Here is a 144,179-nt window from a genome sequence, read left to right on the forward strand (position 1 = left end):
AACCCCCTTAAATTTTCCATACTTTAAAGCTGTAGTTCATACTATTAAATATCAAAAAGTTGTCAAGTCTCAGTAGTTTTTCTCAGTATCGAAGTGTTCAAATGTGTAATCCATTGCTGCACACAGGAAGTGGTTTGTTGCATATCAAGAGAGGCGGAGGCAACTTCATGAGTAAAGGAAGAAAACGGTGTTTGACGAGATAAACGCTTCTCTGTCTCTGCTGCTGTATACACACAAACGCTTCTTCAGTCAGGTCTGATAGTTTCGCCTGACGGAGCCTGTTTTCAGACAATGGATGCATCAAAGACATTTTTTTTTGCTCACAAAGTCCAAACAAAAGGAAGAATAATAGCATCAACAACAGGAAAACAACGTACTGCAGCTTTAAGGGGGGGGGGGGGGGCACAATTTGATATTTTCACGGTGACATCCTCTCATCTTCAGTGTTTTTTATTGTTTTAGCTGCAAATTATTTGGGTTAAATGTCCTGTGACAATGTGACCTCGCCACTGAAAAGATCCACACAAAGACAGATGTTTCCTCACTGAGGGGGAAACGTGCGGGACAAAAATGTGTAGACAAGGAGAGAAAGAAGCATGAAGACGCACAGGTGACAGGACACACGGGAGACACTGACAGACAGAGGCCTAAATGAGTCTCCTCATTCTGTCATGAAATCATCAGAGCACAGTTGTTGCCACCACAGAGATGCAACAGTGCCCCCCGGTGTTTAAAAACAGGAAGTGAAGCATACTGTCAAATGAAGGCGTTTCATCACAGCCTTGGTTTTTAAGGTGTTTACATTGATGCAGTTATGTTGTAGGTATTGAGTTTAGCACCACCCTGTTTGATCCTGTGCTGAATAAACCGATATTTAAAGGTTAGAACGACATCCTGTATTTTACGAAGACGTGGCTCCATTGAATTACTGAATAAGAATGAATATAATTTTAAAGTTGTCGCAGGAAAATGTCATAAATGCATGCGTGGAGTATTATTAATATGTATTTACCTTTGGATTTTGAACAAAGTCGGTACACAGTTCTTGGAAAAGTGGTTCTGAACAAAGCTCGGGGGGATTAGCACTTAAAAAGTCCTGTAAAAACTATTAAAAATACATTTTTGAATTTGAAAAATAAAGATGGTTGTCAGTGTAAGTTGAAGTTTTAACTCTTAAATGTAAAAAAAAAATCATGAGGGAAGTGTTATATTAGTTGTATTACATATTGCACATATTGCTGGGAGGCAAAAATAAGCCTTTTCCCTCTTATTTGGCCAGTGATTATGTTCCAGTTTATTATCCAGTAATAAATCTGTTTCGGAGCCAGAATGACTTATTATTGACTTATTTACATGTCCAAAGACATCCATATCAATAGGAAGCTTTGGTCAAAGGCAGTAAAAATGGAAAGCATAAAAACGATTATATAGAGCATTGTAAAAACACATATGAAGCAGTAAAAGTAGGTTTTTAAAGACGATTTAAAGTGCTCAACAGCCTGGGTTATGGTGTTAAATGTAGTAACAATTTCTTGCTGACAGCAACAAAATCCAATCCAATCCAACTTTAAAGCACTTTAAAACAACCACAGTGTACAGACCACAGTGCTGCACAGAATAATATATAAAAGACTCAGTAAATAAACAGCATGTGAGGAGATAAGATACATCTCAAAAAGTGTGAAGTGAACTTCTAGACTGGTCAGAAGGAAAAAGGTCCATTAGAAATAAAAATTATATATATTTATATATTGTTTTGATATAATATAGTTTGTAACAAAAAAAAGTTATATGTATATTTATGATGCAGAATTAATCCGTAAATAACAAAAACAGACTAGAATCAAAACATTAAATCAAAAATAACACGTAGACAGTAGTTAATTAAATGTTGAATTTAACAATGTGATAAATATGCTAACAATTTGCTAATTTTGTATTAGTGTTGTTGCAGCTGCAGTTAATTCAGAATGCTGCTGCTAGAGTCCTCACTAAGACCAAAAAAGTAGATCATATCACTCCAGTTCTGAAGTCTTTACACTGGCTTCCTGTGTATCAAAGAATTGACTTCAAAATACTATTGTTGGTCTACAAAGCGCTGAATGGTTTAGGCCAAAATACATCTCTGATCTTCTGCTTAGCTACGAACCATCCAGATCTCTCTGATCATCTGGGACAGGTCTGCTCTGTGTCCACAGAGTCAGAACTAAACATGGAGAAGCAGCGTTCAGTTTCTATGCACCATATATCTGGAACAAACTCCCAGAAAACTGTAGATCTGCTGAAACTCTCACCTCTTTTAAATCAAGAGTGAAGACTTTTCTGTTTGCCGCTGCATTTCAGTCATTTCCAATACTGCACTGTAACCTCTATTCCTTATATATACTCTTGATTTTTATCTTTTTATTTTATTGTTATCTATTTTATTTTGTAATCTTCTACTTAATGTTTTCCATATACATTTTACCTGCTTGTTTTTAATTTTTTTTTTTTTTATTTTATATCTGATTTTATAAATGTCTCTTTTCTATGCTTTTTAATGTTTTATGTAAAGCACTTTGAATAACCTTGTTGTTGAAAAGTGCTATACAAATAAACGCCTTGCCTTGTTATTGTAAGACAATATTCCAATCCAATCCAACTTTACTTAATATGAAACAAATCGGACAAAAGTTATATTAACAGTAAAAAAAAAAAATAGCAGCATTTCAGTGGGAATCCTATGTCGTCGTTTGTGAGCGACTTTCCGAGTGGGAAATCTGACTCGTGAGGGTGTTCCAGTTAAAAACTTCCTACTAGGAACTTGAAAGTAACTGAGAAACATCCGTGGACGTGTCAGACACGACACTCCCAATGCTTCATTCTGTGCGGACGGCATTGAAGAAATATAATCTGAAGACTTTTCCTCCGCTGACTGAACGTGAACAAACGATTCTTTTCACACCGCGACGTCTCGTCATTTTCACGCCGCATCAGGTCGTCAGGTTTTTTCCCTTTTTCCCCTGCAGCTGCACTCAGAGCTGCCATTACTTTAAATAAATGGTGTGCTATTCTCACACCTCATGGGAAGGGTGTTGTTGATGGGAGAGGATCTTAAGATGAACGTATACGTAAACGCCATGAGTACATAAAGGGCTACGCCCACGATATCCATCATTGCCACGACATCGGACGTTTACGAGCAGCAATGGAGGACAACAAAGCATCTGTGACTTTTTAACAGTATAAAATGACACTGTCCCACTCTCCCATTGTGGATAAAACTTAATATTTTAATTTGCGTGAGGCTTTAAATCCTCCATCAATTACTCAAGTAGAGACTAAAATGTCACGGACGGATTGTCATGAAGATTTGTGCAGGAATTTATGGTGGAGCCCTGAAGCACTGCAATCATTTTTCATTAAGACATTAGATCGTCTTTCTTCTTCTTCTTTCTTGTCTTCTCTTCAAACGACTGCAGAAACTCACGGTGCCCAGAGGGCGAAGTCCCAGAGATCTCAGAGATCCTTTTTAAAAAATGAAAGCATTGATTTTTACAGTACTTTCAATGAAATCTATGACGTTTCAGAGTAAAATTAAACGTGGCTGTTCAGGACTTAACTTGACTTAAATTTAACCAGAAATTAATAGATTAATAAATAGATTTTGGAATTAGAATCAGAATTTGGAATTATAAGCAGATTTGGGAACTTTGAGTAGATTTGGGAATTATAAGTATACTTTGGAACTATAAGTAGATTTGGGAACTATAAGTAGATTTGGGAACTATAAGTAGATTTTGGAACTATAAATTAAAAGTTCCACTACATGTCCCTGTATTGTTGTCCAACACTGTATTTTCTCGCTCTCTAAATGAGATTTATTACCAGTCAGACAACAGCTTTCCTCTTGATACCTTGTGTACATGCGGCAAACACCACTCGGAGCAAAGAAGTCATCCATCTGAGGCCTTGTTTGTGACAACGTGATGATTGCGCGCTAGTTCCCGTGTTTGCTGTCTGATGCACAAGTGGTTTACAGTGGGTTTATCAGAGGATTACAGCTGGACACGACCCAAATGAGAACAGAGTGCAAAAAAACAAACACACAAAAAACAGCCGAGAGATGGAAACAGAGATTGGTGATGGACGAGAGCTGCAATTATTATGATTACAGTTTTAAGGACCTCATTGGCATTTAAAATATTCGTAGCTATCAGTAATTTTGGATACACTGTATGTGTAACTGCTTCAAAATTAATATAATTTGTTTTTTGTAGCCTCAGAATAAGCCTTTAAATACATTCACAGAGCTTTACAGAGGAGGCCATCTTCTGCCCAAAACTCAGTGGCCTTGATCTTTTCAAGGCTGGTTTTCCACTAACAGACAGTAGGGGGCAGTGGAGACGGCCCCCAATTTCCCCGCAACGAGACATTTAACCATTACAATGATTCCGAAGCTGTTAAATTATGTTAGAAATTCTGCATAGTTCTGCTTTAACCAAGGTTAAAGTAGTTTGGACTTTTGTTTTTAAAATGAGTTCATTTTTAGTATTATAGTATAATATTTATTAGCTAATTTTGGCGTCATGTGTGTCATGAAAACCCAACAAAAGATGCCATTTCATAATATAAATATAACTAGAAATTAGACTGTAGTATTAAATGTGCATAATGTGCATCACTGTGCTGAGTATAAGTGTACAAAGACGAAAACTAACCCATTTTAGTTAGTTTTGTAAACACACAATTCACTTTCAGTGAGTTATTAACTGGGGATTTTGTTTTTCCAATTTTAACTTTCGTTGTTTTTGGCCAATCAAAAGATTTAAATTTTCAATCAGATTTATCACAGGGTAGCTGTGGATTAATCACGATTAATCACGATTAATTACCATTCGTAAATATGCCAAATTGAATTTTCTCTTTATATTGTTGTAGGAACGGAGAGATAAATAAAGTATGTGAAAATATAAATGTAAAGAACAATAAAATACTGTAAATAACTTGTAAAAACCTATACAAACTTAGTAAAAAATAAAAATTACATTGTACAAAAAAAACACATTATAAGACAATATAAATAAATAGAAAAAATAAAATGCTGTAAATAACTTTAAAAAAAAACAACTATACATTGCACTGTAAATAACTCATATTATAAACAAAATATAAAGTATAGAAGTTAAATAGTTTTCTTACTAAACCCACAGCAGGAAATTCCTCATCAGCACTTTGAAGCACTGCTTCTACTAGTTAGCTTTAGCATCAGCTAGCATTCTGACGCTAATGTTAGCTGCTGTCTGTGTCCCTGTTAGTTAGACAGTGACTGTTAATGTTATGATTATATCATTATCTGCGCCAGTAGCGCCACTTACAACTGTGTGTCTTTCTTTCTTTTTTCTTCCTCTTCAAACTACCTGATTGATAACTCCTCTTCATTTTCCTTCAGCTTCACACAGGTTAACGTGAGGAGACATGGGGCCCCTTTAGGGAGGTTTCCTACTGAGATGTCATTGCAAATCAACCCTTGTTGTTTAAGGGAGACGGGGATGCAGCTGCTCACTGATGCATTTAGGCTCCGAGTGTCGGGAGCCCCCATGGATGTATAATATGAACTGGATAGAGCACCGCCCCCTCTGCCTTGAAGACAATTTTTGCATGGTGGCCACTGTGGGTACAATAGTAAAAGAGACGCGTGTAAAAGTGTCCACAGGACACCTGGAGACATGGACACGGGCTTTTATAAATCTTTATACTATGTTTGTTTAGTTCATGGAGTTTCATGTTTGAAAAACATTCCTAAAGGCCATAAAAAACCCAGACAAATCTTATTTCTCAGAGTGACGTCACAGCTGTGTACGAGCACAGCCAAGCGCGGTCATGTGGCGTCTCGAGAACGGCGCTGCTGTCAGTGAACCGTACGATATGAAAACTTCATGAGAAATGTGAATAAATGAAGACAATGAGGGGTTTTCGTTTACATTTTTAAAATATTATGACAAAGCAGGTTTTAGTAGTTTATTCGGCGCTCATTAACATTTATTTTCAAACGTATTATCGATGTATTAACGAGCTGTTGTGTGGATTCATTGAGGAGAGGAGACTGACATGCTGCACTTTATCACTGTGTTCAGTCCTGGACATCGTGACACTGATGATGGTGTGGACTGTGGAGCTGTGACCGTGTGATGCACTGAGAGCTGCGGTCACTTCACCACTGATTCACGGGGAGGATGTTTGTCTTATCGTCACTATAGGTTCATAAAGTTACTGTTAAATGCGATGAACACGCGAATTATAGTTGAATATAAACGTGTTGAGTGAAATAATCGGGAGTTATAAACCTACTTTAACACGTTGTTATTGTTCCTAATAATAATTATACAATTATATAAGGGAAATAAAACAAAAACAACATGATTCCTGTAACACATATAAAGTAATAGTCACGGTCCTAACCCAATTTTTTATTGATCGTTTTAATCTTTAACTCCGTCATTGTACTCAGCTTACTATATTCACTTCGATATCGTTGGTTTTGCATTTATTTACAAATCCATGGTTTAAAGCGGAAGTTAACGTGACGGCGGTATTCATGATATCCGCTATTCCACTTCATTAGCATACTCCCATCATGCCTTTCGCTGTTAATGTACGCGCCGAGCAAGTCGATAACGCGGACGGCTCGTTCACACAGCAGTAGTGTCACACAGTAGGGACACTACTGCCCATGCTCTATGGGCCCCATAACCCGGAAATAAACACAGAAGTCAAAAACTTTTTTGGCATATGCGCTGGGTGAGCAGCTTCATAGGAATGAACGGAAGCGAAGGGGCGGAGCTGTATCCAGTTCATATTATACATCCATGAGCGCATACATCATTCCTCTCGGCTATGTGAACGAGCCGTCCGCGTTATCGACTTGCTCGGCGCGTACATGAACAGCGAAAGGCATGATGGGAGTATGCTAATGACGTGAGCTAGCGGATTTCATGAATACCGGCGTCACGTTAACTTCGGCTTTAAACCATGGATTTGTAAATAAATGCAAAACCAACGATAGCGAAGTGAATATAGTGAAGCTGAAAAGTACAATGACGGAGTTAAAGATTAAAACGATCAATAAAAATGGTTTATTTTGGTTAGGACCGTGACTATTACTTTATATGTGTTACAGGAATCGTGTTGTTTTTGTTTTATTTCCCTTATATAATTATATAATTATTATTAGGAACAATAACAACGTTTTTAAGTAGGTTTATAACTCCCGATTACTTCACTCAACACGTTTGTATTCAACTAGAATTTGCGTATTCATCACATTTAACAGTAACTTTATGAACCGATAGTGAGACAAACATCCTCCCCGGGAATCAGTGGTGAAGTGACCGCAGGTCTCAGTGAAAATAAATGTTAATGAGCGCCAAATAAACTACTAAAACCTGCTTTGTCATAATATTTTAAAAATGTAAACGAAACCCCCTCATTGTCTTAATTTATTCACATTTCTCATAAAGTTTTCATATCGTACGGTTCACTGACAGCAGCGCTGTTCGTGTTCCCGAGACGCCACATGACCGCGCTTTGCTGTGCTCGTACACAGCTGTGACGTCACTCTGAGAAATACGATTTGTCTGGGCTTTTTATAAAAGCCCGTGTCCATGTCTCCAGGTGTCCTGTGGACACTTTTACAGGCGTCTCTTTTACTATTGCGGTCAATGGGAAAATTGCTTTTTGGGCTCCATGGGATTTTTTGTTGCAGTACCCACAGTGGCCACCATGCAAAAATTGTCTTCAAGGCAGAGGGGGCGGTGCTCTATCCAGTTCATATTATACATCCATGTATGCGCTGGGTGAGCAGCTTCATAGGAATGAACGGAAGCGAAGGGGCGGTGCTCTATCCAGTTCATATTATACATCCATGGGTGCCCCCCTATCGGCTCGGGGCCCCAAGCAGTTGCCCGCCGCCTTGCCTGTTCATAAACTGCACGTCTACCCTTAGCGCAATGAAAGTGAGAAAGTGCGTTAATGCGTTAAAAAAAATTAACGCGTTAATTCCACAAATTAATCATCCTGCGTTAACGCGTTAATTTTGACAGCCCTAGTTATTTTGTTAGTTTTTGTTTAACCTTGGCTTTAACTAAACAAAATAATAAGATGTCTTACATTAAACTTCTCACACTGATACTGAGCTGGATTTCTTTCTTAGATGTGACCACAACGGTTGTTTCGCAGTCACTTTTTAAAAAAGTATTTTTCAAAATCTAAAATGAGTAACTAAAATAATAATAATTTAAACACACTGTATATACTGTATATGTATACACGATAACACATGTATGTACACAATGATAATTAGGAGACTTCAGATTGATTTTGTTGAAAATATGCTGATGATATTTGCTTTTCTGCCTATATTTATTTATATTGTATTATATCCAGATATGTAAATTAAACACGACCATACACCTGCACACCCCGCCCCACACATCAGGACCAAACGTTCCAATGTGTCGCCTCTTTGTGCCAAAGTCAAACCAGACGGGTGCGTCTTGAGTCCACATCGGCTGTTTTATCTTTTAATCCATGGACATACACGAGCAAAGAATTCCACCATGTAATCTACCGTGTGCTTTCTTTCCCCCCTCTTATTTACTCTGGATTAATGCACCTTTCAGTTTTACAGTATGTAAACCTGAGATCACATTACACCAGGGTTCCACACTGCCCTCACACCCAGACTTAAGGCTTGGCAATTCCCTTATTGACTCGCGTTGATCCTGATGCTGCATCGTTAATCACACCCAGAGGGCGCTGTGCCGTCACCATGACGACAGCGAGAGGCTGTGTGCAATATAAAAGCAGGGTTGCAGCGGTGAAAAGTGCCACCTCATCTCCACCGGCCCGAGGAACCAAGTGCAGGTATGATCTCGCAAAATTAATTCTGGATTATGCAAATGAGAATGATTGAATCTGGAAATTCATTATACATTTTTTTAACATAATTATATCACTCTGTGCACATTTTCTCTTCAGTTTGGAAGATGTTAACACTCCTGATTTTCTCCTTGATGCTGCACATGGCACATGGCACCACATGTGATATAGTGAGTTATTATTCAGAATATTTGTTTTTACATTGGGTACTTTTTAGGTAGTAAAAAGTACTTTATAGGTAGTAAAATATAACTTTCTCTTGGTGTTTCCAATGGAAAATACTGTTGCTTTGCTCTGAATGTAGTTTTAGGTTGAAGTTGGTACTTTTTAGGGAGTAAAAGTACTTTTTCTTGGTGTTTCCACTGGAACATACTGGTGGTTTACTCTGACTGTAGTTTTAGGTTGCAGTTGGTACTTTTTTAGGTTGTAAAAATAACTTTTTAGGGAGTAAAAAGTACTGGAAAATACTGTTGGTTTGCTCTGACAGTAATCTTTTGCAGTAGGTGCTTTTAAGGTAGTAAAAATTGCTTTTTAGGGAGTAAAAAGTATTTTTTGTGGTGTTTCCACTGGAAAATACTGTTGGTTTGCTCTGAATGTAGTTTTAGGTTACATTGTGTACTTTTTAGGTAGTAAAAAGTACTTTATAGGTAGTAAAAAATAACTTTCTCTTGGTGTTTCCGATGGAAAATAATGTTGGTTTGCTCTGAATGTAGTTTTAGGTTGAAGTTGGTAATTTTTAGGGAGTAAAAGTACTTTTTCTTGGTGTTTCCACTGGAACATACTGGTGGTTTACTCTGACTGTAGTTTTAGGTTGCAGTTGGTACTTTTTTAGGTTGTAAAAATAACTTTTTAGGGAGTAAAAAGTACTGGAAAATACTGTTGGTTTGCTCTGACAGAAATCTTTTGCAGTAGGTGCTTTTAAGGTAGTAAAAATTGCTTTTTAGGGAGTAAAAAGTAATTTTTGTGGTGTTTCCACTGGAAAATACTGTTGGTTTGCTCTGAATGTAGCACCTAAGTGAATAATATTAATATATTAAATAACACAATTTGCTCCTGTGTTTGATGAGACCATGACTTGTTGACCTTTCTCCTCTCCTTCTCGTTTTTGCTGCAAACCCACGGCGTCGGCGTCCACAGTGTGGTAAGTGCAAAGTTAAAGGCTGCGGTTGGGGTTGATCTTTGTAGTGAGCAGCTTTATTTCCTAAGCCGTCTTGTGTCCGTGTCCCACAAATAATGTGTCCCAATCAAAATAAGATTATGGGATGGATGTGGTCAGGCATGGTTTGCTTTGCATGTGCTTCTTGTGTTGTGTTGTTTTAGAAACAGTAAACCGGGCACAGTCATGTCTTTGGATATTAAAAAGTCAGTGTAAATGTCACATATTATAATCTGCTGTGTGTGTGTCTGGGTGTGTCGTGTGTGTGTGTGTGTGTGTGTGTGTGCGTGCGTGTGTGCAGACATCTCCCCAAACAAAACATCGATTCAGAAAGAGATCGTCGATGTCCACAATATGTACAGACGTTCAGTTCAGCCGCCAGCGTCGGACATGCTGCACATGGTCAGTACTTGTTTCTACATCTTCTTCTTCTTCTTTTGGCTTCTCCCTCTAGGGGGCGCCACAACGGATCATCTTTGCTCTATCCCTTCTTTCTACATGTTTAAGAAAACAAACCGCTAATCATCTACAGTGTCTCCATTGTATGATTGTAAGGAGGAAAATTAAGTAAATATAAAGGCCATGTGCAAAGTGACAACATATTTTAATTATACTATCAGTCAGAGATGGACAGGATATGTATGTGTAACCTTGTGTATGTAATGTATGATCCAGATCCAGGAGGATATTTTTTTCTGCCTATTTTATGGGAGATTGTTGTGACATAAAACACTATTTATCTCTCTCTCTTTTGTAGAACTACAGCACTAAGCTAGCTGCTGTCGCTCAGGCCTGGGTTGACAACTGCATCCTGGCTCATGGTCCTCCCAGCACCCGCATGCTCGAAGGTACATTTCTGCTCTTTCTTTTGAGCAATAGAATTCACTTTGCGGCCATTTTTGTTTTACTTGCAGAAATGTAAATCTTTGATTGATGCAGAACTACTTCCTCTAGAGGGCTAGAAATAGAAATAGACAGAAATGCAAGGGGCGTGTACCATTAATGGGGAATATTACTTTTCAATATTTCCGTAAATCTTGGATTAACATAACAGTGAGTGAAGCTCACACAAATACCCATATAGACTCTTCTTGCCATTTTCCCCGACTGATTTCCGGACTATTGACTCTATACTGCCTCCCAAGGATTTGTGGTGGTAAAGAACAAATCAGGGAGCGCAAAGAACAAGTGAGAGAGTGCAAAGAACAAATTAGGGAGTTCAAAGAACAAGTGAGAGAGTGCAAAGAACAAGTGAGAGATTGCAAAGAACAAGTGAGCGAGTGCAAAGAACAAGGGCCAATTCCAATTCCTATCTTAACCCTCAAGCTCAACCCTTAATCCTCACTGGCCCTTAAAACCAAGTGTTGAGGGTTATTTTGTCACTTAGAAATGGGACACCCCTTAAATGCAGATACGTCTTCAGACTGTAGGGGGCAGAATAACGCGATAGCTGCGTCCAGTCTGTCAACTCCAAAAAAGAAGAAGAAGAACACATTTACGTCACGATTATTTATTACGATCCGTTTGTCAGTCAAGTTATTAGGTTGTCAGTTAGTTATAAGATGATACTCATACAAATACCACAACCACGGACATATTCAGCTGACAGTTACCACACACCACGGCTTATTGAAAAGTAAACGATCGCAAACGATGGCTTGTCCGCACCGGCCGGCTATTGACAAAAGATCGTATAATAAAAATAAATGTTATGCAACAATGACGTCAGTAATCCATAATATGGGCTTAAACTAAGATAATACAATGGATTTCATCATTTTTATATCTCTATTAACAAAGAAAATACTTAATTTGTATCGCACTCGCTTCGCTGCTTTCGACGCCATCTTTCTTATGTGAAAACAATGCATTCTGGGTAGCCCTTGCTCCCAAGGGTGGTCTCGGATAATCTTAATATTGAGGGCGATACAGCCCTTAAACTTGCCCCTCAAACTTGAGGGTTAAGCAAGGAATTGGAATTCACCCCAAGTGAGGTAGTGCAAAGAACAAGTGAAAGAGCGCAAAGAACAAGAGAGTGAGTGCGAAAATGAAAGTGAGTGAAATCAAGGTGAAATCAAGGTGTGCAAAGTACAAATCAGGAAGTGCAAAGAACAAGTGAGGGAGCCCAAAGTACAAGTGAGGTAGTGCAAAGAACAAGTGAAGGAGAGCAAAGAACAAATCAAGGTGTGCAAAGAACAAATCGGGGAGCGCAATGAACAAGTGACGGAGCGCAAAGAACAAATGACAAAGTAGGAAGTGTTGTCTCTTTTCAAAAAATTATATATTTGCTGTCCTTGTGTTTCTCTCTCCATTGAGCAGGATATGGATTAGGGGAGAATCTATTCTATTCGGCCTCGGCTTATAACTGGACACAGGTCATTGGAGCCTGGCACAGTGAGCTGCAGAACTACCAGTATCCCAACATATCCACCAACGGAAAAAGCACTGGCCACTACACACAGGTAACGCTGAGCACATTGATGCTAACGTGCTAATAAAGACCATTGTGGAGGAATGACAGAAAACAAGAGGCGACTGAGTTTTGACACTGTGTAAAATAAAGATTGAGTGTTTTAGCACTGACTTTGAGTTTGTATGCCCTCAGGTGGTGTGGAACACCTCATACAAGGTCGGCTGTGCAGTGAAATATTGCAACGGCATCTTTCTCTATGGCTGCAACTATTACCGAGCGTATGTGACACTCATTCACTCATTCCCACCAAAACTTTCTTTTCAAAGCAGGAATTTCTGTTCGCACTTTGGGTTTGGTGGGTAAAATAAACAGCTGCGAACCATCAGGGTCCAGCAGAGGGCGTTCATGACCAATGCGGTCACCGTCAAAAAAAGCACAAAGATTTTTCTTGTGATGTCATCAGAAGGCGTGTCAAAGCATAGATGCTAAAACACTGCGAGCCAATATAGGAGTGTATTTTGCTGAAATCCTGCGATCGTGAGTCGTGTCACGTCCTGCTCAGTATAACAAATCTTTTTAATGAACTGATTCTAATGATTCACTTACACCGAAAATAACTGTCACTAGTTTGTTGTGTTTGTGTCCCGTATAAAACCGATGTCACGGCGGTTTCATGCAACCGTGCTATGATGACTCCGCCCACGTTGAGGAGGTACTCTGAAGTAATGGAAAATGATGAAGAGTCGAGCAGTGCCGAGCAGATCCGTGCTGGAACTGTACAATGGAAGGGCACCAGTAGACACGCCCACAGTCAAGTGCGGCCCTGGCGCGTAGGCGTGAATTTTGCGGATTGCGATTTATCGTGCTGCCACTCACGACGACGTAAAGCAGTGGAACAATTTGGTTCCGTTGAAGTGGTTTAGCTAAAAAACACCAAGGATTTTTGTTTTCCTGAATTTAATTAGTTTATATTAATTTAGTTTATTGGATATTTCTGTTTGTTAAAGAGGTATATTTTATTAGATTTAGAAATAGAAATTATTTATTAACAAAAAACTATTTATTTAACAGGGGAAACTTCCAGGGCTCTCCTCCGTACACAGTTGGATCTCCTTGTGATTCCTGTAACACCACCTGTGTAAATAATCTCTGCAGTAAGTACAAGCCGCCAGTTAGCAGTGAGCAGTTCAAAAAGGTGCATTCTTTATATCGTGAATCACGATTTGATCGTATCACGTCACAATACTGTTTTTTTATTGCGATGTCTGTTGATGTAGAAAGTAAACAGTGTTTTTAACCTCTACGCTGCTGTATCTGTGTGTGTTTGTTTTTGATTTCAGACAACCCGTGCCCCTACGTGAACCCGTTCAGCAACTGTCCGGCTGTGGTGGAGAGACTCGGATGCAATAACACTGTAGCAAGGAACGTGTGTTTCGCTTCGTGTAACTGCACCGGTAAAATCATCCCGATAGGCTGATGACGTCTGACCTAACCAACACTTTGACTTTTCCACACTATCGTCTTTTGGTTCAGAGGCTAAAGTAAAATATATATATATATATATACTCAGGTCACATTAGCAGAGGAGGCCGTCTTTCAAATCTTTCGAAGTTAAGGGGTAATATATTTCGGACATTGACTGTGTTTGTATGTGTTTGCTGTTTGGGGGAATTTATGTTCTAAAATCACACAGCGTCAGGTGAACAGCAGATGTGAGCGGTTAGAACGACCTGTGTGGCGGTAAATTAGGGCTACGAAAAATGTATCAATAAATGGATTAATAACAATGTGTGTTTTGTGTCAGAAAACTGAATGTAAGTAGTGCCAGTTTTGAGGTTTTGTAAGCGGGAAATTTTCGCAGACATCGCCTGCTATTGGACGATTGGCCTGTCAATCACCCTGGTGTCCGCTCATATGTGCCGTAATAATGTGCAAAAGTGACATCATGTTCAATTGATGACCTCCATTTTTTTGAGGATATGGTCTGCTTAAGATCCAAGATTCAAGATTTTTATTTGTCACATGTGGATGTACAAGTACACACCAGTGAAATGACTTTGCAAAACAAGCCCCTCTGTGCAACTGTGAAGCAATAAAATAACATTTACATTTAAAATAAATTCCAGATAAAATATAAAATATTTACAAAATATACAAGAAATAAACTAAAAAGCAATAACATACAGATCAAATACAGAATGTACAATATAGCAGCAATATGGATTTAAAATGTGTGTGTTGTGTGTGTGCTGTATTCACGTGGGGGGTTGAGAGTTCAGCATCCTGATGGCCTGAGGTAAGAAGCTCGACCTCAGCCTCTCTGTTTTGGCCATGCAGGAGCAGAGACGTTTGCCAGACGGCAGCCACTGGAACAGTCTGTTGAGTGGGTGATGAGTGTCTTTTATAATCCTCCTGGCTCTGCTGGTGCAGCGCCTGGTGTAAATGTCCTGTAGAGTGGGCAGTGCTGCCCTGGTGGAGCGTTCAGCGCAGCAGATCACTCTGTGGAGAGCTGACCTGTCTCTGGCAGTGCAGCTGCCGTACCACGCAGTGATGCTGCCGGTGAGCACAGACTCCACTGCTGCAGTATAAAAGGTTCTCTGCAGCACTGAGGAGATCTTGAATTTCCTCAGCCGTCTGAGGTGGTACAGACGCTGCCTTGCTCTCTTTACCAGGGAGATGTGTGTGGTCCAGGTTAGGTCCTCGGAGATGTGGACACCGAGGCACCTGTAGCTGCTGACTCTCTCCACCGGGGTCCCGTAGATCCTGAGGGGGGGTGTAATGGCTCCTCTGCTTCTCTCTCCTGAAATCCACAACTATCTCCTTGGTCTTAGAGACGTTCAGGTCCAGGTTGCATCCACCTCCTCTAGATTGGTCGTCTCCCTGTTGTTCGAGATCAGGCCAACCACCACTGTGACATCTGCAACTTTCACGATGATGTTGGAGGGGTGAGTGGCTCTGCAGTCATGGGTGTAGAGAGAGTACACCGTGGTCCAAAGTATTATGCAAATTGGAATTAAGTAATTAAACTCATGGATTATTGTGTCTCAGGGCTCATTGGATCATTGAAATCAATATCAGACACCTGTGATAATTAGTTTGCCAGGTAAGCCAAATCAAAGGAAAACTACTTAAGAAGGACGTTCCACATTATTAAGCATGCCACAGGTTTCAAGTAATATGGGAAAGAAAAATGATCTCTCTGCTACTGAAAAGCATGAGATTGTGCACTACCTCGGACAAGGTACGAAAACATATTTTCTGAAAACGTATGTTTAATCATCATACTACAGGGTTTCCCCCAGTGAATTATAAGCCTGGTGGGCCGCCATGCTTTACTTGCCTCCCCGCCAGGCTTAGCGTTGCTTGTTTATTTATTTAAAATAGATTTTTCTATACCGGGGTACAAGAGCGCATGCTCCCCCATGTAATCAGCGCAGCGCACACTTGTCCAGGTGCCGATTGAAACCCAAGTCACACTATCAAGTCCGTCATTATTACGGTTACATCGTTCTTGTAAATGTAGATGTTATATTTAGGGATGCACCGATAATTCGGAGGTCGAAACACAGCTACAACACGGTGGAACAGCACCTGGAAAGTCTCTGCGCAAATGCGAAACTTGGCTGCGTGCGGCACAGATTATGAACTCCCCGCGACATTCACTTCACAGCAGAGAACATTCTCTCTCTTTGTTAACTAAAGACATCAGCTCATCTGATGCATCTGTTATTCCCTTAATTGCAGCGTTAAAGCGTCTTCTTTCACAAAGATTAAGACCACGGAGTGAAAACTATGAAAAGTGCGCTCTGCTCTTAAGAGTCTGTCACCGGCGTTTTACTCAGATCTACTCGGATCACCTGTACTTCATCGTGACTGTACTCCATCCTCGTCATAAAGATCATTATTTATATGTGGGGATAGAACACGTAGAGAAATTATCCAGGCTGCTTTGGAAGAGACCGCTTGGAGACGCAGAAGCGCAGAGCGACGAATGGCTCAGGAGAGGGAGAAGGGAACAGCGCAGGGGCGGTGCGCAGAAATAAAAGGGCCGTTTGTCTGCACCAGATGAGGCAGATGAGGGGGCACTACCACTTTTATATTTATGTTGCTTTATTTTACTTTTAAATGTAACCATTGCATGGCTCGTTTTAAGATTCACTGGCCAATTACTTAATTAATATTTAACTTAAGTGAAAAAAATGTATATTATTTATTTAATTTCAAGAGTGTCTTTTTGTAAGACTCTATAGTTGGTGTTTAAGTATTGTTAATAAATGTCTTACAATAACACATGATAGTCATAAAAATTTCCAGTGAACTTTTAATTTTAATTTTAATTTTTTATAAAAAAGCCGTGGGCCGCCGGTGGGCCCCAAGAGGTACCACCGGGGTTTGCGGATTTTCTGGGGGAAACCCTGCATACTGTGAAGAACTTTGTTGCTGATTCAGAGTACAGGTGGGTTCATGCAGACAAAGGCATAATAAGGAGGGTTTCTGACAGACAAATTCCTAGGATTAAGAGAGCAGCTGCTAAAATGCCATTACGAAGCAGCAAACGCGTATTTGAAGCCGCTGGTGCCTCTAGAGTCCCGCGAACCTCAAGGTGTAGGATCCTCAAGAAGTATTCGGCCACCCCTAAACAATGCTCACAAGCAGAAACAGTTGCAGTGGGCTCAGGAATACATGAAGACTCATTTTCAACAGTTTTGTTTATGGATGAGTGCCTTGCAACCCAAGATTGTCCAGATGGATGGAGTACTGGATAGTTGGCGAACAGGCCACCATGTCCGAACAAGGCTGAGACGTCAGCAAGGAGGTGGCGGAGTCATGTATTGGGCTGGAATCATGGAAAGAGAGCTGGTTGGTCCCCTCAGGTTTCCTGTCAGTGTGAAAATTACCTCTGCAAAGTACGTGGAGTTTCTGACTGACCACTTTCTTCCATGGTACAAAAAGAAGAACCGTGCCTTCAAAAAAAAATCATCTTTATGCAGGACAATGCACCATCTCATGCTGCAAAGAATACCTCTGGGTTGTTGGCTGCTATGGGCATAAAAGGAGAGAAACTCATGGTCTGGCCCCCCCATCTTCCCCTGACCTCAAACCTATTGAGAACCATTGGAGCATCATCAAGCAAAAGATCTATGATAGTAGGAAGGCAGTTTGGGTCCAAGCAGGGTTTTTGAAAAAGATACTGTTATCATCGGGAGGTGTATTCAATAAAAAAAAAAACGGTTGATGACTTGAAAATTATACTGACTGTCATTTGTTGCACTATTTAGGAAAATCTGAGAAAAATGTCATTTGCATAATAATTTGGAACACGGTGTAGAGCAGAGGACTCAGGACGCAGCCTTGGGGGGCTCCGATGCTGCGAGTGAGTGGGCTGGAGGTGTGGTTCCCTATCCTCACCACCTGTGGTCTGTCCGTCAGGAAGCTCTGGGCCCAGGAGCAGAGTGAGGAGTTCAGCCCCAGGTTCTTGAGCTTTGACACCAGTCTGTGGGGAACTACGGTGTTGAATGGGGAGCTGTAGTCTATAAACAGCAGCCGCACATAGTTCCCCTTTCCGCTGTCCAGGTGGGTGAGGGTGGAGTGGAGGACGTGGGTGATGGTATCATCAGTGCTCCTATTTGGGCGATAGGCGAACTGAAGAGGGTCAAGTGAGCTGGGCAGTGAAGCGCAGATGAAGTCCTTTATCAGTCTTTCAGAGCACTTCATCACCACGGAGGTGAGTGCTACTGGGCGGTAATCGTTGTTGCAGGCAGGGCTGGGCTTCTATGGAACAGACATGATGGTGGACCTCTTGAAGCAGGCAGGGACCACGGAGGGAGCCAAGGACAGGTTGAAAATAGAGGCGAAGACAGGGGCTAGCTGCCCAGCACGATTTCAGCAGTGGATACCCGGCCGGGGATGCCGTCAGGTATCCACAGCCGCCGATGATTCTTTACGTCCTCTATAGTCCATGATATTCCGAAGTCCCTGCCACATACGCCTGCTGTCCCGATCGCTCAGCGACGCCTCCACTTTATCTTTGTAACGCCGTTTAGCAGCCCTCACCTTCCTCCGAAGCTCGTAGGACGCCGCTCTGTAAGGGACCTTGTCACCGGAGATTAGTCCATCATTGTAGGACGTTGTTCGGGTCCTCGCGAATAGTTCATTGATAAGATTAGAAATAATGATTTTATTCAAAATAGAGAACCAGCAAAACTGTTTTCAGCTGCGCTAACATCATTGCACAAGGGTTTTCAAGGGTTTTCTAATCACCCAATAGCCTTCTAACGCCATTAGCAAACACAATCTACCATTGGAACACGAAATGGGCCTCTATACACCTATGTACATATTCCATTAAAAACCTTTCTGATTAATTAAATGTTATATTCATTGAAGAAAAAGTGCTTTTTTTGTTGTGGTGTTTGTTTATTTAAGGTGTTTCCTGGACTAAATGAATGTGTGCTAACAGGGCTTTACTGATCGATTAACACAGAAAACTATCAATAATTGAATATTATAATATTTTGAAAAAAAAAAAAAAACAGTTGCAGCCCTTATGGTAATAACTATTGATTAATATACTGGTGACCAAACAGTAACTTTTAAATAATGTTAAAGTTGCAGTCAATGTGACACAAACACACACACTTTACATTACAATTTAGTAACAACACGGCCAATTTCCCAGTAGTAAAGTCATTACTCACTAATGCAATTTTCAACTGGGTTATAAAAATTATTCTTATATTATATTATATTATTATTATCATATAAAAATGAAATAAATTGAAAATATAATCATTTAATATATACTACAGGCTCCATCAGTGTAATAACTTTACAAAATTCACAAAACCATGTAAAACTTGTTAACTACCACTGATTTAAAATGTACTACTATATCATTACTATATTGTCACTGTACTCATAGACACCAGCCAACAAAATGATACTTAAAACTTTATTTTTCATTCCTTATCTTCAGGGATCATTTGATTTTACATAACACCACTAGGGCTTATTAATACATTATTAATCAACTATTAACTATAAACTACTTTGATAAGTGATGGTCATTTGATTTTTCAACTTCTTAAATGTGAATATTATCTGATTTCTTAGCTCTGTATGACAAAAGAAACCATTACACCTGAACCATTTTCTTAAGTTCGTGGACAAAACAAGACATTTTAGAACATCATCAAATCAAGGTATAATCGTGAATTGCAGGAGCTAAAAATCCAAGCAAAGCAAGAAAAATGACTCAACTGCTTGGTCAAAAAGTGGTTTTGCAATGTTTGGTCAGAAGACGAAATCAAATCCATTACAGCTGTGCACCAGCAGGTGGCTCTGCTGCACAATTCTTTCCATTATTCAGCAAACTTCCTCTGCTTCAACATGAACCACTTTCCTGTGAACAACACATATCCAAATCATGTAGAATCATGCGTCTCGTCTCAGTCAACAATCTCTGTTTGTGTTTGTTTTAAGTTTGTTCGATTCAGTTAAAAAACGATCACGTCAAAGAGGATGTGACCTGATTATGAAAGTGTTTGACACTGCCCAGGGTTTATTATTATCACAGGAAACCTGCTGCAACAACAGCAGAAGACACTGTCCGAAGAATTACTCCAACCTCTATAATATGAGTCCATCCATCCATGCAGAGTCCACATAAAGAGGAAGATGTGAGACACACACACACACACACACACACACACACACACACACACACACACACACACACACACACACACACACACACACACACACACACACACACACACACACACACACAGTGTGACGGTCATGTGAGCTGCGTCATGTGTAGCTTCTGGATAATATCCTGGTTGACCTCAAGCACAGCCAATATTAATGATCACCAGAAGTGGAACATGAAAGGACAAATGTTATATATTTGGAGTCAGGTCAGTTCTACAGAAGTGGCCATTTTTGACCACCATGTTTTCACTGGGGGGGGGGGTCTATCTATCTATCTATCTATCTATCTATCTATCTATCTATCTATCTATCTATCTATCTATCTATCTATCTATCTATCTATCTATCTATCTATCTATCTATCTATCTATCTATCTATCTATCTATCCATCCATCCATCCATCCATCCATCTATCCATCCATCCATCCATCTATCCATCCATCCATCCATCCATCCATCCATCCATATCGGTGTTGTTTGAGTGTGTAATATTGTGGACAGTACAGTTAAAACTCACCCAGGCGTGTCCAAAGTCCGGTCAGATTTTATATGTGTCTTGCAGCTTTGGTTTATCATGCATCATTTACGGCCAGGGACGTACTGAGGGACGGGGAATTTAAACGAGTCAACTGATACGTGTTCACCAACTGCACACTAGTTTCTACTGTGGTTGACAGCAAAAGTTTTTGGTTACACATTCGGTTCCCAGAAACGTACTTTTTCACAACCTTCATGCAACCTTTAGAGAACGTTCTCCTTTGGTTACCAGATAGTTCCCCTAATGTTACTTTCTCACAACCTTCATACAACCCTTATAGAAGGTTCCCTTTTGGTTCCTAGAACGTTCCCCTAATGTGACTTTTCTACAACCTTCACACAACCTTTATGGAACGTTCCCTTCTCTATAGTATTTTCATATAATAATGTAGGTCCCTGAGTGAGTGAGAAAGTTAAAGCATTTGTGACCTTTGGACCATTTTCACAGATACATTATATGTCTTTACATTAGGGGTGGGGGAAAAAATGGATTCACATAAGAATCACGTTTCTAATCATCCACAATTCTGAATCAATTCATAAACTTCAAAAATGCATTTATTATTTCTTTTTTGAAGTTTATATATATATTATATTATAATTATTTGTGTACAGTTTATTTTTTGTAATTTCTGGAAGAAAAAGGCAGCTAGCCTAAGCTTTTATTTATACAAGTTATTTTTTTGTACAGTAAGTAAGTTTTTATTTGTTTTGAATGAATAAATGTTAACTCTTGTCTTAAGTTTGCTTTTGTGTGATTACATCATTGGAATCAGTTTATTTAAAAATCACATTATCTGATACAAACTGTATTGTTTTGATGCCATAATGTGCCTCAACACACTATGCATTGTATCAATTTTTGAATCAAGAATCGTATGAATCAAATCGTTTGAATCGAGAATCGATTTTGAATCGAATCGTGACCCTAAGAATCGGAATCGAATCGTGAGACACCGAAAAGATTCACATTCCTACTTTACATTTTTTATTTTGTCAACACTTTCATTTTATAGGTTTAATTAACAGTTAATGTGAAAGAACCTTGTTTGAAAAGTAACTTTTAAATTAAGTACTTGGTTTTACTTTTGTACATGTTGAGTACTTTTACTTGTACTTAAGTATAACAGTAGTGGTACTTTTACATGAATAGAATATTTCAGTACTTTTTCCATCCCTGCTTTTACTTTGAAAACAAACTTTGGACACTCGTGGACTCACCAAGAAGAGGAACGTGAAAAGGGGGCGTGGTCGGAGCTGTTCGGGAGGAGGGCAGAAAAATATAATAATTAGGTTTGATTGACAGCTCAGTCTGGGCACGACGCCAACGCAAGTTTAGTGAAGTGGGGACGAATCCCGAGCTGAACGCCGGCTCGCAGGAGGGAAACCACGGCTCTTTATTGTTTTATTATTTCTTCCTTCAACGCTTCACTCGTGGATTATTCGTCACGGTCCGTGGAGGCGAACGCCGATCTTTGTTTGCTAACACACACACACACACACGGCTGCCGCTGCGCTGCCCGTGGACTACAACAAGTTAGCTAGCTTGTAGTTAGCTAGCTCCGGGCAGCTAGCTGAGACAGACAGACAGACAGACAGCAGAGAGGGAGGGAGGTAGAGAGAGACAGAGAGGGGGAGAGACCGGGCTGTGTGTGTGTGTCCTCAGCTGCAGCGACAACTCAAAGGAGGACGGTCCTCACCGTGGACAGGTACATTAACCCAGTCATGCGCTCAACTTTGCACCCATTTATTTTTATTTTTAATTAGCTGTAACTTCAACGTCAGTGGTGAATGCTGAGCAGAGCACTACCACAGAGTGTGCGTGTGTGTGTGTGTGTGTGTGTGTGTGTGTGTGTGTGTGTGAGAGAGAGAGATAAAAAAAAAATCAGCGGTTTTCTTCCTTAAAAAACGCTTTAAAACGGTGACACCTCACTGGTTTCTAAGTTCACGTCCGCTTCGCTCCGTCTTGTCGTGGCTGCAGGACGCTGCATCACACACGTCACTGCTGCGATGTACTGCTTCAATGCAAGAGCTTCCCCATGATGCTAGTCATCACCATCATTGTTCATGTGTGTTTTCTCTTCGCAGACCGGCGTGCACACTGAGGAAGAACCATGTGACCTGACAGATATTGTGTGCACCCGGAGATGATGATGATGAGGAGGAGGATGAGGAGGATGCTACAAAGCTACACGGACAGGCCAGTCGGGAAATCAGTGTGAAGCTGCAAAAACACAAGCCATTGCCACTGACTGAGCAGCTTGTGTGTGTGTGTGTGAGAGAGAGAGAGAGTGTGTGTAAGTGTGTGTGCCTATATGGCGGAGTTTGGCGAGGACGACAGCCTCCCGCCTCCATTCAATGACGGGGGAAACACGGCCGTGCCCGGCGACGAGGCGGCGGGGAAGACGCATTGCGAAGTGGTGTCGCTGGTGAATGGAGACTGTGGGATCCCGGAGAACATGGTCGGCTCTCGCGCCCAGATCGTCGCTCCTGGCAACCAAGCAGGGGTGGAAACCGCCAACACCTCCGTCGGAGTGGACGGCAAAAACGAGATTCCACGCAGGAGCAGCATTATCAAGGTAAGCCATGAATGAAGTTCAGAGCCGTTCATTGAAAGTGGAAGTTACACTGTAAAAAAAAAAAAGAAGCCTTCATTCTACTCGTCTTAATCTTAAACATGTGTGCACACAACCATTGTCAGTAAACACAGGATGTCCAAAAGCACATCCTGTACTTTGTAGGGATGGGCATAAGTAAAAAGAGACACAAATATTTTTATCAAACATTTATCAGGGTTCACACCGAAATCCTTGAACATTTGTGAATTTGGTCCATAAATCTTCTACGAGCTTTATCCTCCATGAGGCGCGACAAACGTTTTTGAAAATTGTCGTAAAGAAACGTATTTAAGGCTTGAATTTTGTGCAAGAAAGAAGTTGCGTTGTGTTGTAATTCTTAGCGGTGTTGTGGACGCTCTCTCTGACGTTGACGTGAGATTCCGTGCACAACTATGAGCGTGTAACGTTGAGCGAGGGAGATGATGTGATGCCTGTGAAATGAAAATTCCAAGATCTCCGTCTCACCAAAGACTGACTTTGACCAAGATCTCAAGGACAATCACTTGTCCAGATGCAGAGTCAATAAAAGTGGACACCGTGGACTAAGCGGCTCATACTCGTCACCCTCCCAATCTTAAGCTGTGTCAGCACAATTGGTCCTTGAATTTGAGGGAACCGGTTCCTGGAAAGTCTTTGAATTTGATGTCAACCAAGGTGTGGGAACCCTGATTTTATATAAACAAATATTTCTACTCAACAACTACCGCATTTGTTGTGCATCTGATGTCACAAGCATTTAGTTAGTGGACTGCATGTGTGTTTGCAGAAGCTGCTCAACACACAGTGGACCCTGCATTACTTCCATTAAGTATCCAAGTCATCCAAGTTCTTAGGATGAATAACGTGCATATAATCTTTCTTTGAAAGCTTCACCTTATTGTATGATGATTATTCTGACTTTAATTTGTTTTTGCATTGCAAATGTTAAAATATTTTTTGTTGGCAAAAGAAGATTCTTACAACGTGCAACATTATCGCTAGGTGTTTTTGTGCTTTGTGTCCACTCAACTTTATGGAAGGAGCTTGGATGTAGTAGAAAATATGGATAATTGAGTGGTTTAAACTTGTGCCAACTCTTAAGCAGCTGATGCAAAACAATTGAAACAGTGTGTATGCTTTTATTTTTTCAAATTCGGGTGGGGGTCAGTGTTAGTGGTTCAAGAGCCTGATGGCTCGTGGTTAGAGGCTTTTGAAGTGCTGACCCCCGTCCTCCCATTTGTTTTCGTCTAATGCTATAAAAGTGATGGATGACAACTTGTGTGTGTTGCGATGTAAAATCTCTGATTTGCAAGAATATTGTTGAGATATCGTTGACTTACAGGCGTAGATTTCACTTGGAGAGCAGTTTAAGTCAGTGTTTATCAATATGCGCGAGTGTCCACGGAAACTGGTAAATCAAAAAGCAGCAGGTAGTGCAGTAATGTAAAGTCAGGTTCACCGGAAGTAGAATGATAAGAAGGTGTAACTTGATTAAATGTGGAGGAGCACATCGAGAGGAGCCAGCTGAGGTGGCTCGGGCATCTGTATCGGATGCCCCCTGGACGCCTCCCTCGGGAGGTGTTCTGGGCATGTCCCACCGGGAGGAGACCCAGAGGAAGACCCAGGACACGCTGGAGTGACTACGTCACCCGGCTGGCCTGGGAACGCCTTGGGGTCCCCCGGAAGAGCTGGAGGAAGTGTCCTGCGAGAGGGAGGTCTGGGCGTCCCTTCTCAGACTGCTGCCCCCGCGACCCGGCCCCGGATAAGCGGTGGAAAATGGATGGATGGATGGAACTTGATTAAATGACGAGCACCAATAGCTGTTGATACAGGATTGGGTTTTGTTGCCGTTTTCATCTATTAATAAAGTAATGTTTACTGTTTGAACCCGAACGAGAATATTCTGACTAATTCCGGGATCAGACTACACAATATTTTAGTCGATGGTCTCAGTGGAACGGATTCTTGCCATGTCTTGTTCAGGGGGGACTAGCAACACGACAAGTGTGACCCCTGACTTATTATGGGGAGGCGAGGCAAGGAGTTTGTCAATCGTTACTCACTGGGTTGCGCCAACATGTTTGGGTTTTTTAACTTTAAACTTGGTCGCCAGCTTAAGGAGATAAAGTCAAAGAGGCTGAGGTGCTTTTTGTTAAAACTAAACGATAACGTTTCTCTGGGTGTCACAATTCCACCAAACAGTAGCAGTAGAAGCATCACTCTTATCCTTGTTAACATCAAAGACGTCCACAACGTTCTTCAGTGATGTTGCACGACACATTCACTCATCATTACCGATGTTCACAAACCAAATCGCTTGAAAATCGGCCTGAATTCGCGTCGTCTGATCCCATTAGTGTCGTGACTAAAATAGATGGATTTCACAACACAGGCCAGTAATTGGCTCTGTTGTATACCCTTATTGTCTTATGTTGTATAACATTATATACCCTGGCTGAATATTTGCATGTAACATGTATGGGAGATGCGACTGTAATGTTTATAAGGCAGAAAATTATGATTTTTATTTAGGGCTGTCAAAATTAACGCGTTAACGCAGGATGATTAATTTGTGGAATTAACGCGTTAATTTTTTAACGCACTTTCTCACTTTCATCGTGCTACGGGTAGACGTGCAGTTTATGAACAGGCAAGGCGGCGGGCAACTGCATGGGGCCCCGAGCCGATAGAGGGGTTCCCGACACTCGGAGCCTAAATGCATCTGTGAGCAGCAGCCGCATCCCCGTCCCCCTTAAACAACAATGACATCGCAGTCGGAAACCCCCAACGGGGCCCCACGTCACCTCACGTTAACCTGTGTGAAGTTATCCTTCTGCAAGTTGTAAATGAAGCTGAAGGAAAATGAAGAGGAAGAAAAAAAGAAAGAAAGACACAGTTGTGGCGCTACTGGCGCAGATAATGATATAATCATAACATTAACAGTCACTGTCTAACTAACGGGGACACAGACAGCAGCTAACATTAGCGTCAGAATGCTAGCTGATGCTAATGCTAACTAGTAGAAGCAGGTGCTGATGAGGAATTTCCTGCTGTGGGTTTAGTAAGAAAACTATTTAACTTCTATACTTTATATTTTGTTTATAATGTGAGTTATTAACAGTGCAATGTGTAGTTTTTTTAAAAAGGTTTTTCAAAGTTATTTACAGTATTTTATTTTTTCTATGTATTTATATTGTCTTATAATGTGGATTCTTGACAATGTAATGTTTATTTTTTACTAAGTTTGTATAGGTTTTTACAAGTTATTTACAGTATTTTATTGTTCTTTACATTTATATTTTCAAATACTTTATTTATCTCTCTGTTCCTACAACAATATAAGGAGAAAATTAGAATTTTTCTGGCATATTTATGAATGGTAATTAATCGTGATTAATCGTGATTAATCCACAGCTACCCTGTGATTAATCTGATCTTTGACAGCCCTATTTTTATTGTTTCCAGAAGTGCAAACACAAGTGTTACAGAGAGCAGAAACACTAAGGAATGAACCAGTGGAACAAGTTTCTCAAAAACAATGGCCATTTTCCAATTACTGAAACTAAAAACTGCAAATACAGCCTACCTTTTCATTGAGAAGATAGTCTGTTCACTCAAATTAAATTAAATAAAGGCAGCAAATGTGCTCTAAATGAAGAATTGCAGTTGAATGGGGATGAGACGTTGGCTGTGATGTGAAGGGTAGCATGCACAGTTCAGTCAATTCAGCACAGCAGCAAGCGTAGACTGATTGTGGCTGCCGGTAATTAAATGGCACGCAGAGCTGCTGAATATTTCTCTGGTTGACCCACACACACACACACACACATGCACAGATTAATGACGCGACTGCCTTAACATGGTTAAGGTTCAGTGTCGTGGAAGCTGAATATGAATGTAGTCGTGAGTAACACAATTAACCGTCTCGTTTTGCTGAGGAAGAACCTGGCAGAGAGAAAAAAAAAACCAGAAGTCTCATCCTGCTGCAGATGCTGAGTCTGACTTTTACTTATTAAACTGCTGAAGTGCATGTTCGTGTTTGACAGGGATACGGAGATAACGGGCTGATTCATATCTCTGTGCAATGTTTGGTCTCAGAAACTGTTGAAATCTGGATCTGTAATCTAGGTTAACTGACCAATTAGGGGTTCTTTAGAGAGAGGTGGCTTTGTTATTGGTTGATGTTCAAAGCTTTATTTAAGGGTTACTAACTAACAATTATTTGCAAGTTGATAAATGTTGCTCAGTCACAAAAAAGAGAATATTAAATGACAAAATTTTAACATCTATGTGTTTTAAAAAAAATTTCATTGAAAATAGTGTATTTAATTGACATAAAATGTAGATTAGAGACAAAACATTAGTGATGTTCAATAGTTAAGCTTTTTCTTGTACTGCTAAGGAGGAAAAAAGAAAAGCCGATATCAGTCGACCTCTAGTGTTAATTATTATGTAATACGAGGAAAAATAGTTGCTAAATAATTTAGTTATTGGTTAATCGCTGCTGCTCAAATTGGCATTAGGTAGCTCTACTGCAAAGAGGAGGGAAAAAGTCTAAAAGATGAGGAGATTAAATGCAATAAAATGTGTCCATATAGGCGGAGTGTTTATGGAAATTAAGGGATTATTTTTGGATCGGGGTTGGACACCCTTGGAAATGATGGGGGCTGGTATTTTGTTTGATCAGAATTCAGATTAGTGGGTTGTGGCATTTGACATGCCCACTGTGTGCATGCACATGCGTTCCCACCGAGAGTAAACAGATACTACGACTGCGGTCTGTGTTTCAGTTTAATTCCGTACATTCTCATAAATCTTTAGTTGAATGAGTTAATAAACAATGGTATATCATTCTTTGTTTAATCAAAGAATTAAAGCACCGGTAAAAGAGCCACAATCGTAGGTTTTAGTCCAAGTTTCGTCGTCACCTCATCGTCACTGCTGCTGTTGTTGTTGTTGTTGGGCCAACAGATCATGACAATTCATCACACTGTAGTCAAAACCCTCTGGGGCATTTTCACAAGCTAACATCAGCACATTTTTTTTTTTTTTCTAAGTAAGTCTTGGCTGCCGTAGCAGTCGTTGTCATAACGTCAGTCATAAGACTCTGGAGGAACGAGTTTGATGATGATGACTTGGCCAAAGTGAACAAAGAAAACATTATTATTATTTATGGAATAATTGTTCATGCTAACTTTACATAACACTCTTTGCAGGACACGATCATAGCCGAGATCAGTGGTTCTCATAGACGGGGTCGGTGTGGGAGATTATCTCTTTGTGGTCAACCAAAGACATTTTTAGATAATTTCCCCAACCTTTTTAGTAAAGATTTATGTGTATATGTTTATTATTAATAAATCCACCAAACACCTCTTGGAATTGAATTTGTTTACCAATTCAGAAATGAGTACTGGCTGTCAGATATGAGTACACAAGTCCATATTATAGAATAGGTATGGAACTTTTTTGTCGACAAATCGATCGACATTCCACACATGCGCACCTCAACAAAAAAATACAATTAAAAAAAGTTGAAGTGTCACAAACGCGTAAAGTTCACGACCAACGAGGTTAAGGAAGCTGTGCTCTCAGATGATGGTGGGCGCATTGCGGAGGGCGAGTTTTTGTGAATGGGATAGGTGAGGGCGGGTCGGTAAGGTAACTATGGAGCTTCGGCCGCTGTCCGTGGTGCTCAAAGGCTGGTTTGTAGGATGAGTGTGACCAGTCACCTGTAACGTTAGCTTACACCGTGACAACAGCAGTTCTCTCCAGCGTGTCCAAGCGTGTGTGTGTGCAGTGCGAACAAGCTTGCGCTAATGTTTAGGACGGGGGTGGGGGACACGACAATAAGCCGTCTACACAAATGAAGAAAGCATCTCACCCTGTCAAGATCCTGCACTCCTGGTGGACACAACAAGTGCAGGTTCAAAAACCTGAGCCCTCTGGCTACACACCTGTGCCAGTGGAGAGAAAAAAAACTCTGCTCCGCTTTTATTTTATTTTATTTTGTCCCTCATTTTTATTATTGCTGCTTTGATGGTCAATAATGGACATTACAGCCATGTTTTTGAGCTTAAAACGAAGTAGTACACTGTAGAATAGTTTCCACCCCCGCACTGTTGCTGCTTTAAAAAAAAAAAAAAAAAAAGACAAAAAATCTACATGTGGATCTCGACAATCAACTCTCAAAATGTCGTGAAATTCCCATCCCTAATATAGAAAGACTCTTTACAGACACCTTTTGTTTTGTTTTGTTTTGTTAATGTTTATATTTCGCTAGCCTAATGGCATAGTTGCCGAAGTCATATTTGAACGTTTTCGGAAAAGAAGAAAAAAAGTTAGGCAGATATCACAATTACAAAAAAATGCTATTAGGCTCACGATTTGGATTTTAGAGTCAAGTTGGCTCGGATAACGACCTCACAACCTCAAGTATCTTTTGAATCAGCTAGGGATGCAACTAATGTTTATTTTTCAACCATAAAAGTTTAAATTGGTGTTTGAAAGGATGATGATTTCTACTGTCTGAACTGAAATTATTCACTTTAAATTATTTTATTTGTTAAATGAAGCAAATAAATAAATGTTCACACTTATACTAATAGTTACTAGTAATATCACAACACAACAATTCTGTGATCATCAATATATTGCCACCATTATCCCGTTTGAAGTAATGATGCCCAGCAAATGAAACTGACAGGGACCTTAAATTGTTAATTAAATATCGATATTTGCCCTGGTGTATCGATTATCGTATCTTACCCCTAATTTTCAATATGTATGAGCTCTTAATGACTTTGTCGAGAAGCAGTCTCATGTAAAGCAGATCCATGATTGGATGCCTTGTGAGGTTATCCTCTGCTTTTGGGAGCTCGTACAGCAGCTCACCTCATTTTCACACACTCTTGGCACACACTGTAGGTGTTGGACTTTGATGTGCCGCCTGCCTGCAGATTGATGGGGGGTAATATTGACTTTTCTGCCTTGTAAATTTCCAAGTAATCTCTCACTACACAAAGACCTGCCTCGCTCCACACTTGGAGCCATTTGAGTCTGATTTATCCTAGCACCGCATGAGCTACAGGCTCTGCCGAAACATGCGGACGCTTATTTGATCACCAGGAGATGTTTTTTTACACTCGGAAGACAGTTTTGGACTCGACTCAAATCCTATTGTTAAGTTACATAATCCGTGCCAGAGAAATGTCTTTCACGCAAAACACTTATAGTTAATAACTCCTGCTCTTCCTGTAAACTGGTTTTCAGGTTTCCACACTGTGGCCCGGTGCCAGTACATGAACGCAGAGAGAGGGGGAAATTATCCCAACAAGCTCAGTGACCCGAGATCAATAAGCACCATATCACAACGGCGTAATGAGAACCTTCATGACGAGGCACATGGAATACACAAGGGCATCGTCGCTCTGTAATGATTTTGTGGCGCTCGCGCTTAGCAACACAACACACAGATGGATGAATGTCCAGTGAGTCACAGCCGAGATGGTAACCGCTGATAAGTTGGAGCCAAAAAATGAGAATGTCATGCTAAGTTAGCATTACAATGGGCGGTTTCTGTGTCAGAAATAATATCATCTGAAAAACATAAAAAAGTAGGACTTGGAAAAAGATTAGGATATTTCAGGGTAAATACTGTATATAACTGCACTGCAGTGGAGACACAAAATGTAAATGATGTTCAGTCACTGGCTACAAAGTAAAAGCACATTTCTTTATCATTTCTTATTTATTATATTGTTGTTTTGCCAAATATGTTTGCCAGGTTTCCATTTTCCCTCCATCTGTTAAAATATAACAGTTTAATTATGACAAATGATCTGCATTGTGTGTCTGCGCTGCTGTGAACTTAGGTGTTTTAAATAATTAGTAATCATTAGAGCTGAAAGAATTAATCGATTATTTATCGATTACCAAATTAATCAGACTTTTTCATGATTAAAACTAGATTTCTGGTTGATTCAGCTTCTTAAATGTGAAAATGTTCTTGGTTTCTTTGCTCAATTTGGGTTTGTGGACAAAACAAGACATTCGAGAACATTGTCATTTCCAGGTTTGACAAACACTAATCAACGTTTTTTTTTTAACATTTTCAGACATTTTATGGACCAAACGATTAACCACTTCTTCCCCGACCCTCTTTTTGGAGTCCCTGCTCGAAAATGACATGCCCATACTAAATAGAGTACATCTCTGCAGTTACAAGCTCTATGTGGACTATCTTGGTATCAGTAGTATCCAGTAGTATCCAGTATTTTGATTAAACTGCTGCCAGGGTCCCTGACACAGGGGTGGGCAGCAGCCGGCTAGTCGTCACACCCCACTTCCATGCAGCTCTGTCCAGGGGGTTCACGCTGGTCAGGCCGCACACCTTCATGTCCTTCCTGACACACTCCATCCACGATTTCCTAGGTCTACCACGACCTCTGCTGCCTGGCAACTGCATTTTGGTGATGGTGTTGATGCAGCCACTGGCACGTTCAACATGTCCATACCACCGGAGTCGGCGAGACCGCAGCACAGAGGCAATGTCCCCAAGACCAAGTTTAGCGTGTAGAGTTTCTGACGGTGTTTCATCCTGAGGTTTGGCACCGCAGATCCAACTTATCATAGCTCGGTCGTTGCGACGCAAGCGCTGCAGATCCGCGGCAGTAGGGGCCCAAGATTCACTCCCATGGAGCATGGCTGCTCGTACGCAGGAGTCAAACACCTTGCCACGGCTTTTGAAGGGTAGGTGCCTGGAAGTAAGGATGGGCAGGAGCTTCTTAAATCTTCCCCAGCCAACGCTGCATCTGGTAGTGATAGCAAGATCACATCCACCACCCGCACAGAGCATGTCCCCAAGGTAACAGAAGCTGGCTTCCACATCCAGCACCACCTCGCCCACTGTGACTTGTGATGTTGGGCGACCATCCAGTGGCCTTGCTTCACCTCGGCACCTCGGGCAGATGTAGTTCTGCACAGCTTGCAGGCTACCTCTGATGCCGCAGCATTTCTTATGCACCCAGAAGTCACATTCAGTGCACTGGATGGAATTAACTCCAACCCCGGAGCGGCACACAGCACATGGGAAAGAAAATGAAGATAACACTTGTGAGATTCTTGATAAGTTTCACTGTAGATGCCACTGTGTTAGATGAAATGCACTTGGAACACAGCATAACTTAAGGATTTCTTTCTCTCGCCTAAAAAAATATTGCATTTTAAAGCAAATATCACCTTTAAAATATGCAGTAGGAGCAACATGTGGACATGAGCTGTGCAAAGTCTAATGCTGTTGAAATGAAGCAGAGTGAAATTACAGAGGTTTTAGTAAAGAGATGTCTAGGCGTTCTCTAGGCGTTTGGCCCCATCTGTGCCATTTGAGATTTCTTAGGTACCAAATTATTAAAAACCCATTTAAAGGCGCCATCTGTAACAATGCGGCCAAAGCGGTCACTACACTCAAAATCAAAACACTGCGGCGAGTCATATCCGTCTCCTACTCCACCCCTCCCTTCCAGAGTCAAGGTTGCCAGAGCGGTTGACATGTAACTCCGTCAGCAACGAGCGAGGAGCGAGCGTTTTATCATAAATGAGTGGCTCTAAGACACACAATTCTGTTCTCTCTGTTCTTCTCTGCTGTTGACTAGGGATGGATATATCAGATGGAATAACTTCATGCATGATATTTGACAGAACTGTCCTTCATTTTTGCCTCCCCTTTTACAATATTGTATAGCAGGGCTGCCAACTTCTGACAAAACCTTAGAGTGAGACATCGTGGCATGCAGGGCAAATTACACCCAATATATTAAATTAAGGTAATATTAAATGCATCGCAAGCTTATTAATGCTTTATACAATAATAAGGTAAATGATGTTGACACTGTCTGTAATCAATCCTACAACCTTCCCGACACAAGTCCACTTATTTAACCACTCGGCTACCGCTATTATTCTCTCTGTGCATGTCAGAAAAAGACCATTAGGTCAGATTAGAAAGTGACTAAAAGACGCTTCTCTGTGTCATCTGAACTGCCACTGCAGCCCGCACCGAGCAGAACCAGCCGCAGCCGCTGACAGAACAGAACTGCCGGTGGTCGGTGCGGCGGGGGTTGGGGCTAAGGGGTTCGCATGGTGGCTTTGTACTGACGAACTGAAGCTGGTATGGCAGCAGGGAGCGGGCGGCTGATGTCCCCAGTACCGGGTGCAGCATCGGACGCAGCGACAACAAGATCATATAACCATGTCTAACTTTAATAAACACAGACATGCTGCATACCCACAAAAAGGTCAGAAACTCAGCTAAAAGCTCATATAAACCATTCTTATGGTCACGAAACACAGTTAAAACACCGATGGATCAAACCAGCAGGAGCGGAAGAAAACCGCTACAGCGCACATGTTTAAAAACGGCATGATTATGTAAACAGCGGAGAATCCAAAGATTCTAACGGTACCGTTTTCATCACTCTACGACCAAGATTCACGGATCCAGCCCCAAAATAAGAGCAAAACAACAACTGACTTTAAAGAAATACAAGCGGAAATGTTGTCTTACCTTTGCTGTTTATCAAAACAGGTTATTTCCACTGGAACAAAACTGCTTCTCATGAAGAACTACACTTCCCAGTCTGCTTGATCATTTACTTTGTATTTTTCAACAGTATTATTTTGTTACAGAAAAGAGAGAAATCTTTGGTTATTTATTTATATATGTTCAAATCTGTTCACAGTGTTCCAAAATATTTGTTAATAAATGTTACACAAAGTTGTTATATAAGTAAATGTTTAAATAAAATGTTTTTTCAATTTAAAAAAATTGTGGAATGTATCGAACCGTGGGTCAAAAATCGTGATACAAATAGAATGGTGAGTTTGTGTATCGTTACAGCCCTACAGATTAATTGATTGCTAAAATAATTGTTAGTTGCAGCTCTAGTAATCGTAGATAAACTTAAAGTATCTTTGACCAAAAATTTAGAATTAGCTGATGCTACCTGTAACTGCTAGTATGACTACGACTACTACTACTACTCAATGTGAAAGTCTTATGTGGTTAGCAGTGTTTTTTTTGTTTTTTTTTTCCTTTTCTGTTTTCATAAAAGACAAAACCTTGGGAATTCCTCTTTGAAACCTCTTGAGTTAAATCAAATAACCAGAACACGGCGTCCTTGACTTCACTCTCATATTTTTTGCCCGTTTCACACTGTTTGTTTCTCGTTAACAGCCTCTCATTTGTTAGAAGGATGTGGTTGGGAACAACACCAACCACATTCTCATAGTAACAACCCCTAAAACAACAGGTTTCTGTTGAACACCTTTAATAAGCTCATATGAGAGCACAGATGAAGTGATTCTAGTGTCTGGAAAAATTCTACTTGCTCTGTCAAAACAAAAATAACAACCTGGTTTTAGTTTTTAATGCGGAACTCCAACTGGTGCTGGTGCTCCACCCAGGATCTATTCTTACGCTCTCATTCAAATAATGGCAAAGCACCAATAAAAGCACAGAATATGAAAATGTCAATTCAACCACTCGGTGCAATGTAAACGGTTTATGTGGAGATGACGCCAAGTGGTCACGCCCTCCTGAGGAATCGGTGAGCGGCGGCGGCACGATTGAGAAATGTGCATGCATCATGATGCTGCTGCTGCAGTCTTATTTATGGACGTTGTGATTCTTTGGAAACCATTTTAGCTTACGTTATTTCAAGCTCACCACAACATACTGTATGACCACATCCTCTCCAGAAAGAAAGAAAAAAATAAATAATAAATGAAACAGCCAGTGTTGACAGCCACCTACACAGCGTTTGTCAGTCTGTGGGGTGGAGTCGCACGAAAACCAGAAATTTAAATGACTCACTGGCGAGGATTGTTTGTTGTTTGTTGGTTGTCATTTTCTTATTTATTTATTTTTTAAAAACCCATTCAAAAGGAAAGGATCAGTGCCAGCATTTCTATCATACCATATTGTGTTTGTTTGTTTTTTAGTGCTGCTGTTGCACCTGTATGAAAAGAAAAAAGTGACATACTTCACAAGTGTGCAACGCCTTTCCTCTCTTTTTTTTTTTAATCACCGCACCAAATAAAGAAGTGAGTGCAGCAAGGCATGCACACACTGACAGCCCAGTTTGTGTGAGTTATAACTATAACGTCTTAGTACAGTATCTCCACTTCAAATTGAGATCACATGTAGGCTGTATATACTTTCTATTGGGGCTGCAACTCAGGGTTATTTTTATAATCTGTCAATTTTATTTTATTTGATTTATTGAGTAATCGGTTGGTCCATAAAATATGGATCACCAAAATTATTGAGTTACAATGATTTCTATGTTATATAGAGCCAAGAAACAAGAAAATGTTCACATTTAAGAAGCTGGAAAATAAGAAAGCCTGTTTTAGTTCTTTAAGAAAACACTTAAAATAGTTGATTAATTTCGTAATTGATAAATCGAGTAATTGTTCCAGCCCTACTGTCTCGTGTTTTGGCTTGGTACCTGCTCGCTAAAGCTTGTGTTGAGGGCCTGGACAAACAAGAAACCGCAAACTTTTGTATCGTATCAGCCTCTGCCTACGTGGAACCAGTGTTTTGTCAGGGTTGGTAATCTCCAGAGACACCACAATTTGACATTATCACAATATTTAATATCACAATACTGAGAATGTGCTAAATGATATATTGCGATTTTACTCACGCAACAGCTCTACTGAGAGTGAGCACTCGGCACCATCTAGTGGACTGAAGTGAAGTTCAAGAATTGTATGCAAATACAAGTCCCATAGTGTTTTGGGAACCCTAACACACTATCTTTGTTAACATGTCCCAGAGTGAAAAAAAATTCAATGTATGCAACTTTTGTGAAATTTTGGGTTTTGTGTGTGTGTGAAGACATTTCTCGTAATGATATTGTGTTAATGGAAAACCTTTTAAGAACAAAAAATGAAAAAGATTGTAGAGGGAAAGGCCCGTGAGACACATTTACTGTGTTTTCACAGTCATTTAGATGTTTACCTGATACGAGGCTGCTTTCTGAGTCACAGAAACCTTTTTCGTCTCAGCTTCTGAAACAGCGTCAGAAACATGAAATAAACTGCATTATCTGAGATAATGACGTAGAATAGACCCGTTGGTGTTGCTGATACTGATAAAAATGAACGGTGGACAGCGACAGTGAGTCAACATGCACTCGTCTGAAACTGAGGAAGCAAAATGGAGCTCGGCCATCGCTAACTTGATTATTTGCACATACTGTACGAATTTCCGAGTGAACTGTCAAAATGGCTGCCAAGAACAAGGCCTATAAAAGCTTCAATATGTCAAATATAGATATTGTTTTCCCCCCTCATGCTAAGAATTGTTATTCCAAAATAAAACGGATGCAAATATAGACTTCAGTGTTCGCTAATTTGTCCATTTCAAACCAGGTCTTCACACTTAAATATTTAATTGTTGTACGTGGTGCTCTAATGGCAGGAGGTATATTTAACCTGCTGAAACATTTTCTTCTTCGCACCTCAGTTCTCACCTACTGATTTGTAAGTAACATGTAATTCACAGCTCTGGTAGGTGTAAAGAAAACAGCCGTAGCTTTTGCTGCTATGACCCTGTTCAAGTGGGAAAACAGTATGGCTTTAATTATGGTGGACCAGCAGTGCTTGTTAGTCCAAACATGGTCATCATCACATTGTATCACAATACATGACATCATCTCATAATCTGCATGTTCAGACTCTTGTACCACATGACAAAGGTGGTGTTTTGGGCCAAACGCACGACCTAAACAGACCTCAGGAGGCACCGTCACATATTGATAAATGGAAGTGCCCTAAAAAATGCATTGCTCGATGTATGTAGACTAAGCTAACGTCAATTTCTAGCAGTGTTGTGGACACTGTCCACTTTCTCTCTCTCTCTCTGCTGTAGATATAGTGAGATTCCATACAGAACAATGAGCGAGTAAAGTTACCCATGAAGACAGCAAATGATGACGTGATGCCTGGGAAATGACAATTCCAAGATCTCTGGCCCATTCAAGGATCATCACTTGAGCCGATGCAGAGCTTGCAACAAATCAATAAAAGTGGACGCCATCATTGGCGAGGCGGCTCTTACAAGTTGCCCTCCTTTCCTGTTGTCAGCAGATTTGAATTTGAGGGAATCGGTCCTGGAAAGTCCCTGAATTTGATGTCAACCAAGGTGTGGGGAAACCCTGTGTAAGACACCTTTTCAGGATGGAGACATCTCAGCTAGTTAGCAAACCAAAAGTCAAGTGAGGGTTCTTGTATAGATAAATCTTGAATAGTGTTTGAGGAAGAGTTTCTTTACTAGGAAGCTTTTTTTTTTACTAGTTAAAATGTCCACATCTTCTCAGCCTGTATTTTCTAACTATAATAAATACATTGTGTAAAGAGGAGAAACTCCATTTCCATTTAACAAATGATATTTTGCAATTGAATTCTCGCTAGCAGTCGATGGCGCTCATTAAATAATGATCCTTTTGACATCCATCCTTGACACAAGGATCTCCTGGCTGTCTTCAGGGTGGCGTGTGTTGCCGCAGCATCCTTGTAACATCCTTGAATCATTGCTTATTCATTCATCAGCTCAGGTGTCACCGATTCAAACGAGTGCCATTTCGCCGCAAACCGTTTATTCCAAGGGTGGCTCAAATGGACTTGGCAGTGATTACAGTCCTGCCACATTAGTGCTGGAAGTATTTCTACGCCTCTGTGATGGCTTGACTTAATATTTCTCTGTAACAGCCACTGAAGCAGACAGAAAAGAGGAGACACATTTAAGTGTTTAACACGAGGCTCAATTATAAATAACCGTTTCAATGCTGTTATCATAAATTCTCAGAGTTTAGAGTCAGATTTTTATATTGAATACGTGTCTCTGCTGTGAGTAAACACCCGTGTGGCCATCACTCCTGTAATGTAATGCATGTTTAGGGTTTTAACAGGGTTTAGCTGTTCTAATGTGCTCATGCATTATTAAAATTATCAAGTATGTTGACACGGTCTCCTTCACTGGTAATTGCTGGAGACTGCTGCTGCGACGGGGAATTAAATAAACGAATGGCAGCAGCTTCTCAGATGTGATGAAAATCCTGCGTTTCTACGTCTTAATGTGATAATAAACTGTATTTCCTTCTGTCATTTTTAGTCTGCTGGTGTTTGCGTGTTGTCACAGGACAGTGATGGGTGTTTTTCATGTGTTTGTCACGAATGAAATAGTAGAAATAAGAACTGTGGGATGATTGGATTGGGACTGTAAATGCTCTTCACTCTGTGGCCCACGGACTGTTTAACGACTATCCATGAGAAAATATGATATGTTAATATTTATTTTAAGACAGTTGATGGGAGAGTTCTCCCTCACTGTAATTCGATCAGACTGACAAACTTGTTCTTGTTCGCCGTTGGAAATGGGAAATTCTCTAAAGAGGAAATGTCAAACTGACGTCCTGCCAGTCTACTTCTATATTCAAGAAACGTAAAACGTCCAGCAGCCGTTCCATAGGTACTTCTTCCTTTCAAATGTCCATTATTCCCCTTGACACAGCCTTGCATTTCCTTCCATATTGATAATAGTATTACTAGAGGTTGACCAAAATGGGTTTTTCTATGCTCAATGCCAATTTTGAGAAATGGAGCAGCCAATGGCCGATAACTTATGCAGATTTTTTGGCCTCAATTCTTTTTTTTTTCCCAGTTTAATGACAACAAACACAATAAAATCCCATATCTCCAGTAACCAGCTATTGAACAACACTAATGGTCTGCATTTTCAATAAAACACTTTTGGATGGAAAAAACAAAGTTTTATTGACATTTACCGAGCGTCTGAGAACAAAATTGAGCAAAGGCTTTCCTTGAAAATACACTAACAGCAAATATTGTTCATTTTCTCGGCACGTACGCTTTGTCAGACGCCGAGTTTCGGCTCCTTTTATTGTCATTTAAATGTTTGCACATGAAATGGAATATGTCCTGAGGATCAGCAGGGCACAATAGATGGTAGTGCTATTCTGCTAAAGAACAAGCCGCAGGATAAATAAATGATAGAGGCTTAAACAAACGTGCACGTTCATTGTCTCCTTTGTTAGTCTGAACTGTGACACACGACAGTTCTTATTTTGGTTGATGGTTTTTCCAGCTAAAGGCTGATCAGAATTTGAATGAGATCATTTTTTAGCATTGACCCAACTGCGGGTGTTGACCTGAAAGATTAAGTGACGTGCACGCTTCGTGACACGACTCGTCCATAAATGGATAAGCGGACTTTGTAAGCTATGTTAATTATCGATTAATAATAGATTAATAGTAAAAAAGCAGCCTTTGTCTCACATTTACAGTGCATTTAATATGACGGCAGATGAATGAGTTATACCTCAGAAATTAATTGTGAGTAAAAGAAAATAAAAAAAAAACTCTTGAATCACTTTCTACTTCTATTACAGTCATTTTAAACGATGGCCTGACACTTTAGCTTTCTTTATGTGGCCCAAAAAACCCATCATTTAATTTAAAAACACAATCTCCAGTGGCTTCATAACCCCAGATTGGTTCAGGGTAAGATTATGATTTCACATTTTATTTTGATGGGGTGAATTGATATGCTTCCTGTGAAGTGAGAAATGCCACAGAGAATGATTTTAAATGTCTTCTTGTCGTGCTGCAGCCATACAAATTGAGATGGTCACAGTTAAAGGTGGTGTGTGCAGTACAAAGGAAGGAAATCCAATAATTTCTGTGATATCGCCTATATGTGCAGCAGGTGAGAGACGGGTGATGACCTTGATAGGGTTATGTTTAATCATCAATCAATTAAAAAAATACATTTTCTTTTTCGAAAAACAACATGAAAATAATGATATACAGAAAAAGAAGGGTTTGGTGTCGGAGGTTTTTCTGTATTAACAAATTATTGTAAGTGTCTGTATCAGCTTATTTAAAAACAAAAACAAAAAATTCTGTTCTATTATAATTTTGCCATAGAAAGCACATTTCGGTAAACATTTGAATAAGCATTTCCTGGTGTCAGACAATAAGCCTTTGGTTTCCAGCTTTAGTGAAGCATTATGTGCATCTTCAGCCATCAGTAATATGCAAAAGTAGTCGGATTTAGACACCCATGGTTTGATTGGTGGCAGGACGTGAGCTTTGTTTTTTTAACACCGTGAACTCCAGAAAATGTCAAAAGACTTGCGTCTGGACGTTGTCCTGACTTCTACGTATGAAGAATGCCAGCGGAAGATGGTTAGGGTGAGACTGAGGTGATGGGCGGAGCCTGTGTCAAGGATGCAAGAGACAGAACACTCGCTCGCTGATAGGTATTTCACCGTGTTTTCACGTGAAGCCATTCACACTTTACTGTTTACAGACATTTCAGCAGAAAATGTCCGGCTGGGAACAGAAACATGACATGATATTCCTTCAACTCATGTTTGGATACTATCTGCCGTGACGATGTCATTTATTACGACACTTGCAATAAGTCATGCAAGGTTGAGCACACAAGGTTAGTTCCCAGATTTGTTTCTTACTTGCTTGTCTATGGCGTAGCACTTTCAATTCTAGCACATGCAGCTTTTCGTGTGCTTTGTCGTTGATGGATTCAAAGTGTGTGCCCTCTGCTGGACAAAGGCAAATGGGTTTTTAAGGTTCAAGTTTGAACTTTTCCCCTCAAGTTGAATTTCGGATTAAAAGCGACAGCCCCTAATATCCTGACATCATTGTATGTCCAAGCAGCAACTAAAAATGTTTGAAAAAAATGGCATGGAAGGAGCCATATGTGTTTTTTACTGAGGTGTCTGGAGGTTGCAATTTGTCTGTCCCTATCTGGCCCTTCCGACAATCGTGGGTGCCTTCTGATTTGCAGTGCGAACGAGGTTGCGCTTAAGTTTAGGACGGGGGTGGGGGACATAACACAAGCGCTACACAAATGAAGACGTCATCTGGCGAGTGGCGACGCGCGTTCCAGGGGAGAGTCCGCTTTTCCTTCTTTTTTTTGCCCCACATTTTTATTATCGCTGTTCTGATGGTCAATAATGGACATTACAGCCATGTTTTTGAGCCTAAAATGAAGTAGTACACTGTAGAATAATCCCCCCCCCCCATTACTGCTGCTGCTGTAAAAAAAAAGAAAAAAAAGTAGACAAAAAATTTGACAAGTGGACCTCGACAATTGACTCTAAAAATTTGTGAAATTCCCATCCCTAGTGGACATAGAGGAAAACAAGTCATTATTTATAGATGCGTTCCGACCCAAAAACCAGAAGAAAACGCAGAGAATTTCATGAACTGATTTAAAAGCAGCTTTGAATCTTGTCATGATCCAGACAAAGCTCCTCAGAGACCACTTTGATCTACTTCTTTGGCCCAGGTTTCAAAGGACTTGAGCTAAGATTTGCTCATCTCTGTGAGGACCGTGTCCTGAAACTGTCTCGGTAACTCCTTTTTCGTCTCATTTGAAATGAAGTCTGTTATCACACTGAGGCGTTTTGGCAAATATACGTGATGCAAATGGTGGAAGGTCAAACTAAAATGACAGAAACACAGTGAACAAACCTGAAATAACAAAGTCATGAAGGGTGGGGAATGCGTCTTAAGTGATTGTTCCTTTTTTTTGGTGTTTGTAAGGCTTGACTCACAACCACAATGTTCCAGAAATACTCTCATTTGCTTGATAAGGAAATGGTGACGCTTTAAAAGTGGACTCTCTGGGTAATCACCTTTTTTACACTTCATACGACCAACAACTGATGTCATATGTATGAGAGAGAGAACGGCAGCATCTGGGCCTTCATCGCACGTACACTACAACTCCTGAGGGGTTTGACCACGGTGCAGCTGGAGAACATCTCTCTTTTTATGCTAATTTAGCCAAAACTAGAAGACTCTAGTGCAGGGGTCTGCAACCTGCGGCTCTAGAGCCTCATGTGGCTCTTCAGCCTCTCTGTAGCGGCTCCTTCTAGCGTTGAAGAAAAAACGATTCATGTTTTTCACATTTTTTTGTCAAGATGAAGGCGTAAATAAAAATGTTTTGATGTTTTATCCGTCACATCCGGTTGAAAAACCTCCTCCAAAAGCTAATAAAATACTATAAAAAATAGTTTTATTTGTCGTTTTTCTACACTTTAAAGGTTGGGTATCAACTTGTGACAAACTGTTGTTCTTGAAATAGAGTATATATTTATTTGGGTGAAGAGGGGACAAAAATGGCTCTTTTCATTCTAAAGGTTGCAGACCCCTGCTCTAGTGTAACTAATAGTGCATTTAATGCGTGCGTGCGTGTGTGTGTGTGTGAGAGACTCTCTGCCCACAGTAAATAAAGTTAGCTGGATCTCTCTGTGCAACAGAATTGTAAAAAAAAAAATTGCCAGGTGTCTGTAAAGTCGCTGTAAACATTGTAAAAGTCGTACATATCATACTTGCCTGTATAAAGGAGTTTATTAAAGCCTCATCGAAATGATGATAATAATATTAAAGCAAACGGAGCATCCGTATCGGAAAAGTATCGGTATCGGCAGATATCCAAATTCAGAATATCAGATCGGATCGGAGGTGAAAAAAAGTGGATCAGTGCATCCCTATCAAATATCCACAAACTAGCGTTTTGGGAGCCAGAAAAAGCTATTTTTGGATACCGGGTGATGATAATCTCAAAAAGAGTTGAGTTTAGAGTCGTTTTGAGGTATTACGCATGCATGTATGAAGACATTTCTTGAAAATACGCCCCGTTTACCAAAAAGGTAAAAGAAAACGGTTAGATAAGAAAGTTGTTTTCGTTCCATTCACGTTGTCGTGACCTCCGAGGAGTTCAAGTTTGAAAAGACAAACTTATCTCATGCAGCCATTGTTGGCAATACCAGTCGATTATAAACAACTCTCCATGGATATAAATTGAACGATACAATGTGTACAACTGATTTACTGTGAATAAATACAATATCAGGGAAAGTAGCAGTGTTTTGAGTTGGAAATCTGAGTGAAGGGTTGTTCAACTTGAAGGAACATACCCTCATTCTGGAAATTCCAACTTCCAACTACAACTGAGGCCTGATGGCTTGTATTTATACTTTGTTATAGTCAGTGCAGAATGCCTGTCACAACTATTAATACACGTACTTCCTCTATTATATCGCTAGCAGTTAGTTTTTCCTTGCAAGTCATTTTGTTTTAGTTTCTGTTGCCACTCCAGTGCCGAGTTACCGCCGCTGCTCTGCCATCTCTTTCACACCTCAGATTTGTTTTCATCTCGGCCGCCTCCGCTCGTTGAACTCATCTGTTGGTGTTACCACTGTAGCGTCATTTAATGATGCAGCTTGGAAAGGAACTTGCAGTGGTCGGTGTTAATGTGCAAGATATTCCTGCTAATTGATAGAACTTTTTGTCGGAATGAATTTTGTGGGATTACACATTGGTTTGCGAATTGGGGTCCAGAAGTCTGGGACTTTCCAAAATGTGTTCCAAAAGTTTTAATAGCTGAGTTTTAATACAATTATTCATGTTTGTATGTTCTTATACATACCATCTTGAGGATGCACCTTTTCAGCTTCAATACTGATCAACACCGTCTTAAAACTTTGTTTTAAAGATGTTTGTGATGTTTGTAGTCCCGTTGCATATTGTATAGTGACAATTAAATAGTTCTTGTCATTCTATGGTTTGAATCCAAAATTCAGCATTTTATTCGTAATCAATTCAATAGTCGATTACTTTATGTTTAATCAAAGCAGTTGGGTTCATAAAATGTTGACTGAACCTTGAAATGATCTCAAATGTCTTGTTTTGTTTACAGCATCAAAAATATGCAGTTTTAATGATTTCTTTGTTATGTGGAGTAAAGCAATATATTCACACACATTCACATTTTTATAAGAAAGAAGAAAATCAGTGACCTTGTTTAATTAATAATTAATAAAAAATAACACAAACCGATTAATCATTTACCAAAATAGTTAAATAATATTCATTTAGTAATCGATCCATAAAGGGTTAAATTGTTGCATCCCTAACATGAAAGTGCTTCAGATACTGTTTCCACCTACCAAATCAATCATGTCACATATAATGGTGACGCTGTATTGCATGACCATGACCATTCAATGGAAATAACCAGGTGAACCAGTTTGTACCAGTCCGTTGCGTCATCTGTTGTCACATGAAATCCTCGTTGAATTGATTAATTTGACTGATAACTGAAAACCCTTCCTCTGGAGTAATGTGATGGACTTGTTGTTGGGATGTAGGTAGAACACTGGAGCAGAGAGTAATGGCTCCCCTGTGATTTCCCCTCAGTCATGTCGATGGTTCATAACCATTCACTGAGGCAGATGAAAATGTGGGACGCCGACCATTAGGGGATTCGGACTCCTCTGGGATCTACGCTTCTCTTAGTCCTCTCTCTCTCCATCTTGCTTTCTCATCGCCTCTTTAAGTGTTTGCCTCTCTGACTCCATCTTCTTCACTCAGCACACACACACACACACACACTCTAAAACACTCCTAACATTATTGAAGCCATATGTAAAAGCAAAAAGTCATTATCTCGCCTTATCTATCCTTGTTATTGTCTCCTTATTAAGAAGCACCATGGAGACATCCAGTAAACCTTTTTTTATATGGTGTCTATACTATCGGACAGTCATGTCTTCTTTTTGGGAATGCATGATATTATCGACATGGCATTGATATCGCAGATATTTGCTTTTATTGGGAAACCCGCAACTACCTTCTCGACTCCTATGCTTGCTTAAGTTATTTTGCACAATGGAGAACATTAATATCTAAATGGGGCTGGGCAATATGCCGATATTATATTTGTCACCACATGTATATCACCACATGAGACTGAGAATTTGGACATGATCAGGTATCTTTGATGAGGAAAAAGAAAATCAGTTATTAATAAGCAACACTCAGTTGTTAAGTATATTAAATTATTAAAGATCTAAATGTCAAATAAGTGGAATGTTTTCCGTCTTCACTTCCTGAAAACACACCTGAAGTGATCTTTCCAGTTCGTACAGTTTTACCAAACACTGCACCCACTGTGGACTTAAACACCCTCCCCCGTCAAATTATGCTACCTGTGCGTCTTTGAGCACTTCACCCAGGATTACTAGTGAAATCAATGAAATCCTTTAATCCGTCCTATTTTTGGTGAAGTACAGGAGACCTTGATGATTGTTGGGCAGAATCAGGACGGCGTGTGCTGACTTAACATTGAATTCCCCCTTGTTTCTATTTCATACATTGACTCGAGTCACGCATTGTGTCCTATTTATAACGGAACCTCGAGAAACAAAGATTAATCAAAGAGAGATTAAGATGCAACTTTAAACAGTCAGTCGACTGTAGTCGGAGGCTATATGGACTCTCCCCCCCCCACCCCGCATGTGGACTCCGTGTCCTCTGGACAACAATGACATACAGAGTTGCGTGTGTGTGCAGTGTTCTATCCCAGCGTTGTGAGAGGAAGCACAGGAAGATCATGAGGTGAAAAAAATGTCCATTACAGCTCTAAAAATACAACAGGAACCAGACACATACCATCAGTAAGCAGCGACTGTAACGACGGGTCAACATGGAAAAAAAAAAGACCACATTCCAGCCCCGATCATAAGGATTATCTGCAATCATGCATTTAGGGTTTAAGCTCTCCTTTCCATGCGTTTACATTTGTACCTGACAACGTCCACTTCCAGACAAGTGTGAAATTCCTTCCAGTCAAAGTAAATATATCACACTAATGTGTTTTACGATATTATTTTTGGCTGGACCCAACGCCACACTTTAAGGCTTCTGTTTGATAAGTACTTGATAGTATTTGAGGCGTCTGTGCTGTTGGGTCAGGACTCTCGTTTGAGTCTCGTTGGCTCCCCAAACATATCACATTTTATTGTTGCATTTGAGGGAGTGTGACATCTTATGCAGATAGACAGACAGAATTTATGTGGGACTACGCTGTGAGCAGCAGGCTCTGCACTGCGGTCGGTCGCTATCGATTCTGCCGCATCTCGTTCAATTGCAAGGAAAAATACTGTGTATACAAATCAATTTGTGTGGACGGCTTTTATGAAACTGACACAAAGCTACAAAGCTGTAGTAGGCAGGGATGGCCCGACACCTCTTTTGTTGCGTCTAATACCAGACCCGATAATTAGGATTGCAAAGGGATGGAACATTTCTGTTAAATTTCCAAAAAACGTGCTATGGAAACTTAAGTTTGTGAATTTTGGAGGTGGATACATTAGGGGTGGAAATCTTTTACTATCTCACAGTTCGATTTGATTCATAACGATTTTTGCTTCAATCTATAGGGGTACAAAGGATGATCTACTCCAGTCTGCTTTGCAAGACGGAATGACAAAATATAGACATTAAAGTGTCTTTTTCAGATTTATTAAGTTATTAATTGCATAAGTAACGGCACGTTAACAACGCTAACGGCGTCAACGTTAACACATTAAATGCTTCCGTGACAGATATGTGCGTGACGTCATGTTCACGTGACTCCCGATTGTTAAAATGAGTCTTTAAAGTAACGCTAAAGTTTAAAAACAGAGTCACACATATGCAGTACACAGGTACGCTGGTTATTTGTAGCGATGCTCTTTTCGTTTAATAAACAGACAGTTCCAGTTCAACTGTCGGCACGCTAACCAGCGCTAAAGGAGCTAATCATTTTGTGTCTTTGCCCATCTTTCCTGCACTCGGTGATCCAGTGTGTGAGATATGCACATCTGATTTTGATTATATGAGCGGTTGCAAACGGTTGAAGCATTTCATTTTATCCCAAAGGAAAGTCAAGGTTGTTGTTTCTTTTGTTTTTTTTTTCCTGGAGTGAAGCTCAAGGGATTCTTAAGTTGGCAACAACATACTGTGGAATAAAAAAAAAAACTATGCATTCATTTCATGGTTCCAGGATGTACCATGGTACCATGATGAACAACAGCCTGGTTGGCCCGGGTTGGGCAGGTTTTAAATATGATCTGTACAACTGTAAAGATCCACTTGGCTTGTGTAAGTAATCATTTGCTTGAAGGTTTGTTTATTCATGTGCATTTTTTTTTCTGTTTCTCTGCAGGATGGTTCAAGACAACGTAAAGAAAGAAAGAAGACGGTTTCGTTCAGTAGCATGCCCACTGAGAAGAAAATCAGCAGTGCCAGTGACTGCATCAATGCAATGGTGGACGGCTCCGAGCTTAAGAAAGTGCGATCTAATTCGCGCATTTACCACCGCTACTTCCTCCTGGACGCCGACATGCAGTCTTTGAGATGGGAGCCATCAAAGAAGGAGTCAGAAAAGGCCAAAATTGATGTAAAATCCATCAAGGAGGTACGGACAGGGAAAAACACGGACACTTTTAGAACTAATGGAACCTATGATCAGATATCAGAGGACTGTGCTTTCTCAGTCATCTTCGGGGAGAACTATGAGTCCTTGGACTTGGTGGCAAACACTGCAGATGTAGCAAACATATGGGTAACAGGACTGAGATACCTGATCTCCTATGGGAAACATACGTTAAATATGATCGAGAGCAGTCAGAACAACATGCGGTCGTCGTGGCTAGGTGAGCTTTTTGATGAGGCAGACGGCAACAAAGGCAAACAAATAACGATATGTGCCGCTGTGCAGCTCGTCAAAAAGCTGAACCCAGGACTTAAAAATGTGAAAATAGAACTTAAATTCAAGGAGCTTCACAAATCTAAAGACAAAGCAGGTTCTGATGTGACAAAAGAGGAATTCATTGAGGTCTTTCACGATCTTTGTACCAGGCCAGAAATCTATTTCCTCTTTGTGCAGTTCTCCAGCAACAAAGAGTTTCTGAATACTAAGGACTTGATGATATTTCTGGAAGCAGAGCAGGGAATGGCACAAGTGAGTGAAGACACCAGCTTAGACGTAATTCAGAAGCATGAGCCATCTAAGGAGGGCCAGCTGAAGGGCTGGCTCTCTCTCGATGGTTTCACCAACTATCTCATGTCAGCAGAGTGCCATATATTTGACCCTGAACAAAAAACTGTTTGTCAAGACATGAACCAGCCGCTCTCCCACTATTACATTAATGCATCCCACAACACGTATCTGATAGAAGATCAGTTCAGAGGTCCTTCAGATGTGACCGGGTACATCCGCGCCCTTAAGATGGGCTGCCGCTGTGTAGAGCTGGATGTGTGGGACGGGCCCGATAACGAACCCGTTATTTACACTGGCCACACAATGACATCGCAGATAGCCTTTCGCAGTGTCATCGACGTCGTCAACAAATATTCCTTTGTCGCATCCGAGTTTCCACTGATTCTGTGTTTAGAAAACCATTGTTCACTCAAGCAGCAGAGGGTCATGTTTCAACACCTCAAGAAGATCCTTGGGGACAAGATGTACATGGTTTCTCCTAAACCAGAGGACTGCTATCTCCCCTCTCCTTTTGAACTTAAGGGAAAGATCTTGCTGAAGGGTAAGAAACTGAGCACAAACTGTACTGCTTCAGAAGGCGAGGTGACCGATGAGGACGAGGGCGCAGAAATGTCTCAGAGGATGAGCATCGAGTCTGCGGAACAACAGACCATCGCGTCCAAGAAGTTCCAACTGTCAAAGGACCTCTCTGACCTGGTGACCTTGTGTAAGTCGGTGGAGTTCAGAGACTTCCCAACTTCATTCCAGAATCAGAAACACTGGGAGCTCTGCTCTTTCAACGAGGTCTTTGCCAGTCGCTGTGCCACTGACTTCCCCGGTGACTTTGTGAACTATAACAAGAAGTACCTGGCACGGGTTTACCCCAGCCCCATGAGGATCGACTCCAGCAACATGAATCCCCAAGATTTCTGGAAGTGTGGCTGCCAGATAGTGGCAATGAACTATCAGACTCCAGGCTTGATGATGGATTTAAACATCGGTTGGTTCCGTCAGAATGGGAACTGCGGCTTTGTGCTACGTCCGGCGATCATGAGGGAGCAAGTTTCGTATTTTAGCGCCAACACTAAAGATTCAGTGCCTGGCGTTTCTCCGCAGCTCCTGCACATCAAGATCATCAGTGGACAGAACTTCCCCAAACCAAAAGGCTCAGGTGCCAAAGGAGATGTCGTTGACCCCTACGTGTATGTGGAAATCCACGGCATTCCTGCCGACTGTGCTGAGCAAAGGACTAAAACAGTCAACCAGAATGGGGACAACCCTCTCTTTGACGAGAGCTTTGAGTTTCAGATAAACCTCCCAGAGCTCGCAATGGTGCGCTTTGTAGTGCTGGACGACGACTACATTGGAGATGAATTCATCGGCCAGTACACGATCCCTTTTGAGTGTCTCCAACCAGGCTTCCGCCACGTACCGCTTCAGTCATTGACCGGGGAAGTTCTGCCACACACCTTGTTGTTTGTTCACGTGGCCATAACCAATCGAAGGGGAGGCGGTAAACCGCACAAAAGGGGCCTGTCTGTACGAAAGAGCAAGAGGAGTCGAGAGTACGCCAGCATGAGAGTGCTATTGATCAAGGCTGTGGATGATGTCTTCAAAACAGCCATTCTGCCACTCAGGGAGGCAACAGACCTCAGAGAAAACATGCAGGTAAGACATTTATTTTCAACTCTGCTGAAGACATTGGATTTGCTTTGCTCGGGCTCTCAGTGAGTGCTCTAAAAGAGCAGTAAATGCTGCATATCCTCAGGTGGAGCTTTATACAACATATAATTACAACCAGACCGACTACAAAGAATCTCCGGTATCTCCTAAAGGCTCCGTCTCTGGGCAGAGAAAACCACCAGGCTTCACTGAAGCTGATTTGATTTAACTGTTATGTGTTGCATAACAAGGGGTCAAAACAGATGCAGAGACGAGCTGTGATGGGATGCATCAAAATCTACATTATGTTGAAAGCTCCATGCCATTACATATGAACTGGAAACATTTGGAAAGGATAAATTTGCTACAACAGATTGGCTTCAGCAGACTCTCAATACATTTCGATTCTAATCCACAGAAATCCACGGTCACCTTCTTTTCTCTTTTTCTCATGTCAAGTTTGTTCACTTTCATGAAAACAGCGTACTGTTACTTTTGCGTGTGTGTGTGTGTGTGCACCTTAACTTCTATCCCCCGTCTCGGTTAAGATACACCACCGTTCAAAAGTTTGGGGTCACCTATACAATTTTTCCATTCAATGTCACACTTTTATTCATCAAAAGAGTTGCAAAATGAATAGAAAATATAGTCAAGACATTGACAAGATTAGAAATAATGATTTTTATTCAAAATAATAATTTTGCCCTTCAAAACTAACAGTTTTCAGCTGTGCCAACATCATTGCACAAGGGTTTTCAAGGGTTTTGTAATCATCTAATAGCCTTTCTAACGCGATTAGCAAACACAATGTACCATTAGAACACTGGAAAAGGGCCTCTGTACACCGATGTACATATTTCATTAAAAACCAGAAATTTGCATCGAGAATAGTCATTTACCACATTAACAATGTATAGAGTGTATTTCTGATTCATTTAATGTTGTAATCTTGTGCGGTCTCTCTCCAGGCATTGTATTGGGGGATTTATTTTGGTAGCTGTGTTTATATTGAAGTCATTGTTTGATGATAAGCCAATGGCCTTGAGAATATAACACACATCTTGGCCGTCTTGTCGCAGTTCGCCCCTCTGGGTTGTTTGTGTTAGGTTTAAATTTGGCCTGTCACAGGAAGATTAGGATTTGCGTGTGTGTCACACTGGTGTCAGTCCAAAAAGAATTGAGTGATCACGAGTAGCTCACAAATACCATGGCGAACATTCTCACAGGTAATTAGTGACCTTGCAGCCACTTCCTCTGACTGGCTCCTGACTCTTCTGGGCTTGTGATTATATGTTTTATTTAGATCAATGCCAGAGACTAAAAGTAAGTTAAGAACATGAAGTCACCCTCTCTTTCAGACGCTAACTGATGTTTATGCCATCAGACATTTTGTTTTTCTTGGCATGTCACCATAGAGCAGCAGCACTGCTTGAAAAGCCCAGCTCTAATTGCTCTACCCTCTCTGCAGAATGCCATAGTGTCCTTTAAAGAGCTGTGTGGGCTTTCAGCGGTGGCCAACCTGAAGCAGTGCATCTTGGCCCTTTCCCCTCGACTGACTGGACCTGACCTTAACCCCCCGCTCCTCGTGTTCAACCTCAAAGACCAGTACCCAAACTTGGAGCCCCAGGGTCTGCTGCCAGAGTTCCTCAAGAAAGTCGTCACCACCTATGACATGGTGAGTTCTACGTGAATACACACACAGTAACAACACTTAGAAGGTCCAGGGTGTAAGGTTTAGTGACATCTAGTGGTGAGACTGCTTAACGCAAAAATCTGAGCAAAGAAACAAGAATTGATCACATTTATAGAAATGATTGAAACACTTTAATTTATAATCAAGATAGTAGAGCTGCAACTAATGATTATTTTCATAATCTTTTAATCTGTTGATTACATGTTTGGTGATTTACTTGTTTGGTTCGTAAAAATGTTGAAAAATATTGATCATTGGTTACCAAACCTGGTAATAATGATGTTCTCGAATCAAAATGAATCAGTTTTAACGATTTCTTTGACATATGGAGCAAAGAAACTAACCATCTGTACTACATTTTAATGATTTAAAAAGTTGAAGCCAATTGCTTCAAAATAAGGTTTCAAATCATATAAAATTATCTAGCTTTGATATGGTGAAAATGCTCTGGTATTAAAGCACACCAGAAATGACGTTGTTCACCATTTTGATCACAGTTTAACGACATAATGTATATTAACACAGAGCTGGTGTAGCTACAGTCCTGCTCTCTATCTCCATCTTTCTCTTTCGGAGTCTTCTTCTTCACTACTACATTTCCTCATCGAGCAAGACATCTCTCTAATTATGGCTCTGGTGTGTGATTGAGCCACAAAAGAAATCGTGAACAGAAGAGACTGTTTCACTACTATTTTCTAACGTATATAATGTGTGTAGAGGAGAAACTCTGTATTCACTAAACTGGGACTTTTAAAAAATCACATGTAGGGGTGTAATAGGGAGGTAATGAGGACACAGGGAGGTTGTTAGATAATGAGCCCAGGGCTTTGTTCAGTAAAATCAATGTTTGCAAGTTATGCAACATTCCATTGAGGCTATTTCCAGACAACGCCATTATCCTCAACACATCCTCTTTCTCTGGATCCACATGATTAACAACACATCATTGGCACAGTCGGCTTTGCACCCATTGTTTTTCAAACAGCAGGCAGCGATGACTGCAAAACATCTGGCGGTAAAGTAAAACTACTGAATGTATATTTCATCATTTCTAGATCTAGATGTAGAAAACTGGCTCCAGCTGGGTTTGTGCTTTATAAAACACTTCCCCATCCCTCTCAAAGACGAACATTTGAAACGGGGGGGAACTACGCTGTAAAGGCTTTGAGATGTGAACAAATTAAGGTGACCCTTCTGGCTCTGTACAGACTGGAGGGCCAGGTAATTGGCCCTGATGGAAAGAGTGCCGGGAAAATTGAGCTTGGAGGAGTAGAAAGGAGAAATGACTGGTGTTTGGGGAGCAAAGTCGAATAAATTAAGCGCAGGGGGATTAAGTGGTATGAGGCTGCAGGGCCTTGATCATCTGCAGAGTGCCCGTGGAGACGACGACGAGCAAGGGGGGCTGGCATTAAAATTAAATAAGGAGAGGTGTGAATAATGTATGGAACAATACAATCAGAGATCTCGGTGCAGTGTCAAAATCCACAACTGGGAGTAACCAGGCTTTCAACTCCCTAATTGGCAAAAAAAATAGAATCTAGGTCTTGATCCCTGGTGGAGACGAGTCTTACATAGGGATGATAGTATACGGTTTAAGATCATTCGCTCTGTTTTCAGTGGATGGGAGATTAATGGAAAGAAAACATCATTATTACTCATGTTTTTGTCATTGCTTTGCTTGGCAGTAACTGAATATTACACCAATCTGGCTTTTTAATGAATTATTATCAGTGCTGTTATTCATCTGCCAATTTTCAATGGATTATATAAAAGTCCTGATACTGTTATGGTATCAAAGACATCGAAGATGGGTGCTGATAGTGTACTATTGTTTAATTAAAGTTTGTGGTGTGATTATATCTGTGCTTTTAATTATTTTTACAATGTAATATTGCCTTTGCTAGTCTGAGTAGTTTTATATTAAGATATCAAACCCTTATACACCGCGATACATACCGAACCGTGGGGAAACTGTACCGTTGCATCCCTAGTAATAATAGTAGATGGAGATAATTGTTATTGTACGATCATGGCACGATCTTTCCGTTACACCTTATAGTGTGTGTGCCTTTTTAAATACATGGGACGACACAACGTCTGCCACCTAGACTGTAATTTCTTCACCCGTCGGGGGAAGTACTCACAGTGTGTGACGGCTCTAAGTGCTGCTGCTGCTGCCGCTGCAGCTGCAGAGTGACACGCACAAACAGCCACAATCACTTAGTCATGAGCGGCTGTCGCATAACACTGGTATTCACCAACACCACATACAGTACAGTCTGTGAGGCTGTATGTGTCCCCTGTGAAGAGGACGTCACCAGTGGGTGGAACGGTCCTCGTCCTCCAAGAATCGTTAGAAAAGCTCGTCAAACTTTAAGGATTTTCCTCAAAAGAATAATCATTGTGTTAGGGCTGCAAACATTACGCGAGTGATTCGAGTAACTATTTGTTTAATTCCTATCTCGGGCAGCCTGTTCAGTGCAGGGACAGGGTTTCTACGCAGCATGGAAAAGTATGAAATTTAATTTGAGTAATTTCCAGATTTGGATAAGTATGGAAAAAGGGAAAAGTGTGGAAAAATGTGTTGTTTCCAGAATTATCTCACTTTCTAAAATTAAATATATTAATATATACAAATCAAAGCAAGTTACTAACGCAACATAGCCTAACTGTAGATGATATGAAACTAATCAAGCTGGCTGTAGAATGGTGTCGAGTTACCATGGTTACCGTTACTGACTGCGATTCCAATTTATTTATTACTTTCCATAACTGTCGTCGACCGCGACAGTGTCATGGGTTGATGCAAGTTTCCGAGGGCTAGCTTCATGAAAAATGAGCGAAGGATTTTAAAACCATTTATTTACATAATAAGCATCTAACAATTGGTATTTAGATGTTTAATATTGACTGAAAAATCCTCTGAGAAGTCTGGAAAAGTATGGAATTTCAAAATGGAAAATGTGTGGGAACTCTGCAGGGATTATTGTTCCACACGGGCCGTTTTAGCAGATGCACACAACACATTTGGATTTAAGCTGGCGGAGACGGAGAGTGAAAGAGTCCGTTAAAGTTCTAAGAGAAAATGTCCAAAATGTGGGACCATTTCACGGCGAAAGAAGAAGCCAACATGGTGCAGTGTAACCACTGCAAACGACGACAGGCGTAACGACAACAGGCGTAACCACAATGGCACATCCTCAATGATTCATCATCTGAGCCCAAAGCATCCAGTTGCTAGCGCTTCCGGCACACGCTAACGTAAATATAGACGTTAGCTAATTTAATGTAGCTTACTCGAGCTGTTGCTATCAAATATTTGTGTAATCGAGTATTCTACCAATTATTCCTTATTTAATTTTTAAAAAGTAAAAAAAACAAAAAACTTTTTTTTGAAATGTATAATAATAATTGTGTGTTTTGTGTCCTCGATTTAAAAAAAGAATTGGTTGAATTAAAAAAATATTCAATAGCTGTTTCCCTACATTGTGACGATTTGAGGCGGTCGACACTGCTTTTTACGTCTTATCCTACGTTTTTTCCTTTATAGTCAACAAACGTAATGAAAGCGGAAAATCAGCAGCAGAACCTGCGTCAGCCACTGATGAGATAAACCCGTGTCACTCAAATTTAGTTTTCACTCTTACTAAAAGGTTTAGCACGGAGGTAAAAAAAAAAAACATGTGCTCTGCAGCTTTTAGCTCAAGTACATGTGTCGGGGGGATTAATCCACATTTATTTGGTTGATGCAATAAGACGATTAACGTGTAATTAACACAAAGGCTGTTATTGTTATATAGTGATGGAGTAAACGTCGGATCAAATATGTCAAATGTGTATTTAACTTAACTTCATTTCTTAAAAAGACCGTTCTATTTCCACAGTTTCTTTGGCGGCTGACCACAGAGTTGGACACAGAGAGGGCCACGACGACTCTGTGACTGCGAGCTCGAATAAAAATGTTGTTTTTCTTTCGTCTTGTAGGCACTTAAGGGGAGTGAATGTACGAGTCAGTTTTAAACAAGGCAGCACCGAGCACACGCTGACTTATTACCATGTCCTTTAAATGAGAACAATTAAGCGATGACTTAAGACAATCACAGGCGCAGAATCCACAGGGTCTGTGAGTTACTGTGTTCGTGAGGGCACTTCTTCACCTCGCTCTGACAGGGGCCTACATATGCATCATTAACCTTCCCTGCAACAGCACCAAGCTGAAATCCAAAGCTTATTTTGGAGCAGCGTGGGGAAGGAGGATGCGGTGTCTGGATTTAATAAATGATCCACAAAACCCTTTGAGTCTGCCTTTAAAGGCCACCATGAGAGTTTTAACAGTCTGTAGGTCAGGAGAGACTGTGCACTCAATTAAGGGCCGAGTGTAACATCACAGGAGCCAAACTTAGCATCTCCAGCTGCAGTTTCACAGATAACACGGGGAGAGGAGGAGGTGGTGGTGGTGGCGTTTGAAAATGACTCGCATCTGAACGTTTAAAAAGCATCCAGATCTTTATTTTTCACACACAAAAAAAAGAGAAGTAACTTTTAATAAACACCCTAATTGCCCGTGTCTCCATCCTTGCAATTAAAGTGACCTCGCCCTCTAACGTGCCTGTAATAACAGTGTGTTTTTTCAGAGCCCTGCCTGGTTCAAAACACCACACGCCACCACACCAGCGGACTCTGCCGCCCGCCTGCCTTTATTGTGGATAAAGCAGTTGTGCTGATGTGGAAATGAGATGCAAATGTGAACAACATGTTTGTCTGACATGTTTTTTAGGTGATCCAGACCAGCAAGACTCTGCTGGAGACCTACGAGGGCATCTACGAGAGGATACTACAGACACAAAAAGCAGGTAAATGATGTTGTTATCCAGACGTTAAATGACTTTATATCCTGGTTTTTACTTTTTACTTTAGTAAAATCTAAATAAAAGAGGTTAAAACGATGCAAGCAGCTTTAGTAGATGAGGTTTTGGTCAAACTTTATGGGAAAATATAACAATATGAGGGACCAGAACATAGCAGAAGCCAAGAAAACTATAATGTGGACAAGAGACCACGAGGGAAAACTGAACACAGGTGAATCACATTAGCGATGGGCAGATGATCAGAAAATGTAAACTAAACAAGGCGCACGCACGCACACACACACACACACACACACACCGGGAAGAACGGCAAAACAAAACATGAAACTGACATGGCAAAAGAGAAAAAGTAAGGAAACCTTAAGGATAACAAAAAAGGAAAAGTCCAAACAGAATTCATGTCCAACAAAAATGGCCTGGAGGAGCCAGGACACTGATGTCTCACTGAGCTTTCTTTGTTTTGTATAAAGACATTTGAGGAAGTTTGAAGTACTTTGAATTATTTTTAATTATTATTATTATTATTTTAATTCATTATTTTTAAACTTTGACATCAATTTTGATAAAACTGCTGCTATAACTGCTAAATGATGAATAATTATGGCTGACAGTGACTCCATTACTAATCTATTGCTAAATTAAAGGTGCATTATGTAATAAATCTAAAGCAACTGGCCATAAAATCCTCCTAATATGTCACAGAGACTCAGGAATAATATGTGTCCAGCCATGGCAAAAGCGTTCACAAGTCTACTTCGGGACATTTGGAGTTATTTACAGATTCTGAAAGTGTGATTTCTAAGCTTTCCAACAATGTCAACACATGTAAATCTGATCATTTTTGAAGAAGATGTGGCCATTTGAATGTAGGCACTCCTCAAACTGCTTTAGGGAGAAATTCAGCCTGAAAGATTTCGACCCTCTTGAGGAGCCAGGCCTATAGCTGCTCATTGCATCACATTAACAAGGTCACAACCCCCCACCCAGTCTAGCTGTCAGTGACATCTGATGTCTGTTAGCCCACAGGACAGTAACAGTGTAGCAGTTTGAAAACAAAGGAATGAATGTAGTTCATGTCAATGTAGTGTTATTTGCTGTAAGTACTTCAGTGGACTGATAAGAATCAGAATTTACTTTATTGATCCCCAGAGGGAAATTCTTCTGTTACAAAAAGCACTTGAATAAAAATGAGAAACAAGAAAGGTGAAAGATAGATACATACTTCAAATATCAAATAAAATATATCTAAGTGTGTGAAGGAGAGTTCAATATTTTCAAGACCATGGACTATATTATCATCTTCAATACCAGTTCCTCCCCCACAATGTGGCTCCATCACAGTTGATATGCGGGCTAAATGTACGGGACAGGAAGACTGTCAACAGGGGGCAGAACTCCTGGGTTGCGCAGTAGCTGAAACTCGATAGGCTCTGCATCACTGTGAGTTTGAGCAAGCACCACACCTGGGGCCTCATGTATAAAAGATTGCGCAGCTTTCACACTGAAAGAGGGCGTACTCACAAAATTTGAAAAGTACTTACGCAAAGAAATTCTCAGATTTATAAAACCATGCGTACGCCGAGTCCTGCGCACCTTCTCTTTATACATCCCATCAAACGTGAAACTGAGCGGAGGTGAATGAGTAACACACCACGCCCTCGTTCCACCCACACATTAATATACAAATGACTCTAAAACGCACTCTCTGACGCCTCCTTCATGAAGAACAATGACAAATGAGGCAGCGAAGGAGGAAAATAAAATACAAAGATGGAAAGTGTGCGATCGACGCATCGATTTATGATGTATACATTTAAAAAAAAAAAGATATATTAATATTTTTTGTATGTTTGTTTATTTGGAATTAGATATAAACACGAAGGGACTAAATGTGAGGGTCACCACGGCTGCTCTCATATTAATGTTTAAAAAAACTGGCAGTGCATTGATAGTTGATCCTGTGTGTGTTGTTTTTCTGATGTAACGTGTTAGTTGAGACATGACTTATCCATGTGAGCTGAATTTATATATTTCAACAATCTATAAATGTGTCAATGTCACGCGTCATCATCCAGTTACGCACACGCGCATTACGCACAGAATAAGCAGATAGAGCTCATTGAGTTACTGCATATAATGATTCATTACTGTCACTGATTGTGTTGTGGACGCTGGGGAGGGAGGAAGAGGGGGGAAGAAGATGCTAGTGTGTCGATGTCTCAGGTGTGCCGGAGTCTCCAGCGGCTGACGAGCGTGCACCTGCATCAGCTGTCTCTTCTGATGAAAGGCGCAGCGGTGGTGGAATAACTTTTTTGCAGTTATTTTGTTATCGTATGGATTAAAATGGGATAAGGAAATGTTCTACTCAACGTCAAGTCCCATTTTCTTACAACAAATGAGTTTGTAACTTTATTTTGGAGCGTTTAAAACATGTTAGACTGGTTACACTGGCGTGTGTTCATGCGTTCACGTCAGCAGCTGTGTGTCTATTTACATAAAGAAAATATTAATTTGTGTTAAATCACTTTCAGTTATTTGTTTAAAGTAAGACTTAAAGAAAAGTGTGACTCACTCACTCACACACACACGAGCGCGCACGTTTGAAGTGTGTGTTTGCGCGCGGGATCAGTTTTGTCTTCACTGTCCTCTGATCTTATCCACACATGTTCAAACGTACGATGGTGTATCATTGTTGTTTGTCACAGAATAATGCATGCTTGTCACTGTAGACAAATTAATAATATTATTTTGAAACACTGTGATAAGTTTCAGAGCTTAATATTGCAGCGTCTCCATCTGACAAGAGTTTGCGCGGAGCTCTGCAAATTCTCACGGCAGCTCGAGAGTTTGCGCTGCGGTCCGCTAGGTTCCACGCCAAGTACATTTTTATAAATGCCATCGTGTGCGTGAAAGCAAGCGTACATCGTCTTTTTGTGCGTACACAGTTTATACATGAGGCCCCTGGTCTGTTGGCATCAAAGCTGTGACAGAATAGCAGCACACAACAGGATATTTAAAACATGGCTCACTGTTCACATGGAACACTATTATGTCCATTCATGATTTTTTTATTTCTAAAATGCAGAAGTTTGAATATAAATACCTAAAGTGCTGATAACTCTTGATCTGTGGGAGCTTTCGAAAGTAGGGACTCAGATGTGTCTGCCAGTCGATGGTCTTTACTATCACTCTGCCATCTGCCGTTCCAACAAGCTGCAGAATATTGAGGCGACTTTCAGGAGAGCTGTGTTCCACTACCTGTTGACAGCAAGAACCACAATGAAAATAATTATTTAACTTTTCCAAAAAAATCACATTTTACACATTACATATTGCAGTCTAATAAAATGAACTAACCTGAGCGATGTCTGCCAAAGTATAGACTCTGGTCCTCATGAATGCTTGCTTGATTAGTCCAAAGCCACACTCGGGGGCAAATGACTTCATTGCTCCCTTTACTTGACGATAGTGCTTTGAAGCTTGATTTACAAACTGCACGTTCACCTGAAAAGACAAATATTATGTTTATGTTCATTCTAATGGCTCATAGTGTTACTGGTCAATATAAGCATTTGGCTGTTGTATAGAAATACATTTTTACACATACCAAGAGCCTTAGCCGACCTCATGTATTGACGCCACACTGAGGCCTTAGACACATGGGTTGGCAGCAACTTCACATGCCAATCCTTATGCCCAGGATTCTGAAGAAAAAAAAAAAAAAAAATACTTGTTTCAGATCATGGTTCATGTTAACATGCACTTAATCACTGAATCAGTATAGATTGATCAGTAGTATTGCTTGAATTATGTGTGAATGCCACACCTTTATGTGCATGAATCGCACGTGTAATTAACACGTTCATCACACATTGTGTTAAAGGGCCCATATTGTGCAAAATCAACTTTTTAATCATTTTAGTACTGATATTTGGGACTCAGGGGGCCATACCAGTCCTCAAAATGTGAAAAAACAAGACTCAGTCATGTTTTAGTGGTTCCACTTAGTGTAAAGCCCAATTTATACTTCTGCGTAAAGTGCTCTGCGTAGGTTACGCAGAGTCCTCTGCGTCGACGCAGAGCCTGTCAGAGAGCCTCTGCGTCGTCTCCGACTGCACGAAATATTTTTTAAGTGTCCGTCACTCCGTCAAGGGACAACGGAGACGGCAAGAGCTGCGATTGGTCCTCAGTCCCCAATTTCTCGCCTCAAATTATCTTAAAACTGCGTTCCGTCACACAGAAAAGTGAGAAACGGCCACTGTTTCAACAACAACAGTCTTTCTCTCTCAGACACCATTGCTCACTGTAGCCAGAAGCACAACCTTGCGCAGCGACCCCTACTGATCGGGTGTGAAATAGCATCGCGTGTCCGTCACCACGACGCAGAAGTATAAAGGCTCGAGGCGTCTCCGTGGTGACGCAGTCTGATAACGCATTACGCAGTCTGAGAAGTATAATGTGGCCTTAAGTATAGGCGATAAAACACGCGATGTTTAAACCTCCCTCGGAATGACGACATAGCAAGCATTTCACCGTGAATGTTGGCACCCCGCCAGGCAGAGTACTTCACAGCTCCACCGTAGCTCCCCCTTGTCCCTGTGAAATACTAGAGTGCAGGTGAGGGAGGAAGAGTGGCTGCACAGTGGAGCACAGTGTTTTACACAAACTTCTAGCCTCAGAGGATTTGTGTGTCCAGTGGATATATTTTATTTATGAAAAAAATGTTCACAAGCTTCACAACCCCTTTGTTGTTGATTGTGTATGTAAATTCCTATACTAGAAAAACACCTTGAACGCACCAGTTACGTGCCTGCAGTTAGCGAGTGACATGTGTGGATCAATAATATGAAGAACACGCGTTTGAAAGCACTGCAGAAAGATGTAGATGTTGTCCTACATTTCTTCTCAACCAAAGACTGTCTTTCTGTCGTGTTTCCACGTTCTCTCCTCATTATTGATCCGCACACATCACTTGCAGCTGGTGCATTCAAGGTGTTTTTCTAGCATAGGAATTTACATACACGGCACGCCGCGCGGCGCATCAATCGTTTTTCTTCGATTCTAATGTTTTTCTGATTGCGAATAGGCAAAATCGTGGTCACTCTATGCATTACGGTGAAACGCAGTAACAACGGGTAAACGGACATTACTATGGGGTATATGGAGCGGGGGTTGTGACGACGATGCATGACAATAGGTGATAAGTGGTGACAGTATGGCTGTGGATAGTAAGTTAGATCGACACTCCCCTGGAAGCAGTGGGTGTGTGTTTACCTGGGTCTCATTCACATGTAAATGACCAGGCACAAAACCGAGCATTCTGAAAAGGGCTGTTTTGGCAGAGTTATTGAACTGCTATTGTGCTTCATCCTTATGATATTTTGACTAAAGCATGACAGACATGTTCATTAGGGCATCAGGAACTAGTTTCACTTGGGGTAATAGGGTATAATATGGCCTCTTTAATCACATGTGTGATTCATGCATGCAAAGGTGTGGCATTCACACATCATTCAATGCAATGTTAGGTTTCGAACACGGGAGTTTCGTCTCAAAGCATATTAATTATCAAACTGAACCAGCGGGTGTACAAAATCTCAAAGATGGCCGTGACATGCTCCCCTTACGGCTTATAATACGCTCATCTGACCGAACACAAGTTTCGAAGTGTGTCAATAACACTTCAAAACACGCCAATAGTGAGCTAGCCAATCGCTAGTATAGCTAATAACCGTTATGGCAACATAACGTTCTGAAACGCACCAGAAGTGTGTTATCCACACGTTATTCTTGCACAGCAGAGGTCATATGCTCCCGTACATATCGATCAGATGATCGTAGCTTATATTACGATCATCTGACTGAACACAAGTTTCGATGTGCGCATCATTCTCATTGTAATAATACAGTGCTGAGCTAGCGAGCTAAGCAAGCTAGCAAGCATAGCTAATAACAATGTAGCCAAACGGCGTTATGTAACGCACAGTGGATTATTAAAAGACAGCGTCCCTATGTGCGTCTGTATGTGACTTTGAATGAACACCAACATAACATAGATTAACAATGTTAATGAAAACTCACCCCATAAGAAACTGAAAGGTATTCCGGCAGACTTCAGTGCCTCCGATCAGATAAGAGGTCCGGGCGTGCTTCCTTTTCGTCGCAGTTTTACGTCTGTTCGCTTTCAAATGTCCAATTAGGTAGGAGATAGAGCGGTGCTGGCGTCATGTCATCAGCTCAGACAACTACTGTGTCTGTCCTGCTTTCTTTCAGCCGCTGAATAATCATCTGTTTGTTGTTTTTGTGACGATGAAGTCTGCTAACACGTTAGCATAAAGATAGCTAGCTTAAAATGCTAACAGTCCACACACCAGCAGTCTCTGTGCAGTCTCTGTGCTTTCTCTGTCCAGCCACAGCTGACTTATTCTCTGGTTTTCTTTGCCTTCTTTTGTCAAACAAAGCTTTGATGATGACTGCTTTGATGATAATCACGCTTTAATTTCGCACTGCACACACACACTCACACTCACACATAACTGCTGTTCCAGACACTCTCTCTCCCCCTCTCTCGCTCCCTCTGTACGTGCATATTAATGAGCCGTGTGTATTCTCCGTGATCGTCAGCTGATTGGCTGAAAAAACAACAAAAGCTCTGGAATGTGAGATCACCACACCCAAACTAGGAGTGATTCACTTCTTCAAAACTTCAACTTGTGTAATTTTGAAAAAAATGGAAATCCCTAATTTTGGAAAAAATTACTTTTTCCTGTTTTTTCTCGTTTTGCGCTTTGCCGACTTGTTCCCGCTTGGTCCGTGGCGGGTCACATATTCATATAACAAACTGAACTCACCAACAACAACAGTACAGCCAAAATATTTGCATTAAAAAATAAATTTTGCAGACTGCAAATCATGTTTGTTTTGGAATCATGTTTTGGCATGTGGTGCCACCTACCACCGTCTACCAATCATTGCAGTCAGAAGAGTCTCAGCTGCCGAGCAACCACGGGTTGCCAGTAACGTTAGAAAACGAAACCTAAAAGACCTCGGTATTTTGAATTTGAAGGTAGTAACCGTTTTTGGCCACATTCTTACACATGGCACCTTTAACCATCAACTATTTTGATCACCGATTACTCGGTTTGAGTGTTTGTTTGTTTTTTGCTGGTTTCTTTGCTCCATGTGAGAAAGAAATCATCAAAACTGATTGACTTTGGTTTATGGACAAAAACGAGACATTTGAGAACATTATCTTTGAGAAGCTTCACCAACATTTGGCATCAATATTGACCTGGATGTTTAGAACCGTTGCAGATCAAAATCTAAAGAGTCAGACTTCGGGCTTCATCTAATTATTCTTTTCTAGATGGAGCAATTAATCAATGAATTAATTGGTTAGTTGGTCCATAAAATGTCAGAAAATCATGATCAGTGTTTCCATAAACCTCTAAGCGATGATGTTCTCAAATGTCTTATTTTGGCCACACACCAAAACGAATGAAGTTTGAATGGTTTCTTTGTATTCTGGAGCAATGAATCTGCAAAATATTCACATTTTAGAAGCTGAAAAATAGTACTTTATCGGAATAGTTCTTCTTTGTGACAGCTTCGGTTCACACAGCTCTGAGAAGACAGTGGACATCAAAGTCCATCAATACTTCTTCTGCCTGCAGTCACATCACATTGGTCAGACCTTCATTTATGTCTTTAATCTGTTTATCCACCTCTGCCTCTCTCACATTCACCTACGTGTCCATTTAATGTGATCAAAGACGATGCAGTCATGGTTTCGTAGAAGCACAGATTAAAAATACAGGCATACACATAGGTGGGAAAATCAGTGTTTGAAGAGGTCGGCCTTCTTGTTCCCTTTTTATGAAACGTGTCACAGTGTGTTTGCGCTAACAAGACGGAATTCAATTAGGGGATTAATGTGCTTCATAATGCAGCACTTTTGAGGCACAGGAATTTCATCCCGAGTGTCACCGAGAGCTAAGTCATTACCGAGGGAGGAGGACGGACAGATGCGGAGCACAAACATGGACCATCGATACAGCAGCAGCAGCAGCTCAGCTTTATTGCTTTTCCAGATGGAAGACTTATAAAATATTCATCTTCCTTTGTCTTCTCTCTCACACACACACACACACGAGAAGAGCAGGAGCGGCTTGTTTAATCAAGGGCCTTGGTGCCTCCAGTTGACCACTTTCCTGTCCTCAACGGTTAAACAGACTGTGGGATGAAGAAGTAATTTGTGTTTTTGGCCTAGCACGAGAACGAGTTAAGGGGAAATGAAAAAGTTCAGTTTAGAACCAGTGTTTTGGGAGCCCTTAAATAGCCTCTGAATACAACCATTTCAGATTATTTGTATGGCTGCTACTCACGATTACTCTGTCCATTATTACTCGATTAATCAATTAAAAAATATGAAAAATGTTCATCAAACACGGAAATGATCATGTTCTCGTCCTCTCATGTCTTTTGTCCTCAAACCAATAAATTCAGATTTAATAATTTCTTTGTCAAAAAGCTGAAAAATCACAAACCTTATGATCAAAATATTAATAATTTAATAACTGTTTCAGCCCTAATTATCTAAATTAGATCTACATCAATTGACATCCCTGATCATTTTTATTATATTCAAGATAACTTCTATGTAGAAGAGATGGATTAATATTTAAACTTCATTATCTTATCTTTTAAACATCATTGAAACCACTTCATCAAGACAAAACCAAATAAAACACAGGATAAAATGACACAGTGTCGCCTCTATCATTAGATCTGCCCTGGACATGATTTGATTCAAACCTCTCTCACACCCCTGCACCAAAGTCCATAGAGGAAATCAGTGATTTCACAACACTGCAGTGCACACAAGAGTTTGTTAATCCACTGCTGCCTCCGTCACTAAATTATATAAGGAAAGTGTTATTCTGTGACTTGAGGGTTTGAAATGCTTTGTTTGGATTAACCTAAGTGACAGAAGGGCAGAAACTCCTTTGTTCCCTGTGAGCTAAAAATGCAGATTTTCTCTATGGGCTTTGGTATGATGAAACAAAGTTATTCCTTTACATGAAATGATCATCAAAAGACTTATAATTGTCTTTTTCTCTTGGTCTCAGAGCATTGTTGTTGTTGTTGGTGTTTGATCGTGTTTAAAATCAGATCGGGCAAATTCAACTTCAGCCAACAGCTGCAAAGTAGGACACAACAGATGGCAACAGATGAACTTGAGCATTGATTTATTTTCCATTCGGAACTGACATATTTTGGTCCCAGTGGTGTGTGCGTGTGTACTTCAGTGTGTGTACTTCAGTGTGTGGTTTTCATGCACTCCTCTGTTGTGTAGAAACTGGGTCAGTACAAACCCAGTTCCCCCTTCAGAGCAGCAGCAGCAGCAGCAGCAGCAGCAGCAGCAGCTATTATTGCTGTGAATAATCCATCACATCAACTCAGACAGCACTCACCATCCTGGACCACCACGTGTTTATGTGAGGAGTCAAAGCAAGCAAGCTCATTTTCATTTTTAAAAATCCATGCAAATTAGCATTAGGCTTAGAATCTTGTGAGATTTACTTCATTTACGCAAGTGGAACTTATTCGAATTTGTGCGGGAAATGTGCCGCAGAAGCTGATCGTTCATCCAACGCCTCGGCTACGCATGTCGCGTTTCAATCTTTAAGAGTTCCCTGTGCATTTAAATTTAAAGACGATTGAGCAGTATATCACAGAACCTGACAGATTGAACATAAATGATCCTTACACTGCACCCCCCTGCTTCTCACAAGTATGGAAACAGCCCACAGTGGACATTATTCCAGAACGTACATATAGGGCTGGGCGGTATACCGGTCAACACCGAATACCGTTTTTTTTCCGTCATGATATGAATTTTAATATACCGCCGTACCGTTATATTTGATTACACAACATCCGCTGCTGTCTGTTTGCGAGTCGCTCTGCATGTAAACGTTTCATTAATGTTTATATATTTTTAATCGAGAATATATTAGAATATCTGTGTTTTTTTAGAGGGAATATTCGAATATCATTTTTGAGCAATTTTACAGCCCTAGTAAGCATGTCAATGTCTTGGAATATCAAGAATGCATGAAGTTAAGGTCAGCACCCTCCACATCAGCAGGTAACACAGGGATTTTTTTATAAAAGATGTTGATTTACACAGTTCTGTAAATTGTCTTTGCATTCTGATTCCTCACTTCATTAGAATCATGAGTAGCTCTTCTTTGTAAACAGCATCATTTTCTGGGGCCATGTGAACCTGTACTAGTGTGGAGTTATTCTACAGTATTCATGACAGTAAAATAGACCACCCTAAGTTAATCTACTGCAGTAATTCTGTTCTCTACCAGTAGAAAATGCTGTGAACACCTGATTATGCATGAAAAAAAAAAAATACCGTCAGATACCATGAAACCGTTCGAAATACCGTGATATATATTTTTGGTCATACCGCCCAGCCCTACGTACATACATCTTCAACTGTCTGGAGAACACGTACACATCGCAATAAAAGCTAACCTTTAAATTATTAAAGGAAAAGATCATCGCTACAAATAACCACCCTACCCGTGTACTGCTCATGTGTGCCTATGCGTATGCTTTTAAAGTTTAGCGTTACTTTAGACACTCATTTTAACAATCACGTAAACATGACGCCACGCACCTTTTTTTTCCCGGTCAGTCGTCATGGAAATGCGCTGTGCTTTGATGTCGTTATCTGCGGTTACAACCGAAACAAAACTGTTTCCCCTTAACGACGACTCGTCAGCGTTGCGATTCAGTACCAGAGACAAAGTGGCGACTCTACAAGCAGAATCTTAAAAACAGCTGATGAAGAAACAAGTCGTGTGCGATAATTATATTCTGCCAGTGTCGCCTGCCAAAATGGTGTTGGTTTGGTTGCGTGATGTCTGTTACCGGAGCTGAATAAAACTCGTTTTTCCATTTCATTGTGTAAATATTTATTCGAGGATCAAACCCAACGGGGAGTAAATAATTCCAGCCCATGTTGTCATTCTTTCCCAGTCATGAAATTTCGTAATTTCCTCTGATAATTCTCACATTCGGTTCAATAATTAATAATCAATGAGGAGTTTTTCTCTGCTGTTGCCTTTTCCCACTGCGAGCATCAGACGTTACTGTACAGTCGCCATCTTCAGATCACGGTCTGTAACGCCTCACTAAGAATGAAGCTTTCTTGCCTGCCAGACTCCATAAAGATGTTGCTAGGCAACCTGCAGTGCCAGTAAGCTCAGTGTGTGTGTGTGTGTGTGAGAGAGAGAGAGAGAGGAAGCTGTGCAGCTTTTTTAGCACAGTCATGGTTCACATGCACAGCAGCAGCAGCAGCAGAAACAGCAGCTCTATACTTAAAGATGGTGAAATTGAAGGAGATGGAGATCATTTCACATGTTGGTTAAAAACACAGGAAACAAACAAATAATCAAATAAATACAATCACATGTGCGATGACTGTGTCTGGTCCTTCAGCTGTTTGAGGTTATTTTCTCGCCCCAGGTCTCTTGACATACGTGTTTCCTCTTTAAACACCCGTCCAACCCCCACACCCATTATGGTGTATTTCACATGGAGGGGGTCTCACCCCCATGTTTCCACGGCAACAAGGGCCCACTAAACGACTCCGGTTGATAACAGAGCTGGAAGCGGGAGAGTGTAGTTCCCGCTGTATTACAGCAGCAACTCGGTCTGTCTTTGGTTTATTTAACTCACAGTGATCTGGCTGCCTGTTGCTGTGATGTCAGCGAACTATAATACTCATTAAACATGTCCTTACTCCGTTGACTCAGTCATGCGAAAGTATGGGGAGGTGGGTTAGAATATGGAAGAAGGAGAGGAAGATGGTGGGAAACCTCCTCCAGAGACAAATCCCTTCTGTGTTCGATGCCCTGATGCTAATCCACAGTGAAAGAACGTCATGTCTGTCTGCCTACGCCGCCTCTCTCCTCCACTGTTCCCAGGCTCCTTTCCTCTCTCACTCACACTCATGCCGCCTCGGGGCTAAAATGTTGTTTTACGTCTCTTCCTCTGAACTTATCTCGCCTTTTCCCACTCAGTTATTTGAGTATTTGCTCACTCCTGTCCGTTGATATTCAATTAACACCTTCAGGCTACAGATTTCACATTATGAAGTCAATTAGCTCGACAAAGAGCACGATTATGTCTTAAAATGACTTGTTTTTATTCTGCAGACTATTTTATTTTTCCCCTCGATTATCTGAACAGATTTTGGGTTAAATTCTCCGTGACATTTATTTGCTCATTGTTTAAACACATTTGAATTTTTCTAAACATCATTAAACATTTGGAGAGCAGGTGTTTGCACAGTTTCAGGTCTTACAGGATTAACGAAACCACAAATTGAAACTGAAAAACTTCCTTAACATTACTGCACGACCGCATCTTACTACCAGTCTTACTTTGTCATTTCGTTAATTAAATGTCTAAATCCAGGATTTTTCCACCACTGAATAAGGTCACACTCCTAATGCTACTAACACGTCTAAAGCACTAGTTATCGCTTTGGCGCAAGTAAAATTTTGAGGGCGTTTTTGCCCCAAATGAGCACGAACAAGTTGTTTGACACCAGAACAAATTCCTTCTATGTGTTAAAATTGTACTTGGCAATAAAAGCTATTCTGATTTATTGTTTCTGCAGTTTTCTTGTCGCACCAAATCAGCAGTTACCGTGGTTACGGTTAGTTGGCAGTAGCTTCACATTAGCGGGAAAAGGTAACGTGTATTCGTGCTACAATGGCTACAACTACAACACTGGAGGTGTGGTCAAGTCATCGATTCCACCTTTGCTTTCAAAGGTCGAGATTGTGATGTTTCGATCTATATTTGACCCTTTGGGCCACGTGAGGTTCAAGTCTGGTCAGTAGGGGGCAGTCAAGTGGGGAAAAGCCCAACTGTACAATATTTTTTTATACATAATAAGTAAAAGATGTTTGCTTTGATACGCAAAAGACATATTATTCACAATAATAAACATACTGATGATACACAATATGTAAATAATTAACATTAAATCGATGGAAGGACAGCATGTGGCCTCCTGGCCGTGAGTTTGAGACCGCTGCGCTAGTACATACCAGTCGCTAACAACGCTCTACACACAAATAACATCGCAACATGTCTACAGATAAGGACTGACAAGAGTGGCAGACATTTAGGAATCTTACGTCTGGAAAAAAGACCAACTATTTACTGTACTTATACTATATACTATTTTTCCCCCATTTTCGCATCGAAAATCTAATTCTCAGCTTCCGTTTGTTGACGTGAAGTTGAAGCTGTCAGACCCCAACGCGCGGCGACAGGAAGAGTCGCTGTGCTTGCCTTGCACTCACTGCTACTCCCCCCTCTGCTGCTGCAGCAGGAGACTGTGAAATGTTGACAGTACATGTCAGACTCTGTGCTCTAATGTTTCCTCACAGTAACAACAGAACAGACCTCGTCTCCCAGTCTCCTGTCAACTCACAGCTGCCTCTCTGTCTCACAGCTCTATAAAACAAAAACCAAACCGGACACTTGTGTCCCTGTGTTTGTTTTTCTCTCTCAGCAATGGAATTTCACGAGAACCTCCACGACTTGGCCGCGAAGGAGGGGCTGAAGGGCAGGAAGCTGCACAAGGCGGTGGAGAGCTTTACGTGGAACATCACCATCCTGAAGGTGAGAAGAGCGGAGGCGGCGGCTGCTGCCTCTGATGTTTTTAACACTTGTTTATCTTCCTGTTTGAGTCGCGTCCAGTCGCCACATTGCACGACATGTCGAAGATCAGAGGTCACGGTGTGTGTGTGTAGCTTTTGGGCAGATTTGCTGTAGCATGTGATGGTTGCCGTCAAAGCTGTGTACGCTTTCTAAATCTAACTACTTTAAAATGTTTCCCAAACCTGGAAATGATGATGTTCTCAAACCAAAATAATTGAGTTTTAATGATTTGTTTGTTTTATGGAGCAAAGAAACCAGAAAATATTCAATATAAAAAGCTGAAAAACCTTTAAAATGCCCATATTGTAATTAGTTCAGACGCTCTGGTGGCTTCCTAGGCTGTATATTTTGAACGCGAACTGGTTTTTAAGTTTTGTGTTTGACAGTTTAAAGAGGACGACATTGGGGCAGTGTTTAGCTCAGTTGGTAGAGCACCTGACCTGACAGGGTCACCTGCAGCAAGGTGTTCGAATCCCGCACTAAGCGGTCTTTCTTTCATGTCATTCCCCACCTCTCTGCCTCCTGTTTCCTGTCTCTCTCCACTGTCCTATCGATTAAAGGCAAAAAGGCCCAAAAAATATATATAGAAAAAGAAAAGAAAAGAGGACGACATTGACTAGTTTGAATTCTACAGAGGCTTAAAGACGTAAAGAGGCTGTGACACAGTCGTATATGAAACCAGGAACATGTATGAAAGGTAAACAGACAGTAGACAGACAGCTCTGTAGGCTAAAAGTCTGCATCTACACCCCGTCTGCTTTCTTTCTCCCTTCAAATACACACAGATCTTTTTCTTTTACATGAAATAAGACTGATGTTCCTCTATGAGTGGTTGTCAAGCCCTGTTTACAGTTTCCTGAAAATCAGATATTACATGTTATAACGTTGTGAGCTCACGGGTCAAAGAGCAACGAGATAGACGCGAGATGTCAACACGACACTATGCTAATGTTTGTTCGGAGGGATGTCACAATATGGCATTGTCAGACTAACCTCTATAATCTGAGCCCTAAACCTAAACAGTTCCTCAGAAATTAGATTTTGCCTCATTAAGACCAAGTTTTGGTCTGGAAAAAAGTGCCATTTAAGGTAAAAAAAACAAAAAAAACACTAAAGGCAACACCTTTTGTTTACATAGTCTAGACCAGAGCACACATTGGCATCACACAGTCTTATCTGGCCCACGATGTCCTCATGGGTGAACTCTAGTTCACTCGAGCTCAACTCAACGTTGTGATATCAGCAGTTGTGATGACAGAATCAGGAGCGAAGATGAGAAACATCCTCACAAACAGAAAGGTTTCCTCTGAATGTCGGAAAGTATTATAAAGTCTGACACAGTGAGACGTGAGAAGAGATGATGCTCAGGATCTGTGGAGAGCTGCACTAACTTACTGCAGTACCTTAGCAGTCAGTGAGTGAGGTTACAAGTAACATCTTTTATTTATGTCAGTTTCCCTCTGGAAAGAAAAATGTCACACTCCCGTGGTCTAGACATGACTTTCTGACCTCCTTCACATCTTCACACCCTCCAGTCTCTTCCACAAAGAGAAAGAGTCAGACTTTCCATTGAACCAATCACATTGGCCAATCGGAAGGAAAACGAGAAGAAGTCATGATGGTGCTATATCCAGTTTGGGTGAATCTAAGTCAACCTTTTCAAATAGTGACCTAAATCAAAACAGTAAACCAATTTGACCACACCCTTCTCACTTCTCGTTGGCTTGGTCCATAAAATGTCGATCAGAATTCAGAAACCAGAGAATATTTAAGAAACTGGAAAAAAAATACCCATAGTTATTCATCAAATGAAATAGTTCAAGGATCAATCAAGGATGGGATGATGCTACTTTTCTGTGTCCGATACTGATACCAATATCACAAACATCAGTCATTTTTGACCAGGAATGAACATATGAAGCCAAGTCATTTTAAAGACACAATTCTCCAACTGTGTAACAAATTCTCCCCAAAAGGAAGAAATACAAAGGGCAAACACGAGTTATGTTATGATATCTGATCCAGTGATTTTGACCAGTATCAATTCTCATCCCTATAATTAAGCCATGAATCGAGTACTTGTTTTAGCCCTAATTTATATTGTGAGATTGTGTTGTTGGCCTCCTGTGTCAGTGAACATCCTGTGAGTGAAAGCACACATCCTGTCTCCCTGCATTACATCATGGCTGCCCTCCGTCTCTCTCTCTCTCTCTCTCTCTCTCTCTCTCTCTCTCTGACATCACTGTTCTGTGTTTCCTCTCAGGGTCAGGCAGACCTACTGAAGCACGCCAAGAGCGAGGTCCAGGAGAACCTGAAGCAGATCCACTACGCCGTGCTCACCTGTAACCTGAGCAAAGGCGGCGCAGCGGCAGGTGGCTCCTCAGGCTCAGAGTCCAAGAGCAGACGCAGCCTCGAGGCCATCCCAGAAAAGGCCACGGGGGAGGAGGACTTCAACATTGAGGATGACTGAAGACCTTCAGTTTCCTCCCTGGAGACCACAAACTAGACCTGTACCTGAGCTCAAAACACACAAACGCTCTCTCCTCGCCCTCTCTTGTCTTTACCCTGACATCACCACTCCACACACACATTCCATCCAAGTACATTCCTGTATCCCAGAGCACAGCTGTAACCTCTCACAGACGTCTGCCTTGTAATCATCAGTTAAATGCCACCACAACTCCACCATTTAAATCTGCACATCACAGGAAAGGTCTGATGAGAAGTTCTTGGAAAAATACTGTCATTACTTTTTTTTGGTAAAAGTCTTAAAACGTTGCAGCATCGCGCTGAAGCAGGTTTCCAGGTGTTGGTCAAACATGTCCTGTGAAGCTTGCAGCAAAATATTGAGCTCTTGAAGTAACTCCATTATCGGAGGCAGATTTATTCGCTCTCTCATCATCATCCTCTTCCTCACATACACTTCACACTCTGGTAAAAAGATGGAAATCATTCCTCAGCTCCACTCTGATCACAAACCCCGGTTATATATACAGTAGAAGTACTGTGCACATGTACCACAGTTTGTGAACCACAAGCTCCACCAACTTATCCAGTACCGTATTTACCTGGGGGGGAAAAGAATTCCTGGTAATCCTGTGAGGTTTAGCGTTTCCACCCTGCCTCAAAGTTCTCAAACTGTCAGAACATTTAACACTGTTACACTGATCACTCCATTGTTTCTCCAAAAAACTTTTTTCCCCATTTTAATAAACAAGAAAAACTATAAAACGATTACAAGACATGTAGTGGGAGCTCTGGTTCCCTTCCTCATATCGTGCTGTGCCACAATTTGTATCGGGGTTATTCGCACTTTAGTCCCGTCCTGGTGTGCAAGACCTTTAGAACGACATGTGCTTTCACGTCTCCAGAAGTCTCTAATAACACCAGAAAAGTTGTGACTTTTTTTTAGGGGAAAACCAGTTGCGAGATTTGTCGCTAGCCTTTTCTTTTTTTTTGAAAAACAGTAGCGAGACTTGTCGCTAGTCATTTTTTTTGAAAAACAGTCATGAGATTTGTCATTTTTTTATACGTTATAAATATATATTAGAAATGATATGCTAAGTTGGCGACACTGAAACAGCTGCAAACCCCGTCCCTCTTGAGTTCCTGGTAACCTGAGTCCCTAGTCGTTAGGGGGTCGAGGGAAAGTTTTTTCCTCGGGTGATTTTGGTGGAAACGCACCAAGGTTTTTAAAAAACCCGGGTAAATAAGAAAAGGTTCCCGCGGGGGAAAAAGGGGGCTATTGCTAGCATTAGGAGCTAGGGTCAATATTCAGCGTCTTTAGAGCAACAGAAAAGTCTCTGTGTCGTGTTTTACGTTCATTATTTGTTTTGTTTTAGGTGCTCAACTTTACATGATAACCCTGTGAAGAGGATAAAAGTCTGCATTAAGTCCTTTTTAAAATACTCGCTTTAAGCTTCTAGCAAAAAAACAACAACAAACCTTTGGGGAAAAGTAGTGAAAAGGGGGAATATTTACAAAAACATATCATAATAAACAACAATAATAATAATAATAATCTATCTACACTCCCACTGCAGAGGTTAGTTTTCCCTCCACTCTGACTCCACGTGTCTCATTTCCTGTTTGAGCTGCAAGGGGGCGGAGTCAACTACCAGCCACGTGACTGATAAAAGACAGAACACTGTTCAGAGACTAATGCACTTGTTCTACTCAGCGAACACAGATTTAGCCGTGAGAGACGGAGACAACAAAACAGACGAAGTTAAGGAAAGGAACGTGGATTTGTCCTGAGAGATTTTCTTAAAGCACAATTTTTCTGTGAATGTACCGGGACTGAGTGGACGGACGGATGAACTCGGAGGGAAACGGAAGATGTTAAAAAGAAAAGCTGGAGAAGGAAAAGAAGAAGGAGGAATCGTATGAATGAGAGTAAAGAGTTGTTTACAACACTGAACTTTGTCCATGTTCTTGTCTGCCAAAATAGTATAATATACTATCGTGTATATATCTGAAGTTTCCTGTTTTTCCTTTTTCTGCAGAGTGCATCATTTTATTATTGTATACTTGGAAATATAAGATTTATTTTATAAAAGATACACACATATATATATATATATATAAACATGTCTGTGGGGGGAAGGAAAAAAAAGAAAATGGAAGTTTTATTCGAAACTCATCTCAAACATTGCAAAAAAAACCAGCAACTGCACGAGAAGGAACCACGACTGGGCGTCGGCGACAAAAAACTGTTTGGACGCAGACTTGTTTTCATATTTTTTAGCATTTATGTTGACGTTTATCACACGCTCCTCCCATTTCAGTGTCAACTGTACGCTCTTAGAGTATTTGAACCAAAAAGAAAAACAACTCCTTAATTCCACTCTTACTTTCCGACGTTTGTGACTTGTTGTCAGATGCAGTATTTTATGTCTTTATTGTTCTTTTTTGTTGTTGTTTTAAATGTATAATTCAGGTAAGGAGTATGTTCCCCAGACTGTTGCACTGTAATTTTAAAAATACTGCAGTGATAAATTTGAAAACTCATCCCTTTGTTTATTTGTAAGCGTTTGTTTGAATCTACAATATTTACGCCACTTTATTAGGTACATATGGTGCTTTATTTTAGAGATGGTCGTCTAAAAATCTAGGGGAATTAGCAATAAGTATCTATTATTAATATTATTAATATTTGTATTGTTATTACAAAATGACTGCCATGAAACGTGGCCTGCAGCTGCGAGTGAAGGAAATGTGTCAAAAATGGTGGTTGGCAGGAAAAAAAACGTTACATGGGGAAAAATTCAATGGAAAGGTTAAGAAAATCCTTGCGTCTACACACGTCATACTTGATATAACTCTGCGTTTTGATAGCTATAACGTTGTTTTTTGGGGGCAGTTTACGTTTTTTGGCACTGTTTTTACTTTGTGTCTCGAGAGTGTTGAAAGTGTTGTATTTTATTGTCAAGGGAAAGTTTCTGTACCTACCCACCCATCTTATCTACCTAGCGATCTGAAAATCACGGGGGAAAAACATTAGGAATGAATAGGGAAAGATTCATGATGATAAGGAACGATAACGTTGTTTTTTGGGGGAAGAGTTTAAGTCGCAGTTTACGTTTTTGGTTGTTATTTTCTGGAACTATTCAAATTTCTTTGGTTTCATGTGCCAGTAAAATACTCCGTATCGGGTTAGTCCCCAAGTACAGACCCAGCAACAGCTGTTTTTAGCCGAGTCATGTTGTATTTCTTGTTAAAAGGGAGAAGCAAATGTGTTACACATTTGGAAAATTATGGAAATGTGATATTGAGTCATCCCTTTTTGACTGGAGCTGCTCTCCCTGAGGATTTCCAACAAAAAATGTTTTCCTTAGACAATTTCTGACCAAATTTTGACATCAAATCATAGCAAGATTCTGGTTCTCACTGACACATGACGCAAGATTGGCCTTAAAAATCACCCAGTAGAGCAGAGTTCCTCCTTGTTTTCTCTCGTTTCTCACCAGTCTGCTGGTTAAAGTTAGAAAATCCTCCCTTTCACCCAGAAAACTGCTGCTTATTTTCTTGGATCATTTTCAATAAAACAGTAGAGGAGAGTCCCAAGAGATCAGCAGTTTCTCATGTTTAAAGTCACTTGTTTTTTGTCCACATGTCTCGAGTTGCTGACATGTGATTGGCTGATCAGATCAGATAGGAACAGGTGTACCTAATAAAGTGGCCGCCGGTGAGTGCGTCGAATGACGCTGAATGGGAGGACGGAGGTCGTGTACAGAAGCAAAAACAACACAAAATAATCATTGAATTGTCATCACTGGATGTGCTGTCACTGTTTTCATGTTGCATCGAGTTCACAGTTCAAACACTGCGTTTTTCTGGGATTACGTTTGAGGAGCAGGTCAGGATTATACCTGCTGAGTCCAAATGAACCACGGGCCGCTTTTGGAAGAATTCAGACTCAGGTGTTTGGAGACGGCAGAGAGAGAGAGAAAGAGATGTCATCGAGTAATACCAGCTTCACAATCATTCCTGCTGATCGTAGAATTATATCCACAGTTACCCCTGTTACTGCCAAACTCAGTCCTACTGTTTGATATTTCATTTCTCAGTCCAGAACTGTGTCCTCCATTAAAGATTCATGTCAGAAAAACAACGATCGGCTTTGCTTTTGCTTTAAACTGGAAATTCCATCAAAAATGTGTGATAGGTTTGTTGCCAGGGCTGCGACTAATCACTGTTTCCGTTCTCAGATAATCTCTCAGGTAATGTCTTCATCGGTTAAACAATGACATGAGGGTGTCAGTCGTCATGCCAGACTTCTGACATGGAAAAGTTGGAGCAACCTCTCAAACCTTCAAAGATGGCTGTCACATGCGTTAACAGTAAAAACACTTCCATAGATCTACCTTCCAATCTACTGAGCTAGCTAGCCATCAACCTATCTACACCTATCTATCATCTAACTACCTAGCTATATATATAGCCATCTACCTACCTGCCTACCTAGCTGTATATCTAGCTATCTACCTACCTACCTATCCATCAATCTATCCATCTAGCTTGATTAACTGTTGCTGTTTTTCTTAAATTCTTTGCCGTCTGTACACAGTGAAGCATGTATATATTTCAGCTATTAAATTCAGTGATTTTGAACAGCATTGGACCAAGTAATAATTATTGACTGTTCTTCACCCCCCTTCAATTCTCTAAATGAGAGGACAGATTTAGCTCAGGTCACAGCAGCATCATCATCAGCTGCTGCATCAGTGAGTCTCTCTGGTTCTCCTCACCTCCACAGTTACAGTTAGATGTGGGAATCCATCACTCCCTCCCTCCCTCTTCCTCTCTTCCTGCCCCCACTGATAAACTCCCGTCCCCCTCCTGCAGGAAGTGACCTCCACACTTCATCTCTCCACCAGACTGCACTGACCTTCCTGCTCTGGTCGCTGCTTCCGTCCCTCTCCATTTACGTCTGTGCAGGACTCCCCGAGGTAAGAGTTTCACATCCCATCGTCTCACTGGATCACCGTCTTTCCACCGAGTCTGACTGAAACAGTCAAACAAGAAAAAGTCACTTAAAAGTCATAAAAAAAAATGATATTTACTTGTTTGTTTTCCTTGGTTTTGAATCAAGACATTGAAAGTCGATCAGCAGAGTGTGAAGGAAGCAGAGCAGTGGATTGATAAATGAAGATAAATAAGGTCATCACTTCCACAAAAACCATCCACCAGGAGAAGAACAGAGACAATAGAGGACACAAACAAACTCCTGAGCAACAGTCACGACTCCAAAGCATCGGAAACATCTACTCCATTAACTGATTATTAATCAATTACTGAATTAGTCCTCAACTATTTTTATAATAATTAATCAGTTCCCAGTTTGAGGGTCTTTCTCTTATTAAAACAAGTTTCTCAGATTTGTCAGCTTCTTAAATACAACATTTTTCCCGTGACTTTGCTCCACATAACAAAGAAACCATTAAAACGTAATCGTTTCCATGTTTTGTAAACTTTTTCCGTCTTTTTTGTGGCTACAATCTGGAGTTGCAGTCTGAAATTCAGACAGTAAAATGAGTAAAAAAGAATGAACCTTTTGAATTTACCTTAAAACTACTATAAATTACATGTATATTGTATATATCTTTACTCTACTGAATGCCTGCATTATTTTCAGAATAAAAGCCCCACGTTTTGTTTCGATTCTTATTATTTTTTTAAGTTTCTTTTAATAATTTGGGGCCATTACTGTAATTCACACACATAAGTTTTGATTGATTATTTGCACGGGAACAAGTGAATGTGATGATTTATTTTCCAGGTCAACGAGAGACAACGAGGATTTGTCCACAAAAACGTTGAATAAAAGCTCCAATATAAGCTGCAGCTGACCCAGTATTTATTCATTCACGTCCAAATAATTTTTCCCATCAAATATAAATGTCGTTTTTAAATCAACATTCATGTTCTCTCTCTCTCTCTTTTATCTCGTGTAAAAAGCTCATACCGGCAACTGATAAGCCGAGCAAATATGACCGCGGTGAGGAAGGTGTAAACGCGACCAGAGTGAGCTGCTAATGCACTCGTAAAAAAGCTGCGCTAATGTGTAACAGAATGATGAGAAAGTCAAATGGATTTTATTAGACAGAGAAGAGTTTAAATTAAGGGCTTTTCTGTTTACTCTTTAAAAAAAAAAAAAACTGTACCTCGCTCATTGTTCTGCTCTTGGTCTTTCATGAAAACAAACCATAACCTGTGATTCATCCAAACACTGCCTCTCTTTAATGGTTTAGCTTATTAAACTTTAAAATGGGAAGTGAGGCTTTGTTCAACATTTGAAAAATGTGTGACAGTGTAATAATGGAGGCCGGTGTCAAAACACACGCCTCCATGTGTCAAACCCCCAGTTTATTTAAAGGAACACAACTGACAACGTTTGTGCTAAAAGACGTGAAACAGCTACTTTCTGCTGAGTCATATAATGAGCACATGGTGGATAACGGCTGGGAGTGAGCACTGTTGTCTTCATTGTTTTGGACACACAATTACAAAATAACGCAGTTCCTCCATGGCACAGATTGAGTCATCACTTCCGCAAAAAACACCATCCTGATGGTCTGTAAGTCAGCGAGTAAGTCTGTAAGAAAGTCAGTGAGTAAGTCTGTAGGCAGGCTTTTAGCTAGGATTTCTTTAGAGGGTGTCCCCCCCTTGCCCTCCGGAACCACCACCCCAAAAAAAGAAACTGCCGGGCATGCAGAGCTTTTGAAAATTTGTGGTAAAAATGGGGCATTTTGAGGCTTTTTGAAGGACCATTATGGTGACTCATGAAGTAAGGGCAAGTAACTCAAAATGGAAAAAAACTGAAAAACCAAAATTAATTATTTGTGCTAATTTTGTAACATTTATTTTATTTTATATATCAGGGTTTCCCTCAGTGTATTATAAGCCTGGTGGGCGTTGCTTGTTAATAAATTTACAAAATATTTTTTTTATACACCACTTTTTCTATACCGGGGAACAATGGCGCATTCGCCCCATGTAATCAGCGCATGTCCAGGTGCCGATTGAAACCCAAGTCACACTATAAAGTGCGTCATTATTACGGTTACATCGTTCTTGTCAATAAAGATGTTCTATTTAGGGATGCACCGATAATTCATTTTACTTTTAAATGTAACCGTTGCATGGCTTGTTTTAAGATTCACTTGTCGATTACTTAATTAATATTTAACTTAAACTTAAAACTTATTTATGGGTTTATATAACCCAAAATCCACTTTTTTATACATATTATGTGCTCTTGCATTGTCTAGTCGCTGTCTAATAGTTTTTGTTTCATTTTCGTAGTGTTTCAAAAAGTCATGTAAAATAACATGGTCGTTAGCAGCAAGACGCCATGTTTCTACTGGAGCCTGTAAGGACAAACGCGAGAGAACAAATCAAGCATCGCTTTACTTGTAGCGGAAGTCCCGCCTCCTCTCTCTCCGCTTCGTCTGCTACGGCCGCGGTAGCTCGCCCTCTCCCTCGCTTCACGAACCTCATCTTCTGACACGGAGAAAGACGACGAGGACGACATTTGACCGGCTGAGGACACCGTAGCGCTCAGGGAAGGGAGGGGGTGAGCAGAGGAGCAGTTTTTTGTTGTAAATTTCAGCCTCTCCTCTAGATGGCACTATAAACTACTTACTTCACCTTTAAGTGAAAAAATTTTATATTATTTATTGAATTTCAAGAGTGTCCTTTTGTAAGACTCTTTAGGTGGTGTTTAAGTATTGTTAATAAATGTCTTACAATAACACATAAAAGTCATAATTAAAACATTATTTTTACAAAAACGCCGTGGGCTGCCGGTGGGCCCAAAAGGTACTACCGGGCTTAGCAGGTTTTCTGGGGGAAACCCTGATATATATGTATATATATATATATATATGTATATGTATATATATATATGTATATGTATATATATATATATATATATATATATACATATATAATTTTGTTGTTATGGCTGGGACTGTGTGTACTGACAACACTAAAGTCAAGGCATTGCAATTATAGAGGGTGCCCCTCATCTGGTGCGGGCCTTTTTTTTCTGCGCACTGCCCCTGCTGACTGCTCTACTCTCTCCTGCATTGTGCGCCACTGTAAGCGGACCCTTTGTATGGATGGAATAAATAATTTCTCTGTGTGCAGTTTCATCCCCACATTCATATATGAGACGTACATAATGATCTCTATGACGAGGATTGAGTGCAGTCGCGATGAAATACAGGGGATCCGGGTAGATCTTAGTAAACTGTTGACAGATTCTCAAGAGTGCACTTTTCATTGTTTTTACTCCGTGGTCTCATTCTTTCTTTAGAAGACGCTTTAGTGCTGTAATTAAGGGAATAATAGAGCATCAGATGAGCTGATCTTTTTAGTTAACTGCTCAAAGAGAGAGAAGAGAGTGTCGCGGGGAGTCCATAATCAGCACTGCGCTGCAGCCAAGTTTCGCTTTTGTGCAAAGAGACTTTCCAGTAGGGATGGGACTTTTTTGTCGACAAAATGATCGACAATCGACACGTGTGCACCTCGACAAAAAATTACCTCGAGTAAAAAAAGTCGAAGTGTCACAAACACGTAAAGTTCACGACCACGGAGGTTGAGGAAGCTGAGCACGAAAAGGTAATCCTGCTGTCCAGGTTCCCTGCGCTCTCAGATGATGGTGCATGCGTCACCGGCTCATTCTCTCGAGTGGCTGTGTGCGTCCAAGTGTGTGTGTGTGCGTGCAGTGCAAACGAGGTTGCGCTTAAGTTTACGACGGTGGTGGGGGACATAACGCAAGCGCTACATAAATGAAGACGCGTGTCATCACAACATCATTTCGGTGGTTACCGGGGGAAAAATATGGTGTCTTTAGGGCGTCCTGCCTAAAAGTAGGGCGTCTAGTTTCTTATTATATTCAGAACAGGGCGTCCCCAGGGCGCCCGGATGCCCTGCTGGCTAAAAGCCTGTCTGTAGGTGAGTGAGTCTGTAAGTCAGTCAGTGAGTAAGTCTATGAGTATGTTTGTAAGTAAGTCTGTAAGTCAGTCAGTGAGTAAGTCTGTAAGACCCACACATGAGCTCCCCCACTGTGACAAAGACATGAGTCACTGTGGAGACTTTAAACACTGGACATTGTTTGGAATAAAAATCAGCGACATCACAGGCGGCCGACGAGGCGTCACCGCTGATTTACAGACTCGCGCATTCAACAGGCGACGGCAATGCAGTGAAGATGACTGGATGAATGGCTGTATACCTGGTCCTCTGCCTTAAATCTCCATACGTGTTCGTTTACAGCAGAGCGGTGGCACTGCAAACGAGCTGTGTGAGACATGTTTGGACAAGGTGTAAAACAAGAGGACGTGCGTTGCAGAACGTGCTCTCGGTTTTCAGTTTGTGTAACCGTGGAGTTTTCTCCTCCAGATACCTTTCACAGACGAGGTCCCTGAACGGAATAAAGGTCAGTGAATGCATCACACTCAACCCTCTATCTCTGCTCCTCGCTAACGAACTCATTTCTTCTTCTTCTTCTGTTCTTCACGTCTTCTACCTCATTCCCTCAGGGTATTGATCCTTCAGCTGCGTCTTAGATTCACACAACATCTTATTTGGCCTCGTCTGATTGGAGTGAAGTGACATTTAAGACGAAAGAGAAAGTGTACGGCGCTGGAAGTGACTTGAGAGATGAGGTCTTTGGGGCTAAAACCATGAAAAATGATGGAAAAACAACAGCACATGAGGCTCTAGTCAACATGGTAACAGGTTCAGGCTGGAATACGGAGTTCAGAGGTCAACTGAAGAAATCGAGGCAACCAATGGCCGATAATTTTGATGGCTATTAAAGAAGAGATTATTAAAGAAATGGTAAATATTGGTCTTAATTGGTCTACCATTGATCAGCCCTGGCTAAGGTTTGCAGATAAACGGTGTCGTCACCTCCCACTTCAAAGAGGCGTGACCAACCGACGTAGATCAAGAAGTCCTCTGTGCATGGAGTGATGGTTATATAGTAATAGCATCCAGGCTTTTAGCCAGCAGGGTGTCCGGGCGTCCTGGGGACACCCTGTACTGAAAATAATAAGACATTTTTCCGAGGGCAATGGGGACACACCCTCTAAAAAAATCCTAGCTAAAAGCCTGATGCCATCTAATGACATTTGTCCTGGGGAAGCTGCGTGGAGCAAGTCACTTAAAATGGAAAGCAACAGCTGAATCGAAAGACGGCTGCTCTTCAGTGGCCACCATGTTGGATTCTCTGATTCTAGCTCTGGCGCCTTTCTGGAGCCTCAGAACCGTGGTGCATCTGGTGAACCAGCCCAAGCTCACACCAGTTTATGAGGAACCAAAATAGTAAGACTTTAATCCGCATTACTCAGGCAACATTGGCAAAATCTCCATATTTCCTCTACTTTCCGCTCGTCATATGATACGGCCATGAGGAACATGAGGAAGAACCTCTGTTTTTTTGGTTCCAGCTAAAAACAACTTTTCAGGTTCCAAACCAATTACTTTATTCGGTTTGAAGATGCCGGGCGGTTCAAAACAAGGTCCGGGAACTAGAACCCGGCACTAAGCCCTGCCCTTGCATCCTCAAAATCCCAAAAGATACCGTCATATTTTAATGACAAAACCAATGATGACTATTAAATCTTTTAAATCCCCTGAACAGCTGACTGTCAAAAAACAACAACAATGTGAAAAAAGATTGGAATATTTTCAGTCTGTAGCAACAACAGAAAAAAATGAAACACCACAGTACTAAGAGGCCGTCACATCCGCACATGACATGAGCACATTTTACAGTACCAAGTGGCTCCAGCTGACAAAGACTCTACGGTGCATAAGTGAGAAAATAGTGATTTTATAAACCTCGGTTGTTTATGGTTGATTATGTGGTTTCTTGCAACAACAGGGAACGACAGCAAGATGTCATTTTAGGAGTGTACAAGAGGGAGAGACACTGGCGTGTGTGAAAATTTTATTAATTTGGAAAGGAGTTTGCGGCTCAACGGTGAAATTCCCTTCAGTTTATTATCGACGTAAATTCATGTGTGACAGAATAAACAGAGGGCAAATATAGTGTGTACGTCAGTATACACATGGCAGTGTAGTAGCTAGCACTGTTGCCTCACAGCAAGAAGGTTGCCGGTTAGAGTCCCAGTTTAACAGAGGGCCTTTTCTGTATCAAGTTTGCATGTTCTCCAGCTCCCTGCGTGACTCTTGTGGAGGATAACAACGGTAGAAAATTACTGAAATATGTTTGTACTTAACATAACCAGTCCCTCAGAAATGAGGTTCTGCTTCATTGGGGACCAGGTTTTGGTCTCCTAGGTCAGTGTTTATGACAGAAAAGGTCCTAAAGAGGTAACAAATACAAGAACAAACGCCTATAATTGTAATACTTCTACTAGCTTTATGAAGAGAAACGGATAAAAATAGCAGTTTTTGTTTAACATTCTCCAAAAAAACGGTGGAATTGTGCAAACATACTGACATTAAAGGGTTAAAATTTCTAAAATATTATTAATATTAGATTTGTATATTTCAGGCTGAAGTAGTTTTAAAAGAATTACTAATTTAAAGTGGAAAAAAATATTAATATATAATGTTTTTACAGCAGTTTTTTTTTTGGGGGGGGGGACATTTTTTGCCACTAAGAACAAATTACACAGTTTTATTTTTTAAAGGGACTCTTCTGGTTAACCTAACCGCAATTCAAACATTAGCCCTAACCAACCCTTGCCCAGTTCCTCATAAGGACCAGGTTCTGGCCTCCATGAGGACTTCTGGTCCTCAAAAGGTCAGTGTTTATGCCAGAAAAAGGGTAAAAAACAAGACTCACACACAGTGACACAGTTACTTCCACCCCTGCTCTTCATATCTTTTCTCTGTGAATATTTCATGCTTTGCTGGTCACTAAACTGCATGTCCCAGAGCGCCATTTTCCCTCTTTGTGGAGAGCAAGCGGTCGCTTCTTCTTCGGCGGGCACTTAGAGCTCGCACCGCAGAGCGATTGTTGCTGCGATCATGACCGAGTCATGAGGAGTTCAGAGGAGCTTCATTAAACGTCTCTGTGGCAGCTGCTAATACGGTGTCCCATCCACCACGTTTCCCCCTCTCTCTCTCTTCAGCTGCGATGAGACACTGTTTGGTTTGCTTATCTCAAGAGATACTTAATGGAGGGAAAAATTACCTCACCTACAGCCATCGAGGCTACACTCCGTTTTACAGGGACGCCTCGTTAAAATCGTTTTAGTGTTTTATGTTGCCGAGCAAAAAAGGGACGTTAAACAGTCGGCGGCGGTCGGATCAAACATCAGTCAGGACGTTTACATCATGGTAGACGACGAAAAAGAATGTGATTAACAAAAGTCAGCAGAACAGAAATTGTGCCACACTGACAAAAAATAGTGTTTAACTGGACCCAAACTGAACTCATTACCAGAAACCCAATTTGTTTCTTTGCTACTTCCTGTTACAAGGGTTAGACAGGAAGTAGTCACTCCTTCTAAACATTGGCAGAACGATTAAGGAACTGAATATAACCGACATCAGAGAACAAAAAGTCTTCATAGATGTGATTTTAGTGCAGTGAGTTTTCTTAAGTCCACAACTGAGTTGTTATTCCACATGTTTTTTTAATGTAATTATATGTTTTACTGGTTGTTTGTGTGTCTCACGTTTTTACAATTCCCCTTTCTTTCTCCAACTCTCTTTCTAACTTTCTCTTATTTATTTTCTTTTATCTGCATGGTGTTTTTTTTTTGTATGATTTAATGTTCGGGAGCTAAAGACAAAATTCCTTGGTGGATAAAGATCTTGTTTATTAAAAAAAACAAAACATTTATTTCTTAAAATTTTGAATCTGCAGGTATATGAAATATGCTTTAAATATGAACCTGTCTTGTCTTTCTTTGCTTCCAGTCTCTGCTAGTGCTAACCTATACACTAAAAGTCTGTTCCCGGGTTTCCCACAACTTGGTTGGCATCAAATTCAAAGACTTTCCAGGAACAATTCCCTACACACAGCTTAATAAGATGGGAGGACATCTTGCAAGAGCGTCCATGACGTCATATCTCGGAATATTCATCATTTCCCAGGCATCCCATTAAATTTGCTCTCTCTTTGCTCAACTTTACCCGTTCTTTTTTCCGCACAGAATCGAAACGTCAGTCAACGGCGGAGAGAGAGAGAGACACAAGTTATAATGACCATCCACGTTTGTCCTGCATAGACCTAGTCTACGTACATCAAGCAGCGCAGGGCACGTGAAGCAGTAGATGGAATATTTTTTACGTATACATTTTACCAATTGGCAGACGCTTTTATCCAAAGCAACTTACAAAAGATCAATAATCTACAGAGAAGAAGTCTTGGAAAGAAATCCATGAGATAGGAACAGTTCTGAAGCTCTTGAAGACCCAGCGCTCTTGGAAGAACTTCAGAAGAAGAGTTTTCTCTTATATAGCATTTTCTACTCGGGATGAGCTACTTCACACTACAGTTTTTTACCCAATCACACACTTCAACATGGGGTTAAGTCAAGTGTCTTTGCTCAAGGACTCACAATATAGATTAGCAGAGCCAGGAATTGAACACACAACCTTCCAGTTGAAAGACAACTCACCCTACCACTAGAGCCACAAAATGGCACAAACACGGTTGACGATTAACCTCAACATCAACTTCACTTCTTTCTTGCGCAAAACTCAAGCACTTTCACTGATCCCCATGTCTATTTTTGGGGCGACTTTCTAGGATTTCAAGGATTCAAACCCTGTATTCCTTTTTAAAGAAATGAGGTCCAACCACAACCAACACGACCACATCATCCTCGTGCAGCTGAATCACTGCTGCTGTTCCTCTAGCAGAGGTTTTTCAGGAAGGAAGTGCAGCTGAATGACCTGTTGTCATGGACAATGTCACACACTGCTACAGCAGCCCACAGTGTTTCTCAGCGTGTGACACAATAACCACTTGTTCTCTGCCACTGTGGACATTGTGACTCTGTTTGGACGGCGGCCATAACTGCTCTGTCAGGTTTTTTTTTTTTTGCCAGATCCCCTAAACAAACTGGAGTCTATGCTCCCCGCGCCGCATAATGGCGCCCCTTCTTCTCGCTACAGTGCGCTCGGTTAGAGAGCGCTCGCGGTCGCCGAGGCCGTTTGTCTCGCCTGGCTTGCTCAGAGGCACATTGGCAACCAAGGACGCCCAGTGTCAATCAGAGCAGATTGAGGGTTGAGCATTTACATTAGGACGAGGGCCCACCTCGTTTCCTCTTACTCAATTAGGAGTACTCGTCCCAATTAATAAACTCTGGGACAGATATTAATGTAATTGCTGAAGCAGCTGGTTCCTGTTCTGACTTATGATCCATTGTTTGAGAGGAGGGGGAATCAGTAGGAGAAGGGAAACAAGTATGGGACAATAAGCATTTGTTAAGAGACAGAGAGGAAAAAAAAAGAAAAGAGGAAGTCAACAGAACTGTGTTTACACAAGAGACACAAAGTGTGGGTGGGTTTCCCAGACGCCCTTTTTGTTATGCAAATGTTTGGTTTGCGCAGAAAAGACGGCAAATGCAGAGAGAAATGTGAAGGTAACCGTTTTTACCTCACAGTTAGGGCGGATTGTGGCTTTACTGCTGGTGCCAATCCATGCTGATTTAGGGTGAAATGTTGGTCACTCACGCAAAAACGGCCCAGACCGGCAACCCGCTCTACCCACCGTGTGGCCCTCGTTGTGATAATTTTGGACTGACTGGGATATGACTCATGACATAACAGGGAATCTTTGCAGAATTCTTCTAATTTTCAATTAAATTAATGAATGAGACGTCTTTTAAAATATTTACTGAGTGATATCTGTAGAATATGACATGTATTTTCAGAATAAAAGCATATGTATGGTCTACCAAAAAAACCGTCAGAAATAAAATGTGATCTAAAATTAAAGCAATAACATGTAAAAAAATATATTGTTCTCTGTTTTAAAGTGACACTAATAGTGTGCCAAAAAAAAAACATGAAAATTCTATATATTGCACATTAATGATGGCATTGTGACTTTGGTGCCACAGATAAAGAGAAAGATCATCTTCTTTCTCAGTCAGAGAACGTTCCACTTCCTCACGTTGTACCCGTCAATATCACAGATTCGGGAAGTTTTTCGGTGTTCAAAATAAACCACAATCTACACACACACACACACACAAAAAGAAGAACAAAGATGCCACCACCACTGACAACACATTATATCTAATTAAATTTGATTTAAATGTAAAATTCACCTTTATTTATTCATAAATTCTCTATTTCCCTATTTATTATGACTTTGTCCCTTTAGTTTAGTTGTGTACAAAAAAAATTAACAATAGGAGTAGTGTGAGGAGATATGCATTTTAAAGTGATCATCTTCTGCCACCTAGTGATTGAACAGGAGTAATGCAATTTAAGCACAAATGCACACGTTAAATCAACTGCACTGTTGTTATGCAGGTGATTTTCAGCAAATGAAATAAAAACACTTAATCTAAAATAAAGTAGTTATTTTCAGTAAATGTAAAAAAGAAAAATCACTTTTCTGCCCTGTAGTTATATAAATATTTAAGCTTTTATATTAGATTTATATAGTAGATTTATATTAAGAAGATTAATTACAAGTACATGTTTTTTTGGCATTTACACTGCACCATTTTAAACCTGTTCAATATACAGTATTTACTCTGACTATAACTCAACTAGGGCTGCAACTAGCGATTGTTTTCTCGATTAATCAAGTATTTGTTTGGTGAATTAAATTATGAAAAATATTGAGCAGCGTTTGTCAAACCTGGAAACGATGATGTTCTCAAATGTCTTGTTTTGAGAAAATCTACAGATCGATTATAAAAATAATGAGTTAGTTGCAGCTTTAATCACTAAAAAGTGGACTAAAAAGAACTGATTTGAAAGGAAAAATCGGATTTTCCTGCAGTCTGAACACCAAAACCACTTTTACCTATAATATTTGTAATAAATAAATCAAAAGCAACGGACGGTGCACAAGAGACGTGAAGAAGACAGGGGTCAGGGGTTGTGTGTGTACTTCAAAGTCATTTTCTGGTAATATTCTTGTACTTTTACTCAAGTATCACCTTTTTAAGGGACTTTATATAACACTGCTTATACAATATGATAAATAAGACTAAAATGATACAAAACAAACATTTTCTGTAAGCTCATCACGTTGTGAACCCTGCATTACTTAGACACGCTCTAATGCACTGGAGTTTAAAATATTCAACAAATAATATTTCTAATAGTATTTTTGTTGGTAAAATTGCCAGAAAAAGACATTCACTTGAATAATATTATTTAAAAAAGATACTTCAACTTCTTCCAAAGTAATTTTATCTAAACACACTCAACACCCCTGAAAGACAGGAGCGTTGGAGATGGAGGTGTCAGAGCTGAAAATGCAGAGATTTTATTTTGGTTGAGATTGATCAGGATGGACCAGGATTAGATTGAAGAGTTTGGCGATTATGATTATATCAGACACCGGATGATGAAGACGGAGCTTCAACATGGTCTTCAACAAGGACATGAGGACACAAGGGCAGAGGGGACAAGACAACCTGAAGCCAAAATATTTGTAATAAATACATCTACTGTATGTGCATGTACATATTTTGTCCACTAGATGGCAGGTTGAGCTCAGAGACTCGTCCGTCACCACAGTTTACTTCAGGGCCCCTGAAGCTGCTCATGACTTTTCCATCTAATCACGTCTTATTCTTCTGGGAGCCACCTCCCTCACTATCACACCTGCCCACTTCCCTTTTCCGTCTGCACGCCGGGGGAATGCAGTAACCTGCACTGCTCCCCACAATGCACTGCTCCCCTCTGTCTGCGAGGAAACACCGGTGCTGTGAGCATATGGTACTTTTCTGTTCTTTTATTTACTTATTTATTTTTAAATAAATAAAAATTAACTTTTATGATGAAAATGCTGTGTGTGAACGCTGACAGGCATCAGGTGACACTTCCTTTTTTTTTCCTCCCCTCACATTTGGAACCTTTTTGGTCCTCTGAGGAATGTCGGCGCGTCTCGTTTTCATATGTAAACACGCGTAAACTGGGACTGGGAAACTTTTACCCACCGCGACGGCGGCAACAAAAGTGAAACTCAATCAGCCCTGACAGAAGTTCTATAGTTACCACCTGAAAACTAATTAAAGCTTAACGTAATTAGGATTTATTTAACTAAATGAGAAAAATATGAGATGTTTGCCTCCTTCGAATGTTTAGCCATGCAGGGAGGATTTGTTGAAATGCTGTTTTCACTGCTTTCACTCACACATGAAGATGAGTCGGATAAAAACAAAGGCAATGACGATCAAATTGGTGATTAATCGATCAGTGCTGGGATATTTGATGGTTGACTTGATTATATATAATTAATTAGACTATTAAAAAGATATAAAACAAATTTGTTATTGACCAAATCCTCCAGTTCGCTCAACACGCTGTGATCCCTGCATTACTTTGACTCACTCTCATGCACTGGATTTTAAAATAGTCAACAAATAATAATAATTTGTAGTATTTTTTGCTAAAAAAAAAAAAAATCCCCACAAAATCTAAAATAATCAATGCGAGTTTATTTTAATAAAAAAATTAAAAGAAGAATAAAATAAAAACTTTAGGTTTTTGGATGTAGAAAACATAAGCAAACTATATTTTCTTTGCACTTTAAAGACCAAATAATTAGATTAATCTAGAAAATTGCAGTTTTGGAGGAAAATGAAAATGAACAGTGAAGAATTACCATGATATTATACTGTGACTCAAATAGAATCATTTAAATGTTTGATTGATTTATCAATCTGAGTCAGCTTCCTAAATGTCAATATTCACTCCTTTCTTTGCTTCCTATATCATAGAAATCATTAAAAAATATACATTTTGGTTTGTCGAAAAAATAAATAAATTTGAGAACATCATCGTGTGGAGGTTTGAGAAACACCCATCAATATTTTCTGACATTTTAGAACTTTAAGTACTTGAATAGTCAGGAAAATATTCATCGTAAAAAATAAAACAGCAAGTTCTCAGATTTTTCAGCCTCTCAAATGTGAATATTTCCTGGTTTCCATATCACAGAGAAATCACAAAAAGTGAATAATTTTAACAATTTTAACGACTGAGAGCATCAATTTTTCAAGAACACAAATGGAATTTTTTTTTTATTCAGGGACACTATTAGGATTCGTTCATTTAGGGAAAAAATATAAAAATAGATGTCATTATTGTCAAATCAAACCTCTACAGCCTCATCTCTTACGGTTACAGCTGAAAACAGATGACTGATGAGCAAAGGACTTGTAGGACAAACACTGTCTCGCCTGAGTGTATTGCTGTCCCTCGTCCTTCCTCACTTTCATGCCGGGCCTCCTTTTGTTTACTGGGAAAACGGCGGCCACGCTGCATTGTTTGTCAGGGAGGAATTTTGCCTTGATGGAATCAGAGTCCATTAACATGGAAGGCAGTGTCGAGGTGACTTTAGCTCCTAATTAAAAACAGATGTGTCCATTTAATAGTCTTAATACTTTGTGGGAGAGCGAGACAATCACCGCAGAAATATCTATTTGCCTCATTAAATCGGCAGGGCTTGATCATGATGAGAAGCGGGGTAATGAATGAAGACAGACATGTTTACCGGGTTGTTTAAACAGTGTTTGCTGGAAGGAGGGAGAGAGAGAGACAGTGTGAGGGAGAAATCTGGATGGACTGTTGATTGGGGGAGGATCTCAGACAGGCCCCAAATTTTGAACGTGGAAGTAAAAAAAACACAAGAAACGAAACCTAATTTATTCATTTCGAGGTATTTCAAGGTTTAAGAGGAGGTTTTGTGACCAAACTTGGTTCTTTTAAAGGTCCTGTGTGTGAGAAGGGAGTGACACAGTGAGGCGGACGCGATACAGCGTTGTCGTGGGACAAGTTTTTCCTTGTGATGGGCATGTTAAAGGCATTAACGAGTCTCTAAAGTAACACGGTTTGTCATGCCGCCGGAGTCCAGGCACCGTTTACCAATTAGTTCTGTTAGCTGTGTTAGCACAGTTATCTGCATTAGCACTTTTAGCGCGCCTACAGTCGAACTGGAGTGGAATATTAATTAAAGCGGCCCTAGACCGGAAGTTCCAATTAACGCTGTTTTTTTAGTGTGTATCTGCGTCATTACCTTGTTTAAGAAGCCCTGAAGTTTCAAAACAAACAGTTCAGCCACTGCTGAGAACGCTGTGTTTTATTGTAATCTCGGGCTCATCGAGATCTCTGAAAAAACCCGGTCCGGTTACGTAAACAGCGGTTCTCCTGAACAGCAGATCCTCCTGCTCCGGGCACTAGTCCGGGCACATCAGGTTGCGTACATTGTAAGAAGAATAACGTCCGTTGTGGTGGTGTTTCACAAGCGACAGTGTCTTCTCACTCTGGGTCTGACTCTGGGTCAAAGTCATAAAAGAGACTGTGGCGGGGAGTCGTGAAGAAGCTATTTTTAAACTTTTTAAAAGTTTTTTTAAAAGTTAAAATAACGTTTTGATAATGAGTAGCAGTGCATCGACCGTTCCAGAGGGTCTTCTGAGAGCGGGTGTGCTGATTATGTCACTTCCGGGTATTGGCCAATCACAAGACAGTTGGGAAGGCTCTACACTGGCTGGACAATCACAACACACTCTGTCTTCTCAGGGCGAGATTTCTGTCTGAAACACTCGTCAGGGCGGCTACGCTGGTTATTTGTAGCACTGCTCTTTTCATTTAAAAAACAGACTGCTCAAGTCCAACTGTAGGCATGCTAACTGCGCAAACACATCTAATTGAGCTAACTGGAAAAAGGTGCCACGGCACGAAAAATCGGGAGTCACGTAAACATGACGTCACACGTCTTTTACCAGTCAGTCATAGTGGAAAAGCGCTACCATTAATGCCGTTAACATCAGCACTAAAACAAATACACAAAACATAAATGCTTAAAAACTGATATAGCAGTTAATCTGTTGATTCGTTTTTTGATGAATGGTTTACTTGTTTAGTCCATAAAATGTAAGGAATGTAAGTTGTCATATATGAGGCAAAGTACCAGGAAAACATTCGCAATTTAAGAAGATGATCAAAGCAGAAAACTTTTTCATAAACTGATGAATCGATGATCAAAATAGTTGCAGATTCATAAACAAATACCAGTTCCAGCCTGAGCCACACGACAGAGCAGCAGGTCACGTCGGCATGAGTATGAATAAATGAATGAATGAATGAATGAATAAAATTGTGTTAAAATGGCAGACAGCGTGTCATGTCTTTCTGCCACTCACTCACGCCTAAACCTTTAAAAAGCCTGGTTGTGGTGGCTTGTGGGCAACAAATATATATAAATCCATCAATTCATTAACCAACATTTTGGCCAATTATTTCCTGTCCGTCAAGTGAGCAGCGGAGCAGGCTGCTGACTGGGCAAGGTGCCTCGTTACCTGTGCAGAATTACAATGGTCAAGTTTGATTTAATCCACACAAACTGTCAGGTGTTTACAAGTAAGTCACACACACACACGCCCAGAGGAGTGTGTGTGCAGTCTTTCTGTGACAGGGACAAAGATGTGTGTGGACACTCTTGCTTTGCTCTGGGATCTGCTGTCACATCCCATCAGCGGATCGCTGCGTTCACACCCATGCACGCTACTACTGCTGCTGCACCGCAACACCTCACACAAAACGGGCTTAGAGTTCTTCTTCTATGTGGTGGTAACAGTGGTGGTGTCAGGATCGGTGTCAGTGTCAGTTACACCAATCCTGAATCAGTCAAAGAAAAAAAACTCAAAGAAAAAAAACCCAGAACATTTAAGTCTTTCCTGATGTTTCTTTGGCGGCATAAAGTTTGTATTAAGCAAAGGCAGAACTTGCATTTATATCAACAGGGTTCCCACACCTTAGTTGACATCAAATTCAAGGACTTTTCCAGGACAAATGCCCTCAAATTGAAGATGGGAGGACAAAATTATCCTTTTTGGGATCTTGGTCAAAGTCTGTCTTTGTAAGTTTGGAATTTCTTGGAATTTTCATTTCCCAGGTACATCACAGAGTCATTCGCTCTCTTTGCTCAACTTTACTCGCTCATTGTTCTGCAACAGAATCTCACATCAACGACGGAGATAGAGAGAGAGAGAGAGACAGTGGACAGTGTCACCAACACCGCAAGTAAATTGCATCTCCACGTTTGTCCTGCATAGGCCTAGTCTACGTGCATCATGCAATGCAGGGATGTGAAACAGTAGGTGGCACTGTAACAAACAGACATTTACCTAAATATCAAGGTCACTTATTTCTTGCACAACATTCAAGCCCTTTCAATGAACATGTCTACTTAGATTTTTTTTCAAATTCAAACTTTCAAGGATTTCAAGGACTCCTGGGAACCCTGTAGATCTGGGGCCAAGTTGTTAATATTGACATTTGCTTGTATTTAATTTTACTTGTCAATGTCAAGTACAAAACTCAAGGGCCTTGAATAGATTTTTTTTAAATTCACAAACTCTCAAGGATTTCAGGGTATATATATAAAATAGTTTTTCGTAGATTGTAGATCTGGGACCAAGTTGTTGAATGCACTCAAAAAATGTGTCACTTTGTTCTGTTTAATTTTACTTCGTGTTAGAGTAAAGTCGAGTAGAGGTGTAAAAAAAAACCCACAAAAAAACAGATGTGATTCTTATTCTCAAAGATTCTAAATTGATTCAAACTTCCAAAAATAACAGGGTTCCCATTTTGATTGGCATTAACCGTTTCATTATAGAGCAGCAGTAGAAACAAGAGCTAAAACGTGAGCCACAGTCAGTAAATGTAATTCATTCCTTTTCCATCTCTGGTGGCCAAGTATTAGTTTATTTAAAGAGAGTTCTAATATGATGTTTATCTCTGTTAAAGATACCATTATCCATATAAAAGTAAGCATATTTTAAAGTTAACATTACACAACTATAAACTTCCTTGTGACCTTGAATTGACCTAGAATTGACTACATTTTCTCGTGTTGTTTTACAAAACATTGATGAAAACATCATCAGTATCAAGATATACAGGCGTTAAAATCCTAATTAAGGTATAAGGCTCAACGTGTAATTATAATCCTGCCGTTCAAGTTTTTTATAGATTTTCTCACACGAAAACAAACATAAAACAACTTTTGCAGTATTTTTTAATCAGATCGCTCCTCGGATTTGAACAAAAGGATTCCCTCAAAATGTGTTAATATAATTTGCCTGTTTGATGTACACAAGGAAATTATCGTAGACATGTGAAAATTTCCCCCGTGTGCTGTTCAATGTAAGTATTGAGTCTTCATAAGCACCGCTCTCTGTCACGAGCCAAGTCGTCGTGCACCGCTAACCAGTTATTGAACGACGCTAATCTACGTTTTTATGTCTACACTGCAGTGCAATTATGTACAGTGATATACCAAAAAATAAATAACCTTTAAAGGAAATATTAAATACAGGAAACAAGTCATCAAGAAAACTAAAGGTGTGGATCATTCTGGATAAAAAAAAAAAAAAAAGAGAATTGTTACATAGCAACGTAGTCTACGTTATACAGATTCCTGCTGTAGACATGCTTTTAAATATGCAGAACTTACTGAGTGGACAGGTGAATGACGAGGACAGGTAAATGAATGATAGGGACAGGTGAATGACGAGGTCAGGTGAATGAATGATGAGGACAGGTGAATGACGAGGACAAGTGAATGACGAGGACAGGTGAATGAATGATGGGGGCAGGTGAATGAATGATGAGTACAGGTGAATGACGAGGACAGGTGAATGAATGATCCGGACAGGTGAATGACGAGGACAGGTGAATGACGAGGACAAACGGGTGAATGACGAGGAAAGACAGGTGAATGATGAGGACAGGTGTTTAATGAGGACAGGTGAATGATGTGGACAGGTGAATGATGTGGACAGGTGAACGATGAGGACTGGTGAATGAAGAGGACTGGTGTATAATGAGGACAGGTGAATGACAAGGACAGGCCAATGATGAGGACAGGTATTGACAGGTGAATGATGAGGACATGTGAATAGGCGTCAAATCAAGGTCCCCGGGTGAGTGACATTTGTGACCTTTGACCCATTTTGACTGATAAATTGAAAGACTTGTGTCCACTTGTCTTTTTGCATGATACAAGAAAGAACCTTGTTAAAAAAGGAACTAAATAACTTTAAAACTAAATATTAAAGAACCTACTTTTTTATACTTAAACTTGAGTACATTTTCAGATGAGTACTTTTACTTTACTTCTACTTTACTTGAGTGGAATATTTAATTCCACTTTTACAGTAACAATAAAGACCAGAGGTGTCAATGACTGCAGAGTCAATGGTGTCATTAATAAAGATAAGAAGACTGTTTCTCCCCGGTGACGTTTCCGGGTGTCCTCCGCTTGGATTTAGAGTAAAAACAAAAGCTGGGCTGTGTGTGTGTGTGTGTGTGTGTGTGTGTGTGTGTGTGTGTGTGTGTGTGTGTGTGTGTGTGTGTGTGTGTGTGTGTGTGTGTGTGTGTGTGTGTGTGTGTGTGTGTGTGTCACTACATCACTCACCTAATGCTTGGGTTGCTGGTAAAGTTGTTAGCGTAGATAATGAGCTAATTGGCACTGGATGGATCTGCTGTGTGTGCTGGAAAATAAAAAGTTCCCCAGGGATTTGAACTCACCTCCAGCTGGGAGACAGAGGGGCGGTGGGTGTGTGTGTGTGCGTGTAAATGCTAATGTCGTGAAACAGATGTGGACGGGGAGACAGGTGAGACACAAAAGGTCAAAGAGGACGGTCAAGGTTGAAGAACCAACGAGGCAAGTGAAAAATAAACTATCACAGGTCAAAAGGTCAAAGCGACTTGAGGGAAAAACGCTGTTAAACTGCTCATGGCTGATGATGTGGAAGACAATTATGACAAAATTGTCAATATTTTATTAAAAAATATCAATTTGACAGTAGCTAATTTCGAAAAATATTATTGGAAGTTGTTTTTAATCAGAAATGTGTTCAGTCTGGGAATTTGAAGACTTTCATTTCATTTTGGCACCAATATTTTAATTTACTTAATAGGAAAAGCTAAAAAAAAAGAAGCTTTATTTTCTATTTGGTCTGACAGGATTTATTTTATTATTGACATGAGCAGCTAAATGTTGATAACAATAGACATGCTGTTGTACATTTTATGAATGAATGTCACATTTATTTTCGATAAATGTCAAATTCACTGACTGACTGACATGTAATGTAACTTTGGTTTAAAGAAAAATAAAAATATAAAGTGACATACACTAAATAACCATTGATCAATATCCACAGTGTAAAAAAAATATCAATATTGGTATACTGATATTGACCCGACGACACTTTAAATATCAACTGTCCCTTGAGCAAAAACGTTAATCGGGGACTATAAACATGGCGGCGCTAGCTGGGACCCAACCGTCTTCTGAGGGGTAATTATTATTATTAGCAGTGTGAGCGGCAGCGGCGCGTTCCCATGATGCCTCCGGAACAACGATCCACACGGGTGCTGTGACAGGCTCATCTAGGAATTAAGAGTGAGTCAGCGAGACGTTAATACCCAGGCTAATAATGGCTGCCAAGAGGAGCCGACACGGAGCTAATAGCGGGCGGTGAGGGAGCGAAGCAGGTGACACCGTGGGGACGCTCCTTCGCTTAAACCTGGCCGTCCAGAGGCCCTCGTCCTCGGGCTGTAATTAGTAGCCGGTGACAACAAAGGAAAAGCAGCGTGCCAAGCAGGTACACAAGGGCCTGCTGCACGACGACAATAATAATAATTACCAGTCAGCAAAACAATCAACGCCCTTTGCTGAGTATTCTATTACATATGGTATTTGTTAAAGTTTGTTAAAGGGAACAACAGAGATCGACGGAGAACTTCAGCAACCAAAGAAATGGACAACAGGGATTATGTTGGACTGACGGAGGAACTTGTCGGGGTGGAACAAGACATTGAAGAGGTTCGCGTTCTGTAGTAGACATCAAATTCAAGGACTTTTCAAGGACCAATTCCCTCAAATTTAAGGATTAATGTCAGCGTCAGTTACACGACATGTGCGGTGAATCCTGAATCATTCAAAAACCCAGATCAATAAAGCATTTTCTGATGATTCTTGAACAACGGTTTGCCCGATTCTTACTTCAAGCTTCGAAAACAATGACGACACGTATTCTAGAAATAAAGTCTGTTTTAATTATTAATGGCTGGACTTACATCTATATCAACAAAATCACTTATATACTGGGTTTTTATACCTTGGTTGACATTCAATTCAAGGACTTTTCCAGGAACAAATTCCCTCAACATTCCCGTAATTCCCTTAACTTGACAGAGCTTAAGCTGGGAGGACAACTTGTAACAGTGTCTTCCTCCATGACGTCCAGTTTTATTGATTTGCAGCACAAGCTGCATCTGGACATCATTTGCTTAACCACTTCTTCCCTGACCCTCTTTTTGGAGTCCCTGCTCGAAAATGACATGCCCAAACAAAATAGAGTATATCTCTGCAATTGCATGCTCTATGTGGATTATCTTGGTATCTAAATAAAGACAACACTTGTGAGATTCCACCAGAGGTGTAAGTTTAACTGTAGATGCCACTGTGTCAGAGTAAGCATAAGTGAAGGATTGTTTTTCCCTCGCCAAAAAAAAAAACATGGACATGAGCTGTGCAGAGTATGATGCTGCTGAATGTTACCAGAGTAAAATTACAGAGGTTTTAGTAAAGAGATGTCTAGGCGTTCCCTTGTTCGGCACAGTTCGGCACATTTTAGCACCATCTGTACCATTTAAGATTTCTTAGGTACCACATTATTAAAACCCATTTCATTTTATTTACATGTCACTGTTGGTCTAAAAAAACTTGTTTTGTTTTACCTTCACATATTTCCCCATTCAAATAAAACCATACAAAAGGATTATAATTGTCTCCAATTGGAGTAGATTTATTCAATACCTCAAAGTGCATCGTGCCACAGCTCAAAGCAGTTCTTCTGTGATGTGCGACACGGGGACATTACACTTTCTGCAGTAAATAGGTGTTTTCACTCTTGGGATGCCGACATCCTGTCACCTCCTGCAGTACCTCCTGGACACTGTCGCATCACTGCCATAGTAACGTGGCATGCAGGTGAGTGTGGATGCTGATGGTTGTGGTGCTGAGCCTTCTGCAAAATGTAGCATATCAGCAGCTAGGGTCTCCCTAAAGGTTTTTTGGGTGTAGGCCTTTGACCTGGGGTCAGACCTGAACCGCAACAGCACCTTGTGCAGAAGGAAATCTGTCACAGTGTCAGGAACAGGCACAGCTTTTGTGCTCCACACCCCGGCCTCCTTTACCTTGCGGTGTATAGTCTTTCCACTGAAGGCTTCATGCACTGTTGAACAGACAGACAGACAGACACTGTTGAACTGTCGTCACCTCACGAGTGTCCACCCATTTCACGAACAGCAAGCAGTCTTTCCTAATCCAGCGGATATCTCCCCTCTCAGGCTTTTTAGGAAAGTTGTTGCTGTTCGTGTGTGGGAAACCAACACAATTTTTTTGTTCATCTGCGCAATACCATAGCCCGTGATATCCGACAATAACTAGTAATATCAGCACACTAACTGTTGAGGAATACAGAGCGAGACTGAACAGCGCAGCGCAGCTTCGTGGCTGAGACACAAATAGACCGCGGGATGCTACTGCTGTTACGAGCAGGTGCGTCTGCAGTTATAAAACCATTCAACGATTATTAGACTAAAACATTGAAATATGCTAATAATTCTGATGTTCATACTCAAAACGGACAGAGCAACCTTAGCTTAGCGTTTTTAAATGATATGTCATGTTTGTAGTAGAGCTGTGAAAAGCAAACTGATGCTTGCAGAGTTTGCATTCCACTTTTTTACCGTCATCTACTTTTGAAAAATTAGGTAATGTAATGAATCGATGAAAAAGTAAACCAATAAAAAGTATTCTTTAGTGAAATTACGTACCTTTCCTGTGATGATATGTGGTAGTCAGGGTCACTGCCACTGTGAAGCTCCGGCTGGATGAGATCTTCTTCATATGAAGACGAGTCCTCAGGGATTACATCTGCCCTGCTGTCATTCACAAGCATATCCAACACTTCCACAGCACTGTCGGAGAGTTTTCTGCTTGCCTTTTTTTCAAAGGTGGACAGAGAAAGCGTAAAACCACTGATTGCCGATGCTCGATGTGCGCAATGACCACTCATCAGGGTGTATTGTATTTCTTGAAAGTCAGTTGTTGTTTTGCTCTTATTTTGGGGCTGGATCCGTGAATCTTGGTCGTAGAGTGATACAAATGGTAACGTTGGAAAGTGTGGAGTCTCAGCTGTCAGCCAGACATGTTTATTTTGGTTTGCATAATCAAGCTGACGCTCCGGTGCCGCCTTTCAATGTGTGCGATGTAACGGTGTTTTCCGCTCCTGCTGTTTTGATCAATCACTGTTTTAACTATGTTTGGTGGACATAAACATTTTTCATCAGCTTTTAGCTGAGTTTCTGACCTTTCTGTGGGTATGCAGCATGTCTGTGTTTATCCAAGTTAGATATGGTTTTATGACGATTTTGTTGCTGCGTCCCTAAAGAAGAGGTTCACTTTACCCGCTCATTGTTTTATGCGGAATCTCGCGTCAATGGTGGAGATAGAGAGAGAGAGAGACAGTGGACAGTGTCCACAACACCACTGGTAATTAGGACTCCACGTTTGTTCTGCATAGGCCTAGTCTACGTACATCAAGTACCCACGACTCTTTAGAACATTTCTTTTCATATTCACAAAAGTAAGAATTTCAAGGACCTGTAGGAACCCTGTGTATTCAGCTCTGTTCGGGAGATCAGGCTCGTGAGATCAAGTTTTTGACATTTAATTCTAGTTTTTGACTGAAATAAAGAAGATTGCCGATATCAGACTACACAATAGTTTTGTCTTTCACAATGGTCACCATGTCTGATTATTATCAATCACAGTGGATGGATTCTTGTTGTGTCTTGTTTGGGCGACTGGCAACACCACAAGACCACCGCCGACTAATCATTGTTCATGACACTGGGGCGAGTTGTGGCTGATGCTAATGGTGTGGTACTCAAACACAAAATAGGAAAAGCTCAACAAAACAATCTTCAGTGTCACTATTCCATCGCCATGTTTAAGTCTGTGAGTTAACATCATAGGAGATGTCAGATCATAGGGTTGTTGCGTAGCATCCCAGACGCCAAATCTTGTTGTGTTGTCTGATCTCCGGCATAAGCATGGACACTATTGAAGCAGCTTAAAAGGTTTTAAAAATCCAAAACTCAACTGAGGACTGATCCGCGCGGAAACAAAAACATTCCAAGATTTAATCTTTTTTTTTTTTGGTTTTTCAAAACCTCCCAAAACTACTCCAAAACACTGTCGTATATACAGCAGGGCTGTATGTGGCGCTGTCAACAATGAACACAATGAAGATGGCGACCACAAATGCAAGAGAAAGAGCAGGAGGCGGGGCTATTATGTCACTATTTTTCTAAAGTTGCATATTAGGTGTATACCTATGAATGAGACTACAAAAGAAATCAACATTATCCAGCAATCTTGCCTAATGCAGCTTTAAAATAATGTTACTTTAACATGCACATGGTAAAATTATCTTTCGCGTCTGATTAAAAGTAAAAACGTGGATCATGAAATCCAACAATACAGCAGCGTGAACAAAAGTCTCCCTTGAAATTTCAATCAAATTAAAACGTATCACTTTATCAACACCTCGACTCACAGTCTCAACAAAGCATAACACTTTAAAATAATCTGGGGTATTTCTTTTTCTTTTCTTTTTTTAACAGGAAGCAGTTTGACACCTGGATGCATGTACACTGCGTCACTCATCGGCTGCGTCTCGTGCACAACATAAATTATCACCCAACGATAAATGACTTAAATTAAATCTGTGCAAATTTATAAGAAACTCTTAAAGGTATAAATTCTTAAATTCAGCTTAATCAGTACTCGTTTTTATTATTATTTCATGTAAGAAAGGTTTAAACTTTAAAACAGTCTGAAAGTGGCTGCAGTTTTACAGGCTAGTTTTAAGAATTTCTTGCCACGCAAAACTTAAAGAACACTTTACATTTTACATAGTTACATGGAGCAAAAAAACACAGAAAATATTAATGTTTAAGAAGCTGGGAGCTTATTTCAAATATTAAAAACCACAAAAACACAGAGAAAGTGTCCAAAAGAAAGAGGTACATAAAGTTAAAACCAAATATAAAACAAGTGTCAAATGCATCTAAAAGCCAGACTTTTACATTTTCCACTGTCTATTTCTGTGATAAGGTTCAGTGTTGTACTGCATCTCTCATAAAACCCAACATGGTTATAAAACCGTAAAAAAATCACAGCTGAAATCGAAATAACATCAACAAAAAAGTCAGTGGCAAACGTGACTCCCAATTTACAAAGACGTGAGTCATATGAGCAGCTCACTGTTTGTTCATTTGACACCAAATAGCCTCGGTGATGAGCGCACGCACGGCAAGTGCAAATGCTTTAACGGCAATCGCGCAAAAAAAAACGAGGCAGAAGCCCCATTATCCTTCCTCAAAAACACACATCAGGCCTTTACCAAGACACCAATTTGTGTCCTCGCTGATGCTCTAAGACGCAATTACCGCATTCAATAAAACAGCGCACATTTTCATATTTCATTGTCCCTGGAGTGAAGGAGGCCCCGAGTCGTGGAATTTACTGACCTGCAACCCTCAACTGACTGAGTGTAGCTTTAAATATGAATGCCACACGCGTTCTTACGTGCATCACATTAGAATCCTCTCTGTCCTGTTATGTGGAAATAAATGTGGTAAAAATTGAAAGTAGAGAGGATGGAGAAGCGACCGCGAGACATGTTCAAGTCCTGACAAGCTCATTTTATGGAATGAAGTAAATAGAGGAAAATAGATGAAAAAACATGATGAATTTTGAAATATAGAATTATATTAGTTGATTTGTTTTACCATGCTGAGAGTGGATACGGTTATATAAAATTATAATATAAAATTGAAGATGATCCTATTATAGCTCTAGGACAAGTTTGTTCACCAAAATCGCGTCCGAGTTGGCATTCAAGCCAACCCAACCCAAGACCCTTCCTGTTGGGTTTAGAGCATAGATCGTCACTGACTTCTTTGAACGTCCCGACCTAATAAACACGTGTACCAAGTTTCGTTCATGTACGTTAAACCCGACACCAGATGACCTAATAGAAGCTTTTGGGGTCAGTCTTTAGCCCACCAATTCACCAAACCACTTTCAGACATAAACTTTCACTGGGACTGACACGGTCACAAAATTTTTGTGAGTTTTGGGGTATGCGAAGGCCCTCAAAAACGTGATTCATTTGGAGTAATAATAATAAGAAGAAAAACTCTCATGTTTGTTCACAATGGCTGGACTAGCCTGCTTGACGTTTTAGTGAATTCCAGGGATGGCTCTTCTGTCTTTGTCTGCTACGTCATAGACAAATACGTATATTTAGAAAAACCAGATCAGTGGCATTATATAGAAATGTCTGTAACACCAATACTGGCAATCATCGGTTTTATCCAAACTTGATAATATATGTTGGATAAGCGTCGGATAAGTGCAGAAAGTGTGTTTTAAACCTTATTTAAACTCGTTAAATCCAAGGAAAAGGCAAAAAAATTGTCATCCGAGCGTTAATTCCACAAAGCCATCGGTTACAAACGGTCTCGTCTAAACTAATAACTTAATATGACTTACGTTACATATATCTGCTCCAGGTCTCTTTCTTCTATCTCCACCTCACCTCCCCCTTGTCCTTTCTGTCCCCCACCTCTCTTCTCTTCCCCCATTTTTCCTTTCACCCCAACCGGCCGAGGCAGATTTTTCGGGTCACTTATGCCGAGTGTTTGCTCACTGTGTTAATTGTTCGGTTTCTTGCGTTACTGATGTTACAGTGCCCTGAGATAATGTATGTTGTGATTTGGCCCGATACAAATAAAATTTAACTGAATTGAATTACTCGAAACTATGTGAGTGACGAGACACTAAAGTTACGGTTACGGTCAGAAAACTGTTGCTCTTCGTCCTGCTACGTCCACCAGGTGAGGCCCAATGAGAGACAATGCAATTTACATTTATGATAGTGGGACAATTAAACCATTTTAACGATAATAAACACAAAAAAATGATGCAAATAGAAAGTGCTACATATGACCAAATGCAACAAAATAAAAGTAAACGGGCTCTATATAGCTCTAACGTTAACCTTGTAACTCTAAATTGGATCTTTCTAGACTGGAGGCCACGCCCACAACAAAGCTCAACAAAGCATCTGTGTGGTTAACTTTTATTTTGCGTAAATCTACGTGCAAATATTCCTACATTAACAGCCTTATTTCAATACAGAACACTATATTTTACACTGTCGACACAAAGTATGATAAAAAAAAACAAAAACAAGTGTGAGTTGACAAAGCTCTCTGTTTGGAGACCTCCCAATGCGGTTGTTGCTGCTACACAGTATCTAAAGGCGACCCCTCGCTGCACCGAGCCCAGGGGCTGATGGGAGTTCTCTGGGGAACCATTAGTGAGCGGATCGGCAATGTGGAGCGCAGGGAGCGAGCACAATTCATGGGAGAGTCTCCGAACTCACAACACTCTAACAACACCTGTCACCCCTGCGCCTAATGAGAAACACAATTAGCAATTAACAGTGCGATCTGTCAGGGCTAATACCTGCCTCCGTGTGCACACACACACACACACACACACACACACACACAACCCAGAGCCCCTTCATCAGCACTTCCATGCAAGTATGAAATGAGCCCAAACAAGCGGATCAATTAGACAGGTGATGTAATGTTGTGAAACCTAAGCTGATGCCTCTGTGGCTGATTTTTTCCCAAACAGCAGCAGTCGTGACGCTGACACTTCCGCCGTGACTTTTAAGACGGGAATTAAGTGGCGTCTTTTATCACCCAGCGGGGGAACTGAACTTTGTGTGAGTGTGGGACTTGCTCGCAATATACTGGCCGTAGATCATCAGCGGCGGGCGTGGGCTATTAAATTGCGTGTGCAACGGGAAGTTTGTCAAAACGCACTTTGCTGCTAGATTTGGTGCTCGATTCGCCTGTAAAACAATTGCCGCCATGGGGATTGAGCAGAAGATGAAGTGACTATAAACAGCACAGGCAGTAAAGTTCCTTAAATCAGCACATTTCTGTTTATTCACATCCACGTTTGCTGCTGTAGTTCCTGAGCCGACAGCTGAGGACTGATCGATCCAAATACAGCATTGATCTCGACAGTTATCCTATTCCCCATTTTTTAAAACAATAAGGATGTTATCAGATGTCTTCTGTCAATCACACGAGTATCCACTCATATGAGCCATACTTTGTCATCTATTTTGAAAATTGACATAAGGTCTGTTGAAAAAGACCAGAAATACACAATTTAGACAACTGACTCCTCAGGAAAAGGTTTACAGACACAATAAATCAAGTTATTACACAACCAGAGGAGCTAATTCCATCCCACTGCCTTGGTCTCACATTCCAAATCGGAAAAGTTCAGTCTACTTTCTATGTTTTTCATGTATGTCCTTGTAAGTATAAAAGGAAATACTGTAAAAGGGAAATGTTTCATTTGCTACTTTGGAAAAATTTGCCGAAACGTCAAGGGAATAAAAACAAAAATGTTCACACTCTCACCTAATAAAAGTTCCAAAATGTTATTGATCGGTCGCAGTTATTGATACTTTCACTTGCGGTCAATATATTGAATAGGTCAGAGGTCAATAACCCTGTAATGCCCTGATGGGCATTCACGGTAGACTCAGAGAGACTTCGTAATAACAGAATCAGTAATGTTAAAGTATATTTACACATTCAGTACAAGGAATTTGACTTAATAATAATAAAAATAATACAATTAGAAAAGAGAAATGAATGCATTTGTTAATATATTGACATGATGATATATCTATGTATGGGCATGAGTATATGATTATTTGCTCTATCAGTTACTGGTTCTATTGGTAATATATTAATAATATATGAAACAATCTTTTTTATAATCTATGACTGCATTTATAAAAACAAATCTTTGTACTTGTTTTGTTGGACTTCATGCATGCATTGAACAGATTTCTTGAATGCATCTCAAAGATGTTGCTCCTCTAATCTCAACGAGCTTGTAGAGCTGACAAAACAATGAAATTTACTGGTGTTTTTGAATGCATCTCGTTAGCTCAACACACCGTCAACCCTGCATTACTGACACCATAGCTTTCATGCACTGGAGTTTTGAATATGAGCAAACATTTCCTTTTAGCTTTTAAACACATCCAGGATTTATATCTAAACCGGGTAACAGGTGCGATGCAAAATCTTACTTTCCTCATGCACCCTCTTAACAAAATGCAGATTTAGCGTTGGATGCTATTCATTTGCTTCTTTACACTTAGGGATGGGGCACATACATTCTGCCAGGAATTGTTCAACTTTTATTCAGAAAATGGATAAATATAAAATTAACTCATTTAATGATTTATTCTTAGCATAGACCTTCAATTATATACATATATATTGGTCACTTGGACCTCATACTCTCTCTTTCCCAAGTGCGTCAGGGAACTACAGTGGCCTTGAAACACCAAACAAATGTTTTTTTTATTTCAGATTAAGTTTCCGTCTACAAATGCACAATCAGGCTGGTTTGTCCATTCAGGCTTCTGTAGAAATGTGTAAAGCCAGGGTCCTTAACTTATCCTATAAATCTAATGCAACAAAAACCAAAACGAGTTTTATATTTAAGGCGATTTCAATCTCCGTCAATGGGACTTTACACCAGTTAAGTCATTTCAGTGTGCTGTGATTTTTCAGACTTTTGACCTTTACTTTTTGCAACCGATCGACGCCTGATTGTTTTTTTGCTGGATGACGAAGGGGAAAACATTAATTTTTACTTCCTTCCTCTACATTTCTGTTTGGCAATTATGTTCAACTCTAATTTAATTTAATTTATTCCATTTGGAAAAGAGAGAAGAAAAAAACGCAGATATAATGAAAACTTTTGCATTATGAATTTGTAGTAAACTGTGTGTAGAGTGCACACACACACAGCAGCATAAACACTGGCTGTGTTCTAATTGGATTACACCCGTGTGTGTGTGTGTGTGTGTGTGGCATCTTCAGCATTGTAATTGTGTCAGCCTTGTTGGTCAGTGGGGAATTGAAGTGTTAAATCTAATTCTGAATTTGTATCACTCTCGCAGAGGAGGGGGAGACGCAACGCGAGTACCGACCATATGTCACCATCCCCAATTCAGAGGGATTGAATATGGATGAGAAACAACTCGGGGTCCTGGCACCATCACCGGTACAGCAGGTTTAAGTCTGTGACGGCGGCGGCGCTCATTTGTTATCCAGTGAGGAAGTGGAGCTGCAGACAGCCGCGTGGAGAAACCTGACTGTAATGAAGATAAAAGTGATTGGGCCACTTTGACCCTCGTGTCTCTGCTATAGTGCATCTGAATAAAAGGACAAAAGGAGTTCTCGCTCTCTCTGAGCATGAAGTGTGCTCGTCATGTCTTCTTTCACTGGACCATTACTTTTTATTCTTCTAAAATTTGTCACCAAGATACGCTGAGTGTATAATTGTCATAAAAGAATCGTGACTGCAGACGACATGAGACGACACTTAAATCCTTTTTTGATTTTAGTCACATGGTGAACTTCTGAGTTTTGTCAAACAAACATATCGGCGGGTTCAGCCAAGTTAACCGTTTAGAACGGATTGGTTTGATACCATTAGGTTCCATTTTTGGCACAATTCTCTTCAGTAAATGGTCAGAAAAACGTCACTCTGTCGTTAATGTATGACATCACGCTACATTATCTTGCCGACAAGGCCACAACCTATCTACCAAGTAAAAGGTAGTGTTCCGAGTGTTCGTAATTAGAGCTGAAACAATTAATGGATTAGTAAATTAAACGTTTTGAAAGTTTAAAATCTTGTTAAAACTAGATTTCTGATTGTTTTAGCTTCTTAAATGTGAATATTTTCTTGGTTTCTTTGCTCCACATAACAAAGAAATCATTAAAACTGAAACATTTTGGTTTGTGGACAAAAAAAGACATTCATGAAAATAATTGACAGATTATAGAAATAATAGTTGGTTGCAGCTCTAGTCGTAATACATCGTCAACTATTGAGTTTGTTTGCCAATGATTAAAACAAGCTCTCACATACATTCATCTTCTTAAACGTGAATATTTCCTGGTTTCTTTGCTCTGTATAACAGAAAAATCATTGAAAACGTCCACATTTTAAGGTTTTTCTGACATTATGGTCCAAACGATTATATTCAATTTTCACGCATGTCTCAATGTACGCAAGCCACAGGTGGTAATTTTGATTGGGTCTCTGGGAAATTCAATGCGTCCCCAATAAAATGATGACTCCTTGAGAAAATCTAGTGTTAAACTCCTGTTTATGTTATAATTAACAGATTTATTCATGTACAGTACAGTTTTCCTCCTCTAGGATTTATTTATCAGTCAGGGCAGGATTAAACATATTTTGGCCATAAAAGTCCAAAAAAGTCGATTTTAATAACAATCCATCAAATATGCTCATTTTTAACATGTCAGTTGGTTTATAGTGTGACTTTAAAGATGAATCAGGAATTAGAAAATGGAGATTGAACAGAGATTTTTGGTTATTTGAACAAGAACAAGTGTGTGGTGTTTTCACAAAGTTATAAAAATATGAGCAAAATTTGATTTAATCACAAACAGACCAAACACTATTTGGGCAATTCAGCTTTTATAATTTGTAGTGTTCCACTCCAGGTTTAAGAGAGCACTAAATATTTGACGCTTGAACCTTTCGAAGCGTTTTTTTCTTTAATTTTTTTTTATTTTACTATTTAATTACTGTTAAATCTTCTATTATTTCTGATCATCGTATTGATGTATTTTCAGTTACATATTAAGTTCCGGATGGTATGTATTTGTTTAAATGTTTTGCCTCCTCCCCCTTTATTCCGACATCTTTTGTATATTTCGCTTGATTAATCAAGGGGAAATATGGAGGAAATCAGCGTCACAGTTCGCTAACAGCACATCTCACCGTCATTGATTGACAGCTGGCTCCTTGGGAAGTATGTTACACAAACACAACAGCAATCAACACCTAAACATCTCACCATATGAGCAGATGAAGATATTCACCGGCACATGTGGCTAGTGTTTTTTTTTTATCATAGATAAAAGAAAAGGATGTGTTAAGCATTACTGGAGGCAATGATTGCTCAAATGCAGCAAAGAAAGAAACTTTCTTTTCTCAATTTTTTTTTTTGTTCTGATTTTCAGACCAAAAAGCTGCTGCTGCTGCTGCTGCTGTTTTCAAGTGCAGACTTGACCCTCAAGGTTCCAACTACACTTACGTTAACAAAGGCGTGTGTTGCTCACTTGTATTTGCTCATAAACAACACAATTTGCTTAATCTCATGTACTGTGCTTCAGGAAAAATATATGTATATATTGTCCTGCAGCTTCACTTATGTTTGCTATTTCTGTCATGATTTCCACACCACTTTCCAGTCAATAAGCCAGTAAGTTTTGGTCTTTATAAACAACTTTGAGGTAAAATTGTGGTTTCCAGCTCGCTGGAGAATGGCATAAAATCTAAGCTATATCCATTTTTATATAGAGAAAAACTAAAAAGCATAAATTCTGCCAACAGCAGGGCTCTCAAATGCAAACGACCTGGGGGCCAACGAGTGTCCAGTCGGGTCCCGACAGGGCGGGTCATGGGAAATTAGTTGAGAATCGTATCACAATAGTCCCTCACGACAACGCAATATCTATATTTATGATGATATTTCACAGAACTTCAAAGTAAAAGTGTTTGTTATATGGAAGATACACAGTATACAATAAAAAACAACATATGGACAACTGTACTGTGTTTAGTTTAGTAAAAACACGGCTAAACACCAACATGGACTGTAAAGACAAGACATACTCAAATACATAAACGGTTCTCATATTCAGTTGGTCGCTCTTTTTCCAGCTATAACAGCTTCCACACTTCTTGGAAGATGTTACTCAAGAGTTTTCAAGTGTTTCTATGCTGATTTTGTGAATTTGTGTCCATTCATTCTGTAGAGCATTCATGAGGTCAGACACTGATGTTGAACAAGAAGGTCCAATGCTCACACTCTGTACCAGAAGGTTCATCCCAAAGGTGTTTGTTGGGAGTGAGGTCAGGGGCTCTGTCAAGTCAAGTTCTTCCACAACAAACCATGTCTTTATAGTCATGTAGGAATATAAAAGGGTCTTCCTCAAACTGCTGCCACAAAGTTGGAAGCACAGCATTGTCCTACAGCCCAAAGCCTAATTGAAACCCCTGGATTCAGTAATGAAGTGTTTCTATGGGGAATTTGTGTCCATTCATTCTGTAGAGCATTCAAGAGGTCAGGCACTGCTGTTGGACAAGAAGGTGTAAGGCTCACAATCTCTGTTCCAGACAGTTCATCGCAAAGATGCTTGTTGAGATTGAGGTAAGGGGCCTTGTGCGCACCAGTCCAGTTCTTCCACACCAAAGTCAAAGCCAAACCAGGGTTTCCCCCAGAAAACCTGCTAAGCCTGGTGGTACCTCTCGGGCCCAATGTGTTTTTGTAAAAAAAAAGAAAATTACAATTAAAAGTTCACAGGAAATTTTAATCATGACTATTATGTGTTGCTGTAAGACATTTATTTTTGTAATATATTTTTTGGGCCTTTTTGCCTTTAATGGACAGTACAGTGGAGAGAGACAGGAAACAGAAGGCAGAGAGGTGGGGAATGACATGCAGGAAAGACCGATTGGTGCGGGATTCGAACTAGGGTCGCCTGCAGCGAGGACTACAGCCTCAGCATGTGGGGCAGGTCAGGTGCTCTACCATCTGAGCTAAACAATGCCCCGTAAGACATTTATTAACAATACTTAAACACCAACTATAGAGTCTTACAAAAAGACAGCCTTGAAATTAAATAAATAATATAATTTTTTTCACTTCGGTTAAATATTAATTAAGTAATCGGTCAGTGCATCTTAAAACAATCCATGCAAGGGTTACATTTAAGAGTAAAATAAATCTACATAAATAAAAAAGTGGTAGTGCCCCCTCATCTGCTGCAGACAAACAGCCCTTTTATTTCTGCGCACCGCCCCTGCGCTATTCCCTTCTCCCTCTCCTGCGCCGTTCGTCGCTCCTGCGTCTCCAAGCAGTCATTTCATATCTAGCAAACTGGATCATTTCTCTACGTGTTTTATCCCCACATAAAAATAATGATCTTTATGACGAGGATGGAGTACACTCGCGATGAAGTGCAGGTGATCCGAGTAGATCTGAGTAAAACGTGGTGACGCAGAGCGCACGGTTCATCGTTTTCACTCCGTGGTCTTAATCTTTGTGAAGGAAGACACTTTCACGCTGCAATTAAGGGAATAACAGATGAATCAGATGAGCTGATGTCTTTAGTTAACTGCTCAAAGAGAGAGAATGTTCTCTGCTGTGAAGTGAATATCGCGGGGAGTTCATAATCTGCTCCGTATGCAGCCAAGTTTTGTTTTTCCAGCGTTTAACAGGTGCTGTTCCACCGTATTGTAGCTGTGTTTCGACCGCCGAATTATCGGTGCATCCCTAAATATAACATCTTTATTGACAAGAACAATGTAACCGTAATAATGACGCACTTGATGGTGTGACTTGGGTTTCAGTCGGCACCTGGACAAGCGTGCGCTGCGCTGATTACATGGGGGCGAATGCGCTCTTGTTCCACGGTATAGAAAAATCTGTGGTGTACAGAAAAATCTATTTTAAATAAATAAACAAGCAACGCTAAGCGGGGGGCAAGTAAAGCCTAGCGCCTGTATAATACACTGGGGGAAACCCTGCAAACCATGTCTTTATAGTCTTGCTGGGATAGAAGAGTGCCCTTCCCTAAACTGTTGCCACAAAGTTTAAAGCATAGCATTGTCCAAAAAGTCTTGGTATTGGTTGGCATTCATTGGAGTTAAGAGGCCGCCCAAAGCCTGATTGAAACACCAGAATTCTCCAGAAACCTCGGATTGTTATTTTTTTTAAACCACACATCTCTTCCAGTGAAAATCACAAACTCACACACACAGCCTCTGCTTATAGGGAAATTAACTGTAAAGAGCTAGGACTTATGGGAAATCAAATATGTTAAGGGCGGCTAAACAATAAAATATTTAATTGATAACAAATAAATAGCTTCCATTGAGACATTTGGGGAGAGAAGCGCAACATAATGTTGATTAAGGCTTTGGTCTAAGGAGGCATTTCTTATATTATTTGCATTTTTATTAATGTCAATGGGATTAAAGTGAGGTTTTCCCTTCCACAGAAAAACAACCCTGGATTAACTCCAGCACTCTCTCGACAGTCAACGTGAGCAGGAGAATTTCTTTACATCAGACCAAGCTTTAAATAAACCCATATCTACTACATGTTCATCCACGTGCTGTTTGGTGTTGTCGACTTGTTAAAAAACACACATTTTGTGTCATAATAAATATTGGAAGGACCAACTGTCACAGTACGCACTCGTACTATTAGGAAGTGATGTGTCGAGAAGCAGCTGCGGTGACCTATCCATCGAACAACATGTTTTCCCGCAAAGTGTTTTTCACGGACAGTGGGAGCCAGATGTTGGCGGTGCTAACATGGCGGCTAAAGCTGCTATACGTGAAATACTTGATAATAAAGCTTTATATTCTCACAGCTTCATCGCTGGTGAAGAGAGTTTGCACGGAACGGTGTCTCAGGGGAAAACACATGATCTGAGTAAATGACCCCACTGGGTTAGGAGGTGACATCACTATAAAATCAGCTATAATTATGAATACCATCACAATGTCTTATTCTATAGCTTTGGAAATGTACTGTAAGGCCTCTTTTACACCCAGGATTTGTGATTAACACAATTCCCAGTGCAAATAATAAAGTAGCTAATTTGGTCTTATTTAAGCGTAAAACATGTTTTCGTTCTTCAAAAGTATCCTGTAAACACAGAAATGTCTTCATGCACACAAAACCAGGCCTGTATGTGGCGCTGTAAAGCTCTCAACTTTCTCGTACGAGGAGTTCTACAACTCCTCGTAAGCTGCGTTTCCTTGTTTAGCCACGTTATCATAAGGGCTGTAAAGTCAAAGTCGACTGGACGACTAATTGGTCGACACGCTCTGGCTCGACCAAAATTGTGATTGGTCGACTAAATTATTATTATTATTTTATTTTTTTTATGGTGAATTTCATTAGGAGGAAAGCACCACATGCTAATAGGGGTGTTTTACAGCACCCGTGCTTCACAGGTAACAGCCTGTCTTCAGAGAACACCCCCCTTGTTTTCCACTATTTTGGTTTAGTCCAGCCCAGTGGGTTGTTGTCGCTCCGTGGCTCATAAGCGACAGACAGCGTTGCCATTAATTAGACGTGAATTTTAAACTTTTCATTTGAGACTACAGTCAGTCCTGCTGTCACATCCATGTCAAAGACATCATCAGTGTGGCAGCATTTTTCAAAAGTAGATGACGGTAAAAAAGTGGAATGCAAACTTTGCAAGCAACAGTTTGCTTTTCACAGCTCTACTACAAACATGACATAACATTTAAAAACGCAAAGCTAAGGTTGCTCCGTCCGTTTTGAGTATGAGAATTATTAGCATATTTCAATGTTTTAGTCTAATAATCGTTGATTGGTTTTCGAACTGCAGGCGCACCTGCCCACAGCGGCAGCGTCCCGCGGTCTATTTGTGTCTCAGCTTCGCTGCGCTGTTCAGTCTCGCTCTGTATTCCTCAACAGCTATTGTGCTGATATTACTAGTTATTTTCAGATATCACGGGCTATGATATTGAGCAGATGAACGTAATGCAAAACGCTGTCAGAGCCTTCAGACTCTGTTGAACTCCAGCCGCGGCTGCGGGTCTTTTCAAATTAAGAGCCGCTGCCGCACAGGTACTTTGCGGGTGCAAAATAAAAAAAAAAATAAAAGAGCCGCAACCGCAAAAGTATCCCCAGTCAATTAGTCGATTTTTGGTCGAAATTTCAGGGCTTTAGTCGACCAAGAGTTTCTTTGGTTGATTACAGCCCTAGTTGCCCCAGTGTTTCAACTGTTTAGGTATTACAGAACTGAGAAGCTGACGTCACAATCCTGTGACATCTGTGATTAGTCGTTCCACGGAAGTCCTGAGGGGCTACCGTAATGGCAAGTATAGTCTATTTCGCAGTTTTTCAGTACCAATTTTTCCTCCACATGAGGGAGGACAGATCGCCAGTCCATAGTTAAAGGTGAAGTAAGTAGTTTATAGTGCCATCTAGAGGAGAGGCTGAAATTTTCAACAAAGAACTGCTGCTCTGCTCACCCCCTCCCTTCCCTGAGCGCTACGGTATCCTCAGCCGGTCAAATGTCGTCCTCGTCGTCTTTCTCCGTGTCAGCAGATGAGGTTCGTGAGGCGAGGGAGAGGGCGAGCTACCGCGGCCATAGCAGACAAAGCGGAGAGAGAGGAGGCGGGACTTTCGCTGCAATTAAATTGATTTGTTCTCTCGCGTTTGTCATTACAGGCTCCGGTAGAAACATGGCGTCGTGGCAATGCAGTAGCGGCCCGCGACCATGTTATTTTACATGACTTTTTGAAACACTAGAAAAATGAAACAAAGAATATTATACAGCTACTAGACAATGCAGGAGCAATATGTATACAAAAGTGGATTTTGGGTCATATAAACCCATAAATACTACACAGTGTCCCTTTAAGTAAATGTTCTAGATATCGAAAACCGTCTCGGAGTTAAGGTAATGAGAAGTATGCAATGCATGCCAAGTCCTGTCGGTGATGACGGAATATTCACAGAAGGGTTAAAGTCCACGTTTCTTGAAGGTTTCTTAATGCGTGGCCGTACTACTCCATGTGCACTGCAGAGACATGTGACCTGTGTGAGAGAATGCTGATTAAAAACACACTGGACAATGACTTGCATTGGTTGTTTGCACACGAGTAAGCGGACTTGTACACAACATGTTCGCGCTCACCTCCGTTTCATTACGAGCGAGAGGAGTGTAGGCAAACTTTGCTCTTGTAATTGCCCTGGGCTGCTTTGTGAGTGAGCGCTCTGCATGTAAACGTTTCATTCATGTTTATATATTTGTTTAAATCACTGAATCGTTTTTGTATTTTTAGTTGGATATTGGATGTGAACTGATTGTATGTTAAAATGTTCTATTTAAGAAAATATGGAAAAATATATATCTTTCTGTATGCTGTAAAGTGGATTAAAAAATTGAAAACGGAATCGGCTAAAATCGGTATCGGCAGGTCAAACTTCTTAAAAAATCGGAATCGGCCCCAAAAATGGCAATCGGTGCATCCCTATAAAATAACATTTCAGTTATATTGGAGTTCCGGAATTTAATGTAGAAAACTCTAGTAGCTAGCCAATAGAGCCCCATTTTGAACCCGGAAACGTTGAGTACCCCAATTTTTTTTGCAGAAATGTGAAGTATGGGTCCCCAGTATACAGAAACTGCTGGATGCTAATTTGAATATGTTGGGCAATTTGCACAATTAGCATAATTGGTATTATGAGCTTCATCGTCCAATTTGACCACATATTTTTCACTGTGTGACCAATTTCTACAATATTGGAGTCTTTTAAGAGTTTTTAGAGGATGCTGAATTCAATTCTGGCACTTTCAGACATCAAAATGGAAATTGTATAACGCATTTGGATACATTTAGACACATTTTTTTTATTATTTTCAGTAAAATTTAAGGTTTTTTCCATGGTGAACACAATAAACTCACATTTCAGAATAACAGCTTCTCTTAGATGTGAATGTTGATAGCCTAAATTTGTTTACATTTCTTGAGGTACGGTCATGTTTTAATGCAAATAAGCTGTTGCAGCTAGCTGTTGTAATAAACATGTTGTAAAGCAAGGGAGCATAGTCTAGTTTTAAAAGACTTGAAACATTTAAAAATGTATGTAAATAAATCACAAAGGCAGTAGTTTCACAAATAAGCATGTCTCCCTTGAAGCAGGAAGCTGGCGTTATTGAACTCATAGCCCTATCGAAGAAGCTAATCACAAAACACCAAAATGTTAAGGAACAAGAATTTTTGGGACAACATAACTTACCCTAACCCTAGCTCTCATTGACTACACCTCTACCTAGTTGAAACGTTTTGAAAGTTTTGAAAAACAAGCACAACAAGCGAAAGCTGAGCCAACTCTTGTGTGCGTTCAATGTAGGAAGTAAGATCATGATGGTCAGTAAAGCTGACAGCATTGACACTCATGATGAGTGAAGATGAGGAGGCTGGTAGTTGGTGAGTGCTTTTTGTGGTGCAGAAGAGAGGACCCATTGGTTAGCCTTGCGTCTGGCGGGCTGACCCGGGTTGCCCAGACTCAATTTTAACTTTTGTGTCTCACGGTGTTTTAACTGGGTCCTCGTTGGATCTGGCGACTTGCGGACAAACCTGGGCAGCCTTTCTGCCTTTTGAGCATGGCCCTAGCAACTTGCGGGGCTTGTCTTGTATGGCATATATATAGTGTATATTTGTACATAATTCGATCACACATGGGGGACATTCAACAGTGTTACGTTACATACCGGTTCGTCATGTGGTTGGTGGTCACGATGCACACCGGTGCCCAACAGCTTTTGAGGTAGTTTACCCTCGTTTAGCGGGTGTGCCAGAAATGATCATCAATCACTATCAAGGTGTTAACTTTGTGACTCGCTCACGTGAGGCAACAGGGTGTTTAAACCCAAAGAGTTTAGGGCAGTTTATTGCTTTTTCCTCCAGAAATGCACATTTGAATCAGGAGTCAAGTATCAGGAGGGGATTCAGCTTCACTACATCCTGACAAAAATGCTTTACCATTCAAAAGAGCACTCATGATTCTGAAATGTATGAGAATTGTGTTTACCCTGAAAATAACCTTAGTTTTCCTCCAAAATTAATAAAACATGCGTCTAAATATATCCAAATTTGTTATACAATTACCATTTGAAAGTATGAAAGTGTCAGAATTGGATTCAGCATCCTCTAAAACCTCTAAAAAGACTCCAATATTGTAGAAATTGTCCATACAGTGCAAAATATGTGGTCAAATTGGAAGATTAAGCTAATAATGCAAATTATGCAAATTACCCAACATATGCAAATTAGCATCCGGCAGTTTCTGTATACTGGGGACCCATACTTTACCTTTCTGCAAAAAAAACTTTGGGGTACTCAAAGTTACTCACCTAGTTGGCTACTAGACTATTTTGAAACAAAAAAGATGCCTATTGTCTAAAGATAAAAATCTGAAAAGCTGTCTAATAAACTTTAATAAATTACTTTACTGCAAATGAGTATCGGCTCCAAATATCATTTATCTGCCTTCTTGACGACTAATAATGGCTATCAACCGTGAAAAAACATATTGGTCTATCTCTAGTAAGGATAAGAAATGGGTGTTGGTTAGGGTTAAGTTAAAGTTAAGGGTTCATTTCGACATGCATTAAGGTTAGAGTTGGTGGATTAGAGAATGCATTATGCCTACGAGGGTCATCACTGGGAATTAATCGTGTAATTTTGGGTCAAACTTGGCGTGACAACTCTCAGGACTTCTAAAAAATAGAAGTTGACACGCCGATGACAGGAAAAGCATAACTACTGCGTATCAGGAAGCTCAGTGTCAGTTCCGCTTCTCCATCATCATCTCTTATCTCTTGGCAAACTCGGGCCACATTTATCAAGTCAGCAGCAACACTCGTCTCAAACACCACGCTCTCATCCTCATCCTCTCTAAACCCCCCATCTCCACACTCTTTCTCTGTTTCTTCCAAGCCTTTCTTTTCTTTTTTCTTCTCCCAGCCCAGGAGAGGAGACATGGCCATAAATCTCAGAGTAGCTAATGAACTGCATTTAACAATAAAATGCACTGGAAATGGAACATTTCATTTACAAGAAGATCAATGGCAGTGACAAACGCCCTTCTCGGAGCGACTAGTTAGCGGGATGATGTTCCGCAGGCAATCCAATCAATCACCGCACACCGACGCCGAGATCAATCAAGTGAGGAAAAAAAGAGGAGCGAAAAGAGGGAAGAAGAAAAATACTTGACGCTTTTCTCGTTATACTGTATTCATGGTCTTTATTTAAATAGGGCCCACTAATCACTCAAGGAGAAGTCCACCCTTTTCTCCTCTTAGCCCTCACACTCGTGAGGACATTCTCTCTCTCTTCTTCTTCTTCTTTATGTCCCATTCTGTGCCTCGCTCTTTTCTCCCTCTCACCCCTCGCAAGCACTCGGGGAAGGCAGTCGAGGCAAAGAGGAGGCGAGTGAGTGATAACCATCCGGGGAGTCAAGTGCTCCATCACCGCCATCCCCATCTGCGACCCGACAAGTTCATAATGCCAGGCATCTGCTTTCATTTATAAAGGCCTCACTTAGCCCTCGCAGTCTCTCCAGCTCTTTTGCGACGCCCTCCTCCTCCTCCTCCTCCTCCTCTTTCTTTCGCTCCTGTCACTCTTCTTTCCTCCCATCCGGCTGGCAGAGAGGGAGAGTGCCTCTTGTCCTCTTCCTCACCTAATCCTCCTCATCGCCCTTTTCTCCAGCTCGAGCCCTCTCGCCGATTTTTGTCGGCCACATTTAAATGTATTTATTTATTTATTTTATCCCCCTCCTCCTCCCCCTGATCTCCGCCGTCATCTCACACTCGAATGAAAAGTGGTTTAAAGATGACTCAGAGTGTGACTTTGCAAATTTTAATTTTTTTAAAAAGTGAGGAAAGATAAGCAAATTATTTCAACTAAAAAAACTTTCAAAATTAATAAAAACTAAAGCCGGAAACAGTTAATCAGCAAGTAGCTAATGACTAAATCATATTTAAATCAGTAGATTTCAGCTTTTTAAATGTTTTTTTAATCCTTTACGACAGCTATTTGAATATTTCTGGTTTTTGGAAGACATTCTATGGGCCAGACCTCCACCAGGACGTCAATTTTGTGAATTATGTTCCCATTTAGAGGGAAAAATAGAGGATAAAACACTGTTCTATGGGTATAAATGAAGAAACCTGGGATTGCAGTCCTCCATTAAGGCCTGTCTTTTACTTGCAGTACCAGCACCTGACATTTCTACATTTTGAACCATGGTTCCAGAAGAACTTTCAGGATCTGTATAGAACATCTAAACATCTACACATCTAAATAGAGATGAAACAATGACTCCATTAATCAATTACCTAATTAATTGTCAACTATTTCGACAATCAATTAATCGGTTTGAAGATTTCTGATTGTTTCAGCTTCTTAAATGTGATTATTTTCTTTGTTTCTTTGCTCCATAGAACCAAAAAATAATTAAAAACAGAATCGTTTTTGGACAACACAAAGACAATCGAGGAACATCATCCTTTCTAGGTTTGAGAAACGTCTAAAAAGTGTCAAATGGAAATGAAATGTGCGTTCAATTTAAATTGCCGCCAAATCTGTAATCTGGATCACATCCAGATGAACCTTAGTCTGATGATAGATCCTCAAATCATTCATACATGTCCATCAAATCCAAAGAGTTTTGATAGAGTTGTGATTAATTCTTTATAGTTTTGCTCATGACAAGACATAGGGACTATTTTATCAGATTAAGGGGAACATGGACAGGAAGTTGGACAAACTTAGAGATGAACCAACATGCACGATTTTCCAATGATTAAAAAGTCAGAACATTACTATTTTTACAGTTAAATGTGCTCTTTATACAATTAGCAGTTAATATTAAAACAAGTTTTCTGGTGAATATTTTCTGGGTTCTTTGCTCCATATAACAAAGAAATCATACTATAGTAGAATAATTTACGTTTTGACAGAGTTGTGATTATTTCTTTATAGTTTTGCTCATTGTAAGATATAGGGACTTTATCAGAATAAGGGGAACATCGACAGGAAGTTGGACTAAACCCACGTACATGATTTTCCAATGATTAAAAATTCAATACATGACTATTTCTTACAATTAAATTTGCTCTTTATACAATTAGCAGTTAATATTAATCGTCTCGTTGCCGTTTTCACAGGGAAAACATGCAACTTTAACACCGGGAAATTCATTAAACTGTTTTAATTATCAATTAATTCTATTAAATGTCAGGTGTGAAACGAGCATTTGACTGTTTTTTTAAAATTCATCCTAATTTCATTTATCATTCATCTCTTTGTTTTTTTTGGTGCCGTTGATAAGAACTACAAAAACACCCACAGCTAGTTTGCATTGTATATTAAAACGTTAATTTCTGCGCTTTAATATTCAGTATTTTCTGCCCTGCCTTCAACTTCTTCATCATCATCTTCATCATGATCATCATCATCATCAAGAGTCAGTGAACAAAGCAGCAGCAGCAGTCGAGAGCTGCGTGGGCAGACACAACTCTTCTATGACTCATAATAACAGTCCAACTGTTATGTTTTCCTATAGAGAACATCCATACAGTGTGTAAAAGTGAAAGTCTGACAGAGGAGAGACGTATGCGGCCATTAGGTGGAGCACTTCTCTCACTGTACATGGGAGGGACCTCAGGAGAGGACAAATAAGAGAGAGGGGGGGGAAAAACTTGCTCTGCCCATTATGAAGTAGATTTTCTGAAATGGGTTTTTATCATGAAAAATAAAATGCAACATCTGTTGTAAATATATTTGGATACATTAGTGTGTCCTCTGAGGGATGCAGGGAAATCACAGGCGGTCTTGTGTGTGTGTAAGTGTGTGTGTTTCATTTATACGATGAAGTGGCCACACACAGTTTTCAAGCACCAAGCTTTTGGTCTGAATAGTGGACGACTTCTTCTTCTTCGATTTCTTGCCTGCAGGCTTTTTTTGTTAAATACCTCATGAAGAAGATGAGAAGAAGGGAACTTCAACATTAAACTTCTGCCTGTAAAGTAAAATAAAAGATATATAGAGGATGAGATACAATAAGAGAGGTAGATTCTGAAATGACATTCAAAAGGCTCACTGTTAAAGGTCATTAAATTAACTCCATCATGACAACATGAGCAATTGTGAGCTTATATGTTTTATTAACCAGCTGGTAAATTAATCATCAAATAAGTTTGATAATTCATCAACTGGTTTCAGTTATTTTTCCAGGTTCTTCAATGTGAATATTATAATTATTTTTTTTTAAATCATTCTATACACTAAAAAGTCATAAAATAATCATATTTGCAGATTTAGAAGGTATAAATAAGAACCTATTTGACCCATTTTAAATGTGGTGGGCCACCTTTCATCAGAAAGGTTGTGTGTTTGATTCCCAACAGTGCAGGGAGCATAAGAAATCACCATGTAAAACATTTGATTTCAGACTGTCCTCCATGAGTCAATACTGTAAAATACTATAAAAGCACAAGATAACAACAGGGGCTGTTGATGTTACTTGTTGCATTTGCTTGATATTTTCCAACCAACATTTGTTTTTCAGCAAATTCTTTTAAAATCAAGTGGGGAAAAGGTTGCTTCTGCAGACGACGAGACACCTACACTTTTCTTAAATGGTCGTAAAAACGAAAGAGTAAAAGTGAAACATAGAAAAGTGACCGTCAGTTTTTCGCATTTCATAAAATGTTTTGAACGAAAATGGTCAAAAATCCCTGGATCTGAGACAAATGTTAAATCCAATCTGAAACACTGCTGTGAGCTGTGTTTATGTTTTTAAAACGGAAGTAATGGCTTAAACAGCCTAGTAGTTAAGTTCCTTAATAGACTAACATACTGTAATTTAGAAGGCCTATAAAGACTGTACTGACTAAATTTTACAAAAAAAGGTCGTAATTTTACGATAATAAAGTTGTAATTTTACAAGACTTCTTGAATGCATCTTGAAGCTGATGCTCCTCTAAGCTCAACACACTGTGAACCCTGCATTACTTTCACTTGCCCTCATGCGTTGGACTTGAGAATGTTCAACAAATGAAACCAATTTGAAGAGGCAGGAAACAATGGATGAAGATTCCTCAACATAATGCAAGAATATAGCAAATATTACTACAATAATTGGGGTTGGGAATCACAGCGTACCTCGCGATATTTGTTCACCGTTATCCTCCTCCTCTTCTTCAGTAAGGTAACTTCCCTCATTCATTTGAACAGAGCCACCACGAGGAGACATGAAGTAGTGACACATGCCGTAATTTTGGAGTAAAAGAGTGATTTCACCAGCTTGACTGCAACTGTTTACCAGCAGCTGAAGCGTCCTTGTGACAGTGTTGTTGACAGTTGAAAGCGTTCCCGTACCCCCCTCCCTCCGAGCGACCGTCTCCCCCCAGCTGGCTGGTTGTAACACTAATGGTCGCCCCTCAGTAGGAGCCGGTGGGTCGTGGGCGCCTTTGCCGTCATCATTAAGCACCATTGGTTTAATGAACGCGGCGTTTAGAAGTGCTTGGACCTTCATGCTCCGCTGCCTCATTAAGTGAGAAGCAAACTAATATGAGGAGCAACCTAGAGCTCACCTCTAGAGATGACAGAGAGACAGACTGGGAGATGGAGAGACAGATAGAGAGACAGAGACAGAGACTGAGAGACAGACGGAGAGAGAAACAGAGAGAGACTAGCAAACACACTTCAATGTATGTGTAAGCAAGAAAAATTAGCAACCAAAAAATATTTAATCTTTCGAGAATAAAGTTGTAATGTTAAAAAGTCATAAATCTATGAGAAAAGTCATAACTTACAACAATAAATACAATTTTACAAGAAAAAAGTTTTTTAGAAAAAAAGTCATCATTTTCCGGTAAATTCGTAATTTTAAAAGAAAAAAGGGGTAAAGTTAGATATATAGTCAGAATATTACGAGAATAGTCATAATTCTATGAGAAGTTGTAATTTTATGATAATAAAGTCGTAATTTTATGATAATAAAGTCGTAATTTTACAATAATAAAGTCGTAAGTATACATGAATTAAGTAATCATTTTACGACGAAGGTCAAAAAAATTACAATTAAAAAGTTGTAATTTTACGAAAAAAGTCATCATTTTATGAGAATAAAGTCATAAGTTTACAAAAAAAAGTCATCATTTTACAAGAATAATGTCGGAATATGATGAGATTCTTTATCCTCATTATCTAATGTATTTTTATTAAATATTAGAACACAGATGAAACCAGCGATAGTCTTACAGTCGAACACTAGCAGCCATTCCCTCCGCCACAAAAGAGATGATTCCCTCCAAGTCTCCGTTTGTGATTCTTTCTTCTGAACAAAACTCAGTCAATCTTTTTAAATGTGCCAAAAATATGTAGTATTTCTTTATTTGTGAAGCCTAAATCGAAACATAACTTGACAAAATCCTCCAGGTTCCTCATCTTGACGCAATTTTACTACTTTATTCTTGTAAATTTACAACTTAATTCTAAAACCGTCTTCAGTTTGGCCCCAATACTCCTTCGAAGTATGTCATCGATTAAACTAAAAGTGGCATTTTCCATGAGAAAACACCAGTTCTTTTCAGAAAGCACTCTCTGAATAGAATTAACCTGAATAAATTAAGGTTTTAAAAATATAAGAATAAACCTGTAACGTGCCAGCCTACACACATTTAAAATCCAAAAGCCGACAACGTGATTCCAGTAATGACCCAGTTTTTACTCTGGAGTTTTTTTTTTGAGGAGCTTGTGTGTGAATGAGGGAGACTTCTCAACCTGCCGCCCACTCCTTCACACGGCTGTGCCAGAATCTGCCCACACCTCACCAACCATCCTGCCATTCTGGCCAACCTGCACATCCCCTTTTCCTTGCCTGCTCGCGTTCTCCTGATTCCCAGGACGGGGCATGCGTGGAAATAATTCCCTCTCTCTTCCTGCACAAGAACGATTAAGTCCTCGACTGGGAGGGGGGGGGGGCTTTATGGTCATAGAAGCAGCTGCTTTTTTGCCATTTCTGGATCCATAACCGTCTGAAATGACAACACAGCGTGGGTTCCTCCTCCTCCTCCTCCTCCTCCTCCTCCCCGATCCCCTACAAGAAAACCATAACTCCCTTTCTGCCTGTTCAGCATATATCACACCTGTTTGTAAGACAACAATAAGCAGATCACATCACAGAGTGCATTTGATACCTCTGTGACAGATTGGAGCTGCAGGCAGGCTATTAACATTCGCTGCAGAGACCCAAATAATTAGGACGGTTCAGCGAAAACTGAGTGGGCAGAGCTGAGGAAATTTTAGATTCAAGGTGGCAACGGGAAAGGAAAAGGGAAAGGAAATTCTTATTTAAAGTTAAAAGCTGTATTGCGGCTAAATATGATATACGCTTATTCGCTTGATTATTAAAAAGTCAATCAGTTACTGTGACTATTTCAATAAAATATTAAAGCGGACCTAGAAAGGTCCTGTTGCACATATATGTTAGTTATGGAGGTCTACTTACATACATTTTTTTTTACAACTGTTTTTATGGTCAAAAACCTCCTAGTTGCTGTAAACGAGCCGATAGAAATCCTCTTTTCTGACGGTGTTTCTCAGCCGCGAGACTTGAGACTCAAGTCTCTCAACCAGAAGACAGAGTCTTGTGATTGGCCAGTATATTCAGCACACCCTCTCACAGAAGCACAGCTCCCCCCTCTGGAACGATGGATGCACTGCTACTCATTATCAAAACATTGTTTTGAGAATGTTTAAAAATAGCTTCTTCACGACTCCCAGCCGCAGTCCCTTTTATTACTTTGACCCGGAGTCTGACCCAGAGTCAGAAGACACGGTCGCTTGTGAAACACCTCCACAACAGACGTTATTCTTCTTCTGCGGTTCAATGTACGCAACCGGATGTGCCCGGACTACCGCCCGGAGCAGGACGATCGGTTGTTCAGGAGAACCGCTGCTTACGTAACTAGTACGGGATTTTCAGTGATCTCGTTGAGCCCCGAGATTACAATAAAACACAACGTTCTCAGCAATGGCTGAACTGTTTGTTTCGAACCGTCAGGCTTCATAAACAAGGTAATGACGCAGATACACACCAAAAAAAACAGCGATAATAAGAACTTCCGGTCTAGTGCCGCTTTAAAAAGCCAAAGAAATAAACTAGATATTATCTAAAGTAAAAGTATTTTAGGGATGTAATACAGGTCATCAACAGTAGACATTTTATTTTAGAGTGTAGTTACAGTAAGAAAAGCTTTCATGAGTTTGGAGAGACTACCTCCTGTGTCCAGCTTTACATCCCGATATTATCTCATATATATATATATATATATGTATATATATATATATATATATACATATATATATATACATATATATATATCGGGATATATATGTATATATATATATATATATATATATATATATCGGGATATATATGTATATATATATATATATATATATATATATATATATATATATATATATATATATATATATATATATATATATATCGGGATATAGGCTAAAAATACCATTATTTATAAGCTATATCCATAATATGCAACTGGGAAAACCTACTTAAAATATTTCTGCTTGTAGCCAAGGTGAAATATTGTAAGAACTGAAAATCATAATTTTCTTGCTGCACACATTCATATTTAACAAAAATAGTGGGTTTTTTTGGTCTCAAAGCAATGGTTTTACATAAGATAAAGCTTCAATCTGCAAGTGTGTGAGTGTGTCAGTGTGTGTGGGCTCTGTGTGTGTGTGTGTGTGGGCTTCATGTCTGCGTATGACAGAGTGAGAGAATGACAGAAAATAGAAGTGAATGAGTGGGAAGTGTTGAGTGTGAAAATAAATAGCTTGGTCTTTGGTCGATGTCATGTGAAAAGTGTTGGTAAGCGACACTGAGGGGCGCTGTGAACGGCGCTAACCGGAGAGGCTAATTGCTTAAATGGAGAGTCTCATCATGATGGAGACAAGACCTTCGGAGTGATTAGAGAAAACGGTGAAATGAGGATAATGTGCAACAAGTGAGATGGCAGACATTGCCCAACTTTACTGAAAAGACAACTGAGAACATACTGACCAAATCTGACACATGGACCAAGATTTTGAACTACAAGCTCCATGAACACACACATCAGTTTTCAATCGATACCTATTTACATATTTACATATTCCAACCATCGAGGATGCTTTCGGCTCAGATGCTGAATTATTGAGGACGTGCTGTTGTGGTATGCCAATTGTCTTTTGCAGTGGTTACCTTGTACCTTGTTGGCTTCTTATTTTAAGCGTGAAATGGTCCTGTCCAGATGTGCGGTGTGCGTCTGCTAAAACGGTCCGTGTGGAACAATGATCCCTGCGCTGAACAGGTCACGAGAGATAGGAATTAAAGGTTGAACGGACTCTTATAAACTTACAGGGCTTTACCACTGTACACTTCTCGCACTACACATACATTTTTGCTTTTCCATCAGTGATAGTACCTGGTGTTTTTGTTTTAGTGCCTGCTCTGTCGAGGTTCCGAGCGAGATGAGCCAATGCTACAATGTGACGGCCACTGAATGTCACAAGAAGAGTCATGAGCCCGACGTCGGAGCCAAGAATCAAACTGGCAATTTTTCAAAAACCAGCAAGAGCGTTACACCGTGGTCCATCCACAGACCGAGCAGCAAGTACACAATCATTTCAATGTCTGACACCGTTTGTCCTGCATTTGTGTCGCATACAAAACGACATCACGACCTCCACGTTGAGGAGGTATGTTGAAGTAATCGAAACCGATGCCTGTAGCCTCAGTCGGCTCGCCGAAATGTCACCACCATCACACGTCCAAAAAACTACTCATAGCCAAGTTCCCCTTGACAAGCAAGTCACTGTTTTCATTAATTATCAACTCCATTTTTCACCACTAAATTGTAAACAAGATGGGGAGACGGGGAGCGAGGAGGCGATGAGCGAAGGGGTAAGAAGGAAGGAAGAAAGGATGGAAGAAAGGAAGAGAAGAAGGAGAAGGCTGCAGGAGGTGGAAGGGGTAGTGACACATTTAGTGCAGGGTTTGTCATTTTATTTCCCCAAAACCCCAACACCTCCCCCCCAAAAGAAGGGATGTTGAGGAGGCATCCCAGTGCCTGTTCCCCCCTCCTAATTATTCCAATTATCATGGCACACTATGAAAACGTGATTAATAACACGGAGGATATTGTTGTGGCAATTAGCCATATGGTGGTGGGACTCTGCTCTGTCACGATTTTGCCATTAGCATCTACTTCTGTTTGTCAGAGGCGTGCAGCCATGACAAGCTCAAGTTCTGCTCACCTTGCACTCCCCCACCGAGAGGCAGGGAGGGGGTGAAGTCCTCCTGGCTTTCTCGCCTGAGTGAATTTTTTATGTGGCATCCGGTCGGACTGGGGACGAAATGTCAACTGGCGTCTGGGATGGCCCATCAAACTCCTGGTGCTCCTGGGAGAGGGAGTGGGGGAACAAAACAGGGAGGAGGACAGAGTGAGACGATGAGGAAAATGTGCGTTTGTCAAACACAGATGAAACATATCAATGAGGGCGCTGCGTTCCACAGCTTCGTCGTTATAATTCTGCGCGAGTACATTAATCACATCACAATGACGACAAGCAGCGTTGATTAAGGTCAATTAGATCCGAACATGACATGCGACAAGTTTTTTTTCTGCAGCTTCATTCAAACTAAAACAGCACAGTCATACCATCCCATAATTAATCGATCCACATCCACCTTATTCCCCATCATCTCCCAGGATGCCTGAAAAAATCCAACATGTGTGAAACGTGAACCTGTTACGCCTCAAAACGGACGACGTGATCATTCTTCTTCTATCTTCTGCACGGTTTCTTCTGCAGTGTGAATGCGCTCTCATAAAAGAGTCAATTTAATAAGCAACACTAAAACTGTGTTACCATCATGTTACGGCTCACTTTGGTACAGTTTGGAATGGTAAAATCCTGGGTCAGGCTTTCGTTTTTTACAGAGAACGGTACCTTTACTTGGTAGGACGGGATGTGGGCGGTGCCCGATGGCTAATGACGTTGAACACGACACAACAGACAACAATGGAGGTTGTTTGTTTGTGGCTGTTGGTCTCAATAACACATCAACATTTGTATCAAGACTGGACTGCTAGTTCTTCAGTCGCTACAATCAGCTGACCGCCTGGGGTGGAACCAGACCATAACATACCATTTTACTCCCCAACAAAGGACAAATGTGGGACAGAGGAGAGGTGGGGGACAGGCAAACTGCAAGAACAACAAACCACCAATCATATTCTTTGTTAATCAGTTTCACTTTGACACCAAATGCTGAGCTTGCCGAGAACTGCAACTTGAAAATGAACAGGATTGAAGAAGAAGGTATGTTTTGGCAACTTTAGTGTTAAATAACATTCTATCACTCATGTGACAGTTATTTTATACTCTTCTACTTCCTGCAAGTCCAAAAAAAAAAGAAATAATTAGAATCATGTTCCATTATTACTTCTGTTCTGTAGGAGATAAGAAAATCTGCAATGATTAAATCTTTCAGAGAAAAGTTGTCAGGGGAAAGCTCCTGTATTTGAAAACATATCACAAAATTGCAATGTCCATTTTCTTTCTAATATTGCTGATTATCGCAATGCAACAATTATTGATGCATCTTGATCTATATATGTCTTCTTTTGAAAACGTAGCGTATCTGACGATCCATACTACTACTACTATAGAGAGACAACGATCTGCTGAAATGGAGCAGAACATTTCAGAGGAAACCATTCATATATTTAATAATAATTTATCACTCTGCCTCACGCAGCTATAAGGACATATTAAGAAGGACTACACAAAGGTCATAGTAATCCAGATGATTTTGAGAGAAAATAATGGAAAATAAATCAAGTTTCAATTTAAGGACATTTCCAGGACTAATTCCCTCAAATTCAAGGCCCAAATGTGCTGACACAGCTTTAAGATTGGGAGGGAAACTTGTAAGAGCGTCTTCGACCACGATGGCGTCCACTTTTATCGATTTGTGGCACATGCTCTGCATCTGGACAAGTGATTGTCCTTTTTGGGATCTTGGTCGAGCTGCAACTAACGATTATTTTCATAATCTGTTAATCCATGAATCGTTTGGTCCATAAAAAGTCAGAAAAACGTTGATCAGTGTTTGTTAAACCTGGAAATCACGATGTTCTCGATCTGTCTTGTTTGTCCACAAACCAAAATGATTCAGTTCTAATGATTTTTTGTTATGTGGAGCAATGAAACGAAGAAAATATTCACATTTAAGAAGCTAAAACAATCAGAAATCTTGTTTTAACAAGATTTACCTTCAAACCGATTAATCGATCATGAAAATAGTTGACAATTCATTTAATAATCGATTAATAATCAATTAATTGTTTCAGCTCTAGATCTTGGTCAAAGTCGGTCTTTGTAAATTTGTCTTTGGTAAGACTTAGAATATATTAGAATTTTAATTTCAATGTAAAATTTACTCTTTCTGGCTTAACTTTACGTGCTCATTGTTCTGCATGGAATCTCACGTCAACGCCGGAGAGAGAGACCGCTAGTAAATATGGCTGTAGGTGGCATCGTAACAAACAAGGAAGCCATCAACTTCATTCTTCCTTGCACAAAATTAAAGCACTTTCAAGGACCCATGTCTATTTGGTGGTGATTTTCAAAAACCCACGGAAAAACCACATAGCGAGTGCTCGAACAGATAACGACGGAGGTGATTTATGCTGTTCTGTAGTGAAAATTAACATCATATTTTTCCATACTCGTGTCACAGCAGATGTAGACATAAACATTCTTTAGTGCGCAAAATAAATAAACATAAAAAGGAATAATAAATAGAGAGCACGCGATGCATAAAAGTCAAGGAGGTAGCAGCTTATTCAGCCCACTGTTTTAGTCATTAGTCAAACAGAGTAGGGATCTTTTGAGCGCCGATATTGTGCCTGTAATATCCTGCATCTCTGCCCTGAAAATATTCACGTCCATTCATAATCGTTTATTCCCTCTCAAACAAACAAAAAAAGAGAATAAATGTACATGAGAACATGCACACATTAAGAGTTGAGGGACATGCAAACAGACACCAGGTCGCGGGCAGTCAAACGAGTTAAGTCGACTCTGGAGTGCGTCTCCAACGGTAAGCACTTTTTAAGACGAGAGCCCCCTTGTTAAGACCTGTTGGTATTCTCCAGATGGCAATAAAAATGCATGAGGTCTGCTGGAGCTGTGGAGGAGAGCTCAGCCACTTAAGTAGGAAAAACAAAACCTCAGAGAGAAAGGAGAGAGGAAGGGAAAAAAAGCAGGTGGAGTGCGTCGCCAAGCCGATCCTCCGAGGACCAAGGAGAGTGAAGCTTCAGACGAGAGCTGCAGCACCGCTATACGGCTGCTGCTGCTGGTGTGCACTTCCGAGAAACCGAGGACGTGCATCTTGTTATCCGTCTTATCAACTAAAGATCTCGTTATGCCACACAAGCTGCCATTTGACTGTTAAGAATTAAAGCTCAGCGGATGCTTGAATATTTTCATCTCAAAAGAGGCCAAAGTGTGAATGACAAACAGGGCGTGCGGTAAAAATTTAGCATCCAAACAAGTTTGTTCCCCCACGTTTGAAAGAAAGTGAGAGCCTCATTCCAGTCCAGTGTATCTGCTCCGGCAAAAACAAAATAAAACTCTGAGCTAGGGCTAGAAACTATTCTTTTTGTGAATATTTTCTGGTTTCTTTGCTCCGTAAAACAAAGAAATCATTAAAACTGAATCAAGACAAATCAAGAAACATCGTCATTTGCAGGTTTAACAAACACTAAACAACATGTATCCACATTTTACCAAACAGATACGTAGTTAATCGAGAAAATAATTGACTGAAACAGTGACAGGAAATGCAAGAGAAAGAGCAGGAAGTGAGGGCTACGACATCGTCGTTACATTCATAGATTGCTTTCTAACAAACAACTTATCATGCAATTATTTCAAAGGAAATACAAATACAATACAATTTTTTTGATGTCCAAATAATCAAAAATCACCATTTGTATACCAGCATACAATACTCTGGACTAAGATAACAACAAAATAGATACATTTATTAATAATTAGATTGGATTATTGGTTCATCAGTGGTGGACAAACGTTGATCTGGGATGATCTAAAATCTATTTTTTATTGTTTGTTTGTATTGTATTCCATTTACTGTCTCACAAAAATGAAACGATGGTGGATTAATCAGTTTAGAACTGAAACAATGTATTGATATTAATCGGTTTGAAGCTTTTTTCATGATTGAAACAAGATTTCTGATCGTTTTAGCTTCTTAAATGTGAATATTTTCTTTGTTTCTTTGCTTCACATAACAAAGAAATCATTTAAACTGAAATGTTGGTTTGTGGACAAAACAAAGACATTCAAGAACATGTTTTGGAACCAAACAATTGATTGAGAAAATACAACAGATAGATTAATTGATTACAAAAATAAACGTTAGTTGCAGCTCTAAATCAGTTTCAGCGATTTGAGTTTTCAGCTTCTTAAAAGTGAATATGTGCTGGTTTTGTTGATCCAAATAACAAATAAATCATTTAAACTGAATCATTTTTCAGGGTTTTTGGACCAAACAAGGCATTTTGACAACATCACCACATCTGACATAATGTGGACGACTAAGAAACAACTAATCGATAATGAAAATAAATTCAAGCAGCCATAACTATGAAAACTGTCCATTACTAGTCTAATCAAACTGTCCCAGTCACACATTTTTGGCCAATGCAGCAGTGAGTGAGTCAACTTCCCTTTCTTCCCTCCTCAGATAAGTAATTTAAAGTAATAATAATGACAGGGATTCGAGGACCCCACATACAGTTAAAACAGCAGAAATATCGCCGTTAACTTATAACCAACTCAAAAATACATAATGTATTTGCGACAACTACCTGAACCTACCTACTCGGTTAAAGCAGACGAGGAAAGACGAGGTGCCGGTGCCTGACAGCAGCATGGATGGTCACATTATCTCGGGGCCTTAATGTGGGCTGAGGAGTGCAGCTGAAGAGGAGGAATATGGGACTTTTCATAGCCATAATTAAAACAGCAAGATAGATTCAGTAATTGAATGAAAAATCAGGATCTGAGCAACATCTGTGCCAACCACATAAATCATTTCAACGAGAGACTTGAAAACGCCATAAAAACCCCCGTGTGACTGGGAGTCAGAGAGCCTGTCAAATGCATCTCAGGGCAAACGTGGATGACACGATAACAGACATTAGACCTGCCACTTTAATTCAACATTCTAAATAAACTGGTGTGTGTGTGTGTGTGAGGAGGGGGGAAAGAGAAGAGAAGAGCTGAGCGCATGACCAGAATGTTACGACGCGTGATGAATAAAACTCGACTGAAAGTTGAATTTCACACTAAGCCTCAGAACAGGAGGTGAAGCAGTGATCAACTGTGACACCTTTAAACTTTTCGCCAGTTCTTAAAATCTATACTCACGTGTGCCGCTTTTGCCAAAGCCACATCAGAAACACACTCAAAGGTCACTGTGTGGGTTTAGGGTTACTGCTTCCTGTGTTTCCTGGATTGCACATATGCGACAGGACTTCAACGATTGCACAACATCAACAACCACAAACGGTAAAAACGTGAGAAAAGAATCTGAGACACAATCGTAAATCAACAAACGTGTGGCTGAAGGGCAAGGAAACTCACACTGCAGTGCAACAATCTATTGTTTTCTTACATTTATGTTAAAATAAAGCTCATTTTTATAGTCGTGTTTGTATTTTCTGACGATTTAATAAACACACACCGGTCACTTTATCAGGTACGCCTGTTCAACTGCTTGTTGACGCAAATATCTAAAACTTAATGCATTTTACAGATGTAAACATGGTCAAGAAGACAAGGTGAGGTGAAAACCAAGCATTAGAATGGCTTTAAATGACTTTAAATGACTTAAATGTGGCATTTGCAAGACAACCTGGTCTAGGTATTTCAGGTATTTATATTTTTTTAAGAGAGAAAATATCCAGTGATCAGCAGTTGTCTGGGCTAAAATTGCCTTGTTAATGCCATAACCTGGGGGGAAATATAGCCAAACTAGTTTTATACGGCACAACAGTTTAAGCAAGTAACTACTCATTAAATTGAGCTAAAACAGCAATTTGAGCTAAAACAGCAGAAAACCACACCAGATGCCACTTGAGCTAGGACTCTGGCTGAGCTAGCTGTACCTAATAAAGTGGCCACTAGCCAGCAGCCTCAAAAAATACACCATAAATATGAATAAACACATCTATTAAAGTGATTTAAACATCAGGAGGAAAGAAAACAAACATATATAGACTTTTCAAATGAATTTTTTTGTAACATACCTCTTTCTCATCCACGTTTTGCCTCTTTTTCTTCATATGTTCATCTTTATATCACAAACTGGTCCAGGTTTCCTTCCTGTCAGTGTCAAACAATCCACTATTTAATTGTTTGTAAACTTATAATCCAACTCACGTTTTGGTTTTCTTGCTTCAGCAGGATTTCCTGGTGAGTATATTTCGAACTAATTTACTTTCAGACTTCTTCAGAGTTGAAACACTTCACAACATTAGCTTGTTGCTAACATGCTACAAACGAAGGCTGGACATCCATGAGGCTGGAACTTTCTGGAAATAATTTCGACTTGCTGGCAGCGTTTCAGACCTCGCGCGCATTCTCGTATTTTCTCCGCCATGTTTGTTTGAGACGACGACGCGAACGCGCGGCCACGCCCCGTTTTGCGCGCGAGCCGATCCGCCATTTTGAAGAGCTATGTGTGGAATGCCAAACCACAATAAGAATTTTGTTTTTCTTTTTTGCTTTGAAAATGAAAATGTATATTTCCCATGTCAGTGCTATCTCATTAAAGTATTGCATTTTAAATTATTGCAAGAAACTTTATTTTTAATTGCCAGTATGCGTTGTATTGTTAAATATAATCTCAAGAAAGAAAAAAATTAAAGATGTGAGAGTATGATAATGAGTTAAATTACACACACATTGTAACTCCACTGTTTGTTTGGCGATGAACAGATTGTTGTCATTTAAGTGGGAATTATTTGGACAAATGTGTTGTTATGTCCAAATTGTGTTGCTGCACCACATCCTGTGCAAATTGGATTCCATTTAGAACCAAAACATTCTGCATTCCTTAAGTCAAAATGTATTTTTGAAACTGGTTTTCTTCTTTTGTGGCAAATATTTTAGCTTTGTTTGCTCCGAGCTACGGCAAGCTATTGAAACTCAGGGTAAATGCTTCATTCATATTGGACAGCGAGATATCACGATTGTCACGATTCTCCTGGATTTGATTGGACTTTCAATTTTAATTTTACAACTTGATTCTCGGGTCTGCCATTTTTAAACTTGTCTAGTATAGTCTTGGCTCATTGGATTGATGTCATAATACATTTTTTAATTACACATTTATGAACTGTGTCATGAGTGATATAATGTCCATCATCTGTTTAACAATGTACCACACTAAGGCCTTATTGTCATTATTTAAATAATTGATTAACAATATAAAAGAAACAAATAAACAGTCAATTGTAAGCGCAGTGTAAAAAGAAGAGAAGTCATCAAGAGTCATATAGCTCTGTGTTGATCTGAAGGTCCAGCAATCACTAAATCTGACCTCTGACCTCCAATAACATGATCATACATGGACGGAAACACCTTTGTAAGATGTGACCTGCTTGGCATTCCGTAGAGTGGTTCCAGTACACGAATCAAATGTTTAAATCCAGGGATTTCCACCACTAAATAAGGTCACATGGTCAAAGTTCAAGTTTGGAAAGATGTGTCACCCAAAATCAGCAGTTGCCATGGTTACAATTAGTTGGCAGCAGCTTCAGGTTAGCGGGAGGAGCTAACGCCTAGCCAATGGCTACAACCATACCACTGGGGGAGCGTGGTTAGATCCTTGATTCCACCAAAGGTCCAGATTGTGATGTCGTTTCAATCGATATACAAACGATATCGTGACACACCTGTTTCTGATGCAGTATTATCTGGCTCACACATTTAGAAATAAATAAATAAATGTTTGTATCAAATAGAACTTGTGAACTATTTTGTCTCTGGTACAAAAAGTCCATTCACCCACTAATAGTTCTCTGCATTTTCCTCGGATATATATATATATATATATTACTGTGCTTTGCATACATGCATATGCATCATTCATAATGTGCTTTATTTCCGTGCCAACAAGTATTTAGAAGGCGTACCGTAGGTGTACAATCTTCTCAAAAGGGTGCATATCTCATTTTGGGATCATTCTCCTCCTTCTGAGATTTGGGGCTGACTCAGACTTAAATGTGAGAACCACCTCGCTGCGCTAATCTCGTTTTCGTCACAGGAGTCTGGGATTTCATATATTTCCATTCTGCTGTCCCACCTGGTCACCAAGAAAGTTCCCTAAACCACACATTCCTGGAGATAAACAGCAAACGTGTGATCCAAACGAGGGAGGAAACCCACTTAGCCCAGTGTTTAGGCAGTGGGTGGCGCGAAGGGCACTCCCTGGATGCTTTAAGACGATATCACCGGAGACTGAGTGCTGCCTTCCTTAATAAAAGATTCTCCAACCCCAAGAGCGACATTCACATCATTTAAAGTCCTTCCTCGCCTCAGCGGGGACACTCTACTTACAGGAAAATATGGTGACTATACGTAGGATTTAGGTTCTCATTTTCAATTTTTACCCTAAATTAAATAGGTTTGAAGACATATTCTGATAAAATACCAGACTGTCATTTTGAAGTTTGTTCATCTCAAAGTTTGCTTGGCTATAATTTCCAAAAGCAAGATTCCTGCCAGGATCCTGCAGCTCCGTGTGATCAAGACCTCAGTCACACACATTAATACACTTGAAAGGCATGTTCCTCGGGTAGACATGATCCCCGCTCTAATTATTCAATAATCTAATGACACAATTGGTCATGGTGAGCAACACCACGCGCTGACACCAGATGGTGGCTTTTGCTATGAAACCCCCACCACACACACACACACACACACACACACACACACACACACACAGTCGGCGGCACAGAGAGGCTTCGTCTGTGCTGTGCAACTTTTGCCAAACGTGATTTTCACAAATTCATCTCAGAGAATCTGGGTCCATTTTGGAATCAGAAATCACAAACGTTTGTCATTTTTCAGGAGCGGCAGATGTGCAACATCCAGTTATTTGTACGCTAACTTGTTAACGGCAGTTAACGGCATCAACATTAACGCACGTTAACGCATGACGTGTTTCCATGACGACTGACCAGAAAACATTAACATGCCCAGCACGTGCACCTCTTAAAGCGGAACTCGACCGGATTTTTTCCGATTAATGCTGTTTTTTTGGTGTGTATCTGCGTCATTACCTTGTTTATGAAGCCCTGACGGTTCGAAACAAACAGTTCAGCCATTGCTGAGAACGTTGTGTTTTATTGTAATCTCGGGGCTCAACGAGATCTCTGAAAATCCCGTAATAGTTACGTAAACAGCGGTTCTCCTGAACAGCAGATCGTCCTGCTCCGGGCACTAGTCCGGGCACATCCGGTTGCGTACATTGAACCGCAGAAGAAGAATAACGTCCGTTGTGAAGGTGTTTCACGAGCGACAGTGTCGTCTGACTCTGGGTCTGACTCCGGGTCAAAGTCATAAAAGGGACTGTGGCGGGGAGTCGTGAAGAAGCTATTTTTAAACACTGTTAAAACAATGTTTTGATAATGAGGAGCAGTGCATCCACCATTCCAGAGGGGGGAGCTGCACTTCTGAGAGCTGGTGTGCTGAATAGTACTGGCCAATCACAAGACTCTGTCTTCTGGGGGTGAAAGTTCACTCTGAAACATCGCGGCTGACGAAGAGCGTCAGAAAAGAGGATTTCAATCGGCTCGTTTACAGCAACTAGGAGGTTTTTGACCATAAAAACAAGTTAATATATGTAAGTAGACCTCCATAACTAACATATATGTGCAACAGGACCACTCTATGTGACCTTTAAGGCCCTGGTATACTCCCGCGCACTTCGGTGCGCACAGCATGTGCATCACGTTACATATCGTGGGCCCCTGGTATACTCGCGCGTCAGGGTCCTGTAGTAGTGTAGTGTCTGACTTCACCATCGGGTGGTGATACAAGTCTGGATGCAGGGAATAGGACGCATTCCTACCAAAGAGGAAGAGAACTTCATCTCCCTCGCGGATGTCCAGTTCACACGGCAGAAAAGTCGTTGGGTAGGGGAGTCATGGTGTCTTCCGGTTCATGGGTTGCCAGATCGAGGCTCGGATGACTATGCTTGGCGACTACTTCTTCGCATGTTGTGTCAGACCAGGACCTTTATGAACAGGTACCATCACTGATGGAAAAGTAAAAAAGTGTTGTCGAAAAACCGCCATAAGTCAAGGCTCTTCTTGGAGTGAAACTTTGTCATCTGTAGGTAGGAAGGTGTGTATGTTTGTGTGTTTGGTTTTCAGCACTTTCAACATTCACTGACTTTAGCTTCAGGGACACGGTGACGTGATGACCTTGATCTGAGGCAGTTTTCCTCAAGGCTGCTCCAGGGCATGGGGACAGAACGTCAGGAAAGGTTTGTGCAGGAGTGTGAATGTGCGAGTGTGTGTGTGTGTGTGTGTGTGTGTGTGTGTGTGTGTGTGTGTTGGTCTGTGATCGAATAAACCTGTGGGAACAACTTTTCAAACAGAAGATTAACCCAGGATTTTTGTATCAGGTTTTCAAAGTTAAGGGTATTTGTTGCCTCTTTGGGATGTTTTTTTCTGTCAAAAACACTGATCTTGTCAGGACCAGTAGTCCTCATGGAGACCAACAACCTGGTCCTAATGAGGAAGAACAATTAATACAAAAAAAAAAAAATACATACCGAACAGCAGCTTTGCCAATAAAATTGATTTAAATGATTCATGCTAAAGAAATGAAACAGCTACCACTAGCCTTTAAAATTATATAGGGTGACTGTAAGTCAACAGAAGAGCGAGTCGTCATTTAACTTAAAGGATGCGAGTTCAATTCCCAGCTTCCCTAGTCTACATGGACACATCAGCGTGTGAATGGGAACGAAAGATTTCCTATGGTCAAGACATTTTTGAGAGGAATGATGAGGCTTTTTTTTAAGGTTTGGTAACACTTTTGGAATGCGTTTCCGTCCAATAGCTGCAGCTTGCTGTGTTCCAGTCACTGATTGGTCGTTTGATTGGGTGGGTGGGAGTGGGTGGAGCAACAGACCAAAAATCAAGCAGCAGAAGATAACTTTGAATAGTGAGTGAAGTGGTTGCGTTATTAGTCTTTGATGTGATGTAGATAACTCCTGCCCTGTCCTCTCTTCTCCTTGTTTATGATTTACTAATTGATTTCCAACATATGGTTTTGGGGGGACTATTGTAATTGATTTGTCATCTGGGACAAATAAAGTTGTCCGAATCTGAATTATTAATTTATGTTTCCTCAGTCTCTGGTGACATAAACTGTATTACAACACAGTTTCCTTTAAGTCACGATTTACTGTCGACACCATTTTTTTTTTTTTTTTTCCTCCGGCTTAAATTAAAAAGACAAATATCTAATTTGTTCACAGAAATATAACTCTAACTTATCCTTAAGTAGGTAATTCCCCCGTCTTTCTCCTGGTACCTTCAGCATCTGTTTACACCGCTGACCCTTGTTTGACATTTTCTTTGATATGATGGAACAGAGCAGTTTCACCCCTCCTCCTTCTCCTTCTCTCCTTTTCCATTATGGAAAATTATTAACATCTGCTACACAGACATCAGGAGAAGTCATGCATGTCTTAATGGCCCCTTGTTTAGTCATTTATGGGTAAGCATGCCATTATTCCAGGATTTATGATCGACCACATAGAAGATGCATTCTCCCGGAGTTTCACCTAGCAATTATTTATTTTGATTTTTATGGCAACAAAGTTTCCTCTCCTCCCTCACTATCCAATTAATGCTAATGATCACGTCTTAGCTGCTTTAGCTGCTTTTCTCTTTCTTTATCTGCGTGGATGTAAAACACCGTGTGATGAGCCTGTTTTTTTTTATTTTTATAACATTAATAATAACAACTAGGACTGCACGCAGTCATGATCGGGCCCTCGCCCCACGCAACTCCTCATATCCAATGACTGTGAGTAATTTCATCTAGTTCTGTTTGAGTTAAAGCTTTCAAAAAAAATGGAATTGGAATTGTTGGGAATTGGAATTGTTGGAAACATCATTTCTGTCAGAGTGCTGAGGCCACACCTTTAGACGTAGAGAAAATCCTTTGGTAACTTTTAATCATTAACTTGTCTGGAACATATGGACCAAGTGTGATGTAGCTAGCTCAATCGTGCTAGGGCCAGTTAGTTTAATGTGTAGAAAATATTTGTTTTTCCAAAATGGCTGACTGATTGGGTGGGCGGAGCTAATGGAAGTACATTAGAAATTTGTTTGGAGTCATGAGAGCAACAAGTGTACCGAGTTAGGTTAAAATCGGAAACAACTATGTACAACTTAGACACGATAGAAAAATGTATTCAAATTTGGCATTTAGCTCAATTTTGGCTCACGTCAAAAATTAACCAAAAAATCCTTAAGAAACTTTGCAAGTAAGCCCAACAAACTTCGTACCAAATGACAAGTTTTTGTGCACAGTTACCAAAGAAAATGCAGAAAAAATAAGTGATTTTTCAGTTTCTCAACCGCCACAGTAAACCAATCCAATCACTTTTGAATTTGACTGCTGTTAAAGTGTAAATTGTAGGTTTATTTGTTGAATACTGGAACAATTTACCACAATTGTTGTTGTATCACTGTACTGTGCAGTCACATTGAAGAACTAATCATTGTTTTTGGTGATTTTCATGTATATTTCATGATTGAGAACACTCAAATGAAGAGATTTTCAATCTGAAATAAAATAAAAGGTGAAGTTATAGATAGTGAACAGATAGTACGTGTTACATTTCTGGGAGTATGATCTTGAGTTTTATATATTCCTCCTTTTAATTTAAGCTTTAAAGCATCACACTGACATTTTAGACGTGAATAAGGAGACTAAACGGCTCACGGGCACATGTTAGATGTTATCACCTGTCACAGTGTTATCTCTGCATCTCTTTCCTTCTCCTCAGATCGTCAGCGTCTCCTTGTTGTTTCCCAGATCTCGTCGCTGATATTTTCTTTAGTGTCTGATGTGACGAAGCGTCGGATCAGCGCTGTATGCGAGCTCCTTATCTCGCACACAGAATTGGTTCCACCAGCAGCGAGACACGAGATTATCAGTCTATTAAGAGTCAAACTAACATATGGCAACACAGATCACATTAATGCTGATCTCTATTCACCCTGTCTTTTAAAAATAAAAGTATTACTGGGATGGTATCAGGCAGACAGATACAAAAACATCTGCTTCCTCTTTTGTCGTCAGATTCTATCGTCTCCATTGTCTTTAATAAGCACTTTAACAATAAAAAATGCGGTATTTTAGGTCAATAACATCACTTTTCAAAGTTTTGACAGTTGTTTATTCTTTATTTTTTGGGGTATGTACGTATATTAAATACAGGAATGACTGCAAACACCAGCGCCGTGGTATTAATCAGTGCAATATTGTCATCTTAAATGTTATGCTTTGTTTATATTGCTCTTCATTCTGACATTTTATGATTGCTGTTGTAATTAGAGCAGGTAGATTATTGGAGCGTGTTATGAGACTCGCAGGTTTATCACCCGACATAAATCCAGAATATTTATCCCGCTTCTGCGATGAACAACAATAGTTTTTTATTGACCAGGAAAATAAAATAAAAAAACTTACTTGGAACTAAAGTACTCAAAACTTGTCTTTTTTGAAAAAAAGGAAAAAGAAAGAAAGAAACACTGATGGTTATGAAACACATCAATATGACATGAAAATATGATGGACTTTAAATTATACAACACTGTTTTTCCAGACTTATATAACATTAAATGAAATTTAACTCAAAAGGTCTAAAACGTGTAGTGAGGTCTGGACCTTTAGTCTGAGTAACTCATTTAAAGGGATTCTTGAAGGTAAAATACCAGGTTCACACTTCACAAAATGTGTCATGACATTACAAAACACACTTTTTTTTGTGTTAGTCTGATTAAAAGGGTCGATGATATGTTTGTAAATCAACTGGACAAATCTGTCCCACATTAGAAATCTGACTTGATTTTGAAAACTTATTTTCAACATTTTAATCTGGAGAAAACACAGATTAGACGATCCAGTCAAGACTCAGGACCACACACTTGCCGTTTTTTCAAAAGATTTCAGGGAGGATATTCCAGGGATTTGGGATCTCACAGAATCTTACGTGATTTAAACGTGTGTCATCAGTTAATAGCTGTTGTTGTGTGTGCAATGTTTTGCGCTAACCCTAACGCAGAAGATGGAATCAACTTGCCTTGTACTAGCTAAGGTTCTAAACAATTATTCTCAAGTGTGAGGCAGACTTAAGATCAATGAACAATGAGAGAAACATAGCAAAAGTAATTTTTTTAGAGGAGAATTTGTACTCTATTAGCTTAGAGAATTAAATATTTAAGTTAACGGATGATAGAAGGACACAGAAAGAGTGGTGCCTGACATGCTAACAGCTAGCCACCAGAATTAGTTGTTTTGTTCTGTGACATCACAGGTAAACAAATTCAACTCAGAGTTGAGAGACGAGAAATCTGAAACAAAACCATGAATGCAAATGTATCTCGCGCTAACCATTGCTAGCAATGCTAGTCCATAACAGCATGGTGTTTTACACACATAAAGAGCCGAGCAAATGGGTAAAGATAGAATTTGATTTAATGTCATATACTTTAAGCCTTTTTACTGAAGTAATATTATAAAAAGTGACTTTTCTGGTAACATACTTGTACTTTTACTCAAGTATCACCTTTAAGGTACTTTATACAAGACCGTTTTTTTAAAATAAAGATGTGAGTGGCAGCCGTCTTAGAATCTTAGAATGTTTTTTTGAGGTTGCTCCAACTTTTTGAGTTAAAAATCCGACTTAAGGAGGCATTCCAGGTGAAGGAACTGGATAAATCTGGGAACGCACCATAATAACAATAACAAGCAGAAAATGGACATATCGCCGCCTAGTGTAGCGGAGTCTGACTCACTCCATTGAGCGAATCAGTTCCCTGTTGTTGCTTGTATTTAAAAATCTAAATTTAAATCAATTTCTTCTGTTTCAGTAAGTAAAATGGACAGACAAGCTGAAGACTAAAATAAAAAATCACAGACCGCAGCTGTTTACAACACAGAGGCACACACACACACACACACACACACACACACAAACCCAGCGTAACTCCCACTGAACTGCGGCGTTGAGGCTCCGCGGTGCGTTTGTTAACCTTGAATCTTCTGCCACGCTCTGTTCCAAATGACAGGCGAGACGTTCTGACGAGTCTTAACAGTTCAGCCATATGTGCTCTGATTTCCCTCTGTTCAGCAGCTTTGTTTTTTTGCCTTTTCAAACTGTGCCAAGAAAATGAAAATGGAAATTTGGAGAGGAGGAGAAGAAGAAGAGGAGGAAGAAGAAGAAAATATGCCCGTCATCTCACACTGTAAAATGATTAATGACTTTGATTCATTAGCGTGGAATTACAGATGACAAAGACATTAAGCTCCAACCTTGCTTTTCTAAGTGCATCATTCACCGGTTCACTCCGCACGCATTTATTTTGGAGGAGGAAAGCTTTTATCGGGTTTAACCTCACCCCTTCATCATCAAAAATAAAAACACAACTGACCTTGAAGACACGAGGCAAATAAAGCGGCTTTAGTTACGCGATTAATTTAAAAATTCATCTTAGAGTGTCAGTCATTGTATCGAGAGTCGCCAACTTGAACTTTGATTTTTTTTTAAAGAAAATGTAATATCTTTTTCTGTTTTCTTCTCCTTTTCTTTTCACATTTATTTACATTTGAAACTCTCAAGATCTTTTGAATTTACGCCTTCAGGCTAATTGATTAATTGGCAGCACTCCAGTAAAAATATGGTGTTGCTTGTAAATAGTTTTAAGTAAGTAAGTGCTGGTACACTGCTTTTATACCATGTTATACATTCATATATTTAAGGGAGGGACAGATTGTCATGTGATTTTCGGGTGATTTCACAAATAAGGACCCACATTTCAATAAAAGTCAGTGGGGAAATGAGCTTCGACGACGTCAGCAACCATTTTTCCGAGAAGCTAACGGCCTTTTCCAGCGCTTCTTCAACAGAACGTGTCAATTTTGTCAATTATTGTCCAATTTCAAAGCACATAATGAGAGGACACCGGTGTGGTATTGTCCAATAGGTGCGTGGTTGTCATGGCTGCGGTGAAATCACAAATCTAAAAAATATGTTTGTTTGTTTGACGACTGGAGCAAAACGTTTGAACATTTTTTTTCCCACTTTCATACGTTAGTTTGTCTTCACAAATTGGTGGACTTTTATTCCAAGGGTATTTATGTGTAAGCTGCTTCTCTTCATCAGTTCTAAGTTTGAAAGCAAAGCATGAAGAAGAAGTATAGTCTCAGGAGGCAGCAGATTTACTGTAAGGTACTGACGGTGAGGACAGTCAGGGAAGAAGAGGCCCTGGTCCTTCTTCAGTCCACATGATCTACTCTTTTAATATTTTAGCAGCACGATTGTTTTGTCTGGTCTTTTAAAAGCTGATTATGTGATCATTTAAGACAAAGCTTCAGTGAGTAATAATGTTTTTTTTAGGCCCGATTTAAACGAGCCGACTGTCATTTTTGGTATTCAGGAAGTTTGTTCCACAGGCGAGGAGCGGGAAAAAATGCTGCTTCACTTTTGTTTGGTCCTGCTTCTGCGAAACACACCTGTTCCTTCTTAGATTTAAGGTCGAGGATGTAGTTTGGAGACTCCATTCAGATTTTGAAATCTATCCATTGACTCACGGGAAGCCAGTGCTGTGAGCTGAGGGCCGGTGAGATCTCGGTCCAGTTTCCTGGCATTAGTCAGGACTCAAAATGTATAATAAAAATAATAATAATTAGAATATATAGTATTTTGTGAGGAAGAGGAGAGGAGTAAATTAACGTATTGGGAATTAATCTGCCTTGGTGATACTATTTTCTCAGGTTGAACCGAATTGTGCACTCTGGTGAATCTTGCTAGTTTAAAACGTTCCCTATAAACCAAATTTGAGTGGAGTTGAGTTCAGAAGTGTAATCACTCTTTTTATAACCGTACTGTACTTTGCCCTGAACCCCTCTGTCGTCGTCTTACTGTAGGGCGACCGCG

At 40.2% G+C, this 144,179-nt stretch overlaps 2 protein-coding genes across 2 annotated transcripts; both read left to right on the forward strand.

The window, feature by feature from the left end:
- Positions 1-10,181: 10,181 nt before the first annotated feature.
- On the forward strand, positions 10,182-14,103 carry LOC310930981 (cysteine-rich venom protein natrin-1; the record flags this gene model as incomplete). The annotated part of the gene is made up of 7 exons (XM_083894050.1): positions 10,182-10,190; positions 10,406-10,477; positions 10,833-10,923; positions 12,395-12,537; positions 12,681-12,766; positions 13,560-13,642; positions 13,829-14,103. The coding sequence occupies 7 exons, from the start codon at positions 10,182-10,184 to the stop codon at positions 13,963-13,965; spliced, it is 621 nt and encodes a 206-aa protein (XP_083750176.1). The 3' UTR covers positions 13,966-14,103.
- Positions 14,104-23,054: 8,951 nt separating this feature from the next.
- Positions 23,055-72,712, forward strand: plcl2 (phospholipase C like 2; the record flags this gene model as incomplete). The annotated part of the gene is made up of 6 exons (XM_083894165.1): positions 23,055-23,318; positions 47,446-49,929; positions 51,392-51,598; positions 56,394-56,469; positions 70,094-70,203; positions 72,506-72,712. The coding sequence occupies 6 exons, from the start codon at positions 23,055-23,057 to the stop codon at positions 72,710-72,712; spliced, it is 3,348 nt and encodes a 1,115-aa protein (XP_083750291.1).
- Between the last annotated feature and the right edge of the window lie 71,467 nt (positions 72,713-144,179).

This window comes from Microchirus variegatus (genome assembly GCF_963457635.1).
Source record: "Microchirus variegatus genome assembly, chromosome: 1".
In the NCBI taxonomy this organism is placed as follows: Eukaryota; Metazoa; Chordata; class Actinopteri; order Pleuronectiformes; family Soleidae; genus Microchirus; species Microchirus variegatus.